We start from the raw sequence: 144,179 nt of genomic DNA, 5'->3' as shown, positions 1-144,179 counted from the left end.
GGACGTGTGACCATACGTCGCAACGCGTTGTGGCCAGGGGCGGAATCAGGATTTCTTTCTGGGGGGGCACAAGCAAGGCCGTATCCAGCATTTTGTTCTTGGGGGGGGGGGGGCACACCTCGTAATACAAAACGAATGCAATGATAATGGGACCGTATTAAAAATATTGCATATTTTCAAGGTTCTGGGGGGGGGGGGGCACGTGCCCCCTCCCCCCTAGATCCGCCTATCGTTGTGGCGCTGATGCCCTTGCCTGTCATTGGGTTTCCCCTGTTTTTTGGTTGCTAGAGTTTTGGAAAAATAACAACTGCAGTGGGGAGATAGGAACTAATGTTGGCTTTCCACTCTTTCTCTCCCGTTTTGTGGGCAGGCTGTTTTTTGGTCCGTTTTTGCATTTTTTCGCATTTTAAGCAATGTCGAGCTACAGCGCTGGGACGAAGTCTAAAGGCCGTTTTACACGGTACACGGAATTGCGCAATCTGACGTACGTGCGAAGGCGCAATCAAAATTGCATCGTGTAAAGCGGTGAATTGCTAGAACACATGCGTGGATGCGAGACGGCAAAATAGCCCCTGTTCTAATTTCGTTCATGCATTCGCGCAATTCCACGCCATTTTAGAAATTAATGCAGCTCTAACCTGCGCAATTCCGTGCTCTGTGTAAAACGGCCTTAAATCGTGCATGCAGAGATTCTTCGTCGAACGCCATCCCTGCAGCATTTGGCATGGCTGAGATAGACCATAAAGTGTGACTGCGTAAAATGCAGACAGACTGACAAGCTACAAAACTGAAGATATATACATGCTAAAAAGTGAAAGAGAAGAGGTGGGGATATAACGCAGTTAAGGGATTACGTAAAATTTAGAGTGTTGACTAAATGTTCATTTCAATTTGATAGTAACAAGGAAGTCCTAAGAAGAGTAGGAGAGAGGAGAAGCCTCATGAAAACCTTAACAAGAGGAATCTTGAGACATGATGGCCTGATGATGACAATCGTCGAGGGAAAAGTGGACAGGCAAGAACGGAAAAGGAAGACCTCGAGCAAAATATATGGAACAAGTAAAGAGAGATGTGAAAGAGAAAAATACGTAGGTGTGAAAAGATTAGCTGATAGGAGAACTGAGTGGAGAGCTGCGTCAAACCAATCCTAGGATTGTTGACCAGTGATGATGAATTCAACTTCATTCTTTTTTCAACCTTTTTCTTTGAATTGTTTTCCATCGTTTGGCCGAAATTAACCTTTGTTTTTTTTCTCGACGAAGAAGAATTTTCGCTTCAAAATTGGAATAGATTTTTCTTCCATTAGGTGTTTGGCGAAATAAGATTTGGGATCAAGGTTCGCCAAGTACCTTTTACGATCGGTTGCACAACTCACAAAAATCCTCCCTATATACACATCCCCAATTAAGCCACATTTTAGTTCGTAAATTCCTGACTGAAGTACAAGGTCGAGCGAGTACTTGGCGCTTTTGAAAAGAGTTCTCGGTGATTATAGGCACTGACTCAGTATTCTCATAGGTATTTTATTTCGTGAATAGGGTAGCTTCCTTCATCAAAGAAAACGAAAAACATTGAATGCGATTCGTTACCAACCATTAGTGTATTCATAATATACCAATTACTTGGTTTTAGAAACCCCAGTTTAGACGAATGGCAATGGTCAATTTTATCCTCATTTGAAAAAGGCCAGATTGGCGCCCATGCGATTCCACTCCACGTGACGTCACAGGGGCCTGGCTTCTATACGAGTAGATAGGAGTTTTACATCGTCTGAGATTACCAATGCATGTATGAGGCACAGAGCTCAGGGAAACATGTCTTAATAATCACCTATTTAAACTGCCTAAGGTCGGAAAGTTTCATTCGTTTGATAGGGTATTAATAATCCTTATTTAAGCCAAGCGCTACCTGCTAGCAGCCTGCATCGTATCAGCGCTCAAAGCCTCGCCCCAAGGTCCCCTCACTTTGCGGCAACGGGAACCAGAACGAAGTCACACGGGGTTTTCCCAGCATTCATACTTAGCCGTCCGGTTTTTCGCGCGCTTGAAAATTTTCACTTTTCATTTAATCGCGAGAAATAGATATCGTCATTTAAAAATCTAAAAGCGTGAAATACGTACTCCAGGAGTAATAATCTTTCGATTTTGGCGATAGAAAATAATAGGAAACCACCATATTGGATAGCAAACAAATTAACCAACGGGAGGGAGCTACTAAAATGTCATACCTCTTTCTATTTTGGTTAATACTTGCCTGTTAAGTCCTGTGGGATTAAACTATCGGCCGTGTTCAACAGTTTCCCGGTGACATTACTGCAACTTGGACCATCATATCCTGCCTTTAACATTGCCCTTAAAGACAGAGAATGTTCATTACAACAAATTTAAACCTTCGAATGCCATGTTTCATTTTTATGCACATTCCATAACATATTTTGCTAATAAAAACATGCTTAACTGCGTGAATTTCTTTTATGTCAAAAATCAAAATTGGAACACGCAAAATACGGAAAGTTCTATGCAGATATTTTAATGTAGCCCTTTTTTTTAGCAGTTTCAGATGAATACGAAGTCACTTTCAACAAACGCAGCTTGACTTCTATGGCATTCCATAACATATTTTGCTAATAAAAACATGCTTAACTGCGTGAATTTCTTTTATGTCAAAAATCAAAATTGGGACACGCAAAATACGGAAAGTTCTATGCAGATATTTTAATGTAGCCCTTTTTTTTAGCAGTTTCAGATGAATACGAAGTCACTTTCAACAAACGCAGCTTGACTTCTATGGCAGGATTAATTGCTAGTGACACCACAAATAGTGCGTTTCATTGTACCACAATTTTATTAAGTCAGCTAACATCTTTACTCTTTCCAAATATTAATATAGCACTACAGCAAAAATCTCATGTATGCTTGATATGCTGAATTTAAATCACTCCAGGGTCAAAATTTACAGCCAACGCGCGCCATGTTTTTGGTTTTGAACCCGTAGTCTATTATCTGTAAAATCTAAACTTTGGGCATCGGTAAAGGGTAAGGTGGTTTATGTTCTTCCTTTTACCCAAGTAGCACCAAAAGGATTATATCTAGATTGAATACGTATCATAGTATACACTGTATACATATTATATCTGTATAAAATAGATGCAAATGTCCTCTACCACGCAGATAATATCTAGATATTATACGTATTATATCTGCTGCCATAATATGGATTTTATATAGATTAAATACGTACAACTCGTCGTAAATCTGTTTATTATACATATCTTATGCATGTCTGATGATCCCTGGTTGCGCCGTAAGGATATTATTTGTATATTATAAAGATTCTGACATATATCAAGGACCATGGATCATCAGGCATGTAAAAAATATGTATAATATACAGATTTGCAAATCTGTATACATCGATGTATTTCGAAATCTTAAAAATATACAGATATAACCCTTTTGGAGCTACTAGGGTAGTTCTAATGAAGACGTGAGTTTTTTAATTTTTAAATTTATTGTAATATTCTGTAGTAAATTAAATTTTTTAATGCTTTTATCCAGCTGTTGAAATTCTACTAGGTTATTATTTTGCTTCATTTCAACTTTATAGCTAAATTGATTCCCGTTTCCAATGGTCAGTAGGAGCACATAGGGAAATGGGTCATCGATGAGATTCGAAGTTACGTGCAGCGTTATCACCTCGGGGGTGGGCGTATTCACAATTTCATGATTGGAATTTGGTGAGAGCGAAAGTTATATAATTGCTTGATTTACCGTTTATTTTTCTAATTCCCATTATAAAATTCATTATTACTGCCCTTATATATATGTTGAGGGGAAATAAACCGAATTTTTTACATTGAATTGAAACGTAAATGCAATTTTCCACAATGATTTTAATGCATACAACGCGTTTCGGCTCACAAAGCTATCATCTTGTACAAGACCTTTAGTAATAGGTGCACAAGATGACGGCCGTGTAACTCTGTGAGCCGAAACGAGTCGTGCGCATTGAAATAATAATTGTGAAAATGTGCAGCTACCTTTCATTTCAATACGTGGAACTTCAGTATATCACGCCTGAGTCAGTTGAGTTCATTCAAATGTTTGCTCTCAAATTCAACAAAATATGAAATTGAGATGCTTAGTGGAGGTAAAATTTATTGGAGGGTAGCTGATAAACCTCTCCGGCTACGTAATTTAAATCTTACTTTTCGACTTGAATTACAAGTGACCTTTTTCGAAGTTTTTCTTTTCAAAATATGTTTTCTTTATTTACCCACTGGCTGCTACCCGTCAGAATCAAATTGTATGCACTGTGGTTTATCTGTTGTGTGAGCAAAAGAAATTAGTGAGTTAAAGAGGGAGTTACAGAGGACCCACTCGCTTGGCCATATTTTGGCATTCTCCCTTGCGCATAACTTGTTTAATGTTAAGCTATCGTAATTTAGTTAAGTTGTTAGGTACTAGAAGTTGTATTTAAGGCTGTTTACCGTTGATCTTCCGTTCCAGTCTCTAGACATAGGGGAAATGAATTCATATTTTGAGTTTTAATGTTCATTGATATGCGAAAATCCACTTTCCCAGTTGCTAGATCAATTTGATCAATAAAATCTTCTCGATGCCGTAAAATATAGTTTTGAAGATTTCCATAGCAACAGTATTCAACGATAACGAACAGCTCCTCTGAAAAGAAAAGGTTAACATTTACTATGAGAGAAAAAACCACTTGCAAATATGTATAATAACACTTTCCTACAGGAATCCAGATATAAACACCAGAAATCCTTAAGGTGGCGACTGATGACATCTCTACATTGTGGTACAGTGACCCTTTGAGAAAAAGAATGCACTGATTCAATGATCCACTTATTTTGGGATACATTTCGTTTGCGATCATCCATTTTTGTCGTATCAATATGATATTACGGTCAATGCCCAGTGTGTCAAAAAATTCAAAATTCGAATGCAGATGCAATGCTCTCTCCAAAACCTATCTATGATCTTGAATTCGGTTTTTATCAAAATACAATATTTTATAGCCTTTTAATCGCTTAAAAATACCGACCAGATTGCGTTTTGTGCCTACATTATGGGTTAATAGTTATCATAATCATTTTTACTTAGAAGCAATGATTTGGGACAAGCCAAGTTTTGATCCTACGCTCTTCATGATCATTCTTAAACCCAAACGTTACAGCATCACCATGCTGAGTTCCTTACTCTATATCGGCAGTCAATGACTTCATTATTCTTACCCAAATTCTCTCCCCAAAGGTATCTTGACGTCAAATGAAGGCTGAATATAATGAGAAAATCTTTTCTGCGATTTTTCGAACAGTGAATGTTTTCCATCTGCTACTACTCGGCGGAAAAATTTGATACCTGTCCCAAATTCGAAAATTAAGGCAATGATTAGTGCAATATTTTTTCCAGAAGCTTTGGCTGGTGAGAATGCTTCACGAGGGCTATTTTTTCTCTTATCGGTGAGAAAATTTCACATTTCTGACAACATAAGACGAGCATTATTTTTAACATGTAGTCAGGTACAGAATCCTCGCATCACACCATATGTAAATAACCTTTCTATATTTAACGCATTTTCATTAGAAGTTACAGATATTTCACAACAGTAGCCTCACATGGATTTCCGAGGAGAAATTTCTTACTTAAGTAGCTTAGAAATACTACAAGATCTGGACGGTTGTGCGTTGAAAACAAAAGAAAGCTAGATTCGACATGGCCGCCGGCTCACTCAGTTTTTTAATGTAATTAGTTGGTAGATGTGTTCGTTTTATGACAAAAAATTAAAGTTAGGGTTATTCATTGCACTAAAAATGTCAAAACAACCACATTGAATTTATCTTAGGAGTCTGAATCTTGGTTACAATTCGATTTACTTACGCTTTGCGAGATTCTTCGTGCAGGCCCCTAATAGATTGACGACATTCAAGTGGCTGCCCAGGTGTGCCATGATTTTCAATTCTGACGCGAGAGCCTTGATGTGCGTGCTATCTGTGCATCTCTTCGCCATCTTCACCGCAACCGTCGTTGTTGCCTCCCACTCCACAATTCCATGCGCCTCGGCTTTCATCACCATCCCAAATGCCCCCGATCCAATCTGCTTGCCTGAAAAATGTGAAATTTCCACACTAGCTTCAACGTGCGATTAAGTTTTCCGGCTCCGTCAGATTTTGCGTTGTTAAATCCAGCCGCATGGACGGGCTTGATATCACATGGATTTCCCTGGAATAAGTAGTGTAAAAATATTACATGATGCGGATCGCTGTGCGTTAACGTTATCTTTTGCTAACGTAAACAGTTCTCGGGTTTGCACCCAGAATAGATCCTCCATCTCCATCCTTGCAGACGTTTCGATGATTTACTTACTTCCTTGATGGACCTCGCTTCTTGTTTTTTCCCGCCATTAAAAAAAACTATCCTAAAATTGGCGGGAAAAAGCAAAAATGCATCCATCAATAGGATCCGACCTAACCTGAGAGACACTCTACATAAACCTGGTCACTAGTGAATTGGCATTAACGGCCCTGATGACGATGAATACGTCAATCATTCATAGAAACGTTTGGAAGGATAGATATGGAGGATAACTAACACGGATGGAAACCAGAGAACTGTTTACGCCAGCCATTCGCCGGGAGGAAATAAAATCTTTCTTAACTTTTGTTGTTCGGCTGTATCAAGAAAGCAGGAATCGGCATGGCCTACGGCTCGACCAGTTCGGCAGATTATTGTTCGTCTTATAGTAGGTAAAATTAAAGTAACGGTGATTCAGTGCTCTAAAAACAATCTACTTGATTGGTAACACAGGTCTGCGACATAAAAATTGTTTCAAATTTAATAAGTGATTTTTATAGGCTTTTCAACGCTGATTTCGGGAAAAATAAAGAAAAAATTCCATCGCGCACAGTTTTTTCACAAACTGCATTTCTAGTTTTAGCTGTTTTTGATATTATTAATATAAACCCTGGGCCCCACACAAATTTAGTGCAGTGTGTGTTGAAGAACTGGGGCAGTGATTTCAACGTAATAAGCGGTCCTTATGTTTTGGAATACCAATGGTTTGTAGGGAGCCCAAAAATCATAGCGATGACTGCTATTTTTGTTCTTGCAGGGTACGAAGTTTCAATTTGAGAAACAAAAAGGGCATTTCTTATCCTAACATTCAATCAGCCATTCGCCCTGTTCCTCAAGGACCTGAGGTATCAATACCCTCTCCACTAGATTTTTTGGATGATATACATGATGGTCACGAGCTATTGGCTGAGCTAGGTTATAGTGAAGAAGACGTTGATTGCTACGATCCTAGCACAACTGATCCCATTTCATTCTCACAATTTGAACTGAACGATTTAGTTAGAGAACCGGACTTATGACACGTTTCAAAATAGAATATGCTCCTGATGAGTGGAGACTTTATATCGATTCTTCGAAAAAAGCCTTTAAGCAGTACTTCTAGATGGTAATAAGTATGCTTCTATACCAGTTGGACACTTGGTTCACTCAAAAGAATGTTACGAAAACCTTGAACTGGTTTTAAGCAAACTCTGCTACTCAAACCACAAATGGGCACTATATGGTGATTTAAAAGTGATTTCATTGCTACTTGGTCAACAAAGTGACCATACAAAATTCCCTTGCTTTCTCTGTGAGTGGGACAGTAGAGACAAAAAGCAACGCCAAATACAAAAAGGTGGCCCTTCCTTTAGAAAAAGGTTACAGGTATGGTTTGAAAATATTGACAGCCTTGTGGTTCCATAAAAGGTGTTACTTGCACCACTTCACATTAAGTTGGGGCTGATGGAACAGTTTGTTAAGGCATTGTCAAAAGAAGGGAAGTGCTTCAGATATCTTTCAGGACAGTTTCTTGGTTTATCAGAGGCAAAGGTAAAAGAAGAAATATTTGTCGGACCAGACATTAGAAATCTTATGACAGATACCAACTTTGTGAACAAAGTGGAAACGAAAGAAAAGGCAGCATGGACATCCTTTAAACTAGTTGTTACCGGTTTCCTAGGAAACAAAAGAGATCCAAGCTACAAGACAATCGTCGCAGACATGCTTGACGATTTTAAGAAGCTGGGCTGTAACATGAGCATTGAAGTTCATTTTCTCCATTCACATCTTGGCTACTTCCCTGCAACCTTGGTGATGTAAGCGGAGAGCAGGGCGTAAGATTCATCAAGATGTCAAAGAAATGGAAAGAAGATATCAAGGAATATTCAAAGTTACCATGAAAGCGGACTACTGCTGGATGATAAAAAGAGATGATCCTCAACCGGACAAGCAGTAAAAGAAGTTTCGACAGAGAGCAAAAGGGTTATTATAAGGACTTATGAGCTCAAAGAGAAATGGAAGGGTACTGGAAGTGTAGTTTATAACATTATTTATAAATAAAATAAAATTTTATAACTTTGGAAAAAATGTGAAAAATTGCCTGTATTTTGTTTCTATACCAAAACATACTTCCTAATTTGCGAGAAAACCTGACGTGATAGACAAAAATGGATTAGATTTTTGAAATCAGCGCTGAAAAGTACATAAAAATCAGTTATCAAATTTCAAACAACTTTCAAAAAGTATTTTTTTGCAGGCCTGTGTAATTAGTCCAATAAAATTTGCAGTGCAACACGTGGAATAACTCATTTCCTTTGTGCACCATCACCACTGCGCCGAGATCTCCGGATGACGTCACGGTGAAGTATCCCAAGAAAGCGCATGTTTAGGGCCACCACGGAAACCATCTCTTTGTGCAAGAAGTATAGACACATGCATATTCTATACTCATTGCTAATGTAGAAGTTTCATGAAAAGAGTACACGAAGCAACCCCAATACCGAATATTTGAAACGGAAATGTCAACAAGAAATCATTGTCAAGAAAATTCCGCTACGCGTCGCCTGAAATGATCGTAAAGCCTGAATCACACGATCAATTTTTTTCGTAGCGAAAGTGATCACTATCGCGATCACTAGGCGAAATGATCGTCGCCGGCAATAGGGTGGTTTCCTATTATTTTTTTATTGCCTAAATCGAAAGATTATTACTCCTGGAGTACGTATTTCACGCTTTTAGATTTTTAAATGACGATATCTATTTTTCGCGATTAAATGAAAAGTGAAAATTTTCAAGCGCGCGAAAACGCGACGCGTAAGTATGAATGCCGGGAAATCTCTCCGTGTGACGTATTTCTGGTTCCCGCTGCCGCCCAGTGAGGTGACCTTGAGGCGAGTTGAGCGCTGATACGACGCAGGCTGCTAGCGGGTAGCTGAGTACCCTGCTGGCTGGTAGCGCTTGGCTTAAATAAGTATTATTAATACCTTATCAAATGAAGAAAACTTTCCGACCTTGGCCAGTTTTAATAAGTGATTATTAAGACATGTTTCCCTGAGCTCTGCGCCTCATGCATGCATTGGTAACCTCAGACGATGTATAACTCCTATCTTCTCGTATAGAAACTAGGTCCCTGTGACGTCACGTGGAGTGGCATCGCATGGGCGCCAATCTGGCCCTTTTCAAATGAGGATAAAAATTGACCATGCCATTCGTCTAAACCGGTATTTCTAAAACGAAATAATTTGTATATTATGAATACACTAATTGTGGGTGAGGAATCGCAATCAATGTCTTTCGTTTTCTTTGATGAAGGAAACTACCCTATTGTTTTTCGCCTTCACGATCGCGATGAGGATTCCCATCGCTGTTTTTCATCACTCGTCCGGTCGCTTTTTCCGCCACTAAAACCGTCACTAAAACCCCATATCAGCCAATCGGAACGCATTTCCGTAAGGAGCAATTGCTGCGCAACGTTTGACAACTGTGGGAACGACATAGATAAACAAACACGCTATATATTTTCAAGATGAGGGACCTATGACAACGAGCTGTGATATCGGAAATGATGCGAAAAGCGACTGCGGGAGGGACCGTGTGATTCAGAAAAATGATCACCAGACCGTTCGCTTTTCGCGACGGGAAAAGTGACCGCGATAGTGATTACTTTCATGACGAAAAAAATGATCGTGTGATTCAGGCTTAATGTTAGGTTTGTCGTAAATCGCGGAGCACTTGTGAAAACTGCAGGGCTGAATTTAGATTATTCGCGTTCCAGTAGATAGATATATAGTTCGCCTTCGTCGTGACCACTTTGAAATCACCCATGGTCAGAGGCTAGAAAATTAACTTGGCACCATCAATGCCCCCAACGCGTTTTATAAAAACCTTGTTTAAACTGAGTTTCGACTGCATTTATGTGAAAGCTTTGCGCCGGCATCGATGGCCCAACTCCTTTCAAATCAATCAGGTGGTTTCCTATTATTTTTTTATGGCCTAAATTGAAAGATTCCTGGAGTACATATTTCACGCCTTTAGATGTTTAAATGACGATATCTATTTTTCGCGATTGAATGAAAAGTGAAAACTTACAAGCGCGCGAAAACGCGACGGCTAAGTATGAATGCTGGGAAAAGCCCGTGTGACATCCGGATGCTGCTGTATGGGGCCACCTGGGTGCGAGGCTATGAACGCCGCAACGATGCAGGCTGCTTGCTGCAGAACATGGTGGTAGCGCAGAGTACCCTGCTGGCAGGTAGCGATAGGCTTAAATAATAAATAGGATTATTAATACCTTATCAAACGAAGGAAACTTTCCGACCTTAAGCAATTTTAATAGGTGATTATTATAAGAAATGTTTCCCTGAGCTCTGTGCCTCATGTTTGCATTGGTAATCTCAGACGATGTAAAACTCATATCTACTCGTATAGAAACTAGGTCCTTGTGACGTCACGTGGAGTGGCATCGCATGGCCGCTAATCTGGCCTTTTTCAAACGAGGCTGAAATTGACCATTAACATTCCTTAATGGTCACCTCACTTGCGGCAGCGGGAAGCAGAACGACGTCACGCGGAGTTTTTCCCGGGAACCATACCTACCCGTCGCGTTTTCGCGCGCTTGAAAATTGTCACTTTTCACTTAATCGCGAAAAATCGATATCGTCTCATAAAAATCTAAAAGCGTGAAATACGTACTCCAGGAGTAATAATCTTTCGATTTAGGCAATAATAAAATAATAGGAAACCACCCTATTGAAGAGGGAGGTGCTTGAAGGTAGGGGAGGTTCCCAGAATGCCTCCCAGAGTGCTTACTCGAGGGAAACCTACTTAAGCGGTAGAATAATGTAGCAATAATGACGAGTACCTGTGAAAGTTTTTATGAAAAACAGAGTTTTGAACGTGTGCTGTAGCCAAGGTTCTCTCACTTACAACTAGCTCAGAGAGTCCTTCAGTCCGCCGGGGTACGGAAAATGTGTATTAATAAAGTTTTAAGGGCTCTGTGTTACACATCCTACAGTAATGAGGATGACAATACCCACCTAAAATCAGTCTATGCCGCGGAAATTCCCACTTCTTATCATAGGGCAGGAGTTCTGCTTGGTCTTCTATCCCCAGGTCAGGATCATACTTTTCTAATTCACCTTTTTGAAAATTTGCGAGGCCAATTATTTCAAGTGCATGGCGTAGTTTCTGAAAGAAGAAAAGGACATATCAAGGTCAACGAATTGACTCTAATGATATCGTGAATGATCAGGTTTATCCAGGGTAAACCGACCACTGGAGCTTCACTGCTTGCATCTAAATAGCGAAATTCATCAATTGAGTTTTTTGTTCTTTCTTTCGACTTCTATTTTTCACGTTGATTAGTGTCTTGGATCTTGGAAGTCTTTAAGAATTTAAATGCAACCTTTTGCAAACGTTTTGTTAAATTTATATACCTTCATATCAAACAGGAAACTTTGCACATATTAAAGCCCTAATGAAGGTATGTGTGTATTTTTATTTTATTTTTTATTTTATTTTATTCTCAAACCACCGGATACAGCTCTTATTGGCCATTTTACACCGGGGTGTTCAACAAACGTAACAAGTAAACGTACACAAACGACCATGCCCTGGACCGGGGAAACCTACCCAGGCGGGACTCGAACCCGCGACCTCTTATTTGGCAGGCGAGAACGTTACCGCCACCGAGGCCGGCAAATTAGCGACATGTTGGAAAAAATTTGCATTTAAAATGTTAAGATCTGCACTTCAAAACACTAATCAACACTAAATGCATCACAATTATCTTTGATTCACAATAAGGTTTAATTTAGATGTAGGAGCTTATAAATAAACAAATATTTGACGTGTAAGCATTTTTCATTACAATTTATTTGAAGATGTGAAGTCGTGGTATCACTATCTATATAGGATTGAATTTAATTTTGGCTCCAAAAGTCATATTTATGAATTCTTGAAAATGAACTAGAGTCAATTCACCTCCAAGCCACCGGAAATTGACTTTCTCCAACCAAAGTTGTGCCATACAAAACGTTTGTAAAAATGCCTTTTAAACAATTTATGCCCGACCTTTCTTATGAGGAAATTATATTTTCTTACCCGCTCTCTCTGACAGTGTATTATCAGGAATACAGTTATAAGACAGAGAAATGTTGCTCCCATAGCAATTCCAATCCTAAGAACTGCACCAAATTTTTCTGCAAGTGAAGAGATACATTTTCTTAGAAAATTTCAGTCGGAAAATTGATTGAAGCAACAATTGCGGTTAATGACAAGCCATTGCTAAGCTGATAATTTTTTCTGTAGTCATGAAGTGGGAGTATTTATCACACAGTGTGAGCCGCATCACCTTTTTAAATTTATCGGTTCTAAAAGTGTATTGTGTACAACGTTTCTACTAAAGAGTGTTCGAGGTAAATAATCTTTTATCTCAAAATTAAATTACTCTCTATCGATAGGTATTTCATTGTTTTCTGAGATTTTGAATTTTTCCGATTCATAGTGTGATGGCTTCCTTATAAGGGTCATAGTTTCAATAGGGTTTCATCATAGAACAACAAATATTTTATCTAATAATCCTGGGGATCTAAACTGCGAGTGAGAGATCACCAAACATAAAAATTCTGCTTGAAATGCTCTTATTTAAATAGGCAATAGATTTATTTCTTCTACAATGCAAAATTTATCATACTGATATTATAATTCAATCGCTAATTATATCGGATAATTGAGTATCATTGCATCAGAGGAAAATTCATTTGTAAAAATTGGGTTAAGTAATTTTTCTAATTTTAGTAAACGAGCGTGCTGCGCCCGCTCCCAGCGGGCTTCCCTCGCTCTTATCAATGCAGGTCCACTGAGGGATAGGCGCGTTACTAATTTTAAAATGTAGGAAAAAAGGCAGGGTCTTATATACAAATTTAATTGGAATGATCATGTACAAAGTGAGGTACCGACGTCGGAGGACCTCTTTACACACAACATTGGAAGTAATTACTCTGTCCTCTGTTAAACGCACATGATGAATAATACTTACTTATCAACAGGAGACTTGAATGTGGAATCAGTCGCATTTTGATAAAAGTTATTTAAAGAATGCGAGATATTGTTGCAAATGAAAAAATGTGTCAGTTTGTGCGCCATGAACGTGTGGAATATTTTCCGTTTTTTTATTATTTAAAAACCAACTTTAGGAAACAATAGCAATATTTAGGAAGTAAGATATGCCGTCGCATGTTCTCTGATAAATTCTGTGCATTTTGGTACCTCATTTGTAGAGTTTTGTTGCGTATAAGTTGAGAAAAAGGTGTCTATACAGTAGAAAAATATAGAAGTTTAAGTATTATTGCATCAGAGGAAAACTCTTTTGTAAAAATTGGGTTATGTAATTTTTCTAATTTTAGTAAATTGTAGTAGACTTTTACGATTTCATCTCACTCTACATCCTAAGAGTTATGCATTCAAATCCTTACACGGTTTTTGAAATGACAACTACGTCAATTAAAACGTTTGAAGTTATTGAAATAGTTACATACCTTTCAGAAAAAGGGCGGTTGTACTTTCTTCACATCCAACTATATTGCATGATAAACACGTTAAATACCCCGACTCGAGAATGTCCATTTGTAGGGTTGAGCTATTTATACCGTCATTCTCCATAATCAGATTATCAAAATGCTGCGAATGTTGAAAATCCTGCGAATTGATTATCATTTGCATTACCTTTAAAACAATAATTTACTTATATTTTTGTGCGGTATGTGCTCTTTAGATTTCATTTTTAGAGGACGAAGCGCCCCATAAAATGGAGGGATATTGAAAAGATATTATCCATTCATTACTTGTTTCTTTGAGTTATTTAGGACAGTGTACCTCCATGGCTGTATTATTCGCATCACATTTGAGGTCTTTGCAGCTTTTGAAGTACCACGTAATATTAGGACTTGGGTATCCAGTAGCTTCACATCTTATGGTTATGTTCTCTCTGTACATGTAATGCAATTTCTCATGTTCTTCATCCATGATCAACGTGGTGGTGGGCTTTGCTGAAAATAATGAATTTGCTGTAATTTCGCAGTGATGAAAAATTATTTTAGGCCGTAATTATGAAAGATTTTTGTATATGCTTATGTTCCCGTGCCTTTACGGCACAAAGGGCATAGCCGAATAAGGTGCCTTCACAGTTCGGCGTTGCGTTGACGCCGCGGCTAGCGAGCCAATCGGAGCCCGTCTTTGATAATGATGACGTCACGTCTCCAGCTCGCAGCGTCGTCGCAGAAAAACTGAACCTGTCGGATTTTCTCTGCGTGAAGGCGGCAGTACGCCGACGATTTCGAATTGGTGTTTGTTTATGGGAAGCTTAGGTGTACAAATATGCAAGATTAGCTCTAATGGGAGTGACAAATGCTGTTTATTTCATTATTTACTAGTATTTTGAAGTGTTAAGCATAGATATTTCGTATCTTTCCGAAACGCAGGATAAATGTTAACCCTAAATTAGATTACAATCACCGAGGAGCGTAGTTTAACATAACACATACCCGTCAATGGTATCACAAGCTAAATAAAGCGTGTGAGCTCCTTGTTGGTGACTATAACGGTCGTTTAAATTCCAATTGATATCACGGAATCTTTTAATAATTGTGCCCTCATGATTTACTCAGTTAGAGCTATTTAGATAACATGACTTTAGAGTTTGAGCGTTAGTGAGAGGACTAAATATGTGCAAGATGGTACGAAACGGGTGTTATGGGGGCACAGGTCATTGAAAAAACAGCACAAAATGGCCAAAATAGCGGGCTCGAAGTGTGGGGAGGTTAGTTCTTTTTGATCCCAAATCCTATGCTCAAAGTCCGAGAAAAATCCCGGAGGGGGGACTGTTCAACCTCTTAATCGGCTATGCCCTTTACACCTAAGTTTTATTTTAATTTAGTTAAAATTAAAAAATATATCATCACCCTAGCGTTGTACTCACCAATAAAATCAGATGAATAAGCGTGATTGATTGGAATTTTTCATATTGAAAAATACGAATGAAATTTTACCCCTTCATAGAAAGCAATGTAAATTACCTCGCGAAAACCGATAAAATTCAGACATTTCATTTTTCTGACTAATTGTAAGTGCCCCCTGGGATTAGGCCACACCCCCTACCTGTAATCAATCTCACCCTTAGCGAAGAAAGAACATTTAAAATACTCACAATGTACACATAGAGTTACATTTTCAATTTCTTCAGTTGCATTGGTGGAACCTTTAAGCTGGTAGAGCCCCGCGTCACTCTCCACAATGTTTCTTATTTTGAGACTGGTGGAAGTGCGATTTGATGCTATCACGTATTTGTCAGAATTTACTGGAATCTCCGAACCCTGTGGGTTGTACCAACGCAACTCATGTGGGACGCGTTGCTTCACTTGAACAACCCATTTCACATTTGGCTCTTTGACCTCCACCGCTATTTCTTCACTGCCCTGAACATCGAAGAAGATAAGTTTGTCACTTGGTCCTGCAATGGAGGTAAGCAATGAGATTTTAACATACATTTACGATAATACATTTAAAGAATCTGATATGGGGTATATGCGTAGTGAGTCCCATTAGAGTGCTTAGCATGAAACAAATATAGGACTGCATGAACATTAATACGTAAATGTCGAGTAATGTGTTGTAGATTAGGTCTTGAATAATTTAAATGCAATTTTTGTCTGCGTTTCGGCATGTTTAAGTCAGGACTATGAATGATATGAGTACATACATTTGGTTCATTAAGGCATAAAATGATATTATGTTTTTTACAATAATTAAAAAGAAAAGAATAATTATGCCGTTAATTAATTAAAAAGAGGGGACTAGAATCTTATCATTAAGTTGCGAATGCCAAAATTATAGTATCTTTTTTTAATTAATTTTAAATATTTTATTTTTATTTGTACATGTAATTATTGTAAAAACATTTATATAACCTTTTATAAATTTACGTATCACTTTCAGTACTAATTTTCATTCATATCCCTGATGAAGCGATTTATATGCGGTAAATATGCCGAAACCTTGGTAAAAAATGCACTTAAATTCTTCAATGCCTACACTCGAAGGCACTGATGAACGTTAAACGTACAAGGAGAAGGAAAAATTAAATACGAATTCCATCAAACCTGGATGTATAGGAAGGTATTTATAATGTTCTAAATGTTAACCCAAGTATTTAATTTCATTTAGAGTACACTCGCATCTGACTTTTGACAAAGCTTGAGGATAAGGTCGCTTCAAAACATTTACTTGTGATTTGCAAGAATTCGAAAATCATGAATGTATAAACAATCGCTGGCTGAAAATTGGTAAAACAGCTCATTTCTGCGTTCAACACAGATTTAATTTTTTGAAACTTTTTAAAAATTTAACATGTACGAAAACTGTCAAAATACCCTAGAATTCACTTTTAAGGCTAGGCCATTTCCATTCTGCAAACGCACTTACCATAAACTTGTACAAATGCCTTGTCACTGTTGGTGTTGTTGTTCCTCCTGTCTCTTATTGTACACTCATAATCTCCTTGATCCTCGAGTGTAACATTTGTGATGATTAGCTCTGAGACCGCAGTTGCTCTACCGGCGGCCATGGCCGAGGCTTTTTCTCTCTTTGCTCTTACTTCTTTTATCCTTCCAGTCTATTTTTTGTTATTAAAAGACTATCATCATTAGTATACTCTTCGATTAATGGATTAATGTATTTATCAGCGATCAATAAGGAAAGTTTACTATAAAAAACATTCTTACCAACATCTGCTCCGGCTTCGGGATTTTCCACTTCATGTTATACCAACTGAATTTTGTAAATTCAACTGTCAATCTGCACTTAAACGTTGCAGTCATACCGAAAACCGCATTACTTATGCTCCAGACATCAATTTCTGGTTTCGGGACATTATTTGGTTTTGATGTAAATGCTAAAAAGAATGTCGTTATTAATCTATTGGAAGTTAAAATTATATTATCACGGTTGATATAAAATGGCTTTTTTCAGCTATCCTATGTCCTGGGGATATTTTTTTCCGGTTAAAACTCCACTATAAGTTATAATACTGGCCCTAAGACGTATGACTGAACATGCTGATATTGAAAAAATAAAAAAATTCACAGCCACGAGGGTTGGGAAGCATCAAAGCTAATTGTAATTATTTTTATGGGGGAAATGAATCAGGTCGTAATAAAAGTTCAGAATAAAGAGAATATTATGGAAAGTGAACATTAAAGTGGTAATTTTAATATGCATATCTAAAATAGGACATTGACCTCTAACAGGGCCGTTTTAAGGTCATCGTAGGCCCTCCCCGACTTCGATTTTAATATTTTTTCAAAAATGCACCCACACTTCTTTGCGATTTGAAATCAAAATGAACTTTCCGCATTGTTAATAATTCTAAGCAGACTCTATGCAGCGATGATGTAGTAATTCCGGTGTTACACCATGCGCTTTGCATTCGTTGTTTATTGTTAATCGTGTGCTTCTTTTTTCTTAAATTTTTAAAAAAGTTTTAAAGTAGGTTTCCTTTTCTAAACTCAAATTGATAAAAACGTATCTTCAGTCAACGATGGGACAAACACGACTATCCTCCCTGGCATTACTTTCAATTGAAAAGGATTTGATGAGGGAAATGACATTGGAGGACGCCATATGTGACTTTGCTAAGACAAAGAGCCGAAATGTTAACATACTGTAATTTACAGATCTACAGCACTGCAGCTTGACTTGCTCAGGTGCTCATCTCAAACGGTTATATATAGTTACTTTAATACAAACATTTTAAAATTTTACTGGCATTCTGAACTTGTTTTCACCTTATGTTCTGGCTTTTGTAGGCCCTTGAAAAGTCCGTGGGCCTCAGGCACAGTGCCTAATGTGCCTAATTGATGAAGCGGCCCTGGCCTCTAATGGTTCAGAGAGTTGTCTGTGAAGGAAAACATCCCATTTGTTTGGGAACTTTCGACCATGATAACGTCACTCGAATATTTTAGCAATAAATTAAATGGATGCCGTACTAATGAACTTTGATCAGATCAATGGTTATTAATTCCTAAATATTGCTATTGTTTCCTAAAATTGGTTTTTAAATAATTAAGAAAAGAAAACAAAAAAAAACAAAAACCGGTAAATATTCCTGACGTTAACGGCGCATAAACTGATACATTTGTTCATTTGCAACAGTATCTCGCATTCTTTAAATAACTTTTATCAAAATGCGGCTGATCCCACATTCAAGTCTCCTGTTGGTACGTAAGTATGAGTCATCATATGCGTTTAACAGAGGATAGTGTAATTACTTCCAATGTTGTGTTTAAAGAGGTCATCTGACACAATTTGTACATGAACATTCCAATTAAATTTGTACACAAATTAAATTTGACCCTGCCTTTTTTTCTACATTTTAAAATTAGAAACGCGCCTATCCCTCTGTGGATCTGCATTGAAAAGAGCGTGGGGAAGCCCGCTGGGAGCGGGCGCAGCACGCTCGTTCAATATATAATATTGAATATCAATACATTTATGCAATCCTGGAATGATAAATTCTACACTCAAGACTATAATAACAATATCATTACAATAATAATACTTATGATCAATGTTGATATTCAAGCTAAAATTTGTCGCGTCGCAAGTCCAGCTAATCGGTGTTGTCGATGGGATTTTATGGGATAATGGTGTCAGATTTAAGTTATATATCTGATTAACGATAACTTCAACATTATGCGGGCAGAGCCCTGAAGAGATTTTTAGAACCTAAGATATTTTGTGTTTGTTTTAGGAAGGTTCGCGGAGTAAAAGATGGGTTCCACACGCATCGATCTCCGTAATCACATGATTTCTTGAAAATTTATAGATTATCCGTGAACTTTATATAATTAAAATGAAACTAGCGTGCTGCGCCCGCTCCCAGCGGGCTTCCCCCCCTCTTTTCAATGCAGGTCCACAGAGGGATAGGCGCGTTTCTAATTTTAAAATGTAGAAAAAAAGGCAGGGTCTTATGAACAAATTGAAGAAAACAATCTTTAAACACAACGTTGGAAGTAATTACGCTATACTCTGTTAAACGCACATGATGACTCATACTTACGTATCAACAGGAGACTTGCATGTGGAATCAGCCGCGTTTTGATAAAAAATTTATTAAAAAAGTTATTCAAAGAATGCGAGATATTGTTGCAAATGAACAAATGCATCAGTTTGTTCGCCGTTAACGTCAGGAATATTTACTGTTTTTTTTTTCTTTTTTTAATTCTATTAAAAACCAAATTTAGGAAACAATAGCAATATTTAGGAAGTAAAATATGCCGTCGCATGTTCTCTGATAAATTCTGTGCATTTTGGTACCTCATTTGTAGAGTTTGGTTGCGTATAAGTTGAGAAAAAGGTATCTATACAGTAGAAATTATATAGAAGATAGCAAAAACTGCTGAGGTAGTTACACAGATTGTGAGAGAATCACGTTGGAAACACCGAGGGACTCGGAGGCTAATCACTATAGACTTGCTTGAGCAATATAGAACAGATATCTTTCTGAGCGATACGGCGAGCATCATCTTTTAGTGGTTAGAATTCCACTGTATTTTGAGGTCTGGCAGAAGCAATTTATTCTGAATGTACAGATATTGGAATTCGTTTTCATCCCAAACGATGGAGGACTTCATTGAACGATAGGCCAAACTTAGGATGTCAATTATCTTACAAGACTCACATAGCTTAGCACGTTTCAACCGCACTGGTAAATAAAGTTCACCACAACCAGCCAGTAGACGTTACAATAAATTTTGTGAGCATATGTTTGCGTTGTGCGAGTAGTCTGATGTTTTTTGGTAGAAAAAACTTAAATGCTAAATTGAGAATGATGAATTCACCTTGGCAATAGAGAGATTAAATTATATATTTCTTTTGGAGAGTTTAAATATTTTGCCCTTTTTTCCTTTCTAAATAAATTTATTACTTTTTCATTGGAAGTAGCAATTTTTATCATTTTCACCATTTTTGTGTCTATTCTTTGGTTCTTTTTTTTAATCGATCAATATTGTTTGTTTGAAATATTCCGGCAGACATATAATCTATTCAAAGCTTGAAAAAGTAAAATTTATATTTCCAAATGTCAGTTAATAATGTGTTTTTAGTTGACTGGACTTAAAACTATAGAAGTACCCTTAATTTTTATAAACGACTGGAGTCCTAGTACCGTGGTAAAAGCTTCCTTTTGTAGTGTAAAGCATGATAAATTCTTTTCGAAGCCCTTAAATATTAAATGATAAACTTTCCTCAAACTGCGGAAGCAGCAAAGAAGAATTTTTGGAACCCGGAAGGCGTCCCACCGCATCTGACTTCGAGGCTTGATTGCAGTTATCCTAGTAACGGTCGATTTGGTCGATTTCCTCCTTTGTGGCTGTGGTTTCAAGGAGTTGGCGCGCGAATCGAACTTCATGTCTTGTACGAGAAAAGCAGGCGTCTGATTCTGACTTTACACTTTTTTATAAATGTGAGACATGAACCTTTCAAAGCCTTCTCTTTAAATTTTACTTCAGTGGGATAAGACCACAAAAAAAAGTATTCCATGTCAATAAAATGCGGAGATTCAAGCGTGTTGCGAGGAAATTTTTCATATTGAAATAAATACTTGCAAATTTTCCGTGATTATGATTTTCAAAGAATGCAATTGTTAATTTCAATATTTTTATGCTAAAATTTATGGAAATACCTATAATTTGAGAATTGGAATTTTTACCCAGGCCGTTATGGTAGTACTTTTCCAAATATAGAAAAATGAAAGGTTTTACTAATAAAATTAATATTTTATATTTGTGAAAATGATTATCTAAAAAAGATTCTTCTTGCCAGTATTGTCGTGATAAAAAGAAGTAGGCTCGCTCCGAGGGAAAGGTTACGTAAACAAATGCTGGAAATGGATTTTGATGAAGTCGATGGTCAATTAAAGTAACTCATATAAAATATTTTGCACGCATTCCCTAAAGTGCCCAAAATATTCTTCTACCTAGCTTCATATAAAATATGTATCATAAGGGAGTGTTTTCATTCCCCACACAAAGAGAGACAGAGAAATTAATATGTGTTTACCGCTGCATACTGCATGAACACCTGCTGCAGAGTCTTACAGCAGGTGTTCATGCAGTACGTCAGTTCACGAAACTAATGACAAATTTGTTACAACAACTTTGAGGATAAAGTGAGCTGATAGAATATGGATAGCTTTACATTTCACTTTCAAAGGTGTTAAAAATCGAAATTTTATGCCAGTTAAAGAATCAATTTCGTCATAAATAAGGATGCCATCCTTTTGTGTAACTATGACTCCTATAATATATTGAATTGTGTTTACTATGACTACTAGAAAACAGTGATTTGTGTTTACAATGACACAAGTATAATGTTCACCAGATCATTTGCTAAACTTTGACCTTTTATGATTGTATGATGCATAACTATACACTTGTAATGAGTGTGCATGCAAATTATGTTTTCCTTCATCAAAGAAACAGGACAATATGAAATTAAAACTTTTTATACGTTTGAAAAATGCGCCCCAAAGTTAGCGGTATCTTAGCGGTCACTTTAAATGCAAAACCTCGTAAATCAAGAAATCAAACTTTAAAGTATGAACAGAAAACTTTATTTTTAGTCATACAACATTAATATAACTTTTTTCGTTTTTAAATTCATTAAAATCGATTTTAAATGGATTTTTTCTGCTGTATTATACGAAATACGAAGTCTTACAACTATTGGCATAAAAATTTAATTCTTATGAAATTTTGGCTACGCGAGGTTTTACGTTAAAGGTGACGATATGTAATTTTAGAACTTTTTTTCAAAATTATTACCATAAGCACGAAAATAATAATTGAAATGAACCTTGTAAATGACCAGCTGTCACCAGAAGAATCCCAATCCAACGCTTCAACTCCATCGTAATCTCCTCTGCGCGGACCTTGTGCAGTACCAGTAAGATATTCGGACGACACTTAAAGCATATGAGGTAGGGTAGCAATCCTGGTATTTCATGAAGCCACTAACCAACTAAACGCAATATTGAAAATGTAATGGATTATTGGAGCTCCGATTGACAAGTGGGGAGGCTTCCGTAAACATAGTCCTAACCGGAAAGAGGATTTTCTCAACGACTGCTGTAGTGGTTGTCCGCAAAAATCGGATAAAATAGATAAATGCTTAGTGATTGCTGAGGGCCCAGAGACTATGGGGCCTTCACAACACTCGCGTCTATCGTGGAGTATACATGAAAGGTGTTATAAAAAATGCTCAGCTTACCTACTTGAATCAAAGTTTTTTTTGCAATTAAAAAACTCTAAGATTTCATTGGTAGCTTTATCTGCAACATACTCAGTGTAAAAAATTCATTTGACAATTAAAATTAATAAATGTGTTATAAAAATAAAGAGAACCTGAAGATTTATTTGAAAGGTTATTCGAAAAGGCTACTTTTCAATATTCTTTTTAGATTTCAGTGCAGTTTAAAGGAAAGAAATGACTAGATACATAATAGAACCTTGATACATAAATTATATCAGAGGTTTAACTTAATGTTCACAGTAATATTTTCCTTCGAAAATACTATTTTTTATAAACTCTAATCTGGTTTTTAAGATCCATTATATCGTCAAAATCTGTTTCCGGGAATGCGATTTCCCAATTTTATTCCGGGCGGAGGATCCCTAAGTTTTCCGGTAAGGAGGACCTCATCATGAGCTCCAGTCGAGGGCCTCCAATCCGCCAACCCTTACTGCCCATGTTGATGGCAATTTAAAACCTAGTAAAACAACATTCTTACCTCCATATTTTTATGGCTCAAGTTTTTGCCACAAAAATAAGAGTTAACTCTACTTTTTATTGGTTGTTTAATAGGGTGGTTTCCTATTATTTTTTTGCCTAAATCGTAAGATAATTTGTATATTATGAATACACCAATGGTGGGTTACGAATCGCAATCAATGCCTTTCGTTTAATTTGATGAAGAAAACTACCCTATTGTATACCATACGCTTTCCACTCCAGTGTCAGTTATTTCGTGAGAAGTGCTGTTTTTGAGTGAGTTTGTTTGATTTATGCACTTGAAAAACCATCTGATGTCGATGAAATTAATGCCCTCATTCATACTCACTCACTCTTTCTAAATAACATACTATCATTCAGGGGCGGTCTGGGGTAATCGGGGGCCCTCGGCTGTAGCTCATGATGAGCCCTGCTTCCAGGGGGAATCGGAGGTCCTCCTCTGGAAAAGTTTTGGAAATTCCATTCTCGGAATTAGAATACGGTGGTTTCCTATTATTTTTTATCGCCTAAATCGAAAGATTATTACTCCTGGAGTACGTAATTCACACTTTTAGATTTTTAAATGACGATATCTATTTTTCGCGATTGAACGAAAAGTGAAAATTTTCAAGCGCGCGAAAACGCGACGGCTAAGTATGAATGCTGGAAGAAAGTCCATGTGACGTCTTTCTGGTTCCAGCTGTCGGCGCGTGACGATTTCAACTAGACTATATTTTAGTGAAGCAGAGGTTTAGGAATCAGATAAAGGACTGTAAAAGCTACCCGGGGGCAGATATCGACAGTGATCATAATCTAGTGATGATGAAATGCCATTTGAAATTCAAGAAATTGAAGAAATCAGCAAAGAACGCCTGGCAATTAGAGAAACTAAAGGAGCCAAAAAATCAACAGGCCTTTCAAGAAGTAATAAAGCGCAAGATAGGGTTAGATCTATCTGAAAAATCAGTTGAGAATAACTGGACTAACATAAAAAGTGGGTTTCAGGAGGCCGCTAGAGAAGTTCTAGGGAGAAGAAAATGTGTAAAAAAAAGCCATGGATCACGGATGAAGTCCTAGACCTCATTGAAGAACGGAGAAAGTATAAAAATACGAATACTGAGGAAGGACAGGCTTGCTACAAGAGAATAAGGAACGAGATTTGCCGCAAAGCGAGGAAAGCCAGAGAAGCGTGGATGAGGAACATATGTGAGGACGTACAAAATAACCTCGTACAAGGGAAAGTGGAAGCGGCCTTTAGAATAGTGAGGAAACATTTCAAGGAATGAAACACAAAATGTAATACCATAAGGGACAAGAATGGAAACGTTCTAATTGAAAACGAAGACAAAGCCGAAAGATGGAAGGAATACCTGGAGGAATTATACAACGGAAGCAAGATTAGCTCAAAAGTTATCGAAGAGGAAAGTGGAGTTGAAAAGGATGACATTGGAGTAAGCATCTTAAGATCGGAATTTGACGCTGCAATTAGAGACCTGCGAAAGAATAAGGCCCCAGGAATAGATGACATTCCAGCAGAGCTAATAAAAAATGCTGGAGAAAAGGTCTTAACTCAACTGTATAAAACTATCTGCGATATGTACTCAACAGGAGATTTACTTAGTGACTTCGAGAAGAATATCATCATTCCTATACCCAAAAAGAAGAGATCTGAGAAGTGCGAAGAATTTAGGACCATAAGCCTGACGACACATGCGTCGAAGATTCTGACAAGAATCATTTACAGGAGAATAGAACGAAGAGCAGAATAATTCCTGGATGAGGACCAATTCGGATTTAGGAAAAACAGGGACACAAGGGAAGCAATTTTGGCACTTAGGATGCTCATAGAGAAGAGATCGGAGAAAAACAAACCGACTGTCATAGCATTTGTCGATTTAGAGAAGGCATTTGATAACGTGGAATGGAATTCAATGCTTAGAATTCTGAAAGAAATCGGCGTACTCTACAATGATCGTAGAATTATTCATAGTTTGTATAAAAACCAAGTAGCTGTGATGAAATGTGGACCAAACGGTGCAGAAGCAAGAATAAGAAAAGGGGTGAGACAAGGTTGTGCGCTTTCCCCCTTAATTTTTAATGTTTACATAGAGAAAGCCATCAATGAAATCAAGGAGAAAGCTTCGGGTGTCAATATCCACGGAGAAAAAATTAGCATGCTGCGATTTGCTGACGACATAGCAGTCATAGCCGAGACAGAGAAGGATTTAAAGAAGGCGTTGACAAAGATGGGAAGGACTATGGCCAGATATCAGCTGAAAATCAACAAAAAGAAGACTAAGATATTAGTTTGCAGGAAAAGAGAGGAGGCTAAAACAAACATCAACCTAGGAAAGCATAAACTTGAAGAGGTGAACGAGTTTTCTTACCTGGGAAGCCGAATTACCAGCGATGGATGGAGCAAGAAAGAAATAAGTACACAGTAGAATAGCGCAGGCGAAGAGGGCTTTCTACAAAAAGAAGAATCTTCTTACAGCTGAAAATACCAGCATAGAAGTAAGGAAACAATTCATCAGATGCTACATATGGAGTATGTTTCTCTATGGAAGCGAGGCTTGAACGTTGACAGCAGCAGAGAAGTCAAGAGTGGAAGCATTCGAAATGTGGTGCTACCGAAGAATGATGAAGATAAAATGGATTGACCGTGTGAGTAACGAGGAAGTGCTAAGAAGAGTGGGAGAAAAGAGAAACCTCCTAAAAACATTAAGCAGAAGACGGGACAACTTAGTTGGCCACATTTTGAGGCACGATGGTCTGATGAAGACAATCGTTGAAGGACTAGTGGAAGGGAAAAAGGGCAAGGGACGGCCCCGAATGAGTTATATAGGACAGGTTATAAAGGATGTAAAAAAGAAGAAATATGTAGCTATGAAAAGATTAGCGGATAGGAGAGAGAAATGGAGAGCTGCGTCAAACCAATCTCAGGATTGTTGACTAATGATGATGGTTTTAACCATTCTACACCTTTGTCAAACGTTGTGGGTCGAAGCTATTCCATCTTATCCCCCTCTACTCAACTTCTGGGATCGAAACTTTTCTGCGAACAACGGAGTTTCGATTAATTTAGTTTCGTTCCCGGGAGTAAATTTTCGTCTCGGGCCGAAACTAAAATCCTTGGTGATTTAAGTTTCGTACGGGAGCGAAACTAAACCTAGACCTCATGTTTCCGTTTCCCTACGGGTCGAAACGAATCATCGTCGTTTCGTTTCACTAGCCAACCCAGCGAAATACCTCTAGGAAGATTTAATTGACGCAACCGAGGTTGATGGGGCCACAAATATGCAAGATATATATATTTGTATTCTTATCAATCGAAAGACATGAAATTCACGGCTTCACCTAATTTCGACGAAGCATATCCTGATGGCCACAAATGAGAGGAATGAGGCGTCAGTCTTAACTTCTAAACTCGCATGAAAAATTATATAATAAACTTGTCAATCGGGTTGCATACCCGATAGGATAATTATGGACGCCTGCTTGAGCGTCCATGGAATCCTCCGCGTTGAAAATTCCTTTTCTCCACTTTCTGGTAAGAGACAAGGAAATTCAGTTATGATAATTACTCTTGTCGAATCTCCAGCCTTTCCTTTATCCTAAGATTTCACATTCGCCCCGAGCGGTTAGGTGCAACTAATACCGGGGTGTGTGGGGGTATGGAATACCCACAATGATAAGTGGTATGAGCGAGATTAATACATTTTAAGATAAACTGTTCAAAATGGTGAGTTTTACGGCTTTCTGAGGGATATATTATTAATCATTACACTATTCTTTTAGTAATATCAACCCAATTCAGTAAAATTGATTAAACTTAAAATTTATCTGAGCTCTGGGGGGGATTTTAACCCTTAGCACCCCCCTGCTGCGCCACTCGTAAGAACAACACGTAATCCCAGAAGATTATATTCAAATATTCACAGCCAACAAATTGTGAATCATTGATTTTTTAAATCTGAAATTTGGGATGTGTCAAATTTACTGAAAACACTGATGTATAAATTCTAATTTCCATTATTCTCATACGTCTTCCTGTTTTAGAATGTGTAAAGTTCAAATTCAATGATTGTAATGTCTTTTTCTTTTGGTACGTTCAAATTCAAATTTAAACTATTTCGTAATTTCGTTACTTTTGGAGTACAATAAAATTTATCAAAGAAAGACTTCTTTAAATAGAAACTTGTGTTTAATGTTTATAGATGAACACGGTCGTTTCACTGAAACGCACACTAATTAGCACAAACAAGCCTGCAAGATACACAATACTCAGAAAATGTTTGTAGGTTCTTGTCGGCAATGTAACGCACGTACGCGTAATACATGTTACCTACAAAAAGTTCACTATACTTTTTGTATTAAAAAATTGCTCAAAAACTGAATACACACGATCAATTATTAAATGAAAACACAAAAGAACAAAAATCTCATCAAGATTCTCTCTATCACTGAATAACTGAAGATATGCACGAATGGCTCAATTCAACGTTGCGGGGATTTAGCACAGGTTAAATGATACTCATATAATTAATTTTTTCTCCTCAACCAACAACTTAATCCTTCCTTATATCTATATTATATACAGCCAGTTGCATAACTGACTCTTTTCGTCGCCCTTTGTTATCGAGATAAAAATTAAAATATTCCAAAAATCAACGAAAATTACGATTTCCAAAACTTCAACACAAGATTTCGTCAACTTTCACCAGACCGATTTCGGTTAATGTCGCTCTCGTGGGGACTACCGATGGTCAGTCGCCCTAATGAGGGTTCACCCTCGACTCCGAGCCTAATCCGACCCTTTCCCGGGGTCCGAGCTCGCGACGGATGGACCCAAAACACCGGGAGGGCCCCCACCCATGTGGGCCACGTGTAGTACAATTTTGATTTTATATTTCCTCTCGTGCTATCAATAATTTATTGCCTTTATCGTCTTCTTGATGACACCAGAAATACGGTCCTTTTTTTATCGTCTTTCTACGATGATTTTCAAGAATTTTGTCCAATGTGCACTAAAAGTCCCCTTTTGACTTGGCAACGCTGCAGCCATCAACTTTGGGGTGGGATAGGAAAGCCCTCTCGCTCGACGCTCAACAATGGCAAACCCTGTTCTGACCTGGGAATTGGAAAGTTGCAAAGAATTGAAAATTGCATGCTAACAAATACGTCCACATTCATGCAAAGGAAAAACTTGCCAACTGCTCATACAGACAAGATGAGAAGGCATAAAGGCCGCTTTACACGGTGAATTTTCATTCGAAAGATCATTCGAATTAAATTCATTCGTCTTTCGGTGGGTTATGACGTACTAAGTAGAGATTAGAACGGTACGAATTGATAGCGGAAAACCACTTTCATAAATCGTGCGTTTTGTGAACTCGTAACGAAGTACATAATAAGTTGTTTTCGCTGAAGGGCAACGATCATTCTGCTTCAAGATAATGCGCGCTAGACCATGATCACAAGGAAACTTACTCTTCAAATGACCATATCATTTATATTATTCACGGAATCATTCAAGCAAATTGGGAAATGCTTGAAATTTAATTCTTATGTTTACCTTCAATGATGAGAGATAGGCAATATTGTGATTTCATAGGGGAGCCAAGATAACGTAACGGCTCATTTTCGTTCTACTGTGTTCACCGAATAAACAGAGATTTTGTCATTAATTGGGGCTCTCAACCCAAACTTCAGCGCTCATCTCATGTAATATATTTTAATGATTGTAATTACACAAAATATTGAAGCAATCGAGGAGAAAAACGACGTTTTTATTCATTGAATATCCCGAATGTCATTTCCGAATTACCCATTTTAGACAATTGATGTTTGTGAATTTATGTTCTCTCAAAGTACATATTATTATTTGAGCTTTGTATATGGTTACTTTGCTTCCAAAATTTTAAATATGATCTTAAAATTCCGAGGTGTATGCCAACGGCAAGATGGACGCCGTGCGCTCATATCATTCACGGAAATCATTCAAGCAACCGTAAACTTGGATTTGTAAAAAGAATTCTCGGTAAATGCCCAAAAAAGGTGAAAGAAATAAGCTACCTGACTCTAGTGAGGCCTCACTTGGAATATGCTGCTAGCGTGTGGGACCCTTACGAGGTAGGACTAACAGGTGAAATTAATCGAGTACAGCGCAGGGCGGCCAGATTTGTGATGAGTTGTTACGACAAAAAGTGCAGCGTTTCAAGTATGTTAAACGAGTTAGGATGGGAATCTTTACAGGAGCGTAGATCGAAGTATAGGCTTAACTTACTTAGGAAACTCGAAGATAATATTTTCTCAGACGACGTGAAGCATATCCTTCGTTTACCATCGTACTATAGTAGACGCGATCATGAGAAAAAAATAAAAGAAATAGACTGCAAAACAGAGAGATTTAAAATGTCATTCTTCCCTCGTGCTATTAAGGATAGCAATGTTGTCTCAATTGAAAGCATTAATGGCAACGCTCGCTAGGATCACCCATTGCATGTTTTTCGTAGTTCTAACCTTGCATGTATTTGCTCTAGGAATTACTAACCATTAGCAATTTTTTAATGAATAAGCATGTATATTTTTTTAGTGTGCGTAATATTTCTTTGACTGTGTGGTGTGCATGTGGCGGTCCTCTTGCATGCTGCATGTTGGTGATTGATCACCCCCTGCCAAACACCCTATAGGTGGCTCGCAGGGTATAATGTAGATGTAGATGTAGAAGCAAATTAGAACAGGCCTAAAATTTTCTTCAAATGATCATTCGATCGCAGGAAATTTCCGTTACACACGGTTAATGATGGTCATTCGAAAGATCATTAGAATGATCTTGCGAAATAAAATTCACCGTGTTAAGCGGCCTTAAAAAAAGGAAAATTTCTGAAACATGAATTAAGGAATACATAAGTCAGTAGGATACACAAAAAGTCAACCTATTAGTAAATTCTAGATCTACACCTAACACCATGGTGTTTGGCAGGGGGCGACTAATCTTCAACATGCAGCATTGAAGACGAAACTCCATGCAAGTGTAAACCTAAAAAGAAAAACAAAACATGCAGAGAGTCGTCCGAGGGAGTGACGCGAATAATTCTAGTAATTGAGACACCATTGCTATTGTTGATAGTACGAGGGAAGAATAACGATTTCAATATCTCTGATTTGCAGTCTATTACTACCGAGTCGTCCGAAAATAATCGTAGCCTACTGTGTACTACTTCGCCAGTGTCGTTCATGTAAAGAAGGAATATGAGTGGGCCAATGACACCACCCTGGGGGACGCCAGAAATGACCTCAACCTTATTGGAGACTACACCATCTAATACTACTCTTTGGACGCGGTCGTTCAAAAGCTCTCTTATCCAGGAAATGACATCATCATCAGATCATCTAGGCCATGAGATTTCAGTTTTATTATTAACTTCCCGTGGTGTACTTTATCAAATGCTATTTTGAAATCAAGAAAAATCGCGTCTACTATTTCGACTGTGAATTATCACTGTAATAGGGGATAAAGCTGAAACGAGCAGAGAACTACCACTGTGAAGAACACGAACTCTCAATCACAGATATATATTTTACATATTTCACCAATTTTGCGTAGTCCGATACGACGAAACAGTATTTCACCGGGAAAATGTACGGATTTTACGAACGGACGACATGTACTAAAGATCGCCAGTGAAGGAACGTAAAACAGGACAGAGGATCGTGCGATAATTGTAATATTACTCTAAGAACATTCACATAGTGTGAGACGACTGACAGTAGGATAAGTAAACACAACCCCATGATAAAAATTTTCTTGATCACATGTTACACACACATAACGTCAATGTTGGATTTTCAAAATCAAATAAACAGCGTAGCATCCAAGCATCCTGAAAGAAACTTGATTGTGGGTGGAGATTTCAACGTACCTTCTATAGATTGGGAGACTTATAGCTTCATTCCTGGTGGGAGGGATAAATAGATCTGAGAGGCTTTAATACAAACTTTTACATCTAATTCATTGTTTCAAATAGTATCCGCACCAAACAGAGGAGAAAATATTCTTGATTTATTAGCGACAAATATACCACATCAGGTAATAAATGTTGGCACTGTCGAAGGAATAAGTGACCATCGGGTAGTAACTGCAAAATTTCTCTAAATACCGCTGTAATCTTTAAAAAAGAGCGTAAAGTTTTCATTTTTAAAAGAGCTGATTTTGATGGGTTTAAGAGTCATCAGAAAAATGCTTTCCCCGAGTTTCAAGAATCAGTATTAAAGTTAAATGTAGAGAATACTTGGAAAGCTTTTCTTTCGCTCGTAACTTCGGGAATAAATATCTACATCCCTAGTAAAATAGTAAAAGAAGGCAGCGAACCGAGATGGTACGACGCGGAAGTGAGAAAATCATTGAGGCGACAGAGAGCGTGTCATGCTAAAATGAAAAAAGTCAGCACGGATTTATCCGCTAATGAACACGAGCTAATAATTAAAAAATATAGGTTGACTAAAGCCGCCACAAAGGAAGCGTTCAGGAATGCGTTCACGAATTTTAAAAGAAAAACACTAGTAGGGCACTTACAGGATAACCCAAAAGCATTTTGATCATATGCTAGGGAAGTTCAAGGTAAACGATCTACCGTATGTTCGCTGAGAAACGACAATGGAGATGTGTTGACAAGCAGTTACGATAAAGCCAATTTATTAAATTCCTACTTTAAGAGCGTGTTCACGGAGCCTTCCGAAAACTCACCCGAGACCGATGACAATCCCTGTATACATAAGATGCCAGCTATTGACATTAGTACGCTCGGAATAGAAAATATATTGAAATCGCTTAGTCTAAATAAATCACCTGGTCCAGACGAAATCCCTTCTCGCGTATATAAAGAACTAGCCTCAGAAATTGCCCCCTACTTGCAGTTAATATTCAGTAAATCCATCAAGCAACACGAAGTACCTAATGACTGGAAAATCGCTAATGTAACGCCAATATTTAAAAGTGGAGACAAGGAACAGCCATCTAATTACAGGCCGATATCTTTAACGTCCATCTCTTGCAAAGTCCTTGAACACATCGTAGTCAGCTCGGTAATGAAACACCTAGACGCGCAAAACTTATTAATGGGAACTCAACATGGATTCAGGAAAAGCAGATCGTGCGAAACTCAGTTTAGCGCTTTTCGCCCGCGATATTTTAGTCTCCGGGGAAGACAACATTCCAGTAGACGCGATTTTTCTTTATTTCAAAAAGGCATTTCATAAAGTACCCCACGGAAAGTTAATAATAAAACTGAAATCTTATGGTCTAGACGAAGATGTCATTTCCTGGATAAGAGAATTTTTGAGCGACCGCGTCCAAAGAGTAGTATTAGACGGTGCAGTCTCCAATGAGGTTAGAGTCACTTCTGGCGTTCCTCAGGGTAGTGTCATTGGCCCACTCCTATTCCTTCTTTATATAAACGACATTGGCGAAGTAGTGCAGAGTAAGTTGCGATTATTTGCAGACGACGCTGTAGTTTACAGAGAAATCCGTTCCAGCAAAGATATAGATGAACTAACGAATGACCTTGCTGCTATCCAAGCTTGGTGCGATGCTTGGAAGTTAGAATTAAATTTGGAAAAATGCGTCGTAATGAATTTCTGGAGGAAGAATAACTCCCTAGAGCGTAACTATATCATTTGGGGCACCCAGTTAAAGGCAGTTGAATCCGTGAAATATCTGGGGATAGACTCAATAATGATCCATCGTGGAATAAACATATTCGAGAAATAACCGGTCAAGCTAATCGTAAAATGGGTTTTGTTAAAAGAATATTAGGAAAGTGCGACGACAAAGTGAGAGAAATTAGCTACTTTTCCCTCGTTAGACCACATTTGGAATACGCTGCCAGTGTTTGGAACCCTCATGAAAAAGGCTTAATAACAGAGTTAGAACGCGTGCAAAGAAGAGCTGCCAGGTATGTGAAAGGTCGTTACGATAGTCTTGTTAGTGTAACTGACCTCTTAGATAAACTCGGATGGGAATCTCTGTCGGACCGTAGATTGAAAAATAGACTAAACCTTTTAGATAAATTCAAGAGCAGTGTCTTTTCTGACGAAGTTAACCATATCTTGCGGACGCCAACGTACTACGGAAGATCAGATCATATAAATAAAATAAGAGAGATAGATTGCAGAACAGACAGATTCCGAATGTCATTTTTTCCACGATCAATAAGAGATTATAATGGCAGCAATAGAACTCGTAAATAGATTGCATGACTTGTAGTGTAGCCTACTAACCTATGTAAAACTTAATGCATGTTTCTGAATTTCTATTCTATATTCTATTTCTAACAGCATATAGTAGTACTTATAGTTTGTTATTATACGGGACGTTTTTTGGACGGTGTGGTGTGCATGTAGGAGTCCAAATGCGTGCTGCATGCTGGTGATTGATCAACCCCTGCCAAACACCCTAGAGGTGGCTCGCAGAGTATTATGTAGATGTAGATTTAGATGTTACTCATGAAAATCGCCAAAATCCCAATCTTGATGACAGTACACAAAAATAATAATGCCTAATAATATCAATTGTTTATAATTAAATTAGTTATGTAAAAGAATTAATATATATATTAATAATTAATTAATAAAGATTCAGTTATACATTCAAACATTTTCAAAACAGTCAAACATTCTGTCTAGAACGTTGGTTACCAAATGGGGTCCATCTGGGACCCCAGCGGAGTAACTAGAGATATACTTTGCAGGAGGATGAGGGAGATTAGTGGGGGCAACCCCCCCCCCTCCCATGAAATGGGGAGTTCAGGAAAATATTTGAAAAATTACATGCCTGAAAAAGCATTTTCATCATTTTGGCGCTTATAATTTATTTTTAAACAGAGGCAGTTATTATGTATCCAATCCAAACAAAATTTTTAATAAATTTTTGATTTCTCTGAAGATTTGAGGGGATACATCCGCTCATCTCCCCATAGTTACGCCTCTGTGGTACCCCATTCGTATTTTAATTGATACAGCTTCCAAATAAACGTAATTTTGATCCTACTTTGGCCAATAATACGGATTTTAAAAGTTGTTCACAAACCTGGAGATACATGAGCGTGAAAATTTATTATGGTATAAACGATCACAAGGATAATGTTTGAGAAATTAACTGCAAAACCGAAATATTTTAGATGTTATTCCCGCGTGCAATAAGGAATCATATACTACTTAACTTAGGCAATTTTCCAGTTATTAGGTACTTCGTGTTCCTTGTTGGATTTACTGAATATTGACTGCAAGGAGAGGGAAATTTCTGTGGCTAGTTCTTTATACAAGCGAGAAGGGATTTCGTCTGGACCCGAGGATTTACTAGGGCCCGTATGTTTTCAACCTCCGATGGTTCATGAACAGAAGACGAAGTGATCGATTAAAAATTATTTCATAGCTAAATGTTGAGTAAAATTGTGGTATCCTGTCGACAGAATCGTCTCGGCTATTAATAATAATAATAATAATACGTCTTTATTGGGCGAGATTGGGACTAGAAAGTCCCATCTTCCATCTAACCCCTAAAGGATATATCGAGCCTGTGGACAAGCTTTACTATACTTTTTCATAGGTTGTTGCCGCCAATGACTTGCTACGAATTTTGTCTTAGCCTTGAAGCTCATCGCCCATTTGAAAACGCTTCCCTCCTAGCCAATTCTTCATTTCAGCGTAAATATGAAGTCACACGGCGCTATGTCGACATTGAACGGGTGCTCGAAAACGTCCCATTGAAATTGCTAAAGGAGCTATTGGGCTGCATCAGCACTGAGGTGACGGGCATTGTCAAGGATCAGAACAAATAGATTACATGACTTTGTAGTGTATTGTTAATTTTGGGGCCCTACGTAACAATTACTTTTCACCACTAAAACCCGTTATCCATTTTCGTCATTCATTCCGAGAAAGCCCAGTAAGTACATTCAAAAAGCGTGGGTAGCTGTGGATACGGATAAAAATTACTTCATGAATGCTTTTTCCTTATCTTGGAAAATATCATCTCTGGCCAAATTATATATGTCCCGGATGCCATGTGGTGATATAGTTGATTTCCACCTATTTATGAAAAAGAAGGATTATATCTTGTTCATTTACTTCTCTTTACCTTGCAGAGACTGAAGAGTAACCTTACTAGTTTATTTGGAACTATCAACAGATCGAGAGGGAAGATCCCGACTGAAATCAAAACCTGTCGGTTGCAGCTACACAAAGCAAAAATTCAGAAATAGGATCATATCACATTCGTAATACTGCAAGCAGTTGTGCCGACTCCATGGGGCTTGAGGGGGCCCGAGACCCCTCAAAAATTCGGTATGGGTGTGAGAAAAAAATGTGTCAGCCTTTTGATTTTCCCCGGAGTGTCCAGATATCGAGATTAAAGTTATCACTGTTCTAATGTTGATCATATGAGTCTTCTATAATGCTTAAAAAATATAAAACTCAATACTTATAAAATTTCCTGGGGCAATATCCCTGGTTTGGGCCCCCCCAATATTTTTCCTAAGTCGGCATCCCTGATTGCAAGGCAAGGAAACTAAAAAATCTCCTTATACGACCAAGTGTGACCGTTAATTTAGGTACTAAACGTAAACCAGAGACTATTAATTCATAATGAAAATGAAATCGAAGAATGTAGAGTAGACCAACTGTCGAGGCTTCTGCTCATTATATCCAAACACGCCAGGACACGAATAAAGCTGAAAGTCTCCCATTCCATATAAGTTATGTTAAAATCTCCACCTACATTCAAGTTAGTAAGCATAAAATTTGCCAAATCCAAGGTCAGGGCACAGTTTGGCATTCTTGGCTGTCGGACGCTTTGGGCCCGATAGGGCTTTCTCACCTCACCCCACAGATGATGGCTGCGCCGTTGCCAAGTCAAAAGGGGACTTTTAGCGCACATTGGACAAAATTCTTGAAAATCATCGTAGAAAGACGATAAAAAAAGGACCGTATTTCTGGTGTCATCAAGAAGACGATAAAGGCAATAAATTGTTGATAGCACGAGAGGAACTATAAAATCAAAATTGTACTACACGTGGCCCACATGGGTGGGGGCCCTCCCGGTGTTTTGGGTCCATCCGTCGCGAGCTCGGACCCCGGGAAAGGGTCGGATTAGGCTCGGAGTCGAGGGTGAACCCTCATTAGGGCGACTGACCATCGGTAGTCCCCACGAGAGCGACATTAACCCCGATGGTTAATGTCGCTCTCAAAATTGTACTACACGTGGCCCACATGGGTGGGGGCCCTCCCGGTGTTTTGGGTCCATCCGTCGCGAGCTCGGACCCCGGGAAAGGGTCGGATTAGGCTCGGAGTCGAGGGTGAACCCTCATTAGGGCGACTGACCATCGGTAGTCCCCACGAGAGCGACATTAACCCCGATTTCTTTTAAACTTTGAAATTATGTAAAACCTTACATCATGTTTAAGAAAAATTAAATATTTTAAAAACATTGTCATCGATATACCGGCGAAAAAATAAAAATGGCGGACACTTTCCATTTTTTTCCGCGGAGACGTTTGCTCTTTACTGTAATACTCCCAAAATATGGCTGCCATAGCGGTAATTTCTTTTAGTTATAAAAGTTAATGGATGTGACCACGTGTTACCGTTTTTTTCAATCGTTTTTCACGTTTAAAGTTGCGAAAATGTATGTAACGGAAAAATGTCCATTTTTTTCCTATACTATCTGCTGCCATCAACCTACCATGGATATATGGACCACGAAAATGATTATCACATGTAATCACAGTGTCATTCACTATACGTAGGTTACTGTTTTATTCCGTCACCCTTTGTCACCGAGATAAAAATTAATTCTGATAGCGAACGGAAATTGCAATGTTTGAAAGATTAGTCATAATTTCCCCGAAATATAGGAGACTAAATTCTATTTAACTTTGAAAGTACATAAATAACTGTTTTGTTAATAAAAAACGACAACATTTCTATATCCTTTGCCACGATTACCCCGCGAAAAAAATGGCGGAACATCGGATTTTTTTCCTGACGGAAGTATACGTTTTACTCTAATACTCCCTAAAGCCTGAATCACATGATCATTTTTTTCGTCGCGAAAGTGATCACTATCGCGATCACTTTTCCCGTCGCGAAAAGCGATCTCTCTAGTGTTCATTTTTCTGAATCACACGGTCACTCCCGCCGTCGCTTTTCGCATCACTTCCGATATCACTCCTCGTTGTCATAGGACTCGCATCACGAAAATATATAGCGTGCTTGTTTATCTATGTCGTTCCCACAATAGGGTAGTTTCCTTCATCAAAGAAAAAGAAAGGCATTGATTGCCATTCGCTACCCACCATTAGTGTATTCATAACATAAAAATTATTGGTTTTAGAAATACCGGTTTAGACGAATGGCAATGGTTAATTTTAACCTCATTTGAAAAAGGCCAGATTGGCGCCCATACGATGCCACTCCACGTGACGTCATAGGGACCTAGTTTCTACACGAGAGGATAGGAGTTTCCCATCGTCTGAGATTACCAATGCATGCATGAGGCACAGAGCTCAGGGAAACATCTCTTAATAATCACCTATTAAAATTACCTAAGTTCGGAAAGTTTCATTCGTTTGATAAGGTATTAATAATCCTTATTTAAGCCAAGCGCTACCAGCTATGAGGGTACTCCGCTCCCTGCTAGCATCCTGCGTCGTATCAGCGCTTTAAGCCTCGCCCCAAGGTCACCTCACTTGCGGCAGCGGGAACCAAAACGACGTCACACGGAGTTTTCCCAGCATTCATACTTACCCGTCGCGTTTTCGCGCGCTTGAAAATTTTTACTTTTCATTTAATCGCGAAAAATAGATGTCGTCATTTAAAAATCTAAAAGCGTGAAATACAAGATTCAGGAATAATAATATTTCGATTTAGGCAATAAAAAAATTATAGGAAACCACCCTATTGTCAAACGCTGCGCTGCAATCACACCATACCGGAATGCGTTCTGATTGGTTGATATGGGGTTTTAGGGACGGCTTTTGCGACGGAAAAAGCGACCGGACGAGTGATGAAAAGTAGCGAAGGGAATCCTCATCACGATCTCGATCGCGAAAAACAATTGCCGGCGACGATCATTTTGCGAGTGATCACTCTAGTGATCGCGATAGTGATCACTTTCGCGACGAAAAAATGATCGTGTGATTCAGGCTTAACCATGAATGCGAATCGGATTGTTGCTGTTCATTAAAAAAGAAAATACGAGTAAATTAGTAGATATGTCGCGGGGGGCTAACTTTCACCCCTGGCCGGCGAAGCCGGCTCCAAGGCTTATGGTGGCGTAGCGTCGAGAAACAGCGAAGCTGTTCCGAGAGTCGTGCTCGCGAAGCGGTCCGCGGCGAGGGCTACCCTTCCTCACGGGACTTGGTGAGCATAGGGTCGAGTTCGCCAGCGAAGCCGGCCACGGCGGGCGCTACCCATTACCCCTGGACGGCGAAGCCGGCCCGGGGGACTTAGGTTCGAGGAACGGTGAAGCCGTTTTGAGGAGTTTGCCGGCAAAGCCGGCCCTGGTGATTTAAAAAAGCCACCAACGGCCGTCTCTACCTTTTCCGCCAGGCAGGGGACAGAGCTTCGAGGAGTGTTCCGGCGAATCCTGCCGTGGCGCAGCTAAAGGCCGCTTTCCCTCCCACCTGGCCGGCGAAGCCTTTAGTCGTATAAAAATTGTTCGAACACCCTTAAAATCAGACGGCGAAGCCGGATCCGGGGAGCTTCCCTTTGCAGCCGGCCCCGGAGGCTTGGGGGCCATAGGTTCGAGGAACGGCGAAACCGTATTTTTTTTAAAGGCGAAGAAAGGTTTTAACGTGCAAAAGCTGTGTTAGCTATTTTACATTGTATGTTCACTTCATGTGCCGTCATTGGTGATAATTAATTCCAGCGGGTGAAATGATGTACAATACAAAATTCAGATGATGTACAGTAAATTTTATTTTTATATAAAATTTTCTGTGAATTTTTATACGACGGCGCTGTGCATTTTTCCTCATGTACGTCATTATATTTATTTCTGACCATGATTTTGAACTAAATTTACTAATTGAAACCCAGAAAAATTAATTTTCCCATCAATGAAATAGTGTAGCCTGTGTGAGAAAGGTTTCTACACGATTCTCATTCCAGGAGAGTATCAAATTAATTTTGCAATTCAACTCTGCTGGAAAGTACTTGCGGAAAACACTTTCAAGTCAATAAATAAGGAAAAGTGTTTCAAATGACATTCAATTCAGTGTCAAAACAGTCCTTATGGAAGATAGCTGAAAGCCTGTTACAATGGAAATGAGATTCAAATCACTTCCTTCCATTTCCTGTCTGCTGGGAAATGGTGGAAATCAGTTTCAAGTCAGAGTCAAATCATATTTCACAGTTTTTATTTCCTTGGAAGTAACGACATATTGATGTGTGGTACGTGGTAAAATAATTCATCTATTGTGATAATTTAAAACGTTATACATTTCTGTCCTACCTTGATAAATCAAAATATGCTTGCACAAAAACAATTTTCATAATATTAGCCACTTGTAGTTTTAACCAGAGAGAAGGGAAATTCTCACATTTTTCTTTATGGCGAAGGTGTAAACCAGGGCGTAAATTGATCAAACATGCAATACAGGCAGCACATGCAATCGTTGTACCTAAAAACGTTGATTTAAATAATAAACTTTAGACGCAAGTGTAAGATATTAAAATAAAAATACTGCACGGTGGATCAAGTCACTGAGCTACGTAGGCAGTGGTAAAATTTCAAGTCATTATAATGCCGTGGAGTGATACTGCTTTAATAATTTTAAATCGAATCAAAACATTATTGAAAATCTATTTTGTTCAAGAAATTATTCAACATAAAAGACACTTTTGAAGCGTGATCCCTCGCGGAGAATGTATCAGAACGATTAATTAGGTTAGCATTGAATGCATTGACGAACGGCTACTGGAATCTTACGCTAAGGGCTACTTGCTAATGATTTATTGCTATTTTTTCTATAAAGCGGCTGCAACAGTGCACATCGTTTCTGGGACGAAATTTCGCCGAAATCATTCACCGTTTAAATCAGGCGTTTCAAGCGAATGAATTTAATTCGAATGAATAAAGAGATAGCAGCTTTCAACCGGGGCGACTTTTCGCCGGGCGCCGTCCACGACTCGGCGCCGTGTTTTCAAATAACCACAGGTCTGTATGAACACCTTCAAACGAGTCGAATCGTGCCGTGGTCTCCGAAAATACCGAAGTTGATTGATGTCCACACCATGGGTGCCACGAGGTTGCCTGGCTCATGATAAATTTTGGGAAACTATTATTGTACCATCTACTATTGAAATTTTAATAGAAAAAAAGGATAAACTTACAATTGAGTACAAGTAAAAAAGTCCTGTTTTAACAAAACTACTATTGTTTTACGGTGTACAAAAGCTTCATCATCACACCTGGCAGCAGAATTCCCCAGGGTGGTCCTTACACGCACCCCTTTGACAATAGGATTGTTTCCTTCATCAAAGAAAACGAAAGGCATATACAGTACTTTTCAGGGAAGTTACAAACGCAATGTCGTTTTCGTTATGAAGAAAAAGTCAGCGTTTTCAATTATCGTCGTTCCCTAATTAAAAATTAACATTGCGAAAAGGGAACTTCGAGTGCACAAGCCTATAAATTAGATTTAAAATAGCCGTAGCCATCTTAAAATTCTATGAGGGAACCCCTTGATAAGCTTGAAGCAGGGCCGCAACTAGGAGTTTTCTCAGGGGAGGCCAAGACCAGTTTGCCGCTCGGCCTCTCCTGACCTCCGTGGCTTCCTCTCTCACCGTCCCTCACCAGGAAAATATAATACTTCCATAACCTACTTTTTGAGATGCGGTAGTCAAAATTATTCTCCGTGTGTTTGTATTTAAGAAGTTTTATTAATATTATTGTTTAAAAATTGACAAATTAATAATTACTGCTAAATAATTTAATTAGAAATATGATATAACTTTTTAATAACCTTTTCAAATTTCCCCCCCCCCCTGATATCTGCCACCTGGGGGCCCGGGTCACTTGCCCCCTCTGCCCTGCTCTATTTCCGGGCCTAAATTGAAGCCTCAACCCCTCAACCACGGAAGAAGACATGAACATATATTGATATTTATGTTCATGGAAGAAGACCACTTATCCGGTGGCTGGGATACAACGCGACTAGGTATAGGCAGATTTAGGGGTGGTCGGGGGTACTTACCCCATCTCCCCCACCTCCCTTGACGATTAAAAAATAGACAAGATTTTTACTGCGGTTATAATTACGTTCGTTTTATTGTGTGTATTACGGAGCCTCAACCAGTCAAGCTTTGAGCCCAAGTCAAAAAGACAGATTTTCCGGTCATTGGTCATTCGCTGGTCAGCGCTCGAAAAACCAAGTGGGTATGGGGTTCAGAAACTTTCGTTATTATCTATCAAACTTATTATTATAATATTTTCATATTCATAACTTTAATGTTAAAATAAATAGAATATTTCGTAAAGTAAGGGGCTTATAATCTCGGATATGAGAGGACTGTTTACTCGTCAAAGCTATGTTTAGACTGTGTCATAGCCTTGTGCTCCCTCATACCCTCAGGAAAAAACCTCTATCCGCCCTTGCAGCTATGAATAAAGTTTATGAGTATAGGAAACCCAGAAAACGGAGGATATCATAACGACTTTTGAGTCCTTGCGACCTCATCAACAGTAACCGAATAGCACGACTGGTCACTCGTATTTACTAACGACGAAGCCGTTGGGAATTTACTGCAATTTGTATATGGCACCTTTAGCGCCTTTCCCTTTATGACGTCATTCTTTCTGCTCCAGCCCAAACACTCATCACGACCTTCTCTGTCTATATTGGTTTTAACAATGCCGGGTGACAGAAGTTTTCGCATGGGGAGATGATATTTAAATAATAAGGCGAATAAAGTGCAGAAATGTCTTGGCAATTTGGAAAATTAGTCTCCTCGTTATTATTCGAGCATTATGGAGAAGCAGCCCAAGTAGTCGGTGATGATTTGTTCCGATGGGGAGCGAAACCTCTTAGAGAACTTATTGCGAGCACTGGCTTGCCAGCGGATAAGGTATTTGCCTTAATGTCTCTTCTAACAAAACATCCTTGATTTTATCTAGGTTGTCATTTTGCATGCTAAAACTGAATACATAGGTTAAAATGTTAGACATGTTCGTCTCTTGTTGTCCCTAACGAATGACCTAATATGAAAATATAGCAGTGCTGTCCGAAAATAGTGTCATAAGTCTGTATGATCTTTAGCAAGTTTTCATGAGCCACGCAAGTGTTCTGTTGCTATATAGACGATTGGATGATTGTGATTAGTTACCTTGTTCTTTCATTGATGAATACCGAGCATGTGGTTTGTTTTGAGCTACCGATTGTAGCATTCTATCTTATAAATTTTGGTCCCACCTCACAAAGTATAGCTTCATTTAGGTACTTATAATAGTGTTGATACTATGAAATCCATCAATAATGTATATCTATCGTCATTTTAAGCAAGGAATGAGCACGGCCGCGTAACGTTTAAGTTTTGGGTAGGTATATTTACATTTGCCCATATGTTAGAAGGCAGCCAGGTACTCTTTGTATTAAAATGAATAGGATTTCGTATTTATTTGAAGTGTTGTGTTGTCCCTAAATGTATTATAATTCGTAATAATACGAGTTATACTCTACAAAGGCAGCAAGACTAACTTAAGTCATCCCATTCTACCTTTGTGGCGGTATGAGTAGTTTTTGTACACGTTTAAACAATTTTTCAAAACAGTGTTTGTTTAAACAATTTAAAAAAACAATTTTCCTTTTGCCCTCTTCTTTCAAGCGTTTGAAATATTAGATAGGTAACCATTCCTCTTGTCTTCTCCTCCCTTATTTCTTCAAATGCTTCCCTACTTCCTTCTTCAGAAGTGATGCTCTGTGAACTTTTTTTACACTGATTCTTCCACTTCTTAATCCTAATCCTCCGGTTTTCCATGGAAAACTCTGGTCTTACTAATATTCTATAATCTTTCTGTTGCCTATTTCTTTCCTCTTGTGCGTTTTTCAATAGCTTTCTTACCGGCCCATTTTGTGCCGATCTCTCATGTGAGCTGCCAATCTTAGATGTGTCTTAGTATCGTGCACAATGGTAAATCAATGTCTTCCTGGAGGCATGGCTGAAATCCCCTTATGAGAGCACTATCACGTCTGCCCCATAATCCATTTAAACGCTATCACCTATCCTTCAAAATATATGGTGACATCCCTTGCATCTCTTCTCCTCACTCAGACTGCTCGCATTCGTCCATGGAAGAAGTATGTGCTGTCACTTTTTAGTTACCCCATTTTTTGCTCATGACTTCCTCCTGAATGCTTCCTCGTAACTATTGTCATCCTTTGGGTAATCTCGTCTTCGGTATATTGCACTATCTGGACAAATTTGAAGAAGGCTTATCAATGGCTGATTGCAGGTAGACTTATGTGGAATTGTCCTAATAGCTTGTGGCAGCACCTAGCTGCTTAACACGTTGCGGACCGGGCTATTTAAATTCCTAGGAACGCTTTGGGTGGAGGTGTTGAGATTGGAAATATGCCTTTGGTTTAAACATGGTTTAAAAGCTAATGTTTAGAATATAACTTTACCCAATCAAACGTTATGATGCATCAATTCATTATGAATAACGAACAACAACTGAAAACGTACTAACAAATACATATAGTACACTTTAAAATTGTTTAGGTTGACGCGCCTAAATGACGAGAATCTTTGTCATCAGTCCGCAACGTTCGGAAAAAAAATGACAAGAATTCTCGCCATCTGTACGCAACGTGTAAAACTGCAATGCAGACTGCTCTGCCACTGACTCAGTGACGTTGAAGTAATCTCATAATTCTTTTTTGTTCTGACTCAATGATGAAAATAAACTCAAAAAATATGCATTAAAAACTTAATAGCGGGTAGGATCCTGAAGTATCCATGTATGTTAAAAAGATAAGAGGATGTTAACATAAGATTGGGCAAAAAAGACTTATCTGGCTTACACCGGGCATGATAACTGGAGATGAGAGAAAATTTTTCTGGGGAATCCAAGTACAGATGGTTAATGAACAGAGTAACTTTGATCTTTTTCCTCCATACAGAATTAAACTGCTTTATTTAAAAAGAGCAAAGAAAACTATGAGGGTGAGAACAATTATTTTACCGAGGTTATTAAGTACATAGGTGGCTAATGAGAATAATGGCTAGTAAGAAAAATTACTTGAAAATCCAAGTTGGTAAGTGACATGGCCTGGGTGAAGTGACGTGGAACGACAGGGTTCCATATATGCAGGTCAAAATTTTTCAATCTCAATAGGAAAAAATATCATTACATAACTCGCATAGAATTAGGTCTTGCTTAGCTAAATGAACCTGCTATTAGAAGAAAATAATTTGAGAGCTTCATTTGGGTAGAATATGAACCTAGTATTCAGCCAATTTAAGGCGACAACAATTTGTCTCTGAGGACTTGGTGTATGTGATTTCCAAAAGTGCTGAAAATGGTCAAAAATAGAAAGCCATTCACTGAACCATTTTCTTATTATTAAATGTCAACTACATATTGCATCGATTGCCCATTTGCTGTCAATTAAGCATTTGCAGTGATAGATTAGCAAATGCTTGTATTATTTACTGGAACATGAAGTAAGACCATTATATATCATTGGTAATCTTCTGTTTTATTTTCAGATCAAGGAAGCATTGTGCTTGTTAATCAAATTTAATCTGGTCAGTTTTGCTGAAAGTCGCGTACCTGAAAGACCTGAATATATTTTTCACAGTGAAAGACTCCTGTTGCTTCTCCGTTATCCAAGGTTTGTTGAAATAAGTATATGTATAAGCAAGTGATTTTTTTCTCCTCTTTTGGATATTAATCTGAGAAATTTTCATCAGGTATTTGTATGTGATAAAGTCACTCTATGGCAATGAAGAAGAACTTCTGGTGGAAGATTTACTCCAATATGGACAGAAGACAGCATCTGGGACACTCTGTAGTGTTGCTCGAAAGCTTAATGAAGCAATGGAAGGTAAGGAAAAAATTGATGCATTATTCTGCCATGAATGAATCACAAGGCAATGTGTCATAGTATACATGTGCTGTTTTACGATGGCTCTTCATCACCACACAGTGTTTCTAGAGAAAACAAAGGAACATGCTGAATGGTGGAGTATGTGGTATGAAGACCCATCACTGAAACATTTTAGGAAAAAATGCATGGACTGATAATTTGGACACTATTGCAGGAGCTTTCACTAAAAAGTAGACTGAAAATGACTGTCTCACATCTTCCTTGAATGCTGTTTTGTACGGCTTTATTCCTTTACTAAAGTTTGTGTATAGACTCTGTTGCCTCTGGCACTATGGCAGGAGAGGTAAAATTATTCTTGACAAAGCTTTCTGTTTGGGTATTAATAATAATAATATCGTTTATTTTCGTAGGCACTGGGGCCCATGAGAAAATATAAGTACATTTCTACATTTCACATTGAGATAGATAAATAAAAGAAAAAAGTAAATAAATATATATACATATACAGTCAAATGTGAACAGTGCATATCGCCTAGTGCATGAAAAAAAAACAATACAATATTTTCAACAAAAAAAATAAATAATCGCACTTAGATATAACACACTAATTACAAAATTTAAGGTGACAAAAAAAAGAAATATGAACAAGAGATATGAACATAAGAAAGTGAATATAAACAAGAAATATGAACATAAGAAAGTGAATATAAACAAAAAAATATGAACATAGGAAAGTGAATATAAACAAGAGGTATTATGAGCATTTAGGGAAGGATATGGAGATAAAGTAAGCCAAACAGATTTTACAATGCATTAAAACATATGTCTCTTCCTTTTGCTTAGCGTGTTCTATTTGTTGAGGTCCACCCTAACTTACTTATTAAGTATCTTTCTTAACCCCTCAAGCACGGCGGGCATTTAATTAAATCCCATCCCAGCGGCCAGATGAGATTTAAATGACTTCGCCTTTTTGGCATACTATCATTCAATAATTTATATCTTTCATAATATATATGATCAGTATCGTTGAAAATTTTTGTAAACTTGCGTAATATGATGTGCTACTATATAATAATTTTTTGAGTGAATTGAGTGTATATTTATTGTTTTATGTGTCTCCTTCTATGAAATAAGAATAAATTTTCAGTTTTGACTGAATTAACTGGAAAGATTTAAATTTGGTTTCGAATAAGCTGCGAGATCTCTAACATTCCATGCATTTTTTAAATACAATTACATGATGTTCTTTAGTTATTTGGTGTTGAAAATTTCATAATAGATTGGATACTTTCGATAGGATTACCCGTTTCGCCTACTTGAAAATTTATCACTTTTCCCATTTCTCTGACTGATAGAGTAATTAGTTTTAATTTAAAATGCAATAATTGGGGGAGAAAAAATATTATATACAGTAGGTCAGGAAGCGTACTGGGTACGCATGATGGTGGCATACGAAATTTACAGGGCGCGTACTGGGTACGCATGACGGCATTGAGGGGTTAAATTACCTTGCAATGTGGATTAAAGTTTCTGTAGAAAAAATATGACTTAGAAAGAAATTAATTGTGCTTTGATTGTTTCTTCCTCGTCAATTTACAATTTGCATGGTCAGAACTACTGTTAGTAGTTGTGGAGGAGGAGATGAGTGAACTATTCATTAATATTTTACATTTTATCCTTGTAAAACTTATTGAAAAAACTGGTGCTTGCTATCAATAAATTGATCGGTGATTTGGATGAATTCCTTACTTTTTGGAATGAGACACCCTTTTTTGGCAATAAGGTAATATTGACTGCTGTATTTTTGTTTCTAATTTTTCTTTATTTTGAAGAAATTTCCTCTGGCTTCAGTCCAGGTGATGTGCTGGTTCAAATGATCCATGGCACCAACTTTTTTTGTATTTAAAATCTTTTTGCTATTAGCGATCTGGACTCTCAGATATTTTAAAAATATACCAGCATAATATTGCTTATTATGTAATCCCTAGTTTTGATATTTCATAATTTCATTTCAGGCAATAAAAGTACAGTGTCATTGCAAAGCCTCAGGGATAAGTTTTCCCTGCTGGCAAAGAATAAATTTATCCAAAGATGTCCTGCAGTTACAGAAGGAAATATTCCAACCTTTAGCATGACAGAGGCAGAATTATATTTTGTTCCTGATGTAGATATTAAAAAGATTTCTCAACAAATCCAAGAAAGTGATGACAAATCTGATAACCTCTTGGATGATCATGTTTATTGGAGAGTAAATTTTGATAGGTTTCATCAGGAAATGAGGTGGGTATAATAAATTTATGATAAGGCTTAAATCATCATTCTGTACCTGATTTTCATCAACATTTCTGAATATTTTCTTTTCCATCTTTGCTCTTGGCGGAGTATGTATTTTAGTGATAAGTTGTTTTTAAATAAATTTAGGATAATCTATGGTTTTATATGTTCTATAATTTATGTTTTTAAAGTTAATATACTTTAGCCCTTTCACTACTGTGAACGTACCTGGTACATTCGCACAGCAGACTGCTGTGAACGTACTTTTTCTACCTTCTTGCCATGTGCTCAGCAATTTCGCCGAAGCACTCCGATGGGTCGCTAATCCAGTACCCTTTCCTTGGTCCTTAGCCACGTTTTTAGCAAAGTTAGCAAAATCATTATTTTTCATCGCACAAAAATGGTTCAAAGACGTACTTGATTGGCAGGGGTGCGATGCAAACAATCATTTTTTGATGATCGGATTGATTGATAGATTTTCAAAATGCAGTCAGAGCGGTCACTTTTGGGGAGGGAGGCCCCCCTGCTCGGAGGAGTTGAAGAGAGGGGTCAGCGAGGGTGACCTCGTCGAGGAAAGGGTACGGGATTAGCGACCCTTTGAAGGGTGTACCACGCCCATTCTGTAAGTACCTGCTCCATGGCGACCACGAAACGCATTTTAAACTTTTCGCCACATGTAAGGAGAAGGTTTTGGGAGATTGAACAGCAGTGAAAGGGTTAATGATATTTTCATATTGATAAATTTTTAATATTCATGTATTTTATCATGCAGGGACCAAATCATGATCACATCTATTGGTAGGAGAGTCGATGACCATGCCGCTGAACTTCTTGGTTATTTATTTAAGCTGATGTACCAGAAAACAGATCCTTGGGCACCATCCTCAAATCCTATTTCACTGACCGAGATTCAAGATGTCATTCGAAAGGATTTTGGTCATCCATCACTGTCAAAATATTTGAATCAGTATATTAAAGTCTTAGGTAATTACTAATTCATTATTACATTGCTTGATCTGTAAGGAACAGATTTTTTTCAATCACAAATGATGTGACTCATATTTAAAAGATGTGAGCTACTTTACCAACATATCTTAGGCCCACCATACACGTTCAGTTTGGCCTCAAGGCATAACTGACAGTGTGTGGTGATGCCTTGAGGCGGATCGTTGGCCGGACAGCCAGATGGGAATCCAATGAGGTCCTGCCTCAAGGCCAAGCGGCTCCGGCCAAACTGTGCAGTTCCAGCCTCAAGGCCCGGCCTTGAGGCCGGGACAGAACGTGTATGGTAGGCCTTAGTTAATGGAGATGTCTGATACTTTATAGGAATCCATGCTGTACTGTATAGACATTATTAGTGATTCTAAACTTGTTTAGATACATAGATGGATTGACAAGTTAATAGTCTATTTCCTCCATTTCTCAGGCTGTTGTCCATCTGTGAATTATTTTATAAATAAGTCATGAAATCTTCTACTGCATGTGTTGCTCCAACTGCATTATTATTTATCACTACTCTTTTATTTTTGCATGTCAGTATTTGAGAAATTATTGCAAGTGTGATGCTCCAAGTCCTCATCACTCTAAATCACTGATTGCTAGGACTCTGTGATTTTCACGAACGCATAATTTTGGTATTTACACATTTTTACGATTTCGGCATTAATAATGACATATTCCATGATTTGGAAAGGTTTTTTTTTTTTACTATTTTGCTACTTTTTAAATTTCTGACCACTAGTAAGCATCATTTTTACTAGAGATGTGCGAATAGTATCGGCGAATACTCGAATACCTCGAATATTAGAAAGTATTCGATATTCGAGGTTTCGAATAGTTATGCGAAAAGTACCGCCTCGAATACCTCGAATACTTTGAATTTCGCGTCATACACTGTCGCACGCACGTCGTTGGTAGTTGACTCGGAAAAATGTAGAGAACAGTAGTCATTTAGTGCTCGCAGCGCCGTTTTACGCAAGTTGACGAATTACATCAAATTCGTGGATTTTAGCGGTGAAAAGAGTTCGACGAGGGGAACCGAAAATGGTCGGGTGAAAAAATCCGAAAATCCCCGATTCCCCCCACCAGGAGAACCTCAGTGCCGTGGGATAGCAACCTTAGGGCATTTCCCACGATCCGCTATCGCCCTCCATTCAGCACTCTCCTCGCCCACTCTGACGTTTTCCTCTTCTCCGAAATCAAACAAAAGGTCCCAGCTCGCGCAGGGATCGCATTACGAAGACCCCTGCTTCGAAAAAAATATCGAGTTACGAGAACAATAAAAACGTGTTTCACGCCCTCCCCCTTTTTCTCACCCACTGACCTTTTTCTAGCTACCTGCTTCGAAGTTCCCCATTTCTGGAGGTCAACTGCTGTGTGAGTACCGTGGGATAGTTACATTAGCGCATTTCCCAAGATCCGGTATCACTCTCCATTCAGCACTAGCCCACCCCTCTGAGGATTTTCTCTTCTTCGAAATAAAAAAAGGTCACAGCTCGTGCAGGGATCATATTACGAAGACCTTAGATTCGAAAAAATACCGGGTTACACGAGAACAATGGAAACGTTTTTCCGGCCCTCCCTTTTCTCCCCCACTGACCTTTTTTTTCCTACCAGCTTCGAAGTTCTCCATTTCTGTGGAGGTCAACCGCTGCATGAGTCATCTATTAGCACAAAAGGTGTCTAAGAATGACTTTTGTCAATTGATGTTACACCTTTATTGAATTGAAATATTAGTAATGTGCGCGTAATTTCAAAAAGAATAAGACCAAACACGACGTATTTCTGAGTTTATTTAAGCATTTTACGCAAAGAAATAAATGTCAAAATACGACGGAGACTTAGCATCAAATTAAAATCATTAGAGATTGGTAAATCAAAATTACTCCCCAAAATCTTGTGTTGCCTGCTGCATAGGCATCCGAGTCAAACATTCCAGCATTCATCATTTAGTATTCGAGGTATTCGAAATTCGAGGTATTCGAATATTCGAGCAATGATTTAATATTCGAATTCGATATTCGAATTCGAGAAATCTGCTATTCGACCCATCTCTAATTTTTACTAATTCCGTGATATAAATTCAAGCCACTGATTGAAACACTGAATTCTCAACATTGCCGCATTGCACCATCCTAAAAATTCCCCATCAAATGATGCGACAATCACTGCATATTAGCATGCCACAATATAATTCTACTTTCTCTGTATGAACTACACAAAGTTGGAAAGATATTCCTAGTAATGACTCAGCAGTCACTCAGAATACTCCAGAGTGGACACATTGAGTGCATAACCCCTCAGCTACTGCTGAGAGTGCTCTGGGAATATACTTGAATTTAATTTGAATTAATGATTGTACTCAATAGCATGGTTTCTTATTTCTTTTTTATTGCCTAAATTGAAATATTATTACTACTGGAGTACACCCATGTCTCGTATAGCGCAAGGGATGCGTTCCTTGGGGTCTTTGCGCTATACGAATTTGAGTTATACGAGAGCGTTTTAACATAGGGAAGATAGGGATGCGTTCCAGGTAGCATAGGTCTTTGGTATTGAATTTCCTCTAAAACATCTATATTCCCATAAAAAGCCTTAGAAAACATTATTTCTATAAATATTTATAGTTTAAAACATCTTTAAAGATAGTATTCACGCATTCAAAGACTTTTATTCACGTTAAAAAAAATTCTTACGTGCTTTCGAAATTCCATCCTGTCGTGCGGGTGGGCTAACATCTGCTATCTCAGGGGATCGTAATGCGTTGCCGGCAGTTGACGATTTTTAAAACTAGTCTAAAAACAACTGTTGTGTCACCCAGGCCCTTTTGTAGCTCATCGAAATGACAGGAAAATGCTACTTTAAATGCCATTTTATAGCTTGCGGAGTTTATGAATGATAAATCATTTTAATTTGAAGTCCTCCGAGTCATTAGCAGCTACGTGAAACAGTCTTTAAATGCCTTGAAACCTGACCCAGGTTTTCCTTCCCTGAAAGTGAATGAACGAGAATGCATTCTTTTCCAAAAGAATATCGTCTCGTCAACACTAGATCTAGTTGAGGGGGAAAGGAGCCACTTTCAATAACAGCTTGGAGTTCATCAGAAAATGTTGTGGTGGCTGCGCTATCAACACTTGCAGATTCACCTGATATCGCCGCACTGAAAATGCCTGCTTGCCGTTTAAATTCTGGAACCAACCGCTTTCACTAAATGTCTCGGAGCGATTACCACTCTCGTCTTTTTGTACTGATTCACCATGAACTTTCCGTATGTGTAGACCGCTTGGTTGAAGTTGGTGCGGCTGAGGTCACTGATATTTTAGCTTCGTCTTTATTCAAAATAAGGCATCGTGAGTTTAAACTTCCACGCAATATCTCTTTGACGCTCTCCATTTTCAAAGCAATTGACCTCTCTCAAGTCCTCTTCTAGGTTTATGGTTTTTCTTGATAAATTCTTGATTTTTCTACACGCATTCCTATTTTTTGCCATATTCTCTTGGTTTTTACTCTGTATGGCTATATCTAAATCACCTTCTTCTGCTGAACTGTATTCCTGAGACGCAGAAGGCCTATGACTGCGGGGAGGGAACGAAGCCATTGTGTTTGAGACTCTATAGCGGACCCTTTTATGTGTTGATGCTATTCATGCGCAACTCGGCCACCGCTCCATTTCTCCCCCGTGAATACCGATGACCTTGAAGGCTTTAGCGTAGACTCTCTACCTGGAAGTCAATCGCCCGGTAACCTACGACGGCAGAAATACGTCTCAAACCGTATTGCTGAAAAAAAACTCATTTCCACTAGCCCCACGCTTAATTAACGATCTAAATTATTTATTATCATTCTGTTAAGGAGACGAGATAAATTGACGAGTAATACTTTTGGCAATTGCACAGCAATGAATTTCGATTAATATATAAACAAAAAAGAAGATTTGAGGCAAGAAATAATATTAATATGCGTAAATTGATAGAAATTACGTGTGTACTTAGCGCAAGTTCACGTTTTATCACGAGAGCGTTTAAAGTTTTTGATTAGGCTACACTGCGTTGCAATGTTTCCCCGAGGAACGAATTTGCGCTATATCGAAATTGCGCTAATCGAAATTGTGCTATACGAGACATGGGTGTATATAGTTCACACTCAAGATTTTTAAATGACGATATCTATTTTATGTGATTAAATGAAAAGTGAAAATTTTCTGCGTGCGAAAAGTGATGGCTAAATATGAATGCTGGGAAAAGCCCGTGTGATGTCATTCTGGTTCGGCTGCCACCGTGTGAGGCTATGGGCACCGCTACAATGCAGCCTGCTAGCAGGTAGCGCTTGGCTAAAATAAGGATTATTAATACCCTATCAAGCGAAGGAATGTTTCCGACCTCAGCCAATTTTAATAGGTGATTATTAAGAAATGTTTCCCTGAGCTCTGTGCCTCATGCATACATTGGTAATCTCAGACGATGTAAAACTCCTATCTACTCGTATAGAAACTAGGTCCCTGTGACGACACGTGGAGCGGCATCGCATGGGCACCAATCTGGGCTTTTTCAAATGAGGTTAAAATTGACCATTGGCATTCATCTAAACTGGGGTTTCTATGAGGGAGGTATTTTTTTCAACCTCTGATAGCTCTGCAAAAACACCATACAAGCGACAGGCAGGTACTGTGCAGATAGGGCAACTGCGCGTCCTCCGCACCACACACTCAAGTTATTTTTTACCGTAAGTTATTAGTTTAACGTTCCTGGCAACCTCATCAACAAAACTACCTCAATTGATTCTCCCTCCAAGTGTGCACTCTGTAGTGACAGCCAGAAAACTCACCGAATGGCTTCAGGATTGACTTTTCTTGACCTTAATGCCGATGAAAGAGAATTTTAACGTTAACGCAGCTGCTCAGTGTGAAACATTACGTCCGTTCACATTCAAAACAAAAGAAGACATGCTGACTTCTGTAAGTGTTTTGATCCATGGCAACGCCCGTCATCTCAGCGCTGATGCAGCCCAACTGCTCCTTGAGCAATTTCAGTGGGAAATTTTCGATCACCCACCATGCAATGCCGACCTAGTGCCGTGTGACTTCCATGTTTACACTGAAATGATGATGTGGCTAGATTGCAAGCATTTTCAAACAAGCGATGAGTTTCAGGACAAAGGCATAATTCAATGGAAGTCACTGGCGGCAACATTCCATGAAGAAGGTTTAGTGAAGCTTGCCCACAGGCACGACCAATCACTCAATCGTACCCATATGTCACATGAATCATCATACACATAGTACAGGAACGCTAGGGTATTGACACCAGGGATGCATTGCTTAACCAATTTAACGTAGAATGTGAAAAACTGCCAAGGATGCTTTAAAGCTTAGTAATAGTTTTCATATTTTTAATTATTTCTAGTTAATTCTGTTACGTATTAAATGCATCCAGATTTTTTTCCCAATGGTGATTACAGTCGGATCCGGATTTAAGGTCTTCGCATTTAACGTTTTTCCGCATTTAGCGTTTATTTTTTTGGGTCCCGATTCATTCCCTATTAGGACAATGTAAAAATTATCCGTATTTAGTGTTTCGGCATTTTGCGTTTTTCCGCATTTATGGTCGTAAAAATTTGTCCCGCTCATGATTTTTACGCCCGATTTAACGTTTTTTCATGACGGTTCATCCAAATCTTCGAATTTATGCTCATCAACAAGAACAGTCTCATGGAAGTTTACCAAGAGCCGATAGAATCTACTGGGAAACGCTTCTTCGACTGCTTTCTTCCGCGAGCGCAGCACTGCGACCTTCAACTCGCAAGTTGGGTGATTTGTCTTCTCGTAACGTTTCGCTCCCCTTCTGATCCAAACACCAGGCACTTTTTGTATCAGATTTGATCTAATGGAGCAAAGTCATCAATTAATAACCTCGAACTACCTTATCCTTCACTTCTTGAACTTGACTTCGATGATACGTGACGACTGATGACACGAGTTATCCTCCGAGGGCCGCTACAATAATGGTTTTCTCGTTATGCTTTATGCGTTCTTTGATGGCTTATGCCCCTTTCAACTCTACTTCCTACGGGCAGTCGATTATTAGCCCAATATTTTTTCAGTCAGCTACTTTCTCTTTTCAAAAGAGGAGGCCCAATATCAATTGCGCAGTTCACTAGAAGATTCCTTCTATAATCCATTCCAAGGTCAGTTTCCACGGAGGAACAGCGAAAGAACAGAGGAAGTGTTTCCCCTGTCATGACCGTGAGTGAGAGCATTCTTTCCCTACGGAACAACATTATTTTACATCGTAATTTAGATATCCCGGAGCCAATTTATCGATATGCGGCTGGTTGATATCGCTGTCGATTCAAAAATATTTATCTGGTGCTAATTAATGTCTAAAGAGAATGACAATCGGAGTTTTGGCGAACTATCACGGTCCATGACTCTAAATAAATCGCTCATGCTGGAAAAAAAAATCACCGCATACTCACGGTAGAATAGATGAGCGCGGAAAAATACGAAAATCCGGCAGGTATCCCTTGGTGGTTGACTTCGACATAACAACCCTGACGAAATTACCAAACTCCAGAGGCACTGACAATTTTTCGGATGAAGTCCAGTTCTGTTGAAGATTAAACCTTTTCATTTAACAGAGTTTAGCTAATCGTTATTCAAGGTCCAACCAAATTTTATTAAAAGCTGCCGAGAAACAAGGCGAGTTGGAGTCAAGGTGATCAGCGCGCCGCGTAAGCAACGTCTCCCGGCTCCATTCGACCTGCATAAGGCCGCGGATATATGACAACGAATCTGGTGTTATCATCGAGTTGAATCACCATCGACTTGTGCGCATACTAAAATAAGATTCTATTTTTTTGGATGACCTCGAAATCCAAAATGTGCACATGGGAGGCTTTTTAAAGGCTCATAAATCCCTTGTTTTGCCGAGGCAACAGAAAACGTTAAGTTGGCAAAATTCCAGAAAACCTCCCTTTTACTAGAAATTCGGTAGTTGAGAATTCGGGATTAGCGATCTTCTGCTGTCCCTTTATTTCACTCATTCCTCATGATTTTTCGAGTACCTACTTACACCTTTTCTTATCATATTAGAAATTCTATAGTCACCTACATGTCACTTTTACAGAAAAATTCTAAATTTCATCGAGACCACTGAAATATATGCATAAAAATGGAATCACTTATGTCCATAATAATAATCTGAGTGGGAATGTTTTTAAGTTGATGTTTATTAGAATTTTCTTAAAATATTTCATTAAAACAATTGCCATCCTCTCATTGCTTATTTTTACTACCCATTTTTTTTTTTAGCTGATTCCTGAAAAGTATCATCCAACCTTCATAGGGCAGAGACCATTTCATTAAAGAATTTTTTGCTGCATTCAGCACCTTTTAGTTACTTATAAATAATATTTTTTATTCATAAAAAGCCATTCCAATCATTACAGACCCTAAAACCTGAAAAAAATGGCAGGTCCTCATTTAGTGTTTTTCCACATTTAGTGTTTTAAATTTTGTCCCCCCTGAAAAACCTTAAATCAGGATTCTACTGTATTTGTTTTGGGCTTAAAACAATGAAATTTTCTCAGTCACCTGTGTTGAATGGCATTGCCATTGAACATAGGTGTCTAGTTGCATGATATTCACACAATTACCAACTCAATCTCCTCAATGGACAAGCCAATCTTAGGTCGTATGCATCAGGTCTTTCATATGCATGCTCTTTTGTAAGGTGTAGTGTCATGCATTTTTTATTGCTGATTCATTTTTTATTGTTAAATCATAGAATGTTAAAGTTATTAAATAAAAGTATTTTTTTAAACTTATGTATGTGATGCAACTGAATGAAATTATTTATTAATTTCAGAAGAGGATTCTAGTAAATTTGTGGATAGATGTGGTGATGGAGGTGGTGGTCAATATTGTGTCAACATGAAGAATGCATTTATTCAGCTGGCATGGGTGACTATTGAAAACATTGTTGTGGAAAGGTTAGGTTCCAAAGCAGCAAGGATACTTAGGTAAAGTATGCTTCAATTCAAAATATGTATACTTGAGGTACAATTTAAAATATTGAACTAATCTTATCTAAGTTGCACATAGATGTATTATCTAAGCATATACGTATTTGTTTTCTAACTCTTATTCTAATTTAATTTTAGGTTAGTTAAAATTAAAAAGTTTATAGAGCAAGACCAAATTCTGCAATTATGCATGATACCATCGAAGGAGTGCAAACTGCTTTTATATCAGCTATCTCAAGAAAATTTTTTGCAATTGAGGGAGCTGAGGAAAACACTGTCTAATACTGGCCCAAATAAAACATTTTACCTCTACCATGTGGACCTGGAGCAGGTGACTATTTAATCATTTGTTTAATTGTAATTACTCATTGTCTTAGTACTATGCCAAAGTACACGAAAAGGTGCATTAGTTGTAACAATTGACACCTTTGGACGAAAGTGCTGATCAACCATTTCTGCTTCAATGAGTGATTTTTCTATGTTGCTGCTGCTTTCCAGTATTATCTCTTGGTGTTATTCTGGAATCCTGTTTCCTAAAAAGATATGAATAGTGTTAAATAAAGAAATTTACCTTTGTAAACCTTAAAGTACGTCATGGGGAAAGCAGCATCATTGCAATCTTGGGAAGCATGAAGATTATTTTTCTATAATTTTTCTTGTAGTTGATATTTTTTTATACAGGAAGGATTTTCTACAATTTTAAATAATTTTTCTCCAAAAAATTGTAAATATGGTGGCGTGTATCATCAGTGACCATAATGTAATGGAGTTGAAATTGCACCTAAAATTCTTTAAAATGAATTAAACAAGGAAAAGCAAATTTCAGGTAGAGAAATTGAATGAATATTCAGCTTCCATTTCAAGAAGCCGAGGGGAGGAAAATAAAGGCTGAAAAGGCATAGGAAGTGAGCTTCGAAAGAAGTGCTTGGGAGAAGGAAATTTGTCAAGTAATAAGTATGAAGGAAGTCTCATACCTCGCTAAAGAAATAAGAAAATACATAACAAAGGTATACACAAGTATCCTTAATCTGAATGGGGTTAATATGCATGAATTACCATGAGAAAAAATTTCCTTTGGACCGGGACTCAAGCCAATCAAAATGGACCTTTGGCTTTCCAGGCCACTGCACAGACAACTATGCTCTTCAGGTTCCTGATCTTTCATAGCAATTTTACGGAGGCTCATGGTTCTAGACGTTGGGGGTTGAATTTGCTAGTGAAGAATAGAAAATGGTGCTAGTCTATAAGACAGCAAAGATAAAGAATACACAGCAGTAGAATACGTGTTATAGCCTAAAAAGCAGTGGAAGAAGGAGAAATGTTATTCCTATTTGAAGGTGCTTAATTTCAGCCCCCATGTAAAGTAATTGGCATGCATGGCCCAGAGTGCACCATGCAGAATGATTAGTGTGAGATGTAGGGGAACCATCAACTCTAAGCTGACCCTTCCTACATTGATAAGTGGTAGAGTTACCTACCCTGAATGTAATATAGTGGGCAATAACATGGGGAACATTTATCAGAAATATTTGTGAAGCCCTGAAGAAACTAGGATTCATCAAGCATGTTGCGGGAAAGGTTTTGGGAGAGAAAGAGAATTGCTTTTTCACTTGTCAGGCTGCTCCTTGAATATGTGTGGGATCTGGCAGAGAAAGACAGGAACTTAGTAAAATACCAAGGAAAACTGCAAGATTGTTCAAAAACTGATGCAAGCAATTAGAGGAAAGTTACAGAATGAAGAATGGATAATTGCCATTTTTAAAATGGGGACGTAATTGTTTAAGGAAGTCACTGATGAGATGTGCACTGTTGAATTAAAATAAATGATTTCACGAGTAGCCAAATTCAGTACTTTTTTCGTTCTGTAGTTCTTAAAAATACCTTTTCACAACATTATGGCATCCTTTTAATGCAAAAACAGAATTACTGAAGCCCATTCCAATGTTTTCCCTAGTGAATATGCTCGTCTATTACCATTTGGTTGCTAGTTATTTTTTTATTAGGTTGTAATTTTGATGAATAACAATACCTAAATGCATGCACGTTTTGTAGTGTTTCAGAAAAACATAAAATGTACAAATGCTTATTGTGAAATTTGCAACCATTCATAGTCTCACCACACATTAAATACAATGCATCTATCTGGAGAACTGTTGGCTTTGCATAGAGGATAGGACACATAGGGGCCTGGGTAGGCCCAGACCTGCTCATTCCTTGCCACAGGAGAGAGTGCTCTTACTCCAAATAAAAACTATTTCTGTGTATAACTGTACAAGTGATATCAAACAATGAAGTAGCGCAAACAATGCCATATCTTCTTACGATGGACACAACGTACAAAACCACAAAATATGCACTTATAACCTCTATAAAAGGTTTAATAGACAGCTAGCGAATATTTTTACACCGCCTTACCATTACATACCCGTTTTGCAATATGTCAGTGAGTTGATAATTAGTATTCCTTTCCTGAGAGATGGTGACTGTTATTTTATTGATTATTTTTAATTACAGGTCGTTCGCATGACTCTTGAAATGTGTTACAAGGCTCTCTACAATGCTTTGGAAAGGAGGAGAGCCAAAAAAAGTGACAACAAAAGGCTTATTGAAAAGCAGCAAAGGATTGAGTCAATTGCCTTAAGTTTGAAAGAGAGAGGTGCTTCAGAAGATCAGTTAGCAGAGGTAAAAATTGTGTGGTGAATTATGATTAGTGAGTGATATCTTTCCTTTTTACCTTTTGCTTTTGAGGGAATATGAATTGAAATTTTAGATTGCAACTGTGATATGTGCTTAGTGTTTATGTTTCTTACCCACAAAACCTAGTAATTCCATGCTTCCTCATCCATTTGCAGACTTTTAATACTTATAATTTCCTGTAGCAGCTTCATCTTCTTGCTCACAATGAAACCAAGCCTGTATCCATCATATAGAAATTGCATAAATACCACAGTGAATGTAGGTAGCCAAGGAATCAAATATTACTAGATTATTACAATACTTTGCGTACAAACTTGAAGGTGCCAGCGCTATTTCTTGTTTCCTTCCAGGATAGATTGTATATAGCAAATATAGATTAGATGCAGAGTCAGATGTAGGGGAGGGGAGGGGCATGGGGGCACATGCCCCCCTCAGATGCTTAAAAAAATATACAAATTTTTTATACGGTTATCATTACGATCGTTTTGTTTTGTATATTTCAGAGCCTCAATCATTTAATTTCATATTAATAACTGTCATATTAAAATTAAGATAAAATTTCGTACAGTAATTGTTGTACATATGTATCTTGTTTGTAATCTCAAGTATGAGAAGATCGTTTGCCTGTCAGACCCTTGTGCCCCCCAGAAAAAAATCATGGATCAGGCCTTGATTAGATGTATGGCTAAAAAAGGCTAGTTAAGGAGAAAATTACCGTATAAGCGCGTGTAAGAGGTGCACCTTTTTTCCCAGAAATTGCAGCCGAAAATGGGGGTGCGCCTCTTACACAAACTTCTGATCTTCCTCCCCTCCCCTTCGCCGGTCGCAAGTCCAAGGGGAACTGAGTGGCCTTGGTTTTCAGCATGAGTCAGTCATCTGGAACCCTGGGTCAAAAACAAGCGGCAGGCAGGGGAGTTTTTCCCTTAGTGACGTATTTTTAAAATGCTCCTGTTTGCTTTTCTTGTAAGCATCGCGCCGTCACCTCGGTACCCCAGAGGTGAACATGGAAAAGATCGCGCGGGGTATTTTGCTCCGGAGGTCGTGCCAAATTTACTGTCACGATTGGATATCCCACGGCATTTATACTGCATATAGTAATCGGATATCAGACGTAGAGAAACACGTAGTTTTGAAGGACATACATGGTTAATAGTCAACATCTCTCTTGCCGAGCAATTTCCTTTACCCTGGGGACCTGATTTTTCAAAAATCATCTTCAGACGCTAATATGAGGATTTTTGCAACTGAAAATTATATTGATGTCAAAACCTGCGGTTTAAAAAATTCGAACGAGTGTGTTCATTGTTGGACTAAATGGTGGATAGGAGAAATCGGAAATGCTTATAATTGAAGAGCGCTGAAGGAGAGGTCGAGGGGAAGGAGCGCGCTCCCTCCCTTCCGTATTTCAAGCTACGAGGCTATGAGCGAAGGAGCAAGGGAAGAACACGTCCGATCTTGCATGTGACGTCGTTGCCTTCAAAGCGAAGGGACGAAGGCGCAGCAATGTGAAGTACGCAGTTTGCGTTGCCTGAAGTTTCCAGTCCGTCTCGTCTTGTTTGAATGCGCTTATGCTACGCTTGTTCCTTCCGAAATTGTGTTTTTTGGACTATGTTGAATATTAGTAGCCTTGTTTTAACTCTAAATCTTTGTGTTAATCAATTAGAGCTTAAAAAACTTAAATGATGTCAGATATACGTCGCGTTAGGTCTCATTCTTTTTAAAACCTCATGCGTGTCATACAATTGCTGAAAGATATCGAGATATCTTCGAGCTTAGTAGGTGACTCACCTACTAAGTTGGCCTCCAGAAACTGGGAGAATTGAACCTGGTAGAACGATAAACGTCAGTTTGTGAGATGGGGGTAGGGATGAAACACGTTTCCATTGTTCCCCTGTAACTTGATATTTTCCTATTTTCCTGTGTGGTCTCGGAAAGGAAAATTACGGCGTAGGCATTGGCTGATGGAGGGCCGAGTGTGGTTCCGTTAAATTTACGACGTGGTTATTATCCTATGGCGCTGATATTGCCCCGATTGTTGTCCAATCTCATGGGAAGGTTCATGCTATGTGCCCGTCATGTTTTGCCTTATTCCGCGGCGGCAATTCTATTGCAATACTCCTGTGAGAGCTTTTACAAAAAATTTCGTGAGTAGGACTATCATCGTAGAGCAACGGAGTATGCTAAGAGAGGATCGGAACTCTTTCTACTCCCTCTTATGCCGCTATTACCGCCGCAGTTATCAAAATTTCCTCTTTCAATTAGTATTGAAAGAGGAAAGAGGATTAGTATTGGTATTGAAAGGATTAGTATTAGTATTGAGGATTAGTATTGAAAGAGGAAATTTTGATAACTGTCGAAATTCCAGGCATGCGTCTGCAACACCGCACGATAGGATTAAACAAATGCCGCCAAATTTTTTTCTTTATAGCTTCGATGCTCAAAATAGGGGTGCGCCTCTTACATGTGTACGCCTCTTACACACGCTTATACAGTTCTTTGCTTACATCTTTCCACTGCCTATTTGTCCCTCAGAAAGCCTAAACATCATACAATGCAAACTTACTCCTCGGTGCATGGCAAGGTATGATTCTTCACCAAAATGCACTATATCACACAAGCAGAATATGAGTTTATTTGTTTCACTCACAGGGATTATGCTCAAGAGATATTCATGCCAATTCCTTAGCTATAATATTAGTATTCATAATAGGACTCATAGTCATGGCATACATCAAAGCATGAGGAAGCTACATTACGGATTAGAAATGAAGTGAACTAGTGTTATGGATGCAGGGCACTGCTAGCAGAAATTTATGATGGGAATGCACCAATGCAAACCAAAATGTGCCATAGAAAAGCAATGGCGAGCGAGTGGCGAGATATGGCCAGGAGTGCCGACTTTTATAAAATATTGGGGGGCCCATACTGGGAGCCTTGCCCTGGGAAATTTTATAAATAGTGAGTTTGAAGTTTTTTTTAGCATCTTTGAAGAGTCATATGATCAACATTAGAACTCTGAAAATTCGACTCTTGATAACTTAACAATCTGAGGAAAATTGACAAGCCTGATACATCTTTTCCTACCCCTGATTTCTAATGTTTGAGGGGGCTCGGGCCCCCTCATGCCCCATGGAGTTGGCGCCACTGGATATGGCCAACAAATTTGCAAAGCTAGCTACTAGCTACATAAGGTTACCCACCCAAGAATATCTTTCTTTTACGAGATGCTGGGAATCATTTTCTGGAAAACTTTTTGATGCATAGTACAACCGTTGTGTCAATAACAGAAAATATCCAGAGGTACTATTTGCGTTGCATGTTCAGCTTAATCTTTAGGCCACAAAATATAAACGTATAATACCTCATTGCAATCATTCACTGGTTAGTAAGTGTCATCATGTTATTTTGTATGTAATGACTTTTCATGATTCCAAGTTGAGTAATATATTTCTCCTAACTTCATATTTCAGATTGAGGATATGTTGACCCCTCCTGAGAGGACAGTCCTGGAAAAAGTTCGTGTAACAATGAACAAACTGACTGAAGCTGAACTTCAAATTGATGAAACTGTTTTTGTCCTTCAGTTATATCTTATGTATAAACTTGATAAAGTATGAATGTTTTTCATGAGTCAAGTGGAAAATTCTGTCGTTTTTTATAAAAATGATTTATGATGTACACCAATTTATTTCATAATTTTGAAAATTTTTAATGAAATATGGTTACATAAATCAAGAATTAAATAACCTCTCACATCATTTGCTATTATGTCTCAAAAATTTCTCTTTGGGACAAATTTTAAGTCATGATGTTTGATGTTGATTAATAATTCCAACAATTAACAACTTTTGAAATAAAATATAATGGTTCTCAGCTGCTAGTTTTTGACTTAGCCTATTCAGAAATCAGCCTGCCAAAATATTTTCAATTCAAGGGCAACACAACAATTGATTGAGGCTCTTGCATTTTTGCTTACACTGCTTGAGTTACTGTTATTTCTTTTGTAGCCAAATAATTCTTGGCTCATTTTGCCAGAGCAGATGTTATCCAATGTTACGTATTTCCCAGAGCTGGTAACATCCAAGGTACCTATTTTCCCAGAACTGGTAACATTCAAGGTACTTACATGCCAGTGCAAGAGGGCTAAGCCCGAGTATACCTCGGGCTGTATAATTTCTGCTAGAGACCCGAGGTCAGGGTGTCTTATTAAATTCCATGGAAACATTCTGTGAATTTTTCTCGGGCCCAAACAATGTAGCTTCTTTCTTTTTCTATCTGGTCTTCTTTTTATGGAAGATGCTGCCATTTAGCAGTTCCTAAATGTACTGCATTTAACCCTTTTACTGCCAGCCCATTTCAGGTGGGATGTACGAAGACTGCCAAGGCTATTTTCCTCTATTAGCAACTTTTCAGATTTAAAAATCTTTCAGCTACTTAATTTTATTTAATACGTCTAGATTTTTTTCCCAATTCTTAAGATATATTTACATCTTATAACCATAGATATATTTTGGGGGTTTACATAAATTACAGCTGCTGAAAAGGCCACAATCACGAAAAAAAGTGAAATAAATCGGCCCCTGGCAGTTTTCGCTCAACCAGCGAGGGCTGACATATCGGCCCGGTGGCAGTAAAGGGGTTAATAAAAAAAAACCTTGTGTTTTACACAACCTGATTATGAAAATACCACAGGTTTCAAGGTTTTAACGAGACAGGGACTTGGACCATAGGAAAAAATTTAATACATATGAGGCATAAAAATGGGCTTCCAGCTAATATCATCTGGAGAGTCAAGAATAAGAAAATCATTGATATAAAGAAGGATGAGGAGTAGAATCTTGAATATAAAAGGTTATGATGGCTGGCAACATGGCATAGTCACAAGGAGGTTTTCCAGGTTGTACACTCCTCCCCCCTCTTGTCCCTTTCAAAGAGGCACCAAAAACGAGTAAGACTGCCTCGATGAACAAAAATCGTACAATATTTCTGTTTTTGAGTCCCAGAAATCAAGTTTTCAACATCAAATATCCCAAAAGTTTCCCCAGACAGTTGCCAGAGTTTTGCCATGGAGTGTTTTCCATAGACCCATGCCCAGTGAGAAATGGGTGGTGGAATCCACGTTGAGTGGTGGATATTGAGTGGTTGGACCCACGTGGAATCCATGTTGATTTCAAGTGGATTTGTGGTGATTATCATAAAATGTTAAACAGAATTTCTAATTTGTGGAACTTAACTCTCTGGTGACATTGCATCATTTATCATCCTGAAACCACGCTAGTTATGTGAAAATGTATCGCACATTCTATTTTTATATAATTCGTGGAAAGTCAGCCATGAGAGCACATGAAAAATCGTAGACACATATATAGAAGGTTTAGATATAGAGTGGTTGAGGTTTTAATGGTTTTAGGACAGCACCAACTGCTGTTTTAATTTTTCCACTAAATTTCCACGTTGACTCCACGACCAAAAACATGTGGTATCCACGTTAATTCTCCACGTGGATTCCACCACCCATTTCTCACTGGGTGAAATCTAGAGTAAACCCTTACCATTTCAAAATCCTGGCTACACTACCAATGGTTTGGACATGATTTAAGGATGAGAGAAAAAGGAATTGCGAAAGATGTTAATAAATTTATACAAAAAAGATGACTCATGAAGTCATGGTTGGAGGGAGTAAAGAAATGGATAAGTGGGGGTTGAATGTGGGATAAGTATTTGATGTGTGGGGATTAGGTGATGAACTTGTGGGAAATATGAAGGACTTCATTTTGGAAGATGAACATGTTCTTTGGTTTGGGGAAACTGCTGCAAAGAGGAATCCCGTAATGGAAGAAAAGCAATGAGCAGAGAGTCCATGGTAAAAGAACTCCATATCTTCAAAAATAGTTCTGCAAAAAGAGAACCTGAATGCAGTTTCATTGCTAAAAGGACATTATAAGGTTACATTTGGTTGCTCAGAGATAGTAGGATACCTTACCTTACCTATTAGGTCACTCAAACCGCAGGTTTTTGGCCTCACCAACAATATCTCACAATCTCTTTTAATCCTGCATCCAATGACTTCTGCTCCAACTCTTCTCGCATTTTTTGACATGGTCCTTACAGCAAAGTCGTGAACGTCCTAAAGGTAACTTTCCTGTTGGTAATCTTCTAATACTGTTATTATTGTGGTGTCTTCTCTTCTCGATTCATACCCTGCCCAACTTACAGTCACCTTTTGGTTTGCTTGGTCAGCATTTACTCTCTAAAAAACATAGGGGAAAGATAGTAGGATAATAGCACAAAAGAAGTAATAAAATGAAAAAATAGATTGATGTCACTTGAGTCTCCAAAGGGTGAATACTTACTAATTGAACGTCCGAAAAGCATTTTGTCACAGCCAGCGTTCAAAGCCATTTTGAATTCGGCGCGCGTTTCATCTATGAATTTTTTCCCATGATTCCACATGGCTCAACAGAGGAACATCGTTGTTTGATAGGACGCAAGCAACATTTGTGCATGAAGCAGTGACTAAATATTTTCAAAGTGAAAAGGTGTTATCTGCGTCTTTTCCATTCCTTTCTTGGGTTTAACAGTGTTTCAGAAAGACTATGATTTCAATAATAGGAATACCTTTCGTTTGAACATTGGTGTTAGAACGTACCCTGCGTAGTTGATCAACACAGAAATGGCGGATGGCGTGGACATAGATTTATACGCCGACGACATAGAACAGGATTTCGCGCAGGTAAATGTATGTTGTCTTTTTGTTTTCTTCACTCAGTTAATCAAATGTATAATTCCCTCATTTGCAGTTTAATGTAATTATTTTTTGGTGAAATATCGTCCTCGCGTAACCCTGGAGTGGTCATTAACGGTTGACCTAATAAATATGGTCGTCAATGAGAGCCGGCTTTAGTACTCGGCGGAATCAAGCAGCGACGAAAACCTAGATTTGAGACACTTAATTAGTGCATGTAAATATTTTTTGGTGAAATATCGTCCTCGCGTAACCCTGTAGTGGTCATTAACGGTTGACCTAATAAATATGGTCGTCAATGAAAGCCGGCGTTAGTCCTCGGCGGGCTCAAACAGCGACGAAACCCTAGGTTTGAGACATTTAATAAGTGCTTGTTTTATGAGCATTCATTGAATCGTGGTTTTGATGTCTGTAATGCGGAGAAGATATGATTATTTCAATATTGAATTACTGTGTTCTCGGTATTTTCTCCGTTCCTTAGTTAAATTAAGTTGCTATCGCAGGTATAGTTTAAGTTACTATCGTAAACTGTAGCAGGTTTTTTGTCTTCAAATCTAGAACTCTTCGTATTCTACCTTTAAATATTTGCGCAATAATTCCTTCGCGGAGAAGAAAATGATTTTTGTTGTAGTCAAATTGACTAAGTTTGTTCGATGAAAACACTGTATAGTTTGAAGCTATTTTAAGTAATGTCTGAGGAATGATTATTTTGAATGTATTTCCCGTGGTAGTGCCCGTCAGACGTCTCGGGAAGTTCATGCTTCTCCATTGTTATTAACGGTTGGGAGATACTCAACGAAAATCGATCGTGACCCAGCGGTGTTCATAAAAGATGGTGCTCGATTCGTTTCAGGCACAGTGTATTTTTCGAAAAGAATATCGCCCGAAATTGCAACTATTGTGCCTATCTATTGCTCAAATTTCTGTTTTTGAATCAACTGCAATAAATTCCGTGCATAATTTAGTTTTCTAACCAAAATACGTTTATTGTGATCTGTTCTCCAATTGGGATGGAGAGAATATCGTTTATAATTGTATTTCCTACTTCTTAAATTTGCGAAGATTATTTGCTAACATATTTCTCTTCATCTAATGTGTATATTGTGATTCGTTATTGATGTATAATTTCATGATTTCCTTCTCTTAGGAAATTTAAGGAAGTTCAGTCATACCCTGTGTATGTTAGACCAAAATAATGTTGCTGGCCGAGATACTATGTAGAAATCTAGTCCCTGAATAATGAAAGCTTTACTCAAAAGTAATCTGAAAGACTGCCTCTAAGATAGTATCTTGTAGTAAGTTCTCATTTTATTGGTTACTGAGGAGTATTGGTTTTAAGTTGCCAACTACCTATCAGTCTTTCGTTGAGAAGTAGGGGGTGGGTCAGTAAAGAACACGTAGTTCCAGGGGCGGTTCCAGGGTTTCTTTCTGGGGGGCCACAAGCAAGGCCGTATCCATGATTTTATTCCGGGGGAAGGGGGGCACAGGGATACCTTGTAATACAAAATGAACGCAATGATATTGGGACCATATTAAAAATCTTGCATATTTTTAAGTGCCCCCCCCCCCCCCCCCCTAGATCCACCTATGCATTGTTGCATAAGTCTTCTGTTAAAAAGCAGGGGTTGGATCAGTAAATAACACATAGCTCTACTAAGGAATCTATCAGATTAGATAACTGAGAGCAGTCATCTAATCAGACTAGTTAATTCATTTTCCCAAATTTCCATCCTTCTGTTCTTTCCATTATTCTTTCTTGGTATTCTTGCAGAGTCCTAAATTTAGCTAAAAGTCCTCACTCTCTCCCATTTCAATCACTTTAATTGCCTATGCATCACATGCCCATGCCTTTTTCGTGGTGAAATGTGCGAATAAAGTGGTGGAAATAACATTTTTTTCTTTTGTCTTGAATATTCTAGCATTTCAACCAAGTAAGGAAAATTGATGAAGAACAATTTTATTTCTTTCTTGGCCATCTTTTTTATGCTTAAGCTATTAAGTAATCTCTCCTCATGGATATTCATATTGTTCCTTCATTGATGTTTTGTTTACCTTCCATATTACTCTCCTATCAAACTCATTGCCTTGTACCACTCATTTGATGAAGTTGGCGGCCTGTTGGGCCCAATTTCATTGCACAACAGCTCATGTAGCATAAGCTATGACCCCATGCTCTCTCATGCTTAAATGCACATTGTCTAATGCACTGTTAGTGAGTGCCTTGCCATTTGGCCAAAAAATGGAGCCCTAATCAACAAACTAAGGAACACATTTTAAATCTCTGCTACCTCATCGCTAAATATGTATTGTGATTTGATGATCCAACTTCTCTATTCTATACTTGTAGACAACTGCAAGATCTATGCAATTGTCATTCATAAGTTATTTTCTTCTGCTGCCTCATTTTGGGAGTTCATTTTGATCCAGTGTGCGTTATAGGTACCGTAGGAATAATTGTTTGCCATTATAACAGATCTACCATCCTAAATGTTGGCTCTTAGTGTTCTATTGTATTTGTGAATGAGAATCTGCCGTAATTTGATTTGTTTGCTTATTATTCATTGCCCTTAATGAACCATCTATCAACATTTACAGCTTGCATTGTTAAAGTTAATTCTAAATTCTTTTAATACTAAAAAGGATAAGCATCATCTTAAGTATTTTCATGGTCGGAAGTGAAGTTAATGGGCACATGGGTGAAGAGTTGACTTTTCATTAAATCTCAAGTTTTCTTGGTAAATGCTTTGGTTGTAGTATTCTTGGGTGGGCTATAAGTACTATAGTGGAAACTGGACTGATGTTTTGTGATGTATGTTAGAAAAAATGTTAGTTTCAACTGCAGACCATTAGTTTTTAACCAGTAGTCATTAGCTATAGATCTCTATCCTTAGTGAATTTTCCTTTTATTCTCTACTGCCCAATTGCCTAGAGGTCATCTATCTTCCTTTTTTATCTGGAAGTATTGAAGAGTTAGTGAGTGTATCATCCCCTCCACATTTCAGGATGAATTTGCTGGTGATGGAGTTGATCTATATGATGATGTCATTTCGGCTCCCGCTTCTGGAGGTGGCGGCGGTGGTGGGGATGACAATTCACAGTCCTCACATCCACCTTCAACAAATCAAAATTCTGGCGGTCGTTCCCCAAATACCCCAAATCCTCCCTATCAACAGATGGGCAACAACATCCAACCCAACCAAATTGGACGCCGCCATCAGCTCTATGTTGGAAACCTAACATGGGTAAGTGGGATTACATATGGAGAGAGTTAGTTGGGATATCTCAAAATGTAGTTGATTAGTATATGAAAAAGATTTCATTGTCTACATTAATGAATCTGTGCTGTTCAAAATATGATCATAAAGTCACTGGGAAGATGTTGAAGTGCATATTAGGTAATAGTAGTCAAGTACTTCAATAACTTAAGTTTTTCCCATACCCTATGCAATGGTGTTTTTAGTTATTCAACTGATTCCTATTTACCTTTGAAGGATGTTCATGATAAATATGTTGCTACTTAATTTTTTCAGTACAATCTCTTAAAATTCATGTTGTTACTTAAATATTTTTTTTTTATTTACCCAACATGTGACTTATTTTTGTTACAGTGGACAACTGATCAAGACATTACAGACGCAGTCCGTGACATAGGAGTTAGTGACTTCATAGAAGTTAAGTTCTTTGAAAATAGGGCAAATGGACAGTCTAAGGGGTTCTGTGCCATTTCTCTTGGATCAGAGCAGAGTGTGAGATTATGTTTAGATAGACTTCCAAAGACAAGTTTGCATGGACATTTGCCTGTGGTTACCTTTCCAACGAAGCAGGCCTTAAACCAGGTGAGTACTAATTACAGTGCTTGTGTCACTAGGGTTCTGGCAGCCGTGAATTAATATCTGCCCCATTCAGGCATTATTTTACATGATTTTCAGAGGTTTTATGATAGTGAACATGTTTTTTTAAGTATTGGGGCTTAATTATCATATTAATGTGAAATTTTGCAATGGCAGTGTGAACCGTCATGTTCAAATTCAAGGAGGGACCAATGACGTAATGAGACCAAAAACGTTACATATGCCATTGAGATAATGAGAACACATCATGAAATGAAGATGTATAGTATATTACCTCTGAAATTTCAAGAAATTATATTGTGGCATCATTTTAAATTTTTTGTGAAAATGTACTTGTTTATATGTTTCTTATGAGTGTTTTGGAATGTATCTTTGTGAAATATTTAATCACGAGTTCATTGTGAGTATCTTAAAACTTTTTTACTGAGGGGATTAGTCATTTCAATTTGACAGAATTAAGATGTTGGGTCACGTTGAGGAATACTTAAGAATGTGAATGGCCTTCAAAATTTCATTTTATGAAAAATTTTCGAGTGAATGGGAATTATTTAAGAATGCTTATGCATATGTATCATAGTAGTATGGAAGCCTGTATTGGATTATTTGTATTCCCTTGTTAAGTATTTATATATGATGGTTTTGTTTATCACTTGTGATGTTTTTCAAATTTCTATGGCAACTCAATAATCATTTAAATCATTGATGGTCAAGTATAGCTGTAATTAAAAATTCATACCAATGGCAAAAAATGCATGGAGAAAACATGGATGCTGGTGGTGTTGGGATTTGCAGTTGTAATAAAAACACGATGAATTTTTACCTTTGAACGGTGTGGACTGTGGAGTGATGATGAAAAGTATTTGGATATATGACTGGCTTTTTCCATCAGTCTTATTTTTTGGAGAAGCAAAAAAGTTCGTTGGGATGTATGAGTTTTGTAGGACTTACAAGAAATTTTTCATCATGGAAATGTATATTATGCAGGCTACAACTGATTATTTCCCTTTTTGGTGGTGTGTGATATAGATAAATTCTGTTAATATTCTTTGTGTTAGCATTTGTAGTGCTAACTTGATTTTGATCTAAATTTTTCTGTGGCATGGGCTCATGATTGTGTTGTAATTTCTTTTCAATTGGTTAAAGTTGATCATTGATTTCTGGTTTTCTTCAGAAAGCCATGAATGGAACTAAATTTTTATTGTTCAATCATATTTTAGATTTGAATTTGTGTGTAGTTTAGTGAACATATGTGTGGAATATGCATGAGCACATTTATTGTTTTTCATACTTTCGCATTGTTAATCTACATACTTCTGAGACAAGAATTAATTGATTTTCACTAATTCTTTGTAATGAGTTGAAAGTCTTTCAAATCAGTTGCTGTTAAGTTTTTTTGTTTTTGTGTTTGCTAAATTTAACTCAATTTTTTGGTCCCTATAGTTAATTGTATGAGAAAAAATTGCTTCTCATCATCAGAAATGAAGCACAAAGTCACGAAGGAATGTTTGAGTTTCTGGCAATGGTTATGCCTCGCACTATTTGATGAATTGGCAAGACATTTAATTCAGATGCTTCACATTTTTGTCTGATAATTGCCACCTCTCCCATCAGCGCTTTCTTTTTTATGATTCCTCCATTAATTTTTTAACAAATGGTGGTTGTTATTGGTATGTATAAGTTTTTAATCTCACATTATTTATAATGGATTTTTTTAAAGGGGCATAATTAATTTATACAATGTTCTTATGAGTGGTTTTGTTTCACACATGATACTGTGGAAAATAATATATAAAATTGGTCTGCTAATTTGAATCATAAACAATCTAAATGTATTTATTAAAATTGCTGAAAGTTATTTCAAGAAAGGAAGTAATAGAACATGAAATGATTGGCTTTGTAGTCCGCGTTGAATATTTCTTGGTGGTGTAAAAAGTTGTCCTGATTTTTACCAAGTTTCCTTTTCTTTCCCCTCTTTGTTGATCACAAAATTTCAATTACAAGTTATGGTGAATACCTGTTTTAGACCTCACAATCTGTAGCTTATGTAAATGAAATGATTAAAAATTGATGACATAGAGTAAACACTTTTTTCTGTGGCATAAATTAATGTTAAAAACTCTTGAAGGGGAAGTGACAATTGGAATGGGTTATAATTCCTACTCACTTAGTGAAGCGATGAGTGTCTGGCATTTGAATCACTGGTTTCGACATGGCGTGTCATACCAGATGATGAGGTGCCACGTTGAAATCTAGGTCGTCCTTTAATAATTTTATGTGGAATTATGAAGTTTTACTTTTTTATTATCTTAAGTGGATTCCATGAAGTCACGCCCGAGACAATTACTAATCTATTAATAAAAGATCCCCCTCTCTGTCCTGCTTTCCCATTCTGAATGTTGTATTTTCCTGATACAACATCTTTTCTTTCTTTCCATCAGTGGCATTTTAAAAAATTGCTACTTCACAACACCTTCATCCAGAATGAAAAGTTTGTCTTCGTTTTACCCGCACTCCCAAGTTTTTAATGCAGGGAATTAAGCCCTTTGCAACTTGAGTGATTTTGGCATTTGGTTATTTGTGGCTTTTAGTTATTAGGAGACTCAGAGGTGGGACATCACGTTCAAGGAAAATTTTAAGTTCTCCCATTTCTTTCTCCCAAGTATAAATTTTCTGCGTAGTGTTGGAGGGTATTTAGTTAGGTGAAACTATTGCGTGCGTTCCATAGTTAATGCAACCAAATTCATAAAAAATCATTTAATGAATACATTCGTTCTAATAATCAAAAATCTTCAAAATAGCACCCTCTTGCGTTGATATACTACTGGAGGCGGTGCTTCCATGCCTGGAAAGCCTTTTCGGGAATGTCCTTTAGAGCAAAGGTAACATACGTCTTGATGCTTTCATCAACCAATATTTTCCTTTCATGGCTCCATTTAACCGAGGAAAGAGAAAATAGTCAGCGGGAGTCAGATGAAGACTGTAGTGAGGCTTGGGAACCTGTTGGGTGTAGGCCCTGGCTGGGAAGTCGTTGGTTATGAAAGCACTGTGACTCGGCACGTTGTTGTGATGAACTTTAAATACGATGTTGATGTCTATACAGCAGCGTGTGAACCTCCTTTGAGCTCTTCCAAGTAGAAAGCTGAGTTCACTGAGGTCCCGGATAATAGGGAGTTTACTGTACTAATATTCGTGCTGCAGAATAGCTTCAGAGTCATGTGTATGATATAAGTGATTAAATTATGAACAAGTGCAGTAAGTCCTTTATATATGAACAAGATGCGTTCGAAGACCTTATTAGTTAAGTAGATAAACCTATGCAAGACATCAAAAAGTGTGTTTATCCTGTAGAATGCGACACTGCATTATAATGTTGAGTTAACTCACAAATTGATCTAGCTGGCATGGAATGCCAGCTAGATCAATTTGTGAGTTGGAGACGAAAATAATTCGCTGTCCTTGGGAAGGAAGAAAGGGTGAAACTCTGAACAGCTCCCGACTTCATAACAGATTAATCGATGCTTTGTTCTGACTGTGCCCAAAGTACAAGTCCCTGTACGCTACAGCGTGTCACATTGGTCAATTCCATAGGCACCAAATTTGAAATTTTGGGCACGCTTGAATTTTTCAGATGTTCGTATCTCTGAAAGTAGAATTTTCTTCGGAAGAGGACTTGGGCAATTTACGATCGGTAATGAGTGAGTCACCATGATTTCCTAGGAATGAAGCTTGTTGTCTGATCCTGCCTGGATACTGAAGAAAGAACCATAATTGATGCTCTTGGGCACTTTGCACGGGGAGGACTTACTTGTAGAGCAATGATTATGTTGTAACATGGTGTACATCCACCTAAATGCCACTGCTTATGGGTGGAACTAAGTAATCAAGTTCATATCATAACCGCCAGGACCGGGGCTGACGTTTTTAAATTTGTAATAACGAAAATGTCATAATATCGTTTCTTTAACTATAGATTAAATTAGCCTTTTCATAGGGACCAATGATTTGCTTCGTGAAAATGAGAACTTCGTAATAACATTGTTCATATTAACGAGAGTCTACTGTATACTTTTTCAGGTATATTTGTGCAATTAATATACATAGGGACGCCAACTGTCCCTACTGCTTAGGGTGTGAGTCAAGGTAGGTAACCAAATTAATAATAATGATTACAAGCATGCTGCACCTGCTCCCAGCGGGCTTCCCCCGCTCTTTTCAATGCAGGTCCACAGAGGGATAGGCACGTTTCTAATTTTAAAATGTAGAAAAAAAGGCAGGGTCTTATGTACAAATTTAATTGGAATGTTCGTGTACCAATTGAGGTCAGATGACCTCTCTAAACATTACATTGGAAGTAATTACACTAGCCTCTGTTAAACGCACATGATGACTCATACTTACGTATTGTGCCGGTCCCTACTCCTGGGTATGATTTTGCCCAACCCCCCCTCCCTTTTCATCAAAGACGTTAGGACGAGTGAGGTTAGCAAGCGAGACGACACACATGTAATTATTTTTCCCTGAGTTGGAGGAGTCACTGCCTTCGTCCACCACTCCCCTCCTCCGATCCAGGGGTAGGGAACTCGGATTTATAGCGACCAGCGCCGTTTGATTTGCACAAAAACAGTAAATTTGATGGGTGGCAGAGGAATCGCCGAATAAGGTGACAAAACTCCCCCCTTAAATAATAAGATGCCAGTCCTAGTTCCTTTTAACATAAATCACTTTTAATGAATCTCAAACAAGATAACAAAAAATAACCCTTTAGACACCGAAATACCCCCCAAAACACAAAAATACCCTCAAACACAATACCGTATTTGCACGAATCTAAGACGAGGTTTTTTTCCCTCGCACCTCCTGCGGAAAAGAGGGTTCGTCTTAGAATCGGATGCAAAATTTTTGACGTCAAGCGGGTTGCATAATTTACGTCGGAAAAATTATGGACACCTGAGGTTGCCACCTAATAGCAATACAACGACAAATCAACGTCAAAAATAGCTTAACAGTAATTTAGCATATTTAATTTTGCGTTCAAGTAAAAAAATCCATTTTTGGGTAGCAGGCAAAGATTCGGCGCGTGCCGATCAGTCGCCGGGTGCACTTCTGCCGAGTCCGCGAGATTGCCTGCTTTACCCTGGGTTCGGCTCCATTCAAGTTAAAGCTCGATCAACTCTAAAAATGTTCGTGTGATTGGTTACAATTTACCTAAATTGTAACGTTAAAGCCTCAATGCCGTAGTGGGATAAACTGCTACAAAGTCATCGCATTTTTCTCAGAGCAACGGTAAGATGGCAACATGATTTGCCTCTGATTAGAGAAATCGATTTAGTTGTGATTCCGTGCCTTTCAGAGTATTACGATGGCAGAGAAAAGAAATTATTACACTGCCGCTTTCAAAACAAAAGTTATTCAGTGGAACTCCGATCTATCGTACCCGTATTGATCATTTTTCCGCATTCATCGTTCGCCGTTTCTGGTCACAAATAAGGTTCCATATAGACGATGTAATTTTTTCCCTCATCTCAAAAGTATCGTTTTTACCGCATTGATTGTTTGAAGATCGTGGTCCCGACGTATAATTTTCCCACATCAATCTTTTGACGAAAATGAGACGAAATAAATACAATGTGTCATTTATGGCTAATAACTACAGGCACCTAGATTAAATATTCCCCATGAAATGAAATTACCATTGGGAGAAACTAAAAGCCTTGGGGTAGTAGCATAAGCGCATTTCCCAAGATCCGCTATCCACCTCCATACATCTCTCGCCTCCCCCCTCTGACGCTTTCCTCTTCTCCAAAATCAAACAAAATGTCCCAGCTAGCGCAGGGATCGTATTACGAAGACCTTAGCCTCGAAAAAAATATCAAGTTACACGAGAACAATATGAACGCTTTTCACGCTCCCCCTTTTCTCACCCACTGACCTTTTTCAGCGTACCTGGTTCAAAGTTCCCAGTTTCTGGAGGTCAACTGCTGCATGAATCACCTATTAGCTCAAAAGGTGTCTAACAATGAATTTCGGTAATTGGTATTATACTTTTATTAGGCTGGAATATTTGCAATGTACTCGTAATTAGAAAGTAGAACGAGACCAAACACGACGTATTTCTAACGTTATTTAAGCATTTTTAAGCAAGGAACTAGTTGGAAAAATACGAAGGTGATTTTTGGCGAAACTCGATATCCTCGTTGCTGAGCTTCTCGGCAGTTAATGCCGCATTTTTTTCCGAAAACAGGATTTCAGGTTATTATCAGTTATCAATTTACGAGTTATACCATAAGTCTCACTTGTCAGAGTTACTGAGGAAGGGATATCGTCTCAGGATATTTTGTTCCTCCCTACTAACAATCCGAATTCATCTGCCCATCTGACGCTATGCTAATTAGAGAAGAATGGGTAAGTTGCCCTATCTTAGGGACAAAAAATTTCATGGCGCAGTCATATGGTCATGCTTCACCCCCTGCAGTATGCTCTGCGTACGCCGAACGCGATAGCATAGCTCGTACGAGTGGTTACCTACTTTCCAGGGTGGCTTGCCTTCATACCACGGAGTGTTTTCCGTGTGGGTTTAATAAAGTCAGGTTTCATTTTCACTAGTTTAATTTTATTCGTCTTCGGACCATGGCCCCACCGAAGAAACTATTAGTCGAATCAACAATAAGACCTAAGTGTCTCGATTAAGTACCACTATTCCTGTCATTACGCGCCAAAAATCCTGCGTTTCCTGGGACATAGGCAACATAGCCAAACATTCGTGCATTGATTGTTTTCCCCTAGAAAATTTTTTTTCCCATAGTGGAGTTCCAAAAAAGGGGGGGTCGTCTTAGATTCGTGCAAATACGGTATTTATCAACAATTAAATTCAGCACTATTAACCGATGCCTTCGAAAAAAGGAAGTATCTTATCTTCAAGGCAGTTTAGATAGCTAAAAAATACAATTGAGAGATTAACACTCTTAAGCAATGTCATTTTTAATAGAAAGACGAATTATCATCAAGGCAATTCTGATAAATAGTGAACAGTGAGAGATTGACTGAAAAACAAGGTCCTTCTTCTTCTTTGTACGAGCATGAGAGCACGAAACACACACTTTTGGGCGCACTACTATAGCTTTAACCAGTTCCACGAGGGGAAATAGGGGAATTGGGGCGTAGATCGCTTACGCTTCCTTTCCGGTGAGGATCAGTTGTAGAAGATACTCTGGCCAACAGACGGCGGATTGCGTCTGCAGAAACGTGGCAGGTACTTCCTCCAGAATCTCGATCCCCTTCAATGCCCAGGAACATGCGTAGCAGAGTCCTCAAGGGCCCTCCTCAGACTTTCCTCCTCTCCAGGTGCGGTCCCGTCGTGGTGCGTTTTCTTTCTCTCCTGCGCTGCTCGCTCGTGCGTCACCCTCTTTCTTTCTTTTCTGTCCGTTCAGTCTGTTCTCTTTTCTTTGTCTGACCTCTCTCTTGCTCACGCTCAGCTATTTATTTGGTTCCTCTACCCATCGTTCCGCGCACTAACGTCGTCTGCACCTGGCACGTACGGTGACTACATTAGCGGTGAACTAGGCGAACTACAATCTCACATGTTTTCACCATTCCTCTGTTCACTAATACAATCATTCAAATTCAAGAAATACAAGCAATGCAACACAGAAAAAATATCACACACTAATAAAATAAACCATCTGGCAACATATTTAAGGGGTTCCGTCACAGTATTAACAGGAGACTTGAATGTGGAATCAGCCGCATTTTGATAAAAGTTATTTAAAGAATGCGAGATATTGTTGCAAATGAACAAATGTATCAGTTTGTGAACCGTTAACGCCAGGAATATATTCCGGTTTTTGTTTTTTTTTTGTTTTTTTTTATTTATTTAAAAACCAATTTTAGGAAACAATAGCAATATTTAGGAAGTAAGATATGCCGTCGCATGTTCTCTGATAAATTCTGTGCATTTTGGTACCTTATTTGTAGAGTTTGGTTGCGTATGAGTTGAGAAAAAGGTATCTTTATGGTAGAAATAATATAGAAGATGGTTGATTAAGACAGAATAAAACCTGGACAACAGTGTGACTCTGCAGTTACTGCTTTGGGATCGATAGAACACACTTCTGATGTTGCGTGAATATTTTTGCTCTCCCAGGTAATCACCTTACATTAACTTCTGAACTTATTACATAATTTGCAGTATCAATAGCCATTCAAAAGAATGTGCACCATGAATGTGCATTCATCCAGAATGTGCACACAGAAGGCTTTTAATGGGTCATTTGGCCATCATTTTGCCAGTGAAATAGAAAATATCAAGTTGGCAGAATTCTAGAAAGCCTTACTATAACTAGATATTCCATAGTTAAAAATTCTGGATTATAATGTTTTCTACAATATCTTTTTTGCTCATATGGAATGATGCAATGACGATGATTTTCAAGTATAGAGGTACCTACACCTGACTTACAAAATAAAATTGAAATTTAAAAGAACTCTATGCTTTCACATGAATATTACATATATTATTACATGTATTCATGTGAAAGCACAAAGTTATTCTTCCTTGTGTAGGCTTTCGCGGTGTGGTGAGGATTCAGCAGACTGGTTTTTGGGGTTACTACCACGTAGATTCATCTCTGCAGACGACCAAGTTCTTCATTTTAATTTCAATAATGAAACGCTTTCACAAAGTTACACCTCAAATGATCAAAGTAAAATTGATTAAAATGCTTTGAAACCACTGAAAAATGCATTAAAATGGAAATATAATGTTGAAAACCTGACCACTGTGAGATAGTGAGAGGGAATGATTTTAAGTTTAATATCATCCACTAAATCACACCAAGCTTAATTTCTCTTCCCATTTTTTTTACTGTTTTCTGAAAATTATTTTCCAACCTTCTTTGGCAAGAGTACAATAATGAAAATTTGTGTAGCATTTGACACCATTTAGTGACTCAAAATTTTAATTTTTATCTTTGAAAAGCTGTTCCAGTCGCTGATTAGAACTTCGAAAAAATGGAAAAGGTCCTCGGTGAATTCTTCTCGGGTTTCCATCCAGATGGAAACCCGAGAAGAATTCACCGCCATCATACGCCGGGAAAAAGAGAAAAGGTCCTCATTTGGCATTTTCCAATTGTAATGCTTGAAATTTTGTCCCAGAAAAACCTTATGTCAGAATTCTTTTGTATTTTTTTATTCGAAACAGCACATGAACAATGCTCATATATTTACAGATTTAACTCTGGAAAACGGGCAATTCCAGTAAATGTAGTATAAATAAATTTTGGGCATTAATAAATGAATTTAAGTTTGAAGGAATCTACCCAAAATTTGTGGTATGCTAAGATGATGCCTATCCAAACAATACATTGGGAAAAGATTGGAAAAATCTGTGGTTATAAAAAAATCAATAATCTTGTCGTTGACAAATTTTCAATGATTAAGGTGCACAATTTTTCTGCCTCTGGACTGTTCTCAATGTAAGAGCCAATGGTATAGCTTAGTAGCTGGAAGAAAAGTAAAGATAGATGGGTAGTTGTTTATTGTGATAATACTGATTGCTTCGATAAGGTTAGTTGCTGGAGAGACAAGTAGATGATAATATATTCCAGTTTCAAAATTTTCTTACTACAAATAAACGATGTCATCAAATAGGTTCAGGAGGAAATATGCCCAATGCAAGCTTCTTTAGTAGGCTGCAATGTACCAACTATAGTCAATAATGCTATGACATTTACTTTTTCCTGCCATTATAACTGATGCTCTACCATAGTAGTGTCTTTCCATCTTGGATGCTGAATGGCTCAATCTTGTGATCGTAATCTTGTTATTTCCAGGAAATAGTCTGCGTTAGGATTTATACCTATGCATCTTAAATCATAGTGGAGATAAGGAAAACCTTTAATTGGAGGGAGGTAAATTATTGGGAATTTCCATAGAGGTGTCAGAAAAACAGAAATTTTTGTTATGTTGTGGACATGGACTAATCTATCCTGCCTTCTGTCTCATCTACAGCAGTAACATAACAATATTAAATTTAGCAAAATTCAAGACATTAATTATCTAAATGAATTTACATCTTTAATTTAATATTCCATTTTTCCTGCTGTTCTCCAATTTACATTTAGCATCGTACTTAGCTAGAAATGCTTTGACTGCTTTTTAAAATTAATTACTTTAATAAGACATTGCAGTACTGCCATTGAAATTCCATCTCCGCATACAGTGGAAATATTACCAGGTCTTACTTAAGTAATATTAATTACTTCAGCCAAATTGTGCCACATATTATGCAAAAGAAGTAATTCCATTTTGTCTATAACATTCATCACCTACTGTGTAACTCTTTGAAAGTCCAATTTCACACTGAATCGATACGATCGTTTACGGAGGATAGGTCTCCATGTATTGCTAAGATGAAAGCCAGTGTCCTGATTGAAATTTTTGGGATTGGCGCGGATCTCTATTGCTTTCTCAATTATGCGGTCCCAGTAATGTTTTGCGTGGCAAAGAATTTTTGTATCTCACAATCTAATAGCATGGTATTCATTAATGCTGTGTTCCGCCACGGCCGAATTTTCTGGTTGTGCTAATCTGAGCAACCAGAAAAGGCGGCTGGAATTCATCAATAGTATTCACCAGGAGAAATTAAAATCTGTAATTTTGTTTTTGGTACGCAACTGCCAAGGATGGTTAGAAATGCATTGCTTACTCTACTTTGGTATACACTTTCTTTGGTGTCTAATTAGTTGGATATGCTCTAAAATTATAAAATGAGGATATACTATTGAATTGAAAACACCCATGCCTTAATGCTGCATCCATCCATCGTTATCGTTTAATTAACTGCCCCACCTATGAACACCAACTCACCAGCCGACATCGCGTTATGGTGCCAATTTTGATCTTGTATCAGAAAAAAATCAGTCAGAGTCATGACATGCAAAAAATAAAGGTGAATTAAGTTGACTGCACCTACATATTAGGGAGATAAAAGTAAAATTTAGCTGAAAAAAGATAAGTGTACAAATTAACCGTAGGACTTTAGTTACTGTAAACAGCTAATTCATATTCAACATATGCTTAGCACATGTTTTTCTGGTGTATTAGAAATTGTAGTGGGGGTGTTAAATTTTCACCTCCCATGTCTTATGTGAATAGGCTATGCTCACCTGACAGAAAAGTATACTTAGCAGGAAGTATACATTTACTACTATTTATTGAATAAAATTTTAACTTTCTCTAAGTTGATCATGTGATTAAGAAACCAAGGAGGGTTTATGCATGATGAAAATTTTGTGCACGATATGTGATATACTCTGAATCCTGTTCTATTGAAAGTAATTTGTATAAGAAATCCCCTTCCAAGCATTGTTTCATCTTCCTTGAATGTTCAAATGGTTATTCCTACGGTGAGATATTTACACAATCGATTGCAGCTATTATTGATAACTGATATTTTCCTTTAACTAATTAATAATTGGGTCATATTATTGTAATTTTCTGATAATATGGTTGTTTTGATAGAAGAGCACAATTTAATAATCCTCAGCACAAAAGAAATAATTTGAATTTGCTCTTAATTTATGTAGGTAGTATTTTATGGCATTCAACATTTAGTAGTAATTTCTTTGCTGCCTATTGAATGCAAAGTTAAAATCCAAAAACATTTGTTAAAGTATGTACATGTACACCCATGTCTCGTATAGCGCAATTTCGATTAGCGCAATTTCGATATAGCGCAAATTCGTTCCTCGGGGAAACATTGCAACGCAGTGTAGCCTAATCAAAAATCTTAAACGCACTCGTGATAAAACGTGAACTTGCGCTAAGTACACACGAAATTTCTATCAATTTACGCCTATTAATATTATTTCTTGCCTCAAATCTTCTTTTTTGTTTATATATTAATCGAAATTCATTGCTGTGCAATTGCCAAAAGTATTACTCGTCATTGGGTCCAGATAGCCGGCCTACCGAAGATTTATCTCGTCTCCTTAACAGAATGGTAATAAATAATTTAGATCGTTAATTAAGCGTGGGGCTAGTGGAAATGAGTTTTTTTTTCAGCAATACGGTTTGAGACGTATTTTTGCCGTCGTAAGTTACCGGGCGATTGACTTCCAGATAGAGGGTCTTCGCTAAAGCCTTCAAGGTCATCGGTATTCACGGGGGAGAAATGGAGCGGTGGCCGAGTTGCGCATGAATAGCATCAACACATAAAAGGGTCCGCTATAGAGTCTCAAACACAATGGCTTCGTTCCCTCCCCGCAGTCATAGGCCTTCTGCGTCTCAGGAATACAGTTCAGCAGAAGAAGGTGATTCAGATAGAGCCATACAGATGAGTAAAAACCAAGAGAATATGGCAAAAAATAGGAATGAGTGTAGAAAAATCAAGAATTTATCAAGAAAAACCATAAACCTAGAAGAGGACTTGAGAGAGGTCAATTGCTTTGAAAATGGAGAGCGTCAAAGCGATATTGCGCGGAAGTTTAAACTCACGATGCATTATTCTGAATAAAGACGAAGCTAAAATATCAGTGACCTCAACCGCACCAACTTCAACCAAGCGGTCTACACATACGGTGAATCAGTACAAAAAGACGAGAGTGGTAATCGCTCCGAGACATTTAGTGAAAGCTCCGGTTGGTTCCAGAATTTAAACGGCAAGCAGGTATTTTCAGTGCGGCGATATCAGGTGAATCTGCAAATGTTGATAGCGCAGCCACCACAACATTTTCTGATGAACTCCAAGCTGTTATTGAAAGTGGCTCCTTTCCCCCTCAACTAGTTTTTAGTGTTGACGAGACGATATTCTTTTGGAAAATAATGCAATCTCGTTCATTGATTGTGAGGGAAGGAAAACCTGGGTCAGGTTTCAAAGCATTTAAAGACTTTCACGTAGCTGCTAATGACTCGGAGGACTTCAAATTAAAATGATTTATCATTCATAAACTCCGCTAGCTATGAAATGGCATTTAAAGTAGCATTTTCCTGTCATTTCGATGAGCGACAAAAGGGCCTGGGTGACACAATAGTTGTCTTTAGACTGGTTTGAAAAATCGTCAACTGCCGGCAACGCATTACGATCCCCTGAGATAGCTGATGTTAGCCCACCCGCACGACAGGATGGAATTTCGAAAGCACGTAAGAATTTTTTTAAACGTGAATAAAAGTCTTTGAATGCGTGAATACTATCTTTAAAGATGTTTTAAACTATAAATATTAATAATGTTATATAAGGCTTTTTATGGGAATATAGATGTTTTAGAGGAAATTCAATACCCAAGACCTATGCTACCAGGAACGCATCCCTATCTTCCCTATGTTAAAATGCTCTCGTATAACGCAAATTCGTATAGCGCAAAGACCCCAAGGAACGCATCCCTTGCGCTATACGAGACATGGGTGTATTGTAACTGTTTACCAGGCTTGGGATTTATGCTAATTCAGCCCTTCGCACTCATAGCACGAAGGATTTTGGATTCCTTTCTTCTCTAAATATTGAATAATTTGGAATTTGAAACGATGCAAATTGCAAGGATTAAGCATTGCTCTACATCTTGTTGATTGTGAGTGTGATTTCTGATTTCCATATTTCTGGTAGCGTCATACACTATTCATAGCTTAGGTAATAAGGAGGTGAAAACAATCGGAATTCTTTAATAATGATGGGTAAGTTAATACAAAATACTTGTGAGCAGTGTGATCCGATGGCGGGAAATAATTTTACTGAGTACTGTTCCAAATAAAAAGTTATTGTGTACCAGTTTTTCTTCTCAAGGGTCAACTTGTTACAAGTAATTAATTAGTGAAACCTGTGAAGTAAAAAAAGGAGGACACGAAGAGCATTTATTGCAAATGTTGTGTGTGTTTTAGTGAAAACCGAATTGCCTACTTTAGTTGAAGCTGAAAGCCATGTAGAAAGAACAACTTGGCTGGGACAGGGGTGATTATGTTTACGTTTGTTGTCCATCACATGAGCTCTAATTTCCTACTTTTACTGATCTTATGTTTAATGGCATTCGTAATGAGGTTTTCTTCTGTCAGGACTAGTTTATTTTTTACACCATAACCACAAACTTACAACTTTCAGCTACTTATGTAAGTTTGTTGGTATATTAATTTTGAATAATCTCTTTCCATCACACTATCCTATCTGCATTTTTTTTGTAGTTTCCAGTCTTCGCCACACGAATGAGCACTTCTTCATTTATTTTCCTTTCTGAGGAGTTAAATTAGGCTGAATGCAGTTCCATTTCCAATTCTTGATGGAGTATACACGGAGCAGATTTTGGTTAAGGATTATTATATTAAATTGCAATTATAATTATGTCACCATAACAAGCATGATTGAATGCAAAACTTCAATTGATCTGAATAAACAGCGTTCTGCTATGCCTACTATGTTATGACTGCATACCAGACCATCACAACTTTCACATGTTTACTGACTGGCCAGAAAATTCAACATGAGAAAAGGTAGAAGTTTCATACACTCTTGAATTATTTATCTCAGTATATCTGAACGGTTTTATCTGGAAATTTTTGAATACATCAAGAGTGTACCATTAACCATCTTCTGAGTTAGAAGTAGTGCCATCAGAGTACTGCTTAGCAATTCAGCTACCATAATTATGAAGATTTATCTAAATAATTCTTGTTTAATGTAGTCTTCAAACAATTAAAACCCTTGGGGAGGTAATCATGCGTAAAATGTGTCATATTAAATGTATCTCGCAATAATGAATTTTGCTTTCAGTTTGAAGCACAGTCGAAGACAAGGCCTTCACCCCAGCAAAATCAGAACCGCAACAACAATCAACAGAGGATGATGATGGGCCCACCACCACAAGGGATGAGGGGACGAATGCCACCACCTCCAGGCATGCCTCCACCCCCTGGCCAGCGTATGCCTGGTCCTCCAATGCAGGGGGGACCCCCAGGCCATCCCCCTCCCCCTCAGCAGGGTCATATGCCTCCTGGATACCCTGGTGAGTTGTTCCCTTTGACAAGTGGGTTAGGATCTTGCAGGGGATCTGCTAGGATACACCCTAATTGTGTCCTCCTGAAGGGGAAGAGGAAGGATAGAGAATATAAAGGAGGAGGTGATTATGAGCCTGACAACTCCTCCAGGGTAGGGGTAGGAGCAGAAGGAAAGACAGGAGAATTTCACACTGCCATAAAGGGGATGAGAGCTACTACTAGCAAAACCAGATTTAGTGTTCCTAGAGAAAGGGAAGATGAGAAGGATGATCCGGAGATTTTCTCTTGATTGAGCTTTTTTTTAAATTAAACTAGGCTCTTTTGTGCTGATTAACCCAAACCTGTCATCCATAGCCTCGGTCACTATACTTAAACTTGGCATAATTAGACAGATTTTTGCTCAGACCATTAGTGGAATTTTCTTTTAATCACAGCTTGGAACACTCATCAACTTTGAAAATAATTATAGTGGTCTTGCCATATCTTATGTGACTGCCACACTACCATCTTCCTGAATACTTCTTTCATGAGGAACTTAACCTTTTCATAGGTAATGGCGCTATAGTCTGTTCACTTTTTGTCTGTGGGTGAGCTTTCGTGAGAGCCTGGACACACTCGGATGATTTCGCTGATAGGGGAGGGGTACTAACAAGAGAGAGAGAGGAGGAGTGAACTCAACATTGCCAAATGTACATAGCCACCCTACTTTGTTACTGAAAACGTGTGAGTCATAGGTGGCCACAGGTATTTTGGCCCCGGCACCGAGACAATTTACCTGCACATTTGGAAGGCATTGGTGGCGAGACAATTTACCCACACATTTGGAAGGCATTTGCCTTTCACAGAAGCCCATGACATTGTCAGCTACCGCGCTGAATGAGGCACTGTTGGTGGAAGGCATAGTCACATAAAGGAGAACGCGTGAGGTTCGGGAACACTGCTCCACGAGCAGATTCACGATGTTCACTCAGCGGAGGTCTGAGAGCGACTCACTGAGGCCACGCCTACTGTTTGATGAATTGCAAAGGTAAAGTCACATGTAAAATTTTAGGTTTTCCCGGCGTATAGATTGATGAAAAATTTCTCTGGATTCCTACCGGGTGTGGTATTGGGTTAATTCTCCCAATTTCTCAGGATTCCCACCGGGTGTGGTGTTGGGTTAATTCTCCCTTATTGGGTTAATTTTCCCTAATCCTGAGAAATTTTTCTTCGTAAAGTCACATGTCGAGAGACTTTCCCTCCCTGCATTTCCACTTGCTTTGGCCACACCAGCTCAGCCGAAGAGATAAAATGAACAGAGTATAATGACTTCGCAAAGTTTAGGAACTCTGGAATACCGTATAAGCTCGTGTAAGAGGCGCACCTTTTTTCCCAGATATTGCAGCCGAAAGTGGGGGTGCGCCTCTTACACAAACTTCTTATCTTCCCCCCCTCCCCTTCACCGGTTGCAAGTTCAAAGGGAACTGAGTGGCCTTGGTTTTCAGCGTGAGTCAGTCATCTGAAACCCTGGGTCAAAATCAAGCGGCAGGCAGGGGAGTTTCTCCCTTAGTGACGTATTTTTAAAATGCTCCTGTTTGAATTTTTTGCAAGCATCGCGCCGTCACGTCGGTACCCCAGAGGTGAACATTGAAAAGATCGCGCGGGGTGATTCGCTCCGGAGCGCGCGCCAAATTTATTGCCGCGAGTGGGCATCCCGCGGCATTTATACTGCATATAGTAATATTGGTGTCAAAACCTGCGGTTGAAAAAATTCGAACGAGTGTGCTCATTGTTGGACTTAATAGTGGATAGAAGAAATCGGAAATGCTTATAAGTGAAGAGCGCTGTAGGAGAGGTCGAGGGGAAGAGGGCTCCCTCCCCTCCGTATTTAAAGCTACGAGCGAAGGAGAAAGGGAAGAACACGTCCGATCTTGCATGTGACGTCGTTGCCTTTGAAGCGAAGGGGCGAAGGCGCAGCAATGTGATATACGCAGTTTGCGTTGCCTGAGGTTCCAGTCCGTCTCGTCTTGTTTGAATGCGCTTATGCTACGCTTGTTTCTTCCGAAATTGTGCTGTTTGGACTATGTTGAATATTAATAGCCTTATTTTAGCTATAAATCTTTGTGTCAATCAATTAGAGCTCAAAAAACTTAAATGCTGTAAGATATACGTCGCGTTAGGTCTAATTCTTTTTAGAACCTCGTGCATGTCATACAATTGCTGAAAGATATCGATATATCTTCGAGCTCAGAAGGTGACTCACGTAGCATTTGACCTCCAGAAACTCGGGGAATTGAACCTGGTAGACCGAAAAAGGTCAGTTGGTGGAATGGGGTAGGGATGAAACACGTTTCCATTGTTCCCCTGTAACTTTTCCTGTGGAGTCTCGGAAAGGAAAAAAAACGGCAGAGGCATTAGCTGATGGAGAGCCGAGTGTAGTTCCGTTAGGCCCCTTGCACACACACCGATTTTGGACGGCCGGTAAAATATTGGCCGATATTTTACCGGCGAAGTGATGCTTGCACACACGCCGGATTTTTACCGGTCAAACGATACGTTGCTAAGTTTTTGAGCTGGCGCCGGCGATCCACAGTGACAATAGCCGGCAGCTAAACAGCATTTTACCGGTGCCGGCGTGTGGTCGGTACGTGTGCAAGCTCCAATGCTCTCCCATTGTTCACCATTGGAATGTGGACGGCCGATATTTTACCGGCCGTCCAAAATCGGTGTGTGTGCAAGGGGCCTTAAATCTACGACGTGGTTATTATCCTATGGCGCTGAGATTGCCCCGATTGTTGTTCAATCTCTTGGGAAAGCTCATGCCATTTGCCTGCCGTGTTTTGCCTTAAAATTTTCCACGGCTGCAATTCTATTGCAATACTCCTGCGAGAGCTTTTAAACAAAATTGTTCGTGAGTAGGACAAGCAATGTAGAGCGATGGCGTATGCAAAGAGAGGATCGGAACTCTTTCTACTCCCTCTTATGCTGCCGCAGTTATCAAAATTTCCTTTTTCAAATAGTACTGAAAGAGGACATTTCGATAACTGTCGAAATTCCAGGCATACGTCTGCAACTCCGCACGATAGGACAAAAAAAGTCGCAAAATGTTTTTTCTTTATAGCTTCGATCCTCAAAATAGGGGTGCGCCTCTTACACAAGCTTATACGGTAACTTCTTTTAAACCTGCATAGGCAACCAAGTTTTCATTTTCTAAGTTAGACCTAGTCAAGTTGTTATGAATGAGACATGTCAATCCCTCAACATGTCCTATCATATCATGAAAATGGGTGGAAAATAATTAGAAGTGAAAGTGGGGAAAGTTGTGTTGAAAGGCAGTGAATATATGTGTCACATTTAAGTGGGCACCCTGATTTATCAAAATGACACGGATTTTAGTCCCATTCATTAGATTTAATGAGTGTATAATGTTATTAATGTTGCCAAAGTTACAGAAATATGGGTTTTTCAGGCCCTCCACGTCCAGGCCCACCCCCTCAGGGGCCACCCCCACCGGGACCACAGCAAAGGCCTCCTCCAGGAATGGTAAATATGTTGCATTTGTTAATATTTTCCTGTTTATATTATGTTATTTCTTTGTTAGTCTGTGGTGTGCTACTTAGTGAAATTAGTGGAGGTGGCCCTCAACTGATTCAATTTTTGAGCTGATTTTGCCTGTGCTTTTGAAAAATTCCCCTCTCTCATTATTCACAGATTGTGTTTATTTTTAATATAAATATGCATTTTTAATCTTAGCTTGAAATTAGTCGCAATTTCACATGGCTAAACATTACTATTATGGAGTACATAGTAAAGAAAAGATTTTTAATTGCTGTATCAATATCATAATCAATACCATTGAATTCTTAAAAGCCATATTCAATAATATTCAAGAAATAAATTCACAAATTTTACTTACCTACCCCCAACAATTATACTGAAAAGATGTCATATTGTGGTGACAGGAGCAAAAATTCATGATGTGCTGAAACATTCGTTTGCCATATTGGTTGAGGAGTGATATCAGTGGGTGGTACAGCTGTCTGTTGCTTTCACTCCGTGTGAGGTGCTTTTGAAGAGTCGAGCTGATGACTGATCTTATTACATTCCTGCCATTCATTAAGGTTTTGAAAGTTTGTCATCATACATCCATTATGATACCCATTACACCATAGTGTCTTACCTACCTAACTGAGAAATGCATGTATGTAACCTTATTGTCTAAATTTAGTTTTTTTCAAAGCTAGTACGTTTTCTTTCAGAAATCACTTTTTTTGTTGGGTAAATCATGCTTGGCCTATGTGCGGATGTTACAGGTATAATTTTAAAAGATGAAGAAAATTACAATTGCTTTATTTAGGTCACTAATGCTATATGAAGTTCAATTTGTGATAGTATGCAGTAAATACTACTTTGTGTTACATAATTAAGAACCCTGTGAGCATCGGTAGCATTCAATTTTTTTGTGAGAATACATCAAAATCACGTCATTGATAAGAACTTTGTTCCATTATTTTTTGGCTGACCATTAAAAAAATATATTGCACCATTGCTAGGGGAATCAAATTTTCCTTTTATTTCTGCTACAACTCACAAAATCATTTCTATATTTCTGTACATTAAACTCCCCATTATCCGGGCTACTGATGGGGAAAGGCAGTACAAATAATTAAAAAATACGGATTATCCAAACTTTCATTTTAATTTCTTTTTATGCACACGAGTGAAGTAAATCAAACAGTATATTTGTTATCATGAAATTTTTTTGCTGCAATCTCATTTCCCCACTGCTCCATTAACTCCAGCAAATTCCCTACACCAGCAAGCTCCTAGCTGTGACTCTTGAGATCTCTTCTCCCTTCATTTGTGCTTCCACTTCCTCCACTGTCCACCTCCTTCCTCTTCCAGTACTCCCTTGCTCTCCAGTTTGAACTTGACGTTGCTGGATAGACATGCCTGAGTGAGACAAAATCTCTAGTTCCCATGGGCTGTATTCATCCGCGTGCGAGGGCAAAGCAACAATTGCGCATTTGAATGTAGAAAAATACATTAAAAGATCATAAATAACATTTTCTCAATTAGGGATTGGCTATCCATTGATGAAATTTTCTAAGTTAATCAAGAGTTTTTTTTCTTACCACTCGTGTTCTTGAGGAGACTTTGGAGTAAACTGCAAACATTCCTTGTCAGCTAGTAATTAAATAATAATGTGTAACGATGGGAAATCTAATGGAAATAATAAACCTTGTGTGTCTGTACTTCAACAGTTGATAATCCCAGTGTTTTTCTTGTCCAATTATTTTTTTCGAAACTGCAGAAAACATTGGAGTTGACTGCATTTCTAACCATTTTTTGTATGTTGTTAGTCATTAAATTGAAGGGATTTGATCACTTTCAGCCATTCCAAGTACCACCTCCAGGACAGGGACCTCCAAGGGGGCCTCCACCAGGGGGACCACCTGACCCCAGAGGACCTCCACCTCGTCCCGGGCCAGATTGGAATAGACCTCCCGGTGAGTTGTGTTCTGGCTAGCATGTTTGACACATTTCTTTTTGTTGAAAATTGAATCTCCTGAGTGATTGTGATATGCAGAAACAGAAGGGGAAACTAGACTGGATAGTTTTACTTATGATTTGGACCTTCAAATTCTTATCTCGGGTCCATATTGGTAATTAGGGGTATTTTTATATTTCTGAAAGAACAGCATTGCGGTTAATATAAACCAGGGAAATGGAAATGATACTTGTATAGTTCTTGCCATGATCCATAAATTTGATTAAGAAAAGAATATCAGAAAAACAGTGGGATTCCTTTAAAAAATTTTATGTACAGTACTGGACAAAAAGAATGATCCGCCTCTTTGTCTGGTGGATGGTGGAATTTCTCCTGTAGTTGTGACTCAGAGGAGCTGACAACACAGCATCCACTCCACTTACACGTTGGTGCATTCAGTAGTAGGACACTGTGACTAGGGCAAAAAAATGACCCTTTTTGGGACAATAAGCGGCCTACTCCTAGCAGGAGGGCAAATGATATTCTTCTTTGTCTTCCATCCGTTTTCAGATGCTGTGCATTTGTCTCTCAAAATAAGTAGTGTCAATCCTTGTAATGGCGGTGGATTCTGTGTGTGAGATGGTGAGAATCGTCTCACTGCAGTGCTCCACAATTGTCATTCTCCATTTTCAGAAATGCTTATACACCCATGTCTCGTATAGCGCAATTTCGATACAGCGCAAATTCGTTCCTCCGGGAAACATCGCAACGCAGTGTAGCTTAATCACAAATCTTAAACGCTCTCGTGATAAAACGTGACCTTGCGCTAAGTACACACGAAATTTCTATCATTTTACGCATATTAATATTATTGCTTGCATTATATCTTCTTTTTTGTTTATATATTAATCGAAATCCATTGCTGTGCAATGGCCAAAAGTATTACTCGTCATTGGGTCCAGATAGCCGACCTGCCGAAGTAATTTATGTCGTCTCCTTAACAGAATGATAATAAATAATTTAGATCGTTAATTAAGCGTGGGGCTGTTGAAATGAGTTTTTTTTCAGCAATACGGTTTGAGACGTATTTTTGCCGTCATAGGTTATCGGGCGATTGACTTCCAGGTAGAGGGTCTAAGCTAAAGCCTTCAAGGTCATCGGTATTCACGGGGGAGAAATGGAGCGGTGGCCGAGTTGCGCATGAATAGCATCAACACATAAAAGGGTCCGCTATAGAGTCTCAAACACAATGGCTTCGTTCCCTCCCCGCAGTCGTAGGCCTTCTGCGTCTCAGAAATACAGTTCAGCGGTAGAAGGTGATTTAGATAGAGCCATACAGAGTAAAAACCAAGATAATATGGCAAAAAATAGGAATGCGTGTAGAAAAATCAAGAATTTATCAAGAAAACCATAAACCTAGAAGAGGTATTGAAAGAGGTCAATTGCTTTGAAAATGGAGAGCGTCAAAGCGATATTGTGCGGAAGTTTAAACGCACGATGCCTTATTCTGAATAAAGACGAAGTTAAAACATCAGTGACCTCAGCCGCACCAACTTCAACCAAGCAGTCTACACATACGGAAAGTTCATAGTGAATCAGTACAAAAAGACGAGAGTGGTAATCGCTCCAAGACATTTAGTGAAAGCTCCGGTTGGTTCCAGAATTTTAAACGGCAAGCAGGTATTTTCAGTGCGGCGATATTAGGTGAATCTGCAAGCGTTGATAGCGCAGCCACCACAACATTTTCTGATGAACTCCAAGCTGTGATTGAAAGTGGCTCCTTTCCCCTCAACTAGTTTTTAGTGTTGACGAGACAATATTCTTTTGGAAAAGAATGCAATCTCGTTCATTCATTTTCAGGGAAGGAAAACCTGGGTCAGGTTTCAAGGCATTTAAAGACTGTTTCACGTAGCTGCTAATGACTCGGAGGACTTCAAATTAAAATGATTTATCATTCATAAACTCCGCTAGCTATGAAATGGCATTCAAAGTAGCATTTTCCTGTCATTTCGATGAGCGACAAAAGGGCCTGGGTGACACGATATTTGTTTTTAGACTAGTTTGAAAAATCGTCAACGGCCGGCAACGCATTACGAACCCCTGAGATAGCAGATGTTAGCCCACCCGCACGACAGGAGGGAATTTCAAAAGCACGTAAGAATTTTTTTAACATGAATAAAAGTCTTTGAATGCGAGCATACTATCTTTAAAGATGTTTTAAACTATAGACATTTATATAAATAATGTTTTCTAAGGCTTTTTATGGGAATATAGATGTTTTAGAGGAAATTCAATACCTAAGACCTATGCTACCAGGAACGCATCCCTATCTTCCCAATGTTAAAACGCTCTCATATAACGCAAATTCGTATAGCGCAAAGACCCCAAGGAACGCATCCCTTGCGCTATACGAGACATGGGTGTATCTTCATTGATCTATTTGTTTGAGGTTTTGTACAAATGCCTATCTCTGAGCCATGGTCATGTACTACATGGCAGCCAATGCTATGATACATGTATAACACAAGGGCTGTGTCTTCAATGTATTTAGTAGAGATCTTTATTGTTTTGGTATGCTTTCTTATCGTCCTATGAGCCTTATGTCTTGAAGGGCTTGAGTGAAGGGATGATGAAACTTGTGTTGCTGGGGACATGTTGACTGCAGGGTGGCCCCTATCCCTCCCCATTACCATAGCTAACCAAACAAACTAATTAGAGCGAATGAAAGGCAGAGAATCATTCTTACGAGAAAGTAAAGCATATCTAGTAATGAATAAATGGGAGACCATCTCCCCACCATTTTAAGGTCACAAATATATCTCAATCAAAATAATTTATTTGAAGAGTTATTTTCTTCTGCATAATTTACTCAAAGCTGCTGTCCAAAATGGCTGCTTTACTTCATTGATTAATTCTAATTTACAAGCATTTGTAATGTGAAAACAGTAGCTAATAATTCAAGATTTCTGTTTAAAATAGCGCCTGTGTTTCTGAAATTTTGGCTGCGACTTTTTCACCAAATTTTCTATTTTGTTCCCTCAAAAAGGGTGATCCTCTCACTCTCAAAACGAGCCATTTTGTAGTGAATACCTACTGATTGGTGAGGACCTCTGGAAATGGGCACATTAGAACTGACGGTGGGGAATACAGTAGTGTGAACTGATGGCCACTGGCAGAGCTTTCGAAAGTGGTGCTCCTGTTTAAACCCAAGTGGTTCATTTTTTTGTCTTGACTGTGTATATATGTGGTGAGCTTCATTGGATTTATGCATTATCGGTGGACAGCTTTTTTTGTCTCATTGCACTTGTACTCTTATGGGATTTTATAGAATACTTATGGAAGCCCGCACTATCTAGTGTCTTAGTGATGTATTTATATTTTTGAAGTACGGGAAATTACACGTAAAACTTGCAATTTAAATTTGGGAATTCCAATGTATCATCATGATTTATTATCCGTTTTTTCTTTGGAAGATTTGATTTTGGATGTAATATACAGTGAAACCTCGATTTCACATTCACCCATTTTACATTTTCCCTGATTTTTCACACTTTTTATCAGGTCCCATACAATACAGTCTGTAAACAATGATACTCTGTTTTACAATTTCCTCAATTTTGCACTTTTTGTAAGTCGAAGGTCCCGGTGCTGAATTCGCGGAAGAATGCCGACAGAGAAGCTATACCCAGTAGATTCAATCTACTTATGCTAAAATTTCATGGGAAAATGCTTTTTTAATGCGTAAAAATGATAAAGAGGGAAAATTGTTCCAGACTATTAATCATTTTTTTATTCATCAGTGGTGGCAGGGCAGTAGTTGCACGGTTATTTAATTACAGTGAGTCCTCGTTTAACGTTGTTGATTCGTTCCTGAAAAACACGACGTTAAGCGAAACAACGTTAAACGATGCAGTGTTTTCCATAAGAAACAATGTAAAAAATTTAAATTGGTTCCTAACAATCCATTTCTTTGTAAAGAGTCCAGAATTTCCCGGGCGAGAATGCAAGGAGGCCAATTATCAGAGCCGTAACTTTTAAGCAGACTTTGTGAACAATAGGGAGACACCTGAACCTGGCCAAAATGAAAAAAATCTGACCCTCAGAAGCACGAGGATGAAGTGCAAGTCACTTTTCGTGATGATATGAATTCTGTAACCCAGCGGAAATCACGAGAAACTTTCAGTACCGATTATTCACTTCAGCATGATAACGATTCATGCCCAGCGCAAAGATAAAAGGTTGGGAATAAGGCATTATTAAATGAAATATACAAACTAAATTAAGAAAGTATTTTAATGGCGAAACATCGATACTTTCAGTAACAGAAGAAGTTTTAGTATTAAAAACACGACCCGTAAACCTTAAACTAGACAGACCTCTCTAACAGTTGCACCTTCGTCAATTCTTATAATAATATCAAGTTTTTGTTCTAATATCGCGGTTTTTTCTTCACGTCTGAAGAACCACCAGGATAGCCACTCCTCTTCGTGGACATTTTTTTCGGTTGGAATCAGAAAAATATACGGATAATGGGTAAATGAACCGATAATTATTCGCTCAGATGCATATTTAACATACGCTACCCACGCCAACCTTTTCTGTCGAACGAAAATTTTCAATCGCAATAGTAATATTTAATATACACCAGATGCGCTTGCATCCTATTCGCCATTCATTTTTTTTCGTCGTGCATAATTTGAACAACGTTATCGCGAAGCAATAACGACGTTAAATGATGAAGGGTTTCAATTTTTGGACAACGTTATCGTGAAACAACGTTAAACGGGACGACGTTAAACGAGGACACACTGTAGCTCACTTGAAAAAAGTGATATAAACACTGGAAAAATCTAAATTTCTGAATATCCCGGGTCCTGTGTCCTCCGTATTATCTATGGTATGCTATTTGGAAGGAAGTAACTGACAGCTGGGGTCATTAGCGCTATGAAGTAAGGGCTGGGGGGATAGGAACCATATGTTAGCATTAGCTAGGTTGTAATGATAGGCTCTAATGGGACCAGGACTTAATGTACCATCTGCTGGACAGAGTGGTGCACTGAAAGTGCCCTCCACATAACACTCAAGTAGGGATAGGGCCATCTCTGATAAGTTTCTGCTGCTGCCAGGACTTGAACCTAGGCTCATAGGGTGTAAAGCCTTTGTGATGTATTAGGGAAATTTTGCTATCTGTTAATCGGGTTAAGTTGGATGACTATCCTAAGATACCTCATTTCTTCAACCTCCAATCTTTGTTTGTCTGCAGGTGGTTAAACGGATTTCCTGAAAACTGCTTTTAATGAGAATATTTTCGAAAATAACTTCTCTGCGAGCATTTAGTATCACCATTCCGAAACTTCTCCTGGGTAACAGAAGTAATCTTAGTGCCAGAAATGCTAGCAATTCAATCATGTTGTTCAACCATGGGAAACATTGTTCATGAATGCAACTTTGTTTCTCTTAAGGTAACACGTCATCTGTGGTGTTGCTTGTGAGTAAATAAGATTATTAGGCTTCATTTTCTTGCCTCCAAATTAGTAATGGAATCTGGGAAACATATATCTGATGCAATTGAAAAGGATTTCATGCCCTTTTACCATAAAACCTCACATTTGAGACTTTTTCTGGTTCCAGTTCTGGCTTAAATCAGAACTATACAAAAGTATATGACTGAGCCTTCTAAAAATAATAAGCAAGTGTTATCCTGAAAACTATACTCCTCCTCAATACCAATTCTTGATTTTGCACACTTTGATTTTACACAGTGCCCATATTTCGGTCCCTCCAACTGCGTAAAATCAAAGTTTTACTCTATATTACTTATTAATGTTCACAGGTTGTACATACTCATGTGCTCTAGGTTTTCTTTCACTCTGATGGAAAATTTCTTTTTCTCTAGGCCCTGGCTATCCCCCGCACAATCAGCCTCCACCCATGCAGGGGCCACCCCCTGGCCCTGGTCAGGGGCCTCCACCTAGGGGACCTCCTCCAGGTATGATCATCTCACAGTTAGTGAGTTGCAAATGAGAGAATAGAAATTAATAACATAATTGGGAGTGTTATAAATAATCTGTCCTCATATTAAAGAGCATTTTAAGCTTTTGTTAGCGATTAATATTATTTTTGTGTTGCTACATTTTCTCTTTGAGTGGAATGTAATTTTTCCTTTTTCTGGTCTTTTATTTAATTTTAACACATTCAATGCGGGCCCGATTTTCATGAACGTCGTCAGATTTGGCCGACAAAATAAGAAAGAATAAAAAGAGTGGTTTTCGTGCCATAACATCCGTTCAAATACTGCTATTTACAAACGGTGCACACGGGTCGAAAGAGGGAAGCTTGCTGAAGACCATGCAAACGATCGGAAGACTCGGAAGTTGATGTAAGCCACGTATGGAGGCAGAGCACGTCAATTGACGTGCTCCGCTCTGAATGTGTTAATGAAGTTAGCATAAAATGGCACACAACTTATCATCCAACTTGATTGAGGATGCTAATGTTTGTTATAATTAAGGAATGCTCAGCCATTCTCAGTTAAGTGAAGAGATGCAGGTTTTTAGCCAAATCAAGCCTTCATTCCGTACACAATGGGTGTAACGAGTGGTTTTCAAGGGGATATTCTGCTCTAGTTATTTTGTATTTCTTCTGTACTAGCAAATTGATGCTGTAATTAAAATCAAATAATGTATGTTACTTGCACTTGGTGCTATAGTTGCCCCAGTTAGGTGAAGAAAGGTGTTAGAAAACCTGGGTTTTAGTATTCACATTCTGTATACCTCAATTTGGCTTGGTCATCCAGGCATAAGTTGTCTATGAAGGAAAAAGTTCTTCATGGTGCATGTGAAACATGAGGAATGTGGCGGACTGGTGGGTAGAGCATTTGGCTGCTGATCGCATGGTGTCTGGTTCAAATCCTGGGTGAAGTCTTCCGACTCCCTCAAAATAAATCCTGTGAGTGCAAGTTGTCTCAAGGAAAGGAACTGGCCTCCCTGTATGTCTGGTATCACATGCCCGTACCTTAGTCTGGGATGAGAACTGCCCTCACTTGTAGGGTTGAAACACTTAGTGAGTGATGTGCTGCACGTAACTTAAAAAAAAACTTATATTACAACTCATATGAAAGGTATTTGTTTTGAATTAGCCTGTTGTAGACCTATGCCCTTAAGGTCGGTGTTATTTGAAACACTTAATGAGTTATGTGCTGCACACAACTTTTAAAAAACTTATATAATAGCTCAAATTAAGAAAGTTATTTGTTTTGGATTGGCCTGTTGTAGACCTTTGCCCTTAAGGTCGGTGTTACTTTTCAAATCCAAACAGGTCCAGGAGGCCCACCTCCAGGTCATGTCGGACCTCCGCCTCAGGGGCCACCTGCTCCACACGTGAATCCTGCATTCTTCCAGCAAGGGGGAGGGCCACACCAAGGACCGCCGCCTCCCCATGGCCCCCCTCACGGCTATGGGCCACCTCCCGCATCCCAGGTACGAGGTTGGGGGAAGAGTCGGGTAAGTTGAGCCTGGCTTGCCTCGCCTCTTGGAAGCAATCAAACGTCACTCTACCTAAAAAAAACCTTTCCCCTCACCTAACCCACCTTCACACATGTGAAGATATACCTTATTGTTCCTACCTCCTCGTAATTTTATGTTGTATGTGAATGTCTTTGTAATGCTGATAGGTAAAAAGACTCTTATCATCAGAACAGATATCAAAGCTGTCAATGAAAACTGCATGGTTGTTGTTCCTTTAATGTTTAATGTGGCAATTGGTAATGGTCATCCCCAATTTTCCGTTTTAAATGCAAAATTTTCCCTAAGCCTTTACAAAGTTATCATAGCATTCTGTTTAATCAAGCAGAATCATTGTGATAGGGTGTTATGAGATTTTGATAGGATTATGTTAGGTGCAGCTGTTAATATTTTTATTTCCAATCACTGTGGACTTCATAATTCATCAAGATCAGTAATTAGAATTTCTAATCTGTTGAAGGAAACAGACAAATTCTACCATAATGCTGAAAGTGATATCATTACTTAGATTTTAACTGATAGGCTGGGAAATACTTAAGATGTTAAATATTACTCAGTTATACAGCTGTGGATTTATTTTTTTGCATTTGTTAGTTTTCCTATTTGCCTTTTATCATCCTTGCGCCTTTTGACCAAACTGTGAAAAATGTTAGTTTTGTGAGCTCTGCAGTGAGTGTAACTTGATCCATGATGTGGACTTAATTTGGAAGTGCACTGTCATCCTGAGAATTTTGTATCTTTTTGCTTTCCTGTCAATAGGTGCTTATTGTTAGAGTAGTAATGTATGGTTGCATCAGATTCGTCAATTTAAAATAGCTGTTGGATTACTGTAAAAGTCTGGAAAAATTCAATTGCAAGTCCATAAAAATATTTGCATTTTTCTTTGAAATCTTGATTTTAATCATTTTCTATAGTACCAAAGTTATTTCCAATACATTATTTGTGTAGAAAGCCTGGTAGTTCATTTAAGTTTTTATGCAAAAAGTGCTTATATTTCAAGACATTTTGCAGTTTAGTGTACAAGTTGTACGATGAATGGTTAACTTTTGGTCCCGCACATATTTGCTATGCTGTAAAAAAGAATACTGCCATTTAAGTGGTTCAATGAAAATTTGAAAATATCTCGGTGAATGTAACTGAATGAAATATTTCTGATGTTGAAAGATAATTCCAATTATTTGAAGTCCACTGATGCACTTCATAGGTGCATAGATATTTGTATATTAAATGTTTAAGAATGAACGTCTGCACTTATATTAGTTTAGTTACAGATAGTTCAGGTTTTTGATGTTTTTCTAAGCAGCTTAAGTTAAGAAAGTTGATTAAGTTTATTAAACTCCTATTCGAAACAATTGAACTCCTTAATGAAGGTATCCTCTTAGTATAATAGGGTAGTTTCCTTCATCAAAGAAAACAAAAGGCATTGATTGTGATTCGTTACACCAACATTAGTGAATTCATAACATTCAAATTATTTGGTTTTTGAAATCCCAGTTTAGACGAATGTTAATGGTCAATTTTAACCTCATTTGAAAAAGGCCAGATTGGCGGCCATGCGATGCCACTCCACGTGATGTCACAGGACCTAGATTCTATAAGAGTAGTCAGGTGTTTTACATCGTCTGAGATTACCAATGCATGCATAAGGCACATAGCTCAGGGAAACATCTCTTATTGATCACCTATCACAATTGCCTATGGTCGAAAAGTTTCCTTCGTTTGATAGGGTATTAATAATCCATAATTAAGCCAAGCGCTACCTACTAGCAGGGTACTCTGCTACCTGCTAGCAGCCTGCATTGTATCGGCGCTCACAGCCTCGCACCAAGGTGGCCTCACACGGTGGCAGCTGGAACCAAAATGACATCACGCAGGCTTTTCCCAGTATTCATACTTAGCCATCGCGTTTTCGTGCACTTGAAAATTTTCACTTTTCATTTTATAGCGAAAAATAGATACCGTTATATTAAAATCTAAATGCGTGAAATACGAACTCCAGGAGTAATAATCTTATAATTTAGGAAATTAAATAAAAATAGGAAATCATCCTATTATGATTTTCATTGTTCTCTGGACCTAATAAAAATTAAAAAGAAACTTACCTCGCATCGACATGCAGTCAGTTACTTTCCATGTCAAGTTTTAGATTTTGCCGTTAAATTCATCCATCTGCATTATTGTATAGGTATCTAGATTTTCTTTTTGCCCAGCCCCAATAGGAAAAATTGGCTTGTATACAATGAGGTTCTTCTTTAATGGTTGTAGGAATTGATATCTGTAGAGCTTTTTGATTCTAAGTGATATCTTTATGCCTAAGTTAGTGGAAAATCTCAATTTCCATTGTAAGTCTTGTAAAGATGCGTTATAATCCCCTGTGTGGAGTTGTGTGACTATGTTAATCATTAATTGGCATTTATGAGTAGACTTAAGGAATTTGTTATGGTGAGACCTGGGTTTACTGTGGTAAAGGTTGGAGGTGGTGGTGTCCTCTTCCAGCCAGTGGGACAGTATGGAGCTCCGCCACCAGACCACAGGCCTGATGGGCCCCCACCTCTAAGTGAAGCAGAATTTGAAGAGATCATGGGACGAAACAGGACAGTGTCAAGCTCTGCTATCGCTCGAGCTGTGTCCGATGCAGCAGCAGGTGAGAATCAAAAATTTTGTACGAGTACACTATTTTTTTGTGATTAGAATAGATAGTATTAATGTTTCTCAATCTTCAGACTGGATAATCCTATATTATACAGAAGATACCGGTTAATTGGGATATATCGGGACTTGTGCACTTTGCCCCAACTAAGGGCTGCCCCAATTAGGTGAACTATCCTGTGTATGGGCATAAACAAACATTGAAATGATGGAAAGAGGACTAAAGAATGTTTATAATGCAACATAAGTTTTTTAAATTATTAATTTGATTATTAAATCAGCGAGTTTAGTTAATTTAGATGCCGAATGAATCTTTTAATAGGTCTTATTAAAGAAAAGTCATATCCTCTTGCGGATAGTATAACAACAAGAGCTTTCAAAATAGGGCAAGAATAGGAGCATTTGTTAAAAATAAGAGTAAATCAAAGGAGGAAAAAAAATAGTATTCTGAAATTAAACAATTTTAATTTAGTCGTGAGTACAGAGTCTATGTCGCCGACTCATGGCCCAATAAAGCGGCATGCTGTCCCAATTAAGTGGAGAATGCTCTGGGATATTCCTCTATTGGGTTCTGTTCTTCAAGATCTGCCCCAATTAAGCGGCTGCCCCTAGTAACTGGTGGACCCATTAAACGGAATCTACTGTAGCTTCAATGTCTTGAAAACTCTTGAATCCTGACAGAGTTGGGAGAACCTGCCGTGGTGTTTGTTGTTTTTCCAAATTTTGATGCTATTGCAAAGCATCCCCCAGTGCAAAGTGGCAGAACCATTGTAATTGAATAATCAACAATTTTATATAGGCTTAATAGGAATTTAAATATACCTTGAGAACATTTTTAAATGTTGAAGTGTAACTTAATCTTGGTTGGCACTTCTTTTTGCAGGGGAGTATGCCAGTGCTATTGAAACATTGGTAACAGCAATTTCCCTCATCAAGCAGTCCAAGGTTGCTAATGACGACAGGTGTAAAATATTGATCAGCTCCCTCCAAGACACGCTTCATGGTGTCGAGACAAAGAGCTATGGCTCATCAAGGAGAGGTAAGTCAATGATTCTGATGGCTGTATGTATTTAGATATGAAAGAATCAATGCCAAAATTCTTGTTTTTCGTTACTGATACGGAAATACTAATTTTTAGTAAAGTATTACAGTGGACGCCCCTTATCGCTATAGGTCTAGGGAACTGAGAAATCACTCGCCATAATGAACTCTAGTTCTTACCAAAGTTAATTAAATAATCACAATAACCACTCCATTGGCATTACAATAGTTGTTTTTGCTGAGAGGCCAATATTGCAGTGTGCTAACTATTATAAATAAAACTTGTGAACATTTAATTCACTGATGATATGATCAGTTAGCTTTACCTAAGACATAATAAACAAAACTACCGTAAAAAGCGTGGAATGTCGTTTGAACAACTTAATTACGCTTTTGTTTAATGATTGAAAAACACTTATTGTGTCAGGCGGCAGTGTTCTATTGTTAGATTGGCTGGGCAATAGTCCATGAATGGTAATACTTTTTTACTTCTTCCACCAATCCATCAAATGCTTGTTGCCACTGTGTGATGAAAACAGCCATCATTCGTGCACTTTGGCTTGCTTCATAAGTCCTTGGGAGTGTTTTTACACCCTTAAAGCATCAGGGATGGGCGGATTTCTCCTGTGCAAAATGTTTTAATTTATCTGAAACATCTATATTCAAACATAAAAGAATAGTTTAACACTCTTTAGTTTTTTCCTCTCCTTCGCAAGGGTCGTCTTTCTGTGGCCAGGGTTTTGTCTGGGAGAATGTCAAAAAAATGAGCTCACCTCATGTGTTTTGTAGGGTGCTGTAATTATTCTCCAGCACCTTACAACACAGCCTTCCACAGCACTTTCGTCAACACTTGATGATTCCCCTGATAGCTTGTGAAGGGATATTCCCTTCCTGTTTATAAATTGTGCAAATCATCCATCAGATCGTTTAAAAGTGTCTATACCTAGCCTCTATCTCTGATATTGTGCTTATCATCAAATGTTCTGCCTATGTTGAATAAAGGCATCTTCTCATTGGGTCTTCAGGCCTTCATCATTGGGTCAGTAATTTACATCCCTGTGGCTCTTTATTGGCAGAAACATGAGAAAAGAGCAACTTCTAGCAGCAGATGCTCTCCTGGCTGCATATGTTGTTGGGTGTTTGGACGTCCTTCTTGAAGCACTGCGGCATAAATTTGTTCTTTTTTCTTAATGATGGTGAATAATGTCGATATATTAATACCAAATTGCCTCGCAATTTCACTTTACGACTTTAACATTGGCAGTAATTCGCACTTTGGTTTTTAGATCTAAGGACTTGCGTTTACCTGCCATATTGTTAGCTGACTGAGTAGCAGCCATGAGTAGCTCCCGTCAGCCATGGCAAATTATTATTGCCTCTTTTTAGCGCTGTGATGATAGTGACCTTAGAGGTGCTTTATAAGGATCAGTCCTTGCCCTCACATAAATTTCGGGCTATTTGTCTCTAGAGCAAGGAAATGAAGAAATAATTCAAGCATTTAGGAGTTTATGGGGCAGGGTTTATTGAGCCAAGAATAATTTCACCTACTCCTTTGATTTTCTTTCCTCTGCAATGATGGTTACACTGCATGGTACCCTGAATTCTCCCACCCCTGACTCTGCTTCAAACTTCCTGTTTATTACTTTCCATATTGAGAGAAATACAATTGTTTAAATTTGAAGATTTAAAAAAATGATGAATACGTTAACTTGTGTTTGCATGTAATTCTTGTTCGATCCATAACAAATGACTTAATTGATCCTAGGGTTTTATTTTTCTATGATGATATTACTTAAAATAGGTTTTTGAAACCACTGCATTTAATGGAGAATGCTTTGTTTCCTGGGCTGTATAATATTGTGGCATGTTTACAAGGTGCAAGTATGATCCTTCAGATCACCAGCAGCATTTGCACCCGCTGGGAGAACTCCGCAGAATTCTGCTTCACCAAGATTTTTAGATTCAAGATCCAGCTATATTCAATAAAAAGTTTTTGTAGTTATTATTTTTATTAATTCATTTTGCCTATCACTACATGTGTCCAATTGTGGTATTGTGTATTCAGCATCTCTATTAATAGAATGTCGGAATACCTGAATTATATTTTCTACTGCTGTCGGCATCAAAATGATGTGCCGCTGTACTTTGCCAATTTATATCTGGACTTTAGTGCCATAATAATGAATAATAAGTCCTTTTAAAGAAAATTTTATTCATAATTCTGATTTATTTTTTGTTTCATGAAAAATTCATAAACGTAGGCACGCTAGTGCAATAAATGACTCTGCACACTATAAAATTAGCTGTTTTGTAAACCTCATGAACTTTATAACTCAACCTAAGGAAAACTTCTATGTGTACAGCGTACATCTTCCAAAATAAGTTGCAAACCTTAATGTAGATTAATAAAATGGGTTTTGCGTATTTTTAGCATATTTTGTTGTAAAATATTTTTTTTAAATGTTTAAATACTATCTAGTCCTACAATTTACCTCGAAAGAAAAAATAAAATTGATAGAAACATTTCTTAATTTCTTTGCAATTTTTCAATGATCCATCATCTGTAAAAATATTGATATTTGTGAATGTTAATAACTATTATTAATGTCATGTTGCCAAACGGGGCTTAGCCAGGCCAGTGCTGGTTACCAGGAAGCGAAGTTTCGCGCGCAAGACCTGGCAACGCGGCATTTCTTCGCTCCAACGTATTTTTTCAATGCCCATATATAATCTATACTACATAAAAATCATGTATTTTTGGATAAAAAAATAAATAAAACAAAAAATAAATCATAGTTAAGAACAAAATTTCCTTTACATGACGTATTATTCATTATTATGGCATGCACTGAAGTCCAGATATAAATTTGCAAAGTACAGCAGCACATCATTTTGACGCCGACAGTAATTTTTACACAATCCCTTTAAAGTAAGTTAGTAATGAATAAGTGGACAAAGTCAATGAATCCTAATATGCTTGGTTGTCTGTGAAATGTTTCAATTTTCTTAACATTCTAGTTTACTTCAACTTTTGGAAGTGTTATATCTTTTTATTTTATTTTTTGTTGTGAATGATTTTGGTTTGGTTATTTTTGTCATTCGCTTGTGTTTTTATTCTAGAGAGGTCACGTTCCCGAGATAGGGAGCGATCTCACAGACGCAGACGAGAGCGTTCACGAAGTCGAGAATACAGGGAGAGGAGCAGAGAAAGAGACAGAGAGCGTGACAGGTAAGGAAGGACATGATATGAAGGAAGGGTTTATTTCATTGAGTAGTGGCATTGGGGATATTAGATATAGTATGTGGGTATCATATGATGAATTTATCTGTGGTGAATGTAGGTTCCTGTCAGTATGTTCTCATTTTCAATTTCTAAATCAAAGTTCCTGGATTGTGAAGTATGTAAGAGAGAGTTGTATTTTTTGTAAACAGTATAGGAATTGTGCCATTGGTAGCTGATGGTGATGCACCACTCTTGTTTGAATGGTTTCATTTATTCCTTTTATCCTGATTTATTGTTCGTTTAACTTTTTAGCTATCGCCTTGAAATTTTCAGAGTATGTACAATGCCCTTGTAGCTGCCAACATTTCACTGTCTCTCTACTATGAAAATTTCACCTTTTTATTTTCTCTGTTTGTAAACTTAAAGAGTTTTTCTTCCTAAAAATTCAAAGAAGCAAACATCATTTACCTTGAATGTTTGTGTATGTATGGCTTGTATGGAATTATTTCCATTTTATGTTTTTGATGTTTTTATGGATAATTTATTACAAAAATGCAGGAATATGTTTTTTCATTAATAATCTTACCATTATTCAGTTATTAAAATTAAATCCAGCTTCATTCTGTCAGTATGTACTAAAATGTAGTGAATGAAATACTTGTAAAGTGATGTTTGTTCAACATCTGCAAAATATTGCATGTGCGATTGGTAAATAATGTAAGGTATTTTGGATATTTTTTATAGGAAAACTGAACTTAAGGTATTTTGCTATTAGAGTATTAAAATTTAACACTGGAGTAGTTGCAACTTGTGTTGTATTTTCTTCAATAATCAACAAGAAAAAAGAAAATTTCCGTAAATACCATGCATTCATCATTTACCTTCGCTCATAATCAGCCAATTCCTTTACAAAATTAATGAAGTACTTAGAGGTTTCATAATGCATTTTTATCCAAGTTTTTTTTCATATCTTATTTTTTTTTTAATCCATGGTCCTTGTATCGCATGTTATAAGGCTAGTGGCTTATCTTTAGTAGTTGTGCCATGACTCCCGAAAGTCTAGCACATTTGTTTTTATTTAATGTATACAGTGAATGGATCAGTTATGATATTAAAATATCTGAATAAGTAGAGTGAAAGTTGTAGATCACATACACATGATGATTCTTAAAGCGATAGAGATAAGATAAAAGAAGTGTGTAGTTGTCAGGCCCTCTGGCTTCTCTACATAAGTTTTGCCTTTCACATTAATTTCATTTCGTAATGAACCTGCGCAAGTGGCATGAATGACTTCATTTTTGAGAATCCATGTAATTTATGCAACCATTTGCTTTTGTTTTGATTTCACAGATATTATGCGGATGCTTATCCAAGAGATAGATCTCGCAGCAGAGAAAGGGACCGGGAACGTGACTATCGAGAGCGATCCCGTGAAGATAGGTTTGTCCTTAGTTTTTTGTGAAATCTGCATTATTACTCCAGTCTGTAGAACCATCTTAGGCTAGTATGACTTGGCTACTGGTTCTTGTATGTTTTCACCAATGGATCATATGCTCAAGTTTTATGGTACATATTGAACTCTATATAAGTACTGTGTAAGAGCTTGTTCTTGTTACTCAATACTGACAATATCTTATTTTGTTGTCTTCTTTCTGGCTGTCCACAGAAGAGACTGTTTAGTAAATAAGTAATGGAACAACATTGAGATATTGGGAGTTGATGCATGAGTTGTATGGTACTTCAAATTTTACTTAAGTCAATTGAATTCAAGAGTGTATTGTTGAATCATGTTTTGATTTTTATCACAGAAAGTGTCTTTCCTATAAAATCTTGGGTATGTTTTGAAACATATTTAGGCAGTCTTGAGCCCTGACTCCTGTGTATGGTTTCCATAATTTTTGCCATGTGATGTTAGTCTTTTTACCATTGAGCTAGATTACCTTATTTTTATTTTTGAACTTCCATTGACACTAATGATTAGAAATTGAATTTAACCAATATATGTACTTAGGAAATGGGGAGAAGCAGTGTTGACAGTTTGTTAACATTTTTTTTATTCACTTTATGCAGCCAAGGAACTTTCTTGGAGTCACATTTGACAACAAGGTGATTAACGCTGCATATTTAGTGTTCAATGATGACTGAGCTTAAGGTTATCTAATGGTGACCTTTGGAACACGACCTCGTTAGCACCTTGTTTATGTGATAAATTAGTTCATTAAAGTAGTGGTAATGGTGATAATGAGTATAATAAGAATTGGATGTAGATGGCTGATTGCCTTTTGCATGAAATTAAGGTATCTTTGCTTTCACTATCTTTTTCATTTCCTATTTTACCCTTCAGCATTATTTTACTCATCAGCATTATCGTGGTTGATTAAATTTGGCACAGTGAGCAATTTAATACATTTTCTTCTTTAAGTTGTGTTAAGTTTTGCCAATAGTGAATGAAATATAAAGTTAGTGTGTTGTCAACTAATGATATGTGTTGAGGAATTTTCAGTCTTGCATAATTCAGAGATATACTGTGTGATAAGATGCATAGAGTGGAAGTCCTTTGTAAAAGGTACTGTGTATAGCGGGGTAGCATGATAACTATGATATTTTTTGTGTTGGTTGGTCCATGTGGAAAAGCATTGGGAAATCATCAACAGTAAAATCTTATTAATTCGAGCCCTAATAACTTGAAAAACAGCATACAGCAACAGAAATACTCCATTTTGGCAGTGTGCTTTGCCGCGATGCAATTTTTCTTTGTGGTTTATTTTAAGTACGAGGAACAATGTCAACATTTCCTTGCATGGAAAGTTTGGAAATATTTTTTCCATACAGCATACGTAACTCGAGGGGCTCTCGAGTGAGAGATCTTTTGTATATGGAAGTGGACAGTGTGAATCCCAACAATTTGAACTCAAGTTTCTATTTGTTACTGATGCTGATAGTCCTTTTATAAAAAGGGCGTATCAGCAGTTCTATGTGTATCAGTCCTAAATAAGAAACTTTCGCCTTTTTTGACTTGAATTTTTTTCATAGAAAGTTGATTAAATCATTACAGACTTCTATAACGCGAAAAAATGGCTGGTTGTCATTTAGTTTTTTTCTCCATTTAGTGTTTAAAATTCTTTCCCATCTCAGAAACCTTAAATCCAGATAATGCTGTATTTTTAATAGCAGTATGAATTTTGACTAAATATATATGATGGATTCAAATGGAGAATGTGTGTTTAGTTGTTCTGAATTATACTTTGGTATTTGAAATTCAAATGCCTTAAAAGGGATTTTCAAATATGCTTACCTATTTTGTTTTCGGAGTATCAAAATTTTTCCATGAATTTAGAAAATGGGAATGTGCAATAATTGTGGTTTTGGGTATTTGATTGTGTACTTGATTTAGCAACCAATGGTTAATGATTAGACTTAGTTAATTTACATAAAAAATGCCTAAAGGCTTACTTTGCATATCTTGAATTAATAAAATGAAGTTTCAAAAATATGACCATGGCAAATTGTGGGAGGGGTATATATGTGAAGAAAACAGTATTTTTCCATGTTCTGTTCTATGTAATATCCTATCTACTAATATTTAATCCATCTGTAAGCCACACCATTAACCTCCTCTATTGTCATCAGATTTACAAGATGCATCTCCGCTTAAAGTCCATTCTTCTTCATGCATTCTGATTAAAGAAAAGACCAACTAAATACATGATGTGCCATGCCACCATCATGTATTTAGTTGCTGTAATAGAGATGTGAATTCCCATCTAGAATTGACTAGAGTTTCATTTTGCTGTGGTTAAAATATCTTGAAATATCTCTGAATTATGAACTTCAGATTGAAATGATTATATTTGCTCTAATGGGAGTCGATATGTATGGATGGAATATTACAATCTAACGGAACAAATGTTTTTAAAGACTGCTATGGCTGTGTGCTAGTTTTATAGCCTGCAATTATTATAATTCCTAGTGTCATTGAAATGTCGTAATGTCTACTATTTCTAAGGAATAGGAAGAAACATAATCGTTTTAAAACAAATGTGGAATATTGTATGACATTGAAATGTACAGTGGAAGTTTGGTTTAAGGAGGGCTCAATATCTTGGGAAAATTGCTTGCTGTATTGGACTCTTGTTGCATCCAAATGTGAAATATCTATTGGTTTTCTTACATAAATTTTCCTTAACTTGTATATTTATATTTAATTTTGCATGAGCAAAATTAAATAAAAAAGTACGCCAAGTAAATCTTGCAAAACAATCATTAGCTTTTGTTTCCAAAAACTGCTCATCTGTGGCTTTGTGGTGCTTTATGTGAGGGGATGGGATCATTGATCTTATATTGTCTGAAATTGGTTAGATGCATTAGAGTTGTGAAACAGCCGAAACCAAATTTTAGGCACCATATCACACCACAGCATTTGCAACGCACGAAGTTACACGAGTGGCAGTTGTAGTGGAATATGGTTTTGTATGCATGCTGCACAATCTTGGCTTCTTGCTGTCAGAAAACTCAGAAGCATTAAACAAGTTAAAGCAGCTTATACAGCATTGTGTATCATGCAGTCACGGAAGCTTTTTCTTGGATATAAGTGTGTAGAATTGCATATATTTTCACCCGCAAAATTTCCCTTGCTCATTATCACTCATTGTCATTAGTGAGTGCTGCTCAACTTTTCCTTTTGCTCTTCAAGATTGTGAATGACCTAAAGTATCAAACACAGAAACACCCTCTCGGATCGGTCATTATATGAAGACATCACTTTGCACTTGTGTATCATTTAAATCTTATTTAACCGGTACAAATAATATGGTGGATAAGATAATACTGCAGTGTCATTAATGACATTAGCTTAGTTCTCATAGGAGAACGGACAGAAGATGGAAAAACAATCAAAATACAACAGAGGTCGGTTGCTCAAGGAAAGTGTGGACTGATATTGATTCTTTTCTGATCATCCATTTTCCGATTGGTCTGTCCTATGAACAGCGGCGCAGCGAGGGGGGGATTTGAGGTATAAAACTCCCCCAGAGCTCAGACAATTTTTTAAGTTTAATCTATTTTATTTATTTGGATTAATAATACTTATAGAATAGTGTAAGGATTAATAAAATATCCCTCAGAAGGCTGTAAAACTCACCATTTTTAACCATTTATCTTGATTTTTTTCTGGCGGAGGGCCCTTGCACCTCCAGCTTACCCTGACAGGTATGCCATACCCCTAGACAACCCAGCATTAGTTGCACCTGAAACCCCCCCTAGCCTTAATTCCTAACTGCACCCCTGCCTATGAAAACCCTAATTAACTCCGTCCGTAACCCACACCATCACTCTGTTCTCAACTGATTTGCTAGGTGCTTTTCAGCTTTATGCTCATTCTGCTCCATGCATTCTGATTGAAGAAAAGAACTACAGAACAGTAAAGTCTCACAAATGATACTCCAGCGGGGGCTAGCAGAAAAATGATTGGCCCCATTTACTTTTAAGTTAACTACTTATTTACTGCTCTGAAGAGAGATGGCTAATAGTATTGAGCGCTTACTGTGGTAAGGGCTTTGTGACCTTGCTATATCCATATTTTTACATGATTATTGTGGATCTTATGACGGTACACTGGCAATCTCGTTGTAATGCAATTCTCTCTATATGCCTTACTCACTAAAACAAACTTCCACTGTGTGTGGGTTTCGCATCCTTTAATGACTTCTGCCCATGTGTTTGAAGAATACTTGGAATGTAGCTAAGGGTACTTAATTTTTTCTCTCTCTCCCATTTGAAAAATCTTGAAATTTGCTATTTGTGTACCTCAGAGTAGGACAATCATTGTGAAGATTTTCATTTGTGTTTCAATACTATGGTTTTTATAAGAGGTCCCTAAGTATCATCACTGATGTTGCCTCATGCTGATATTTAATTGACTAATTAATATATATTTGCTAATATCTTTACAATGTTTGGTGACAATATTATTTGTATTTGATAACCTGCCTTCTCTTTCTGTGATTGTATTTCATTTGGGCTTGAGTGTTCTGGTTATTATTAAGTTTATGATGGTATACATGGTAATTTACATGATTTGTTTGGGTAAAATCAGCTCAAACTGTTTCTTAACTGGTATAAAAAATTGTGGTTAAGTTACATTTTGTTTTGGAAACTTGTTTGTAGCAGGTCTAAAAAGTTGTAAGTATTATCTCAGGCTTGTATATGTCATTTTGTACTGATATTCATGTATAAAATGAGAAATTTAACTAATTAAAAAAATGACTGGGAATTGAAAATGATTTTAGTGTGTTTTTAGATATTTTAGGAAACCAATTCAATTTGATATGTAATAATGCAGATTCTACGAGGAGATAAACAAGTAATGCTAAATAAACAAAATACAGTCAAGTAAACAAATTTTTGCTTAGTCAAGTCATATTTTAAAGTATGTGATACCCAGGAATAATGATTTTGAGAAGTTGCATGTTTTAGATTTATGTTGTGATTTTATTTTTATTAAAATTAGATGGTAATAGGGTAAAGGATGGCTTTAATGCAACTAATTATAAGATAATCTGTTGAGTGATCCTCAAATTCAAGATTGTGGTAACTTATTTGGTCTTTAGAAATGTGAGATACAGTGGAACTTGGTTAGTACGTTCCTCCTTAGTACGTTTTCCTCCTTAGTACGGCGATTTCCCTCGGTCCCGGTACCATCCGAACAAAATACAGGTAAAAGAATTTGGTTAGTACGTTTGAAAAAATTGCGCTTTCCTGGTTAGTACGCTCAATTGCTTGCCGTGACGCAACCCGCAATTCGTTCTCTAGTGTCTTCTTAAGGGTCGCAAACGTCTGAATTCATGATTTAATTTATTATTATTAGCCATTAACATTCTTCCATTCATTCCACATCTCTTTCTTCTACCGTAATTTATCCAAATTCTGAATTCTTGTGACGTGATGAAAAATAAAATGCGGCCATTTTTCGGGAATGTCTGACTATGAAAAACTACAACCAATAAGAAGCCCCAATTTTCCCCACCCCGAGCTCCTCACCTTCTGTTGCCTTTGGAGCACTTGGGAGTGCCCACTCCTGCGCACAAAGTTCGTGAGTGGGCAATTGTTGCTATTGCACAAGTTATCATGATGAAGAAATGAGTCTTAACGGTATTAGACAATTCCCACATTATCTAAAGCAGTACTGCTCCATAAACTCGACGTCGTGCGTATTTACTTGACTACTGTTGCGGGAGCAGACGATCCTATGGATCTCCACGCGAAGCTTAGCTTAAAAATACTTGATCTCGGAACGAAAGCAGACGGCATTAGACAAATTTTGAAAGTAAATTTCAACTGTATAATATAAAATTTTCTAGTAATTACGTCGTAATCTAATAATCTTGCGTGTCATCAGTCGATATATCGATCGATTTTACAATCGAAATGGTATCATTCCAGATGCGAATGTCTACGGCTGTTGCCGTAATTTGAAAGTCAATAAAATTTTGCCCAATTTTTATGATGTTTAAGAAACCAGTTGACTTACTCCGGGTTGTTTTTATATTCTCCGAGTACGCTGTGAGAAAGAAAAATGACTTGTCTTCGCTTGTCTGAGCTTCACTCGTCCTCGTTCTGTAAATATATAGGTATAGGATAAATCACGGGAGATAGACGCCGTAATCATGAAATCGTCTCCGGGATGTCCATGAAAAATTGCGATTTTTATTCACATGGTTTTGTTTTTCATGGTAGCGCTCATTTTCTTGATTTTAAATGTGAAAAGAGTTCAGGAAGGAGATCCTATGAGAACTACCGATAGTAATTGTAATTATGACGACTTTTTCACTGATTGCAATAACCCCGACTGCTATTATTTACTTTCCTCGTTAGTACGTTTTCCTGGTTAGTACGTTCATTTTTCTTGGTCCCTTCAGAAACGTACTAACCAAGTTCCACTGTATTTTCTCCCACTAAGGTGGTTTTTATATTTTCAAAGCCATTGAAAGAAAACAATGCCTTTGTATTACCTTGAGTAATGAAATGCTGGTATGTTAGGCTTGTAGTTAGTGTGTGAGGTCATTCCATATCCAGTGAACCATGGCATGCAACCCGCCTGCTTGGATTTTCATGAAATTTGGTACCCATGGTTGATTGATAAATATAAGAATGGTTTTAAAGTTCAGGCTTATACCCTAGGGCCATTTCAGAACTAGTGAAACCTGATTTTCAGCATAAGGTATTTTTAAAATAGATTCCTGGCTGTTGCAAATGTAATTAGTTCTTCAAAATTAATCTAGTTTATCATGAAATTGCAGTATGTTAGGAGGGAAAATTTCTGTAATTATGCCAAGTTTTCTGCAGAATTCGAATATTGTATCAGATTTTTTGTATTCACTTTATGGGTGATTTAAGCCATAAAAGAATTAGTACCAGTCTTGTCTAAGGAGAGATTTCTTGGGTTTTGCACGAGATCAGGTCCTCCCATGTCTCCTTCCAATGTTTTGATGGGTAACTCGCCTATCGTCTTCAGGGATTCAGGATAGGCGATGGGCGAGTTGCTCATCGAAATCTTGGAAGCAGACATGGAGGATGTGACCCGTTGCAAAACCGGAGAAATCTTTACACCCATGCCTCGCATAGCACAATTTCGATATAGCATAAATTCGTTCCTCGGGGAAACATCGTAACGCGGTGTAGCCTAATAAAAAAACTTTAATGCTATCATGTTAAAACGTGAACTTGCGATAACTACACACGAAATTGCTATCATTTTAGGCATATTAATAGTATTGCTTGCCTCAAATCTTATTTTTTGTTTATATATTAATCGAAATCCATTGCTGTGCACTGGCCAAAAGCATTACTCGTCATGCGGTCCAGATAGCCGGCCTACCAAAGTAATTTACATACTTGTATTGTTTGCTGGGAAAAAACCAAACATTATATCACCTGTTATATATGTAAATCAACCATGGGTACTAAATTTCCTGAAAATCCATGATTTTAGGTTGCATATTGCTGTTTATCTGCTTCAATTGACATGGAATAATCCTGCATTAGACCATGGTAATTAATCAAGTGTTTCATGCTCAATAATTTTGACATGCATTCATAAATCCATGACACCCTTTTCTATTAAAGGATTATTATTCAGGAAATAAAACTTTGAATATGAAATATATAGCCATTCTACCGGTGAAGTACCTTCTTCTTGCCTATACTCATGGTGCTGTTTTGCGGCAACCCTATATTGATGATTTGTGTAGGTCTTTTGCATCCAAAAGCAAGCCGCTCTCATGTGTATTCAGTGAAATTTTATAAGTTATTATTTTTTGTTAGCAATTGTGAACTTATATAACACCCTAAGTAATTCAGTTTTTCTTGCAAATAAAAGATTGATGTGGTAATGGTTGGTTTTTTTGTTTTAAAAGTGATCATAAGTAATCACATAACTGTTTCAATGAATGCATGTTTACTTTCAAGGCTGTTAGATGAGAATTTCCAGTAAGTTCATTTTATCTAATGCTGTGCAGTATTTATTTCCTGAGCGAGTCATTGAAAATTGAAAATGTGGTGAAAATTTGCAGGCATTTCGGAATTGTTAAGTGATTTTTTTGTTGTAGGATTTTGATTGTTTGAGGCATAACTTTGTGAAAGTGATTCATTATTAAAATTAGAAAGAAGAACTTTGTGCTTTCTTATGAATATTTATTTTAAATAATTTGGGAATAAATATTCATGTGAAAGCACAAAGTTCTTTTTTTTATTTTAACTGTAGAATTTTGTGTAGTTAGTGAATTTAGATAATTTTAAAGGATATCAATGCTGCCTGATCCACCTCCCAAAATCATAAATGTATTGCTACTGATGACTCTCTCTGGAGATCAGTATTTGGTGATACTTTATACATAAGTCTCATAGCTGGATTTGTTTTGTTGTAGCATTGAATCATCTTGGGTTTTTTCGGTATCAAAATATGAAATCATATGCTTAAAATCAACATGCCTTTATGCTTCTGGCTATGATGAACTTGGTTACAGTTTGGAATGAACCCTTCAAACATTTCAAGTTCTGATAAGGGTTAGGAAAGTTCAGATGAATTTTAGAAAGATCAGGGTTGGTTGCTGTCCATGATCAGGAGGTAGATGGTGGATATTTATAGATATGCTGAAATTCAAATGATATTACTGCTACTTGCTATTTGTATATGGATTTGTTTTTATAATTTTAAAAACATCAGCGTTTTGTATAATTGTAAAAATGTATGCGTCAATTAGTTTCGCATAATCAAGTAAGATTGGAGGTTGTAAGTCAGGGAATTTGAGTCACTTGAGAGGATTAATCTTGTTTAGCACATTCGTTCATTTAATTTGTAACACAACAGATTTGCTTCCAGTGGGAGTTAACTTGTGTCTGCTGAATTAAGTGAAACTATTAAGTAAGTTCTGTCCTATTTCCTTTTGTAGTAGTTATACAAAATTTGTGCAGTTCTAAGAAATTATTGTGTTAACTGTGGTAAAGTTTTATGGTTGCATTACACTATTTTCTTTAGTATATCTTCACACTATCCTGTCTTTATACGTAGCTCTATTTTACCCATAGTTTTCCAAATTTTTTGTTTGATGTTTATTTGAGACACTGTTCTAACCATCAGTTCATTTGATTGTTTTATGATTTACTTAAGTTGTGAATGTTGTGAGAGGATTGTGATTATAAACTATATGTTCAAACAAATGATTAAATTCTAGTTAGTGAAGTTTTAAAATGCCCATCCTGGGCCTGAGTTACCAATGGGTCACAAGAGCTGTCACTATATGGGTGGCATTTTACAGTCTTGGGTTATGCAGTCTGTGTTCCTATATTCCTATGGAGTGTGTTAGAGCAGCCCTTAGATGATAATGTAATCTCATGTTGCGCCCACTGGATAATAACTCGATACGTTACAAATTGTTTATGCTCAATTGGGTACCCCTTGGTGCCCTGCATAGAAAATCACTAGCAGGGCTGAATGTATTAAGGTCTCCCAAGTTTGAAGAATGTCTCACTGATGTATAGTTACTCAGCTCCTTAGTTATATAACTAGTGACTGAAAGTTCACTAGTTTTCTATCTACTACATCATGATTCATAATTGGCCATCCTTTGTAAATAATTACTTAATGCCCATGATGGTTTTTAGATTTCTCAAACTCTGAATTACATGAATTATTATTTATTATGAGTTCTGAATTTCCTTTTTGTTCTCTAAAAATCATGTGATTGTCTTTTTTTAATAGTGGGTTTAGACAAATGAAGCTTGATCAGGAGAAGAAGTTGTGCCTTATTGTGTTGAGAGTAATGGTTCATACAAGTGTAATGCTGAAGTGCTCCTCATTTTGAATTTACTCTGGTTCATTGATTTTTTGCCAATGGAAGTTTGCCACAATCCTTCTTAAGTCAAAGAACATACTTAACAAATTCCGGTGTAAAATGTTCGCAAATATTTTATTCACACGCTGTTAATGTTATTTCTTGTGTTATTTTTGATTATTCTGTTCCTCTTTTCTCATTGATTTTGACCCCTGCTTTTTTAATGTCAAAGAACAGCCATTTAAACCACATTCTCGTTTGCTGTTAGTAGTGGCTCTTCAAATCACCGTGCTGCAACTATACTGTGGAGCTTCTCATGCAAGATTGGCCTTAAATAAAACCATCTTTAAAGCAAATTGCAGAAGGCATTTGATTTTTAAAAATTCTGAAATTAAGCCAAGCTTTTAGCTTTGAAAGAGAATACCTTAAATGTTCCATGTACATCTTTTGCCATTTCTGAATGATTATCCCTATGCAAATTTTCTCCTTAGTTTATCTGAATCAAAGAATCTGGCCAAGATCAGTGGCTTAATTAAATTACAATTCAGAGGAAACTTCATTCATTACCTTTTTGTGCAATTGTTTTCACAATGCATGTGTAAGCATTTGCTGTTATAATCAGCAAATATACTGCTCTTATATTTTTAATAGGTGTCATTGTGGAACATATTTTAACTCTGCTAAGCGTTTACCGAGTCGTTATGGGAAGTAAGGAAGGCTTTGTGTCGAGTTTAGCTGAAAGTTACTGATATTTGTGCAGAAACTTTTTCAGTCTGAGTGAGTCCATTTTGACTTATTTCAGTTATGAAGGAGTGTAGATGCATGTGACCATTTGCTTTCCCGTTTTCTCTTTGAGGCCTAAAGCAGAGGGGTATTTTCGTGTACCCCTTCTTACTATCTCCAACGTGGTCACTTTTCCCTCGTGTGTGTTCCACAAATCTAGGTTCTCGGAACTTAAAAAACCAATCCATACAGTGAACCTGGAACAATTTTCTCCATAGTATTTGCTCATCATCTTAAAAAATTGTGCCTTTTCCCATGTCATCCCATGTGTGAAATCTCCGCAGCTAATTTTTTATAAGGTGCTGGTGTTTCTTCCATATTCGAAAGGTTTCTTAAAAATGTTTTCAGCATAGAAATAATTTTTTGCCTTGAGTTCAATTCTTCTTGCTGTAGTAATGAGTATTATTTTGCATGATTTACATACGTATATATACAGTTCCAAAATTGAGGGTGGTCAGATGGATGGTATGGAGAGAACGCTGGAGTTAATTAATGAATACGAGTTAAATAGGAGAATAGAATTTATTTCTCTCTGCTTAAGCTTTTAATGGACTTGTTGTTTTTCTAGTAACCTTTATGTATGGACAATATGTATTTGAGGAAGCCTTGAGATAATCAGTCTTATATAATCAAAATTGTTCGCATATCATTTTTCCAAAATCTAAAACAACTTGCAGGTACAAAATTATGGATCTGAGTCCAAATGAACTCAAATTGATGAACACTGGCAAAATAGTTAACTTCATCATCTCTTCAGCTCCAAAATTTTCACGAGCTATTTTTAAGCCTTACTCTGATTTTTTCAAATCACTCCAAATGCTTCAAATTCATTCTCTTATCAAGAATGGCCAATTCAAGCCATTATAACCCCAAATTTTACTGCTCACAGTTTCCACTGAGGTTTTATCTTGGCTGAAAAGTAAGGAAGTATATTGGGGGATGTGGTTGCAGATGCATTCTGCTTTTTGTTTTTCTTTTAGAATTTGAGTTAAGCCTGATTCAAGTTTCACAATTTTGTTTCTGTAATTTGTTTTTAGTATCAGAAAAACGATGAGCTAACAACTTTGATTGCTTGAATAATTTTTAACTAGTCTATGCAATAGGCCATGCTTAGGCTTCGAATGAAATTTGACTTATATAAATTACAAACATAATATTTAAAACTTTGATGAAAACACCATTTCTTAATTAGCTATATTTTGACTTATTTTGAAACAGCCTGTTAATTTAATATATGCTTTAAGTGTTAACATTTCAAGAAATGATAACTGATCTGATAGGTTGTATTATTATGTTCTTAACCGTGAGTTACTTTTTATTAACTGGTATCAATGTTCAGGTTTGCAACTCTACATTTTATGGGCAGGAATGTTAGGATTAGTGATATATTAACTGTTGATATTGTAGGAAAGTTCTTGAAATAGTAATGAATATCTCTCAAGTAAAGAGAGGCTCTTGTTAAGGCATTAGTGGTAATTTACATGTGGAAATGATTTTTATTTAGCTCAGCATTTAACGTGAGTCAAATTTTGTATTACTTAGCTCTACGCGTCAAGGTGTACGACCCCGGGTGAAGTCGCCTGAGCCTCCAGATGCGGCAGCTGTTTTGGGATCAAAGTCTAGGTGAGTATTACTTTTAGCTTGATTGCTGAGAAAGAAATAGGTAACAGTTATTACTCATGAACTGTCTCCATGGAGATCGTCTTTTTAGTAATTAACTCTTAATCTTATTTGGGGTTGTTTCATATTTCTTAATGTTTTCCAATATGCTGTTGGATTGTCACGAAAGGCTGAATTTTTAAATACATATATACGTGAACGTTACATGCTGTGAATTTTATTTCTGCTTACGAAATCTACAGAAGACTCAAAAGGTGTGTTATGTATGGAAGGTATCTACTGGTATTTTTTTGCTATTCATGTATTAGTTGTCCCCTTGAGAAATATGTGTATTTTGATTTGGGAAGGAGCATGAATAGACTTTCCCGCTTGTGTTACCATCAGTTAATTAGGTGATATATGAAAGCATTTGTTTTGCCGCAAGTGCTGCTATTAATGTCTCATTGTACTCTTTCATCTTAGGTTTTACCATTTTTCACAAGTATATTACTGATCTGGTAAAAATTCACACAGTAGGATATTATTTTTTTGTCACATACTCACTGTATTACACGTACTCATAAAAGAAATTATAATGAGTTGCCTTCAAAAACATTTTCCTATTCATAGTTATGAAATTAATATCAGGAGTACCCCAACTTCGCTAATATCTCCTCAGCAGTAGAATTCTATCTGAAATGGTGTTTCCTTATTCCACCCTTTATTCCCATCTCGTACAATTTGATAATGTCTACGCCTCTTCTCCCTGTATCTTGGATATTTATATTTTCCTGCTTCTACTCCCTCATCATCGTTCTGTTATTACTGCTTATATTGTATTCTTCGCCATGATATTTTGCTTTTTCTCTATTCTTGTAACTACCATAATATGGTACATCGCCAGTTTTTAAGGATTCAATTTAGGAAAAATTCCATTTTCTCCCCTCTCTATTACTTTTTACGTGGAGGATTTTGTTGAAAATGTAAGGACTATATTCAGAGATGTGCAGTTCTTGTCTGCTAGCTGGGATTTCAATCCAACATGCTTGTGGAAGCCTAGCCTCTTAAAAGAACTGCTGGGCTCAGTATTCAGCTGTGGTCTGGTTTTAGGGGGGACCAGGATATATTTTTTTCTTTTCATGTAATCGGTTGGTTACCATAGTTTACATCAACTTCATATTCTCCACTTATTAGTTAGTCAGCCTCCTGTAATTTTGTTGTTAGTGTATCAGACAGATGTAAGGTTAAAACCGAAGCATTTGATTAATCAATTCAAACACCCCTATCCTTAAAGAATACTATGAAATATGAGGAATTAGAAATCGAAAACTTTGTTGTGTATTCAATACATTTTTGTTGAATAAATTTCACTGTGGCTCTCTTTACTTCCAAGTTTTTATTCGCCTGTATTTGCGTTATGAATCCATGATGAACAGATAATTGTTTCAAAACTCTGACTTCTGATTGGGAACTATTTTCAACCATGATCATAATTGTGATGGGTTGCAGTGAAATGGTGAAACAAGTATATTTATGCATGAAATGTAAAATGGGCTGTTTATTTTTTTGTTATTTTAATATCAAGACCTTTTTCAATGTCTGTTCATTCTTCCCTACCAGTCGAGAATGCATAGAAATTTAAAGTGGTTGTGGAAACAAAGTAGTGGTGGAAAATTTCTAATTTTTTTGTCATTTGATTGTGGAAAAATTTCGCCTCATCTTTTATATCTCGGACAATTTTTTCAGTCTTGATGAGGCTGAATTGAATTTAATCTTAAAGTTTGTATCTGAATTGCAGATGCTTATTTCCAATCATGAGTGTCCGATTGTTACTGTTTTTAATTTCCATAATTTTTATGTGCAAGGTTTGAATGAAATTCTTGATTTGATTAATGAAGTTTTATAACGAGAAGTTATTTCAACGTAAAACCAAAGAAATCCTGTTCTTTCATATTTTGGTTCTAGTCTCGTAGCCAGAGGGGAATTACTCTGAGACTGCAAGATAACTGCTCTTGCTTGATTTTTGTGCTTGTTTATGATGAAAATACATTTAGCCAAAATTCTTAAATACAAGATTGTTAATTATTTGGTGTGTCAGGATTTTATTGAGTAAGAATTTTCTACTCTGGGCTATAGTTTTGTTCCACCTAGATGCGGTTATCTCTAAAACATAGACATTAAAGTCTTGCAGCCAAATGAAACTAATCTGTCCAAAATCTTAGTTAGCCATGGGAGAAGTTCTTCATATTTTAAACTTAGTTCCTCATATTTATGTAAGAAATTTATTAAATGCTAGCTGCACTGCTCAATTTTTGGTAAACAATTACTTTCATATGAGTACTTTCTAAGATTTATATTTAAGTATTGAAGCAGTGACTATTTGAGAATTTGAGACTTATATCCAAAGTCTCAAATTTGCCTGTAATTTAAATGCTGGTTGATAATATTTACTGTGGTGTAATTCATGGTTTTTGGCACCAAATGCATTATACCAAACGCATCTTATCTTGTGAGTGACCTTGCTAGTGAAGCATTTCCTATGTAATTATTATATATTATTTTAATAGTAATCATATGGAGCTTCTGTCATATATGTTGTCTGAAGACTTCAACACTGATAACCATAAACATATGTTGTTCTAGTCAGTGTCTTCTATGTTAACTGTTGTCGGCTATTTATGCAGCGGCTTTTTCTCTGCATGTATTAAGTCATTCATTTTAAGTAACCATTATATTTATGAGTGTTGATTATTTCGTTAAATGTGATTAATTAATTTCCGTATGACATGTGTATTCAAATTCCCTTACATTGCTAAAATCTGTTTTGAGTGGCATTTCAAGATGGAAAGAAAGGTGAATTAGATGTCCTGGGATTTATCCCTTAAATTAAAAGTGCTCATAACTAATTCAAAGATCTAAGTTAGGTATTTCAGGGCTTTATTATCATGAGATTGCTGTATGTTCTATCTAGCCACACCATCAAATTATCTTGTAAAATCATAATTGTCAAGTATAGTTTTTATTAGGCCACACATCAGTTCGAACTTGCATGTTTAATGCTGTTTCCTAAGTAAGTGTTTGTCATACATCTTGGCCTTGAAATTATTATCTTGTTTGAAATAATGTTGTTTTCTTTGGTTTTGATGTATGTTTGATGTCAACGGACATGGCTGAAATGACTAGCATGTGATTATTTTGGCCAGCACTGTCTCACTTATATCCATTATGGGTGTTGTATATTCTACATGACAGCTGCAATTTTATCTCAAAATTTTTAGATAAATTTTGAAAATCTTCTTGAACTTTGTTTTAAAATAAATGCAAGTTTATCCATGAGTGAAAATGTTCTGTTACAAACAATTATAGTGGAACAGCAGTTTTCTATCACTCCATGAGAAATGTGTTAGGTTGGGTGTAAGAACCTCATTCCAATTTATATGCAACAGTTAATCTGTTGATAATATTAGGTCTTCTGAATTCTAAGTATTATATTCACATCGAGTTTAGATGATAGCATTCTTATTTGGGGCACTATAATTAAAAGTATCTTTCTACCTCATGGCAATGGCTTAAGGGTAATTTGTGGTCTTCAAATTATATTCACTTCAATGGAATAATTAAATAAGTTGTGGTATCATGTGGTTGTTAGGGGGTGGAGTTAGAGTGAAAATACCAGTGTCATCATTTTTTTAAACTATTGGCAAAACTATTCAATAGTTTAATAAAATATGGGTTGGTTCCCTTTTTTTCCAGTTCCTGTTTGATTCATAGCATTGATTCTCAGTTCTGCTTCCTGGTTCCATTTCTTAACTTTGCATTCAAATAGCTCAATTTTCAATTGCAATAGAAATTTTTGGCTGATTACGATGCTTATCTAGGATATTATTAATTGCACTCAAAGAATCATCTAATTAACAACATAATATGGCAAAAGACTGCAAAATTGATGAGGAAGAAACAGTCAAAACACAATTTTATCTACAATTTGTAGTGCTTCTGTCAGTACGTTGCAGTCCTTGCAGCAAAATTTAAAGAAAAGATAATTTGTAAGGAAGTTACTATGAACATTAAAAATTTAATACACTTTAAAAATGGAAGTGACTGTTTTTTTTTTCATGTGGTAAGTAACTTGCTGAAGTCAGTTTTTATTGCATCTACCTTAAAGCTCTCGCAATGCTCTGAGAGAAATCTTAGTTGTTAGAAAGTTGAGTACGAGGTGTTAAAAAAATTTTACCTCGCCCACTGTACTGCATTAGGCATTGGTTCGGGCACCCAGGGTCTGTGAGGATACGCTCTTGAGGGCAGGGAGTCAAGTTCTTGGCTGGGAATCTAGTCCCCATGCTCCTTGGAAGGGGAAAGGGCAGATGAAGGAAAACGGGGAAGGAGATACTGCCATGATGAGAGCCCAACGATAGAGAAGGAAGGTTAGGGATGGGAGAGTCTCGACACAGTAACAAGGGCGACGTGAGCTACCATTATCAAAGCCGAATTTTCTGTTCCTATAGAAATGGAAGAATATTCTATGAGGGAGAGCATAGCATAGATTTTTCTCTAGATACTCCTGGAGGAACTGTGATGAGGACCCAAGGGGGGTCGTTAGAAGGTTACAACGCAACAGGCTGGGACCCAGTAATTCAACTGATACGCCCATGAACCTGGGGAGGGAAGTGAAATGGGAAGGAGAAAGGATGGAGGTGCCGCCGCATTAGGAGCCCGTCGATACCTCCAGCATAGGGATAGGAATGGAAGGGTTGGATAGGGTACACCCTTGCCACTATGAAAGTGACTAGGGCCCCCTCTACTAGCAAAACCATAATTTGTTGTGCCAGCGATTTTGTAAGATTTTTCTATAAAAGAGAAAAATCCAAAGATCAAATCGTTGGATACTCCCGGTGGCAATGAACTCTTGATATAGATATTTAATTTAATTTTTAATTGATCAGTACCAGGTATGTGGAGGAAGTATTGCACAATAATTTTTTCCGTCACTCATCCCTGAAGAATATTAGCTTAGTTGATATTTGTGCATTATTGCTTGATATACGACTTAGAAAAGGAATGGGAACAATGAGAGTGTGACACCACCTCTGTACTGGCAGTGGTATTCTCTCTGTGGTAGACTTGGATTTAATTATTTGTTTAGACTCTGCAATAGTCCCCTGCAATTCAGTGGGTGTGGAAAACTTGTTTGCTCCTTGTACTCGAGGAAGATTTTTCTCTGTGCATCATGAGTTCTTGAAGATACAATTGATCTGGACTTAATCCAGTTTTTTACTGCACATAAAAAATAGCTTATTCTTTTTTTAGGGTGGTAAAAGCTGAATCTTCTGTTGCCATTGAAAGTTGACCAATTTACGTGCTAAATAAAGAACCTGACGTAATGAAGTTGATGGTGGGTGAATAAACCTTGTGGGAGTTATGCATGCTAAAATAAAATAAAGGCACTATGTGCTTCACATACTTGTTTTAATATTCTGCAACCGGTTTCAACGTGTTCATGGAAATACCAATTTTCTGTATATTCTTCACCTGCTCTTTGGTTTAAAAATCGTTTTACCGAAAGTCATATTTGTATAAAAACACGCTTAAAAATTATTCCTGGCCAAGGTATGGGCCAGTTGATGTGATAAACCTTGCCATATATTCGATGTAACACTCCTGATGGTACGGTTTGTGTGTTGGCCAGACTGGCCGCCAAATAAAGACTAGAGCCCGTGAACGTTTTAATTTGTTTTTAAACTGTGACAATAAATCTGTTTTTGCTAAACATCTATGTGACATGTTACACAAGACAAATTTTTACACATGTATTTTACACTCTTGTGGCAAAGGTAAGAAAATGGACTTCCTAGAAAACTTTGAAATTGTGTCATATTCAAAACTATTTTGTGAGAAATTGCTTAATGACATTGTGCCAACCCACTTGTCACCCCTTCTCAGCGTTAATCTCCCCCACCCAACGATACCATCCAATTCCACACCCAGATCCCAATAGTAAGTGACCTTCACCACTCAAAACACCAACCTTCACCATGCCTCCTAATTCCACATTACCTACTTCCCCTCCCCCACCTTGCAGTATAAAATGAACTCTGGCTTGTTAGGAGGTGGTAGGTTTGCTTGAAAATGACGTAGAACACGTTGAAACAGGTTGCAGAGTGTTAAAATAAGTGTGGAAAGTACGAAGTGCCTTTGTTTTATTTTAGCCTGACCTAAATCTAAAGTAGAACCAATGAAACCAACCCATTCTTTAATATCACTATCAGAAAAACAGAAGTTATATGTGAGATGTTGCATTTCTGATGTTGCTAAAAATAATTATTTACTTTTACTGGATCTACTGATATTCATTGGCTTTTATTAGCCCTGAGAAATCATGCATTCTGAAGATATTTTAATGCGCTTCGATACTTTCAGACTGAATGTAACTGTAATTTCACCATCCATTTTGTTAGGGGTATTACTTTTTTTACTTATAAATTATAAATCTTTTGTTTTGGTGTTACTTTTATGAGAACATTTGCCGCAGTTTGATAACTCATAAGAAATGTTTAAACAATATGGAAAATATAAATTTAAAGAAATAAATTGAGTGATCCTAGTTAGGGTTAGTACATATGCCTTCACATTCATCAGTTGGTTATGTCATTCTACTTTTGTCTGGAATTCAACATTGTCACTACATCCTCTCTGTTCAGTTTTATTTCTTTGTCATAATATCATCTTAGTGGTATTTTGACATTTACAATGGGTAAAATTATTTTTATCCTCTGATAAATGAATTTATTCGGTAATTCATTTCCCCCATGTGTCATTCTTTTTGAGCCATTGAAGGTCTATAATGGTTACCTTGTTTTCATTCATGTCTTAGTTGTCTATCCAGTGGTATTAACAATTACTAAGGTTTTAAGGATTGTTTTATTTTCAATATATTTTTTCTCTTACGAGTAGAATTAACCGAGAATGAGATTTCAATTAAACTTAGCAGAATTGTATGTTACATTGGGTCAAGAATTCTGTGTAATTTTACGTGCCCACATGACCTATGAATTAAGATAGTATCTATTGAAATATGTAAAAATATGATCTGCATTATGTGGTGATTACACATTCACTGTCTCGGCGAGCCGCTTTTTGACAGGGGGAGAGCAGCTCCTGGCTTCCACCATCGGGTAGACAACTCTGTAGTAAAGTTTTTTCATTAGCTCATTGGGAAGGGCCTGCTGAATTCTGTTATTGTTAGACACTCAGTTGTTTTCCACTAGTTTCTCTGAACTTTGGATTTTGTGATATTGTTCAGGACTGTCTTATCTGTAACCTTGATTATGATATAGATTGTAAGGTCATCAAGTAGCCTATGCAGATGGGTTCTTTACTCTTATTTCAAGCTTAGATCACGTATCTCTGTGAAGCATAATATCCACGGGAAGCATAATCGCCGCCTGCTCTACAGTGAGCCTTTGACAACCCATTGTGGCTCATTTCCTTTGATACTTATGCATCACAGAGGTACATGGTGGAGGCTTGAGAAAAGGATCCATCTAAGTGGGCTACTTGTTGATGAGGTTACAGTCTATCGAAAATCAAAGCTCCATGTTGTGAATCTTCCAAAACAAGATTATGAAATTTGGACTATAAGGAAGCTAAAAGGGAAAAATGTTGGAGATCTTCTAATTGATGATAGACTTCAGCTTTTAGGCCCTATCCTTTGAGATAACAACATTGTTGATGACATTGTGCTGCCCACCCAATGGTTGTGGCTTGGAGCACCCCTCTTTCTGAAGAAAGATCAGTATTAAAGATGGTGAACATGATGACACTGCATAATGGAGGTTGTGTTTTTAACCAGTTTGCTTGTTAATACATATATCGATTTGTGGGTCACAAGTGCTTGTAAAATTGCTCAGAATTCATTGTCCTGATGCAGTCTGCAATCTTGCTGATTTTCATTGAAATTGGAGTGTTATGCTTTGTTTATGTTTCTTGTCTGCTTCTATCTCAAGATGTAATGCTCACTCAGTCAGCAGTTGAAAAAAATCGTTTTATCACAATGCTCTGAGTGCTACAAAACTGTCAAGAAATACTTGTGCAGTTCATAATTATGAGAATAAATAATTTCTTTGATAGGAGGTGCTTGTGCCCTTGATATCTTTAATTGTGATGATGTTGAAACTTAAAAATATATTGCTTTGTTGTAATAGTGAGGGATGAATAGGGAATGTGCAGTTCAATATGAAGAATCTTGTAAGTCTGATTATTCCTTTACGTATAACACATTTTCTTGCCTTGCATCATAACAGGTTAATGGGTCAATTGTAATGTATGAACATTATTGGTGCCATTTGATAAATGGATTTCTGGCCCTTTGTAGTTAATAGAAGTTTGATTATTGAAATTGACTCGGGGATGAACAGTTTGTTTACTAACATGGGTTATTTGGGAGATAGTTCAGTTAAACATCAGTGTGTAGTTTCTAATGTGATCGAGTATTGTCCAATTGAATTATTAATTGTGAAACATAACTTTTCTGTTGAATAGCTCACTAGAAGTCATTTAGGTATTAGGGGGAAAGAATAACAATAGTGAAAATACGTCAAGTAGTCACATGAATGCCTTGGTGGTGATATTTTGTATGTACTACTATTTTTTTTTGTTGGAATTTTTTGCTGAGCATCATGATGTCAAGTGTATTTACATTGTGCTTTCCATATCTTTATCAGGTACTTGACTTGTCATTGTTTCCAGAGATTAACACGTTGCGTACGGGGGTATTTAAATTCCTAGGAACGCCGATTCTGGGTGGAGGTGTTGAGATTGGAAATATGCCTTTGGTTTAAACATGGTTAAAAAGCTAATGTTTAGAATATAGCTTTACCCAATCAAACGTTCTGATGCATCAATTCATTATGAATAACGAACGACAGCTGAAAACGTACTAACGAATACGTGTAGTACGCTTTACAATTCTTTAGGTTGACGCACCTAAATGACGAGAATCTTCGCCATCCGTCCGGAACGTTCGGGAAAAAAATGACGAGAATTCTCGCCATACGTACGCAACGTGTTAAAAAGAAAGGTTCATGTTAGTAACGTATGAGAGTTATAATGTACCATTTAAGTTTACATTTATTGTGTTTTGATTGCTTACGAGTGCTGGATGAATTTTAAAAAAAGTCGACTTTTAGCATTGTCAGAGTTATGTCATGTTTCTTTGAGATGTTACAAATTTCAATGTCTCTGCTTGGACCTGCCGAATGATGGTGTCGATGCCAATGTCCTGGGGTGCGCCTTGCAGGTACTACGATGACAGGTACCGGGAGCGTGATCGGGAGAGGGAGCGGGAACGAGAGAACAACCGACGGGAACCAGAGCGCGAACGTGACCGTGAACGTGAGCGGGAGCGGCGAGAGGAGAGGGAGTCGTCTCACAGGAGTTCACGGCATTGAAGTGTCGACCGCTCACAGTGCGAGGCACAAAGGAAGCCTTTGCAACGGCAAGAGTTGCCCTTCATTACCTTCAGTAATTATCCATATTCATTTCTCTCTTGTGTAATTCTCCGTGCTTTTTTTTTGCTCTGTTAGCTCAGAAAGCAGTTGAAAAGAGAGAGATAGCATTGTAAGAAATGAGATTTTTAAAGCATTAAGTTGGTTTTTGCCAGTTTCTCTGAAAGCATAGCACCGAAAGTATTTTTGTTGTTAGTTTTATCACCTTTCTTCTTCCAATGTGAATCATCCTAGCCTGCATTACGTGCAGACATATGTAACATTCCATCTTTATTTCATGGCTGTAGGTCCCCCCTGGCAATTTTTTCCACCAGAGCATCGGATATCGTTGTGTGCATGGCTTCATGGAATAGGTTGATGTTCAGGAATTTCTCTCTCACAATTTTTGCTCTTAGTGCGTTTACTTAGTGTTTAACGATTTTTCATTGATTTTGAAAGGAAGTCTTTGTTATAACTACCTGTTTCTGGTCCTTGTGAACTGACAAATTAGGAACATCCCTTTAATTTTACAAGAAGAGTTCACTTATTGTAAAATGTATTGAACTCTGCAACTTCATTAGTGTAGTGAATAAATGTTAACAAGAAGATCACGTGTGGGACTCACCATGGTTTGAATGAAAGAAGACTGTTTCTGAATGACTTAAGAAGATTGTACAAGAGGAATATGAATTAATAAAGAGAAGAGAAATATTAGAATTTATGTAAGTCTTTGAGTTATTGCTGTTGTGTGTGGCTCTCATGTGTCATCACTCAATAGTAAATTTCTGAAACCTATTCTATGTTTTCTGTGGAGAGACAGTGATGTGTCTTGAATGGCCTTCAGTGTATTTTTGGTAGTAAATTCAATGTAATTTTTATCATGTAAAGTTGTATAATTTGGTTCTCAATCTTTTTTATTTTAGAATGTGAAATAACTTGAGATGGAGGGAAGTCAATTTTAAAGTCACGTTCTTTAACTTTTGATGGGCATATTTTTCCAATTTAAATGGAAAGGTAAATTTAAAGGTAAAAGGTAATTTCATTTGGCTTTATATTATCACTGGACCATTAAGGCAAACAGTTAAATTTTATATTTTACCTTACCTCTTCAAGTTGTGTTTAACTAATGGCATTTAAGAAGGGTATGCAAACGAAACAATGCCATTCCACCTCTTGTTTATCCTTCCCTGGAGATTTTAAATTCATGGTCTCACCTTGCTAGGCCTTTGATGCTAAGGATCTCTCATTCAATTGGAATGGGTTACAGTTTTGCTGGAGGTGGTGCATCTTCATGATCATTGGAAAAATGTAAGTAAACAGGATGAGTTTTCTACTACTTCGTCAATGTAAACAATGTCTATTGTTTAAAATACTGTGCTTATGAATTTGTTTGGCTGTAAGAAATAGTATTTTGTATCAATTTAATGGGTGTCTTGTCAATGTCCTGAATGTATATCATTTTTTTTTTAATTCAAAGAACTTCTTAGTTGTTGTCCATTTAAATGATTATTCCCCAATTTTTGTAAAAATTTGGAGTTGTACTTACTAATTAACTAAGTTAAAAGATGTAGATCTGATTCTCTATTGTCTTTCGTCTAATTTTGATCATGTTAAAACATCTTGATAAAACTAAACATCCCCAATAGAGAACAAAGAGTGACAGTGTGACCAAACGAAACTGAAGAATGCACATTATGTATCATAATAGTATTACTAGAACACCCCACTAGCAGATTTTCATCATATCATAAATTGTTTTAGGATGATAAAGCATTTTGCTATGAGGTTAAATGTGACTTCTATGTACCTATTTGCAAAGTCACTGTTAATGGCATCAGTGTCCTGACTTATTATTTAGATTTTATCTTCATTGATGTGATGGTGCTATTCGGACGAATCATTGCATGCTATTAATTGTTCAGTATAAACCGAAATTAATTGTGTACGATTTTATTTTGTGATAGCAGGTAAGTTAACCACAACTTAAAACAATTGCATGTATTATTTTGGTTTAAAATTCTTCGGACAAAATTTGACATTAATGAAGCTTCTGAGGAAGCCTATCACAAGAAATATCTTGGTTGTATATAACTTTTGTAAGCACTTGGTAATAAGAATCATAAAATATTTGTCTGAATGCTTATATCATATGCTTTTGTGTTACATATTCACCATATCAATTTAATGTACTTCAACCTAACTATAATTTCAAGCAAAATTGATGGTGTGGACATCTTTCGTCTTTTATGATACTTTTTTCAATTTAAACATTTTCAATGGCTTTAATAATTCATTGCCTTTTCATCTGATCATGGATAAGTGGTTGGATGGCCTGTGGATTATCAATTTGTTGGCCATCTGAATTGCTTCATGCATTCACTCAATCCTCGTAATTTGTTTCAGTTATATAGGGGCTACTAAGCATATGATAAAACGCATTTTCCAATCAATAAATGTTTCTAATATAACTTTGACGTATTGTATTTTTATTATGGTATTGCAATACATAAATATTGTAACTTCACTTTAATGTAATCTTGCTATAATTTGAAAATGGATAGAGCGATTTTTTGCTTTGAAATTCTTATTTTTACTGCCGGCTTATGTTTATTTATGCAATTCAAGTATGTATGCATTAGTTAGATTAATTGGGCTGTTGGGTTCTCTTTTGGGGTAATTTCTAGTATTCTTTTGGTCATCGTGCTTATTTCTTCTCTAATTACACCTAATGGGACTTGCTGTGGTTAACCTGTCCGGCATTCCATGTCTTAAAGCTTTTCTTTTATCTGTCATATTAATGTCTTAATTGGCTGCTTGTGTGAGGGAATATGGGGTCAGCATACTCATGTCTGAAGGTAATTCTTTGAGGGTGAAATAATTTTTTTATCGTAAAACTCAATGCACAACAGTACCTTCAATTGCTAATAGGGTACATTATTGCTAATCAGAAATATAGCTGTCTGATATATTGATAATTTTAGATACATAGTTGTTAGTTTTCTGGTCAATATTTGGTGAAAGAATTCCACATGAGGTGTAGTTTTTTCATACAAATTATGAGGTTTTATTCCTTTCTGTGCGCGTTGATCTCTGGTGATTTCCTCCTAATATTTTTTGCTTTTGCCTTATATACGATAATCTGGATTTTAGAGTATTCAAATATATTCCTATAATAAATATAAATTTCATAGAAATGTGAATGATGAAATGATTGCTAATGAAAATGTGTATTTATCGATTTTCTTCAGTACCATCACATGTACGCATGCTGGTTTTCTTTCTTAGTCTGATAATCTCAGGTGTAAGCTCGGGTTTCTTATGGGATTTGAGAGTAATTATGCTTTGTTTTCTCATTTCCTGACCAAAACTATTTAGGAAAAATATGTGTTCTGTGGCTCACATATATGGGAATTGCCTGAAGGCATATTATCTCATGTAGTTTTCTTGTTGGAGCCATTTATTTTGTTCATTTTTGTCTAATCCTGATAGACAAACTATTTTTTTGTGTTTCAAATTTTTGTGATTCACCAAAAAGAATATGGTATATCCAATTTATATAGTAATTTTGACCCCTGTGATAAATTATTATTTTAGCCTCGTTTATGCACTGCATTTTGGGGCACACTTCTCAACATCCAGATTATTTATGTAAATTTATATTTTGTGGAACTCGCTGTTAAAGAAAAATTTTTTGTTTGTGCAATTCCCTAGTACTAACTGGTTTTGCTATGCACATTAATCAAGTTGAAAAGTGAATTCAGTGTTGAGATTGGAGGGGGGCCTACATAATGTAACAGGATTCTTGCATGTCATGGAAATCAGGAAAAATACTGGGAATCTCTTCTATGGTGTCAGGGAAGGTTTGCTGTGATGTGCAAATCAAACTGCCTAGCTGTCAGCTGATCAGTTATTTTAATTTGCTTGGGCTGTTGGCATGGAAAGATTCTGTAGTCCTTTTGTAAATTTTCAGATGACAAACTACCTTTTATACGTATGTAGTTAAGTTTACAGAGTCAATTAAGTGCCTTTATTTTAATTTCTATTGTTAATAAATAAATTCAAATCAAGAAGAATTTAAATGTATCTGAAGGATTTTGTATTTATGTATTTGGATTTTAACTTTCAAAAAGTATGAAATGATTGAGAGAAATGTGTGTAAAAGTGAAGGGAAAGTGAAGTTTTCGCCTTGGAATGGAATTTGAAATCAGGAATCTTGTTAGAACCCTGTCAAATTCCCTTTTGTGGTATGCTCCAACATCATGCTGACATTACACAGCAGTCTTTTCAATTGGAAAACCCTTATGTTGAGATGTGCTTCCCAAACCACAGTGTGTAAATCCAGCTTAATGTTTTGGATTATCTTATGACAACCAGAGATCAAACTTTGAAAACAGTTACTTTGTTTTGTGAACAATGTAGTTTACTTTTGCTAAGTACTATGTTTTTGGGTTCTGGATTATTCATTTCCTTAATTAAATCCTGATTTAAAAGAGAGGATAGCTATTCTGCATGTTAGCCCTGAGGTTGGGTAGGAAAATTCTACTGGAAACTGAAAATGTTAATAACAGATTAGAGTCAAACTTATCCATGTTAATCTCATTTACAGAGTGATTGGGGAATTTTTATTTTAGGGTGATGTAGTCAGTGTGTCTAAATTTTATGTAAGTGGTGGTATCAATTGGGAGGTGTATAATTCAGCCAAGAGAGTTATGTTAACTCTCTTTTTACTTAGGGCTACGTAATTTCAAGTAGTTTGAAGTAGAATTTATCTGATAAAAAAAGGTAATTTGCATGTTTAACTTTGCTGAGCTACAAGGTTATCTATGTGGTGAAATTGTAGTAATAAATATTTTTTTATGTTTCCTTTTTCTCATTTGTATCAATTGTAGTTATTGTCCGTGGACAAGTTGATATGTGCTCCTCTGAAGTGGGCTGTATCAAGTACAAGGTAAAAGGTAAAGGTGTGAGAAATCTAAATATAAAGCAGAATATTTTTTTCTGAGATCTGGTGAAGTTAAGTATTTAAGGTAATATTGTTAGAAATGCAGTCCCCTTTCTCAGGGCAATTCAAATAATATGTAGCTTTGGTGTGAGTGAACATTTGCCATGAATTAATAGTGACCTGGCTCTGTAGCCATCTTTTTCTCTCTGTGAGATACATCTCAATATCATATTGGCTTTTATTTTAAATTACAATTTTTTGGTGTGATAACAGTGACAAATGACAGAAGTTGATGCACAATGGCACATTCTAAAGGCCGTTTTATACGGGGCACGGAATTGCGCAGCTTAGAGCTGCATTTATTTCTAAAATGGCGTGGAATTGCGAGAATGCATAAACGAAATTAGAACAGGGGCTATTTTGCCGTCTCGCATCCACGCATTCTTGCATGTGTTCTAGCAATTCACTGCTTTACACGACGCAATTTTGATTGTGCCTTTGTACGTATGTCAGATTGCACAATTCCGTGTACCGTTTAAAACAGCCTTGATTACTGGTGCGCAATAGGTGGTAGAAATTACTTCAAAAATTATTTTCTTCCATCATGTTCTTTGTACTGACGAAATTGAATTAATGGCCTGAAAAATCATGGATGATAACAATTTTTGTCTTGAGAGATTTATTATCTATAGTAGGGAATGTTTCTATTTCCATGCTTATGGAATATGTTTGTTGAAACCATTGTATTCAATGTGCAAGTATAAAATTTATGCATCAGTTCATTCTGTGTTGGCAACAACATATGCAGTTGCATACTGGCAACATTCGGACATTAAAATTTTCCAGTGCTGCCTTGAAATATTTTTGAAATGAAGCACTCGAGTTGTGCTCTTGCAAGTCTTTGGCTGTTGAATTAGCTGAAATAGGATAAATGGACCATTCACAATTAAATTTGTTCAATCCAAAACTTTTTCATTTAAATAGAAGTATCACAATTTCTCCTTGCCTCAGAATAACTTTCCTGGTGGTAAGTTATAAATCACTGTTGTACACATTAAAGTTTGTGGAATATTTTTTGTGTAATGAGCACTGCGCTATTTTTCTTGTGAATTATATTGAATTCAAGTGAATCAAAAATATAAAGCATGATAATTTCTGAATGACATTCAAATATTGTAGTAACATTGAATTTGGTGGTGTGCATTCTTGAGATTAATGTCCCATAAATACCTTCATCAAGTGATTTCCTTTCACTTTGGTAAGCCTTGCTCTCCAGAACATTGTACATTTTTCATTAGCTCTTAGGCTAAGTTGAATCGTCAATTAGCTTGTAACTTAGAGCAATTTTGTGGTGAGGAAGTGAGGATATTGCTGCTTTTTAAAACATACTGCTTTTGTTAAATAAATGTGAGCATCTGAGTTGAAGAAAAGTATTGTTTTAAATTGTGAGCAAATTTCACTCTTAGGCTTGCTTAATGTTCTCCTGTTAATTTAGTGCTACATTTACTCCTTAAGGCAATTTTCTGTTATTAATATCTTGTTGTTTTAGCTCCTTATTGGACAATGAGCACATGCTGTTCTCGTACCCTAAGAAACTGTTTGCTCCACAGGTGCAAACTATGATAGGAATTACATGTTGAATTATCTTCACCCCAGTTCTATTCATAGCATTTATAGGAGTGTTGTTGTTTATATGCATGCCTACAGGTTAATAAAAATAGGATTAATGAGTGGGATAGAAAAATAATAATCTGTGAGAAAGATTTTATCCATAGGGACGTATAAAATTTTTTATGTTATAGCCTTTATTACAGTTACAATATTTATCTATCAAGCTACCTGTCCTTATTTGTAATGTATATTCATGTGTTACCCTTGGTTATCTTCATTGAGTTTTATTCTATTTACTCTGTTTGGATAATTTAGTTTTACTTTTTTTGTCTTATTAGAGTTGATATATAGCTATGAACAATATTATATGGTTAGTATTTTTAATGAAAAATTATGAAAAATATAAAAATATTTTTCGTGTCAATTTTGCATCAATGCCGCTTAATGACTTTAAATGATTGGTAGGTATATATGTTAATGTGTTAAAAGTTCTGTCTTTCAATATCAGGTTATGTGCCAGCTTTCGCATTAACACATTCAATGCGGGCCAGATTTTCATGAAAGTTGTCAGAAAAGGCCGATAAAATAAGAAAAAAATAGAGGTTTTTGCGCCATAACTTTGAAAGAGGGAAACTAGCTGAAGGCCATGCACACGATTGAAACTCGGAAGTGGATATTAGTCACGTACGGAGGCGGAGAAAGGGCTCCCGGCCCGACCGGGAGAGCACGTCAGTTGACGTGGTCCCGTCAGCTTGGACGGGACCACGTCAATTGACGTGCTACGCGTTGAATGTGTTAAGTCATTCCAATATGTTGTGGCCATTGTCAATTATGGTTTTTTGACAGTACAAGTGTATGCATTCTGGCATCTTGGATTGATATTCTTCATTCTGTCGAAAGTATTGTGCGATATGTAGTGAGATTTCAGTTTCGTGAGAATTATCGTGAATGATTTAAATGTCTTATCATATATTTTTACTCGTAAAATTGGATGGTATCAGGGGCCATGAGAGGTGCAGGCTGTGCTTAGTTATACACATGTAAACTTGTTTATGATGTGCTCCTAGCAGTTAAGTGATTGAGTTTGTTGAAAAAAGTTTTGTTCATCTTAATCTTATTGCAAAGTGATGGACATCTCTGCTTGTGACAGTTTTCTTAGCAACCCCTTCAGGTTTCATGATTTATTCACATGTCAATGAGTAAATGAGAATTGATTTAAAATAGAATTGGAAGTACAATGAATGTTTAAAATAATGAAAATAGAATTATAAGGGCAAGTTTCTGTGAATCTTTATTGAAATAAGTCATTGAAAGGATGTGCAATTTCTTTTTTTTATTCTCTGCTCTCATATAGATTACAGATATGATATTCGCGGTGTACTTCTCACACTTTTGAGTAGATTGGTCGAAGTCAACAGTATTTGGATGATGTAGGACAACTTGTATGATTGTTAATTTTACTTCTAAATAAGGGCCTTTTGAAATCTTAACATTATAATACTATTGAAAGCAAAGCTAGAGAATAGCAAAAAGAGATATGAAACTTAGTGCAAAGAAAGTTATACTGATGCTGGTACTCACTAAGATAAATATCATCTTAGCTGGTCAACGGGTCTAAAACAATCATATTGACTGGAAGTAGGTAACATCACCTGTGAAATCTATACCTTCTGGCTTCTATGCCACACCAAGCTGCTGGCTTCGCTTTTCAGTGAACAGAGTACTCTTTCACTTGTAAACATGTTTTCCAAATTTAAAATCAAGCTGGCTCTATGATAAAATATTCACTTATCTTTTATGTTATATGTCAATTAAACTGTTTGAAGAGCTCTAGTACTTAATGAACTCCTATTGAGTGCAGATCGTTCGTTAATTTTCAAGCATCTTCATGCACAGATGTGAAAAGTAGGCATGTATATAGCCCTTATTTCTGGGGAATTTGAAGCTATCAAATAGTCAATTTTGGCTCATGGACTCTGAGGCCAAAAGTTGCTCTAGCACATCCCCTCTCAATGGTGTATACCCTGGATATGCTCGGACAGTAAAGAATAAAATGTAATATATCGGTAGCTCTTAAAAAAACTCCTAGTAACAATTTTAGTCATGTGTAATGCAGGTCAGAAAGGCATTAAATTAAAGGATGATGGTGATACTTTGACGAATTTTAAACATGGTACATGGATAAAACTAGATGCATTCCAGCTTTTTACATCCCTGATCTATTTTGACGATTAAGAATCATTGTCATGGCGGAGCCAACTGACAAAATATTTCTCACAAGGCTTGTATACAGGGTGGAGAAACTGTGTCAGTAAATTTTAACTCGGGATAGTAGATGGCGGAATGAACCAAAATTACTGATGATGTTTAGGTCGAAAACATTAAATTTTTTAACTACAGAAACTTAAAGCCAAGCACTCTGATTGGCCACAGCTTTGCCCTGTTGCAAGATGCCTTGTACACATGGGCATACCCAGTGAGGGGCAGGAGAAGGCAGTCAAAATAAAAATTCCCAAAGTCTACGGAAAATCAGGACTGAATTGAAATGAGTTTTCAACAACTTTTCTTTAAATCCACAAAAAATGGTATTAGTGTAAGGCATGCAACTAAAATTAAAATATTTTTTTCAAGCAAATAATTTAAAATGCTGATTATGCGCTGTTATTATTTCCTGAAAATTATAGTTTCCTTTACCTTTTTCATGCTAAAATGTTACACCTTGAACGACCATGGCTTGCCCCCCCTTGTTTTGATCCCGGGTATGCCCTTTTTTGTACACATAGCGATCTCCAACTAGCAAAAGTCAAGAGCATTAATCAACAGGGCAAACTCGCAGCCAATCTGAGCATTTGGCTCAAAGTGTCTGCAGTTTAAAAATGGTGCGTTTTTGACCTAAACATCATTAGTAATTTTGGTTCATACTGGCATCAGCTATCCAGAGTTGAAATTTTGTGGCAATTTTTCTCCACCATGTACCGTATTTCTCTGAATACAGTCCCCCTCTGAATATAGTGCCCCCCCTAATTTTGAGGCGTCAGCTTTGGGAAAAAATTTTAAAAATACGTCAGAATGTAGTCCCCCCCTTTGCTTTTACCACAGGCATTTTTGGAAAAAAGGGGGGACTATATTCAGAGAAATACAGTACATATCCATGAGGGAGGGGGGGTGGCACAAGCCGAGATGCAGAGAGAGTTGAGGATAGGAGCGAACGAGCAGGGTGGTGTTTGGGGAGGAAGAAGTTGGATTCTGTCCTCGGGCGTAACCCAACCTCCTGCCTCCCTCACCTCCATGGAGTTGGAATGCGAAATAAACATTTTCTACCAGGGTGTCTTTTACACTGATATGAATTATTCTGTATGGCTTTCATTGCAAGAGGTTGATTCTGTGTAGTTGGCTACGCAATCGAAATATTATGTGCTTGAAACTTTTCATTCTGATGATGAAATGAGCCTTTGTAGGGAGTCATCAAAATGAAAAAAGAATTCAGATTCTTTTCTCTCTCTATCTCCTCCCCCTTTACATTTTTGATTAAATGTGTGCCTATTATATTTCATCTTCATTGTCAGTTGTTGGCATACCTTAAACATTTGTTGTTGTTGTTGTTCTGTTGTTGGAATATCTTCCTTTCTCATGGCAAACCTGTACCACTACAGTGTCTACAGGTTTGGTCTTGATCGAAACCATCATTATCTTTTCATTATACTGCAGAAATGTTTTCACTTTCATTCCACCACTCACCTTTTTTTTTAGCACAATCACAACTCTTCCATTGCCATTGAAAAAAAATGGTGATTGTAGGTAGTCAAAATTTTAAGTACAAAAACTTTGAAAGAATGGGAAGAAAGCTTTGATTTTCATTTCACAACAATTATAGATGCCATGGAAGGGAACAAAAGATAATGGAGGAGGGCATGAATGAGACAGGGATATGCAGATAGTGCTCTGCTGAATAATGAGTAGTTACGGTTATAGTGCTCAGTATCTCTGAAAAATCAGTTTTCATTGTTGTCTTTGAGTTTTGAGTGCAAATGACCTTGCTGACGCACCCCTAAAAATGCATCTCTTGAGTTTTGAAAATGAATTAATGTCCCTGAATTACGTGTATTTTTTACAACTTCAATTCACGTCTACTTCTTTGTTGTTTTAAAACAGAAAATTATAATTTCATGTTCTAAGCATGATGTATATGCAATTTCTACCTACTGTGTGGATATCAATTGAGTTGTACAGATTGGAGATTAATTTTTGTGCTTAATACTGTTATACATTTATTGTCTTACATTAGTTCATTTGTTAATGCTTCAAGTGCTTCAGTTAAAAAGAAGCATTGATAAATTGTATTGCTTACAACTCTCGTGTTTTTGAGATTGATGTAAAGCTTCACCCACAGAAGTTAGTGAATCATTTCCATGCTTAATATGATGTTGTGTGATAAAGGTCAATGGGCTTTATTAGAATTTGGTATTTAATGGTGAGTGGTAGACCCCCTATTTTTTTTCTCAAAGTGAATTAATAAACACAGCAGAAGTAACATGTATGGGTATCACAAAATTGATTTTTTCCTTTATTGATGTATTTTTTCTACCAGAATTTATACTTCAAAGTTTTGAAATTGTGAAAAGAAATTGAAAAATTCTTTTGTCAACATAACTATATTTTTAGCTTACAGATATCAGTCATAATAACTGTTAGCATGTTACCGAAGTAAAAAGTGCTTATCTATAATAATTAGTAAATCACCAAGTCTGGTTTACGTGGTTGGCTGTCGATTTATTAATCATAGTGGTCTCCAGTGTCTTTAGTATATGATTTTCTGCCCATGTGCAGAACATATCACAGAACACAATGCAAAGAAATCTGAAAATGTAATTAGTAACTTATGATATTGGTGATCCGTTGAGACAGGGGTAGGTGAGTTATCTACTGTCCTTACAAAAAGTCAAGATACCAGAGTTTGAAGAGTTGTATCTCTGTAACTACTTTAATGTTTGTAAGGAATTAAACTGTAAATGCAAGGATTTTATTTATATGATTCACCAATATCATCACATACTTATTCTTAAATGAACAACTTTATATCTAGCGTTGAATGAAAGAAGCTAAGGTTATTGACGCTCAGAAAATGTTAGCTCCACTTTGAACTTTGTTCTTTCAAGAACTTCACCATGCCTAGCTGTGGAAGGAACAACAAAGGAATAATCTCTTATAATTGTATAATCCAGTGAAGAACTTTGTGGTACTTGTAGTAGAAGCAGAAGTTGTGAAAGAAAACCCTGCTATTTTAACTATCTCAAGACTTACAGGTAATTTAAAAGCAAAAAAAAGCACAGGTATATTTCCCAAGCAAAGCAGTCCTTAGCTCAGCTTTCCCAAGGGAACATTTGTTGATCAATAGAAAGTCGATACGATACCAATTAATACCTTTGTGTGGTTGTGACTCCAAATTTTGCAACATATATGCATTGCTGGCAGTGCTTTTAAATTTTCCATAAGTCTAAGAAGTAATGAAAATAGCAGAGTATTCTAAAGCAACAATTTCTGATGCTCATACAATTACTACACAGTTACGCTGGGATATGCAACAACAAGAGTCTGAACCTTCATTTTATCCACCAACATATCAATGCATGCTGAAATTCTCAAAAAAGTAAACTTCAAAATGGAGCTACCTATTTCTGATCATCTAGAATTGTACCTTTTTTCCTTCAAGGTCAGGTAATTAAAAAAAAATGTATAGATAGTATGTGGTGGCAAAAATAAATTTCCTTTTATTTTCAGTTTATTTCATGATAACTGATGAGACAATAACCGAGATACACCACTCCAAATTTGGTTATTAAAACTTTTTGCAAGGACAGAAATTGAGCAGATATAATACTATAATTAATATAACGTATATTTGGATGAGAAATTTGAATATCTTGTAAAAGAGAATGTGTTATATGTTGGTTTGAGATGTATGAGGGTGCGGAGCTTCTGTTATGATAAATTTGTCTCTTAATTTTGTTGTCTGTGTGTCTTTTGGGCAATTGGGCACAACTTGTTGCAAGAAATGGGAAGTAATGTGGGGAAAATTAACAGCATATGGTACATTTACGAAATTTTGTTTTACCCCTTTTTTCTCGAGATTAATTTCAAATTGATATTCAAAAAACACCATCTGACTGACAAAGTAGGGTTATTGGTGAGAGTAGCTGTACAGCTATAGTACTCGTAGAAAGAGGTATGAAATACCTTCTGCTGTACTTACAAGATGATCATGAACATGCTTTTCCCATTATTGCATCCATTACCATGGCATCTTAGTGATAGCTTTGAATTCAGTATTTGATGGAGTGAAAGAATTGATATCATGTAACTCCTGTCAATTACAGTTCAATCAAATTTTATCTATGGTGGAACAGTGTTTTCATAGGTTAATAACATACATTTTCTGTCATTTTTTGGTGCATACAATTTAGAATTTCCTGCTTTGTTTTCTCTGAACCTGTTGAGATGTCAGGAATAATTTGTTGTGTGATGATTGAATAACTTGGCATTCATCGATTCTCTATGGCCTCCCATTTTTTATATACATTGATATACTCTTGGATTATTTTCTAATTTATTTTATCTCATGGTACTTCTCATGCTCATTGGCACCAAGTCTATTGTCCTTCATCCAAATCCATCCCATTGTAGCCATCAAGTCGATTAAAATTCGGTCGTAAGATTTATGCAACCCACTTCATGACAATTGACCCTTATGAAGTATAGATTATTCCTAATTGGCTCTCGCAGTTTTTAACTTTCTTTGCTTGATAAAATGTTGGTGTTTAAGCGTGTTGCTAGTGTCACACTTGTTTTTGCAAATGTTGCACATTGTAAAGAAAGACATTATTCATAAAATAATTTTGTGTGGGTCACTTGGTGAGACGGTACATTTGAAGGGGGTACCCTATCTCCTGAACATTTCTGGGAGGTTTGAACCATCTTGACCCTCTTGACTTCATGCTGCTTGCTAGAGTTTTGTCATGAGGTGATTATTTGATGTAATGGTAGTGTTATTACTTAAAATATGTTCATGAAGAACAGCATTTTTTGATGTTGTTCTGGAAATAATCAGAATTAGTAATTTAGGTCTGGCTGATGACAGTGCGCTTACGCAAGTTTAATATATAGTTATTTTTATTTAATAATCAAAAAGGGAAATACAGCAAAAATTTATCAGTATCGTGAATTTTGAAGACATCATACTAGGAGATGTTAGTGAAATAGTTAAATTTTATTACTAGATTTTTTTAGAATAATATGTTGGACCATTCTACAACTTATCTTTTTTTCTTTCAGGGAAGTAATAGTTTCTAGTTCCTACAAATTTGAGTAATCCCATATGTATATAATCCAGTCACAGAAATATGGCATATTTTTGAAACAATTCAATCGATCTTAATAATCAACTTTTAAGGGCTGCTTTTTATACTAGTACCAAACATTGCTCTTTATCATAACACTTGTGAGCCAGTCGGCATTGACTTAATAGTCTTTAAGAATTGTGCCATTAAGAGTCAGAGCTGGTATATGTAGTTTCTTTTATAAAAGTAGTTACAAATTTTAATAATGACTTTTCTATTCAGACAATTTCAAATTTTTTCTAATGCAAATATTAATTCTTTCAGGACCGGTCAGAGGATACTGCCATGGTTTGAAAAAAGTTGAGGTAGGTATACTTGAGTTAGGATTCACTGAAGTCATGGCATTGTGTTGCAATGTATTTTATGGGTATATAGCCACCTTTGAAGTACTAGTACATGAAAGCGTAAGTATTAATGGAATTATTTTTTGCTGATTGATTCTTAAAATAAGTTTTGAATGATGTACCATTTAATAATTGTGTTTTTAATTCAAAATAAATTTTTTCTTAAGTAAAGCTGTTTTCATTGATAGTATTTTGTGTATTTTTTCTCTATAGACACACACACACACACACTTCTATGAAATCCATTATATGCTATGTAGACGGGAAATTATGTCTTAGCTAGTTTTTACCCATGGATAAATAAATTTTAAGATAGATCTGTCATAGTGACTCCAACAGAGGTCTGGGATTACAGTATCCTTTCAATAAATCATAAATAGAATTTCAAGGTTATTTCGTAATGGTGTGGTTATGTAATAGTAGTAGGGATATTTAATTGTTGATTGTATGGACAACCACCGAGTAGTCAGCAAATGATTGGATAGTGTTGAAATTAGTGATGGGTGGATTCCAAAATTTAAACGATTCCGATTCTGATTCTCCCGATACCGATTCCATCGATTCTGATGCCATAGGCTCCAAGAAATATTTCACTTAATTCCAGGGAACAAGACAACCACTTAAAAAAATATTACTCTGTGAAAGAATTCGTTGACAAAAGCATCTTTCATATCATCACTATGTATTTAAAATACATTAGTTAAATTTCAAAACAGAACACCTGAAAAGTGGTGTTACCTCATAGGTATTACTTCAGATTATTAGCACTCATGTTTAAATTTAAAATAAAAGTATCTCCTTTAATATCTATCTTTTATTATACATATCTTATCATTATCAAAAATGTCTTAAATTTTTGCTCAGAAGCCAAGCATATTCACTCTGTCAGGATAAAGCCTGTTGTGTTTTGCATCACATATTTTTCCTGCCAAACTAAAAAGTCTTTCACTGAACGCCGAGGATGGCGGTAGGGCAAAAAACTTTTTCGCTTCTACTTTCAGGCTTGGGTAGGAGATGCTAGGCTTACAGTATTTCCAAGGGAAGGAATTTGGTGGTGCATTCATTTATGCTAAATAAGCTTCCACTTCGGCTTCAACAGTGTTTGCTACGGTGACTTAGGGTGCTTTTCAAAAATCATCACTGTATCTTGACCAAATACCGGTCACAGGCTCCCTAGTCTGCATTTGCTCGTCCGGAAGTGGTGTGCCTCTCAGAATCTATATGTAACGTGTTTTGTTATTACGATTACGTGGTGCGAAAATTCAAGTGACTGTTAGAAACGCGGTCGTGTATAAATTTGTGGTTTGAAGCACTACTGGAATCGGAATCGATTGTTCACCTTGGCAAGTACTCATTTTCGATTCCGGTTCTTGGCCAAGAATCGAGGAATTAAACCGACCCATCACTAGTTGAAATGTTAATTTGGTGATTAGTGGCCAGTGAACCCAAACTATAAAGAAATTTATTTTTCTGTTCATATTCTTGTATTTCCATAAATTCTTCAAGAAATTTTATAGGTGAAGTAAACAAATTTTTTTATGTATTTCATTTGCTCTTAATTTTTTAAGGCTCTCTGAGTGATAGAATTCCTAAAGAAAGTGGCAATTTTTGTGTGGGAAACTTCAGTAAATTTTTTTCCAGAACTTGGTGAGAGCAATGAATAGCATTAAGGGATGCTTGGAGAATGGGTATGGGATAAATAAATGCGATAAAGTTTTTTGTTTCATTAGTCTGAATTATCAAGTCTTCTTATGAGAATTGGGGAATCAATTTTGAATAGGTTCAGCCTCCAGGAGAAATTTCATGTTTGATTCACTGAAACAATTTTCACTCACTGTATACCAAATTCAAAAATCCAAAATTTTAGTGGTGAAAAGCAGTGAGTGGCATGTGAGCCTTATTATAGCATGGGCATATTTGCTACAGTGTATTCAA

At 37.1% G+C, this 144,179-nt stretch overlaps 3 protein-coding genes across 10 annotated transcripts; 2 read left to right on the top strand and 1 right to left on the bottom strand.

The window, feature by feature from the left end:
- Positions 1-2,242: 2,242 nt before the first annotated feature.
- Positions 2,243-12,534, bottom strand: LOC124163055 (platelet-derived growth factor receptor alpha-like). Its single transcript, XM_046539838.1, has 5 exons — positions 12,456-12,534; positions 11,390-11,540; positions 5,901-6,125; positions 4,490-4,682; positions 2,243-2,351 (listed from the first exon to the last, which is right to left on the bottom strand). The coding sequence occupies exons 1-5, from the start codon at positions 12,516-12,518 to the stop codon at positions 2,243-2,245; spliced, it is 741 nt and encodes a 246-aa protein (XP_046395794.1). The 5' UTR covers positions 12,519-12,534.
- Positions 12,535-42,069: 29,535 nt separating this feature from the next.
- LOC124162436 (DNA-directed RNA polymerase III subunit RPC3) lies at positions 42,070-62,959 on the top strand. Its single transcript, XM_046538974.1, has 9 exons — positions 42,070-42,305; positions 44,949-45,073; positions 45,153-45,286; positions 47,305-47,569; positions 48,336-48,547; positions 56,428-56,581; positions 56,723-56,915; positions 59,099-59,266; positions 62,752-62,959. The coding sequence occupies exons 1-9, from the start codon at positions 42,159-42,161 to the stop codon at positions 62,896-62,898; spliced, it is 1,545 nt and encodes a 514-aa protein (XP_046394930.1). The 5' UTR covers positions 42,070-42,158; the 3' UTR covers positions 62,899-62,959.
- Positions 62,960-65,754: 2,795 nt separating this feature from the next.
- On the top strand, positions 65,755-142,382 carry LOC124162739 (cleavage and polyadenylation specificity factor subunit 6). Of its 8 annotated transcripts, XR_006865659.1 has the most exons (15): positions 65,755-66,020; positions 69,029-69,268; positions 69,635-69,862; positions 84,630-84,861; positions 88,302-88,375; positions 90,228-90,342; positions 96,220-96,312; positions 97,641-97,825; positions 100,316-100,490; positions 101,379-101,534; positions 104,657-104,765; positions 106,110-106,199; positions 118,415-118,495; positions 127,767-127,990; positions 142,165-142,382. XR_006865659.1 is itself a non-coding variant. In XM_046539371.1 (14 exons), exons 1-14 carry the CDS (start codon positions 65,955-65,957, stop codon positions 142,202-142,204), a joined length of 1,884 nt encoding a protein of 627 aa, XP_046395327.1. In that variant the 5' UTR covers positions 65,755-65,954; the 3' UTR covers positions 142,205-142,382. The 8 variants fall into 8 exon arrangements, 7 of the variants coding, with proteins under 7 accessions (XP_046395327.1, XP_046395326.1, XP_046395324.1 ...); XM_046539371.1 differs by lacking the exon at positions 127,767-127,990; XM_046539370.1 differs by lacking the exon at positions 142,165-142,382 and having other exon boundaries at positions 97,641-97,801; positions 100,343-100,490; positions 127,767-128,674.
- The last annotated feature ends 1,797 nt before the right edge of the window (positions 142,383-144,179 follow it).

The sequence above is a fragment of the Ischnura elegans genome, chromosome 7, assembly GCF_921293095.1.
Source record: "Ischnura elegans chromosome 7, ioIscEleg1.1, whole genome shotgun sequence".
Taxonomy (NCBI): domain Eukaryota; kingdom Metazoa; phylum Arthropoda; class Insecta; order Odonata; family Coenagrionidae; genus Ischnura; species Ischnura elegans.
Note: the sequence above shows the minus strand (reverse complement) of the source record. Positions and strands in the feature narration are given on the sequence as shown.

What these genes read in the sequence shown, in the direction of transcription:
- LOC124162436 (XM_046538974.1), top strand. Translation starts at nt 42,159, where the DNA reads ATGTCTTGGCAATTTGGAAAATTAGTCTCCTCGTTATTATTCGAGCAT. An exon ending in TTGCTTCTCCGTTATCCAAG is followed by an intron (nt 45,074 to 45,152) that starts GTTTGTTGAAAT and finishes AATTTTCATCAG; the next exon opens with GTATTTGTATGTGATAAAGT. An exon ending in GCTTAATGAAGCAATGGAAG is followed by an intron (nt 45,287 to 47,304) that starts GTAAGGAAAAAA and finishes ATTTCATTTCAG; the next exon opens with GCAATAAAAGTACAGTGTCA.
- LOC124163055 (XM_046539838.1), bottom strand. Translation starts at nt 12,518, where the DNA reads ATGGGAGCAACATTTCTCTGTCTTATAACTGTATTCCTGATAATACAC. An exon ending in TACACTGTCAGAGAGAGCGG is followed by an intron (nt 11,541 to 12,455) that starts GTAAGAAAATAT and finishes TTCTTCTTTCAG; the next exon opens with AAACTACGCCATGCACTTGA. An exon ending in ACTGGAACGGAAGATCAACG is followed by an intron (nt 2,352 to 4,489) that starts GTAAACAGCCTT and finishes TCTGTCTTTAAG; the next exon opens with GGCAATGTTAAAGGCAGGAT.
- LOC124162739 (XM_046539366.1), top strand. Translation starts at nt 65,955, where the DNA reads ATGGCGGATGGCGTGGACATAGATTTATACGCCGACGACATAGAACAG. An exon ending in AAAGGCCTCCTCCAGGAATG is followed by an intron (nt 88,376 to 90,227) that starts GTAAATATGTTG and finishes GATCACTTTCAG; the next exon opens with CCATTCCAAGTACCACCTCC. An exon ending in AGAGACAGAGAGCGTGACAG is followed by an intron (nt 104,766 to 106,109) that starts GTAAGGAAGGAC and finishes TTGATTTCACAG; the next exon opens with ATATTATGCGGATGCTTATC.